This window comes from Cibotium barometz, chromosome 36 (genome assembly GCF_041138505.1).
Source record: "Cibotium barometz isolate CiBa-2024 chromosome 36, ASM4113850v1, whole genome shotgun sequence".
Lineage (NCBI taxonomy): Eukaryota > Viridiplantae > Streptophyta > Polypodiopsida > Cyatheales > Cibotiaceae > Cibotium > Cibotium barometz.
The window spans coordinates 32,755,957-32,900,135 of record NC_141081.1 but is presented as its reverse complement, the minus strand read 5'-3'; the positions used below and the strand labels follow the sequence as shown (position 1 = coordinate 32,900,135).

Below are 144,179 nucleotides of genomic sequence, written 5' to 3'. Positions count from 1 at the left end.
GTTGATCTCTTTTTGGGAAATGTGGCTTTTAAAGAATTCAATCTTTGCATGATGATCTCTTTTTGGGAAATCCACCTGACAAGTCTAGAGATTTTATAAATGACAGTTGTTATCTCTTCTCTGACATAGTCCTTGATTATGCTACATGAAGAATAAATTGCATGCCATATGTATAGAATTAACTTTGTGTGGAACTTAATTAGCTGTTGTAGAAGTGGTTGTCACATTAAGGAAATACATATATAGCTTCTAAGAACTTGTACCAATCGTGGGACTTCAATCTGGTGAGCTTTTTGGTGAACACTTTTTTAAGGTAGTGCATGGCGTCGGTTAGAGTACGAAAGGGTGCCACTACAAGGGAATGGTCGGTTACCAGTGACTATTATGCAAGTCAGTATAAGCAATGGTAAATCAAAGGAAAAATGTTATTTTACGGGCGTCAGTATATGCACCAATAATGAAAAAAAATTCAAATTTGTCTAATAGACTTCAAGAAAAATTCACTGGTTATATTTACAAATTCAAAGTTCACTGCTTATATTTATAATCAAAGTTATAAAGTCATAGATCATAATTTATTCCATCATCCTCGGCTAGATCCATGGTCCCAAAAAGATCAATTTCAAGAAATGTTTTTGTATCCTCTTCAATGTCACCAAAAGAGTGTTGAACCATTTGGCCAATGGCTTGCTCTTCTGTACGATCAAGGTTATCCATGTGCTCCTTGTCGGATGTACTTGGCTCTCCATCAAAACTCGATGAGTACATTTCTTCCATATGCTCTTGAATCTGTCCCTCAGGCTGCGTAGGTTCCGCAAGCACCACAGCATATCGCGACGAGCACAACATCGTTTTGGCAGCATTTTCAAAAGGAAAATATCGAGAGTTTTCACAATGCTAAGCAACGATTTATCGCTACTCTGCAGCGTATTTTTGTTGTTGCTAAGCAACGCTTTTTGCAGCGAAAATTCGCTGCACAATTGTAAAAATTCATTGTCTAGCAGGCGAAAAAACACTGCTATACTGTAAAAATATCTCGCTTTTGATTGGTTGTAAGATGAGGTTATCTAGTATCATTTAGTGGGCATCCTTGGGTTTAGTCTGAAAACAAGCATTTTATCAAGAAGAATAGCTAGTCTCTCCTAGTTAGCCCAAGGAGTTTCACTTCTTTAGGGTCTTCTAATGAAACATCATATGCAAAGTTGGGCACCTAAAACTATAATCTGATCAAATGTCCAACAATTACAAATCTCCTTTTCTTTGGGAATCAAAATGTAGAGAGGCCCTCTTGGAGGTTTGGACAGTTACACTGAATGTGAGTAAATTGCCTATAACTTTTATATTATTACTCATATGATGGTCCCACTTTGCATATCACAAATTCAAATAACATAGAGCTTAACTTGATTTATCGAGTAATTTTTTATGTGTTTTACTATTTTTTATATTATTTAAAAGGCATTATAATTGTTAAAAAACATACTATTTTGTCCTTCCGCCACATCTACCATTTAAAATGCTCAATATGTATGAATCTACTGATTAGATTGGGAAAGATTAGTAGAATGTGAGTCTAAGGTAAAATTACAAATCTAACTGTTGGATTTTTGTAGATTTACTTTGAAAAATTTGTTATGACTGTTAGAGGTCCATTAAATCAATTGTAATTTAATTTTAAAAAATCAAATATTGAATCTTTCAATCTAAAAACTCTAGGGATCAATATAATTGTTGCCATGAATTTATTAAAATTGTTTTGGCTTAATTTGAGTATGGGAAAGTCCATTTTCAATCCTCCCAAGTGAAAATTTTCATATTGTGTCCACTCTTTTTCAAGTCTAAAACCAATCCTAGTTAGGTTTGGAAATCTAGGCTTGGTAAACTTCAAAGCTTAGATATCATGCCATGTGTGAGGCTTGGGTAGGCACAAATCTTATATATGCATGCTACTTTATGTCACATTAGCTTCGAGAGAGGATCCACATACGCACCTTGCCACCTCCACTCTCCATGTCAACATGGTCAACCTAGTTGACTCCCCACCTCATCATCCTAGTCATCATTAATGCCACATCTTCTTGCCACCTTTGCATGCCACCTCACACTTGGTGACATGACATGCCACATCGTGGAATTGCCACATCAACCATAATAGTGTCACATGTCAAAAAAATGCCACATGTCATGCACGCATGTGACACCTGGCACCTGCTTCCCACCTTCTCATTTTTTTCAAAAACATTTTTTTGAAAAAGTTAATTTAGTATATTTTTAGTATTTCAAAAAGAGAGAAATAAAATATAGAATTTTAAATAATAGGATAATATAAAAAATATTTTATATGTAAGATAAATCTTTGAATAAAATTTTAAAAAATACATTATAAAAAAAATACAGTTATATAATTATAAAACAAAAGATACATTTAAAGATATATTTATATATCTAGTAATGATAAATATTTAGATTTGTAAATATTTATTATCAATAATATTTATTTTTAAGTGGATAATAGTTTATCTTTAATTATCTTAATTATCTAATCAATCTTAGATAGGAAATCCAATGAGATTTGAAGTAGATAACCTATATAATCACACATCTCTAGTACTATTCCACACTTATCTCTAGTACTATCTCATCATCATTGAGCCTTCATAAATTTTTCTCTCTTAGCTTCCTTGAGAATGGGACCTCAAAGTCGTTAGGAGTCGAAAACATGATAGGACTAGACTTTCTCCCGTGCGTCCACCAAGTTCAAGAGGAGGAGAGGAAAAGGGTAGCTCATGAGAGAAAGAGAGAGTGGAGAGCACGTCAACGAGTAACACCTTTCATTGGCGATGATCCAAGCCTTTCTTCTCCTCTTCCACTTCCTCCCCCTTCGCCCTCTTCCCCCCCACTACCCCTTATTTTAGATAATCCACATGAACCCGCCCTTGTTGACCCCCCTTCTCTTCCACAAGAACTCACCCCCCCTCCTTTGCGTGCCCATAGTGTGGATAGGAAAGAACTATCAAAGTCAAGAACGCATCGTTGTGCCCATGTAATCTTTCAATCCTATTTCAAAGACCTCACGCATTCATCATAGGCATGCGTGCTTGATGCTTTGATTGATGTGCCCAACATGGCCAACTATAGGACGCTTTCTGACATTAGAGGTTGAAGAGAGAGGAGAGCTGGCATGGCGGTGCTACAAAGTGTTATATAGTTAACAAGAAGAGGAACTTTGCGAACTCTTTGGCTGCTCAACGGGCTATTGTGGCAGCCATAAGTAGCTCCCAAATGAAGGGTAAGGTGAGGGCCACATCTCGTATCCTTTCCATAGCACCACATGCACTTAGAGTTGGGTCCATTAGACGACAGTTTAGATACCAATGAGGTTGGTGCTTTGTGGGCGAGTAGTGGTCGTGTAGCTAGGCATGATCACCACATGCACTTAGAGTTGGGCCCATTAGACGACAGTTTAGATACCAATGAGGTTGGTGCTTTGTGGGCAAGTAGTGGTCGTGTAGCTAGGCATGATCGCCTACTAGAAGAAACGACTAGAGCCTTGATAGAAAGTTTTTGGGAGGAAAATTATCGTGCCTCGCCAGTTTTCAGGAGATACAATCTAAGTATTACTTCTCGGAGCAGGTAATGGTTATATTTCATAATATTTGTTTCGTGTTTGAGCTATATTACTTATTTGATTTTTTGTGTCCTAATTGTCTCTCTTGCTTACCTCACCAGGTTGCTATTATGGTCCACATTAGCTATCGACGTGCAAAGGCCCATGTAGATGGGATAGCAAGTACCCCTGAGGTCCGTATGATTATTCGAGAGTATCATTTCTATATCAATGATAATCGTTCACATGATGCACATTTTGTGCAACACTATTTTCGTCTCCATGACGATTTTTTATGAGATTGTGGGATCACACATGGCCAGTGATGGGTTTGGTCGAATAGCTGTGGCACATAGTTCAAGTCGTTCACAACAGTTCTATTGGCTCTATAGGTAGTACTTTATGGTTCTCTTATATTCGTAAAATTAAATTAAATTCACTAGAATATCTTAAAGAAAACAATAACTAAGACTTTGTTTTATGGGTTTATAGGTGGTATGTGCAGTCTAGTATCCCAACGATTTGGTCATTCTTTGAGACTGGTCACGGGAAGGGAGAGCATGATGGTGCGGGCGCATGTGTGAAACTTGCCCTCCTGAGACATCATCAACTACGGCAGGATGCTGAGCATTTCAAAGATGCAGGTCACGTGGCGGCGAGAGGTGCTCTCAACATTTGTGTGAGAGTGTAGTATCATCGTATCTCAATAAACGTGATGCTTAGATTGTTAGGAGATTTTTTTGGCATGTGTTAATCCCATTTTGGATTAACAAACATTATCCTCCAATTGAGGACATTAATAAGTGTCATGAAACGGAACTATAAAATTTGTACATTATGAGATATTAGCCACCCAAGGTCTAGTTAAGTAAGTTTTGGTCGCCCAAGTGTGAATAAGGGCCAAATGTATATAAGGCATTTTCTCATAATGAAAAGATACAATCCCCTTTTGTGCTATAGAGAGCTCTTCCTTGTGTCTTGAGAGAGATTGAGAGAGAGAGCATTCTAGCATTGTTTCTCTTCAATGCTTGTATGATTCATGCTTGTGTTGTGGGAGATTTAGAGAGAGTGATTGCCTCATGCGGCGACAGTGCGAGCGACTCTACGATGATAGCGTGGAGGTGGAGCTTGGCGGTTTGAAGCTTAACAAGTGAGCTTGGAGACCTCAAGGGACTCAAGTTCAAAGCATTGGTAAGTGCCCTACGACAGTTGTTGTGATCTATTGCTCATCCTGTAGGTGAATGCATTGAGTTCCCTCTTGGAGATGTGATAGTCCATGACATTTTTGGCATCATCGACAGGGGAAACACCTTTGTTTCTTCTCTCCTCTTGGAGTTTCAGCTCCCATTGCATAAGATTCATGATTGCCCTTCCATTCTGGTAGTGCATTGTGTGTAGAAAATGAATGGATAAGATTTGTTTGAAAGTAAGAAATCGTGTGAAATTGGTTGTGGTTGTTGTGTATGTGTGGTTGTGGTTATTGTGTGTGTGTGGTGGAGTGGTCTTAGAATAGAGCATCATTGTTTTTTCTAGTCAATTTTGATATTTGCATCATTAAATGCACCAATGTGAATGAACAGGTTGGTGTTCTGTTTTCTTCTTTTCCAAAAATTCACAAAAATAAAAAAATAAGGAGCCATTGATTGTGCCGTGAACTTGTATTCCACTCCTTAGATGTGGCACAATCATTTTGGGAACCGTTGGTTAAGTATTTTGCAACCAAAATCATAACATTCTACACAGAAAGTTTCCACATGAAACTGTAAAAAAATGTTCATGCCGTGAACTTTTTTTGCAACTTCATGTCGCAAATCACTCTCGATATCAGTGTCGTAATTAACGCCGCAAATCACAGGATTGCATTGCCCAAAATAGGTAACCTTATCCTGACACCTCTGACGCCACGAGGTCTGACAAGATTTAGAATCGTGAAAGTTCAAAAATTCATTCATGCTATGAACTTTTTTGGAACTCTTCATGGCGTGAACCAATTTGTCCACGACATGAGCCAATAGTCATGGCATGAACCCTTTTTTGTTCACGACGTGAACTTTTTCTGTAAACTCATGGTTTAGTCCAATCCAACACACAATCAGGCTAAGGCCACGAAGGTCGGTGTAAAGGAGGGACGTCTACAACAAGGACGAGGGGTTTTGACCCAAAGAACAAAAAGTTTTGAACACGTGAAAGTGCAAAAAAACATTCATGATGTGAACCATTTTCTGACACTTCACGCCGTGAACTATTCTCTGCAATCTCACGGCCTCAAAAACACAGCGCCTGAATCGGATCAAAATTAAATTGGGTCAACAAAGTAGCTTTTCAAATCATACATACATGCACTTAAGATCTGGAAAGCTCATCGGAGACGATCTTACACCTAACGATGGTGCATCGAATCACCCAGGATCTTCCTATCAAAAAAGTGTGGGTTCAGGTCATTCAGTAAGCACACATCTGAGTGCCTTAAGGAACCTGGCCACCGTTGAAACTAGTAAGTGAAGAATCCATGGAAGAAGGACTGAGGTACTCTCGATTTGGGGAAGAGGAGAAACCACCCTCCCCAACCAGGTCCAGTGGTATCATTGATATTGCCCAAGGATTTTTTGGTCTCCAAACCAGTCATGAGACGAAGAAGTGCAATCTACGGGCATGGATCTGTCAACCAACGCTAGACTCAGTCCAAAGACAAGAAGTGCCCATCCAAACGTCAAATTCAAGGCTGTCGAACACCGGCATACACCCCCCCCCCCCCCGAGAACGAGATGGGACATGGAAAGTGCAACCAAGATAGGTCAAGTATTCTTCCCCACCTCAGAGGAAGTAGACTTAGATCTCAGAACGAGCGAGGTGCAACGATAGCTACAAGAGTTGAGCTTAAGGAAACAAGAGCTCGATACTCGAAGGGCAAGAGTTGAGCAAAAGGAAATCGAAAGTTTAAACGTACTCCAATCACGAGGTAAGGATCCGAAATTGGTCATGGGAAGAAGTGAGGGAGAAATTCCAACTTGGAACCCATAAATAAGGAGCCCAGAGCTGAGGAAGTGTTTAGAAGCAGATAACCTAGCAAGAGTGGTGGGCAAAGTGGAGGACCGTCTCATACACCAAAAAAGATATTGAGCAGATGATCAATCATCCTACGTTCCTACAAGACATGGAACTTTTAATTCTGCAAAGGCGTACAGAAGCAACTAATGATGAGCCACTCCAAGGTATAGTGGCAGGACCATCCCATGGACCGGAGATACCTAGAAGAGCCAATACAGGAAGAGGACGAGGTCTAGGAAGGGGGAGCAATTCCTCAAAGACCAAGGATGGATCCAACCATTAACCTTAATGCAGCTACAAAAGGACAGATCTGCTAAATATGGCGACGGAGATGGGATGAGGAATGGTCAGAGAACTAGGCATTGCTCTAGAATCCCGACCCTCCCAGATGAAGCCACATATCATTTCCAAACTCATCCAAAAATTCTCTAGGGACGGAGATCCTATCTAACATGTAGAGATTTTTGAATCCACATGTGAAACCTGCAAGCCTGTCAGTGATGTGACAGTGATTTATGCCTTCTCATTGGAAGGGAAAGAGCATCAGTGGTTCCGAACCCTTAAGCCTGAGTATAAGGTTAACTTCACATGACCCACGAATGTGTTTGTGCCCAGCTTTGCCAGAAGTGGTGACAGATGGAGCCCTGAGGAGGCACAGTTGCATAATATCAAACAAAAGGAAATTGAGTCGATGCTTCCGGAGAGGGGTTAGAGACTACAAGATGTATGATTATCTGGTACTATCCCAATCAGCTACTCTTGATGCATGTTGCAAACTGGCAATTGAATATGAAGATAATATGCTGGAATTGCTACAACCAGAAGATGTCCTAACATCTTCAACAACTATGACTTCGCGTGTCTCGAGTCACCAAGAAATTGGAACTCGGAGCAAGCAAGTCGAAAACATGACTGTGGACAAGCTTAGTAACACTATACTAGAGAAATTGAAGGTAAAGGAGGGAAGAGAAACATCTGGGCATGGGCATAATCATCTTTACCCCCGCAGGGAATTGGTGTGGTGCTCTATGTGCAAATTGAATCACACTACCACCAAATGTCCACAGTTAAGAACAAGGCCATTACTCTATTGTGCACACTGTGTAAAATTAGGTAATGATGACACTTCAATGTGCAGATATCCAAGATTCCAAAATGTTGCATAGCTACCAGCACTTAGAGCTCCATTGGCTTTACCTACGGCACCTGGCACCTGGACAGATCATTGCTACTGCAGGACAACCCACTCTTCCTACTTACCTAGGGGGATGTTCTGGGTACAAGACGCTTCACCTCTACCACCACCAGTTCTACCACCACAACCACCTCAGGTTAAAATCAACCAAGTATTGATTGAAGAGCCATCAACAAAAGATGTTGATGTGGTACGCAAAGTAGAACTTAGAGGAGAGTACTATGAGAAAACTGTGGAGGTCACGCTTGAATTCTACGTCCTACAGAATAACACACCAGTATCTGTGTTGTTTCAAACCACGGTACAGTGAAAGGGCAAGGACATGAACTCGAACCTCAGAAGAGGACCGCTACAATGTTTTGGCTATGCAGAGGGCCGCATCGAGTTGCCGATCGAGTTGCCAAGTACCCAAATAAGAATATGGTTCATTTGCACCAACCCCAACAAGTGACTGCTATGCCCAATGACATGCCAGTGCTCACTTGTACTAAATGTGGTATTGATCATTTGATCAAGGATTGTCCATACCACGCAAGTGGTTCGACTTCTACTGCCAATCAGGCCACCATCCAAATTAGTGTACAACCTGGAAATATCACACCATTCAATGTCCTGACAAGAGCCCAAGCTCAATTAGGAGACAAGGGAAAGAACTAAACAGATGCGGCTATTTTCAGAATTGGCCGCAGGAGAAGAGTGAAAAAAAAGTGGGTAAGGGTGACACAAGGATCACAATCCAAGATGGATCCGAAGAAGATACAATCGACACCATATCCACCCAATCAAGAGAAGAGGGAAAAAAGTGGGTAAGGGTGACACAAGGGTCACAATCCAAGATGGATCCAAAGAAGATACAATCGACACCAGATCCACCCAATCAAGAGAAGAGGGGGATCAAAGGATCAACCACCACAAAGGGCAGTCGGACAACCCAGAGGAGCAAAGGGAGCAACCAACAACTCCTAAAGGAGTCGGTGAATACCCCAATGCCGATGAGAAAATAAGAAAGCTCGAAGACTCCAGGGCCTTAGTCGAAGAATGCCAACGGCTTCATGAAGCCAAGCTAAGGGCTAACCGAGTCAGGGATACAATGTATCCACAAAATGAGCCAACCAGGGAAAAGGAATTAGACGTACCTACTCCAATTCCAGAAGAAATAGAAGAGGGATCCCAAGCAAACACAATGTCGAGAATGTTTGAGGAAAATGCGTTGGGTGAGTCCATCCCTATGGATGAATGCGAGTCACACACTTGGGGAGAACCCTTAATCTCCAAAGAACCTAGAGACATAGGAAGTCTTGCAGTTGTACTGTGCACGCCTGTACAAATGCCATTAGGGCAACTGTTACGTGATTCACCAACCCTATGGATAGACATAAAAGAATGGATAAAAGGTGGACTAAAGCCAGCTGATACTATAGATGAGGTTCTATCACCTTTAGCAGGAAAGAACCTTAAGACACATAAGGAAAACCTGAGTCGTTAAGATACTAGTTAATCAATTGGGACGTTATTACGAAAGCAATGATATAAATGCTACAATCCTGATTCATAATGGGTACTAGGCTCTGGAGATCCTAGATGGTGGGATGGGGGTTAGCATCATCACAAAAATGTTGCTGGGAGAACTGGTGGGACGGGTGGTGGGACGGGGGTTAGCATCATCACAAAATGTTGCTGGGAGAACTGGGAAAAACCTTATCTAAAAAAAGAAGATCTAATCGTTAAAATGACTGATAGAACATTTTCAAGGCCCATTGGACTTCTGGAGAATGTGAAACTCAAACTCTTTACGTTTCGCTACCATCATACATTTGTGGTCATGGACTTCCTGCGCCAACCTGATTCATATGACATAATATTGGGGAGACCCTTCATGAGGGAATCCAAATTGGTACATGATTGGGAATTAGATCACGTGTATGTACATAGGGATTCACAAATTTTAAAGATAGATCTGAGAACATGGAAAGCATACCCCATGGAAGGGCAATTGTTTGGTAATGATTCGGTCACAATGGAATGAACCACATCTATACAAATATGCCAACCCTTGGTGGGAAATTCCAAGGAGGAAGAAGAGGAAACAGAAATGTATGTGTCACTTCCTCCTTCGAACTTCAGTGAAAACTGGATGCATGTGTTAGCTACCATAGATGTGATGCAACCTAGGGGGACCCAATATGTGGAATCTAAAACTATCCCCACAACCTCTATTTGTATAGTTAATTGGTAGACCATTGATGAAGCATCAAAAGAGGAGACCTCTAGTATAGAAGGGACCATAACACAAGGTTGTACCAATGCTCAATGCCTTAGAAGGTGGCGAAAATAGAAACGATATATTGCCCGACGAAATGCCCTATTACTATGACGAAGAAAACCCATGGATGCCCAGTGGTGGTTGAGATATCTTGAGGCCACTAAGGTACACGATGAGTTTTCTAAGGATTGGGGTGAGGAGTTGAGTAAGATATCATTGGAGGGAAAACACAAGGAGAAAGTCACCCTTCGAGAGCTAGAAACACCTAAGCTTACAAAAGCTGGGCATCAAAAACACAATAAAGCCTTGGCAGAAGTGGAGCGTAAGGCTAAAAAGATCATGACTAAAACCAAAAGTGAAAATGAAGACAAACCAGACTTGCTCTCAGTACCCGACCACTTCAAAACCTATACTATTGAGACGAGCAAAAAGTGGTCCGATTGACAGCAACAAGGGTTAGGAGGATGGGCTGTCCACATCATACGATGTCCTAACCGACGGAAGTCAAGGAAGTTGATATTGTGGAACCAGGGGAGGAAGCTCGACCCGTATACATTGCTAAGGACTTGACTTCGACTAAAGAAGATGAGCTCGTTGCTCTCCTTAAGAAATTTAAGGACTGTTTCGCATGGAATTACAAGGAGATGAAGGGGGTACCACCTAATGTAGTACAACATACGATTTCAATCATGGAAGGGTCAAGGCCAACTAGGCAGAAACCATACTAGATGAATCCTAAGTATGCGAAAATTGTAAAGGAGGAAATAGACAAGCCCATTTCGTTGCGGATTTCATCTATGAAATCAAACATACGGATTGGTTGTCACTAATTGTAATATTGCCAAAAAAAGAATGAAAAAATTAGGGTATGTGTTGATATTAAAAAGATCAACGCAGCTACTAGGAAAGACTATTATCCACTACCTTATACGGAACATGTTTTGGAAAGAGTGGCTGGTGAAGAAGCTTATAGCTTCTTGGATGGATTCTCTGGTTACAATCAAGTGTCCATAGCACTACAAGAGAATGAGAACATAGATGCGTAAACTAGAGAGAGATGGAAGTGAGAGAAGAGCCATGGGCGAATTCGTGATTTGGCGGAGTTTATGCAGCTATATGTGCGTTTATAGACGCGTCTATATTGGCATCTATAGGCACGTCTATAAGCGCATCTATATCATGATATAGACACACCTATAGACGTGAGTATAGACTTTTGTTTAAAAAAAATTTCAAATAATCATGTTCGTGTCAACGTCTCAACTATTTTCGCTTCACTTCCCTCTCCTCTGCTCCCTAATGGTGTACCTCTTCCTCACCCTTTGTCCTCTCCTCACAAAGTCTCCTCTCAAGTCTTCTCCCAAGTCTCCTCCTAAGGACGATTTCTCACAAGGTAATCTCTATCCCACTTGTCTCTCCCACTTCTTCATATATTCATGGTTTTTGAATGGTGTGTTTAGAATTAATTTGGTATTCTCTTCACTCTCTCTTTCTCTCTCTCTAATGCATAAGCTTCTTATGTTTAAAATTTTTGAATGGTATTCTCTTCTCTCTCTCTCTCTCTCTCTCTTATGCATAAGCCTAAGAGGCTTATGCGGGCCTCTTGTGCATAAGCCTCTTGTGCATAAGCCTAAGAGGCTTATGCATAAGAGGCCTTATGCATAAGAGGCCTCTTATGCATAAGCCTAAGAGGCCTCTTATGCCTAAGAGGCCTCTTGCGCATAAGAGGCCTCTTGTGCATAAGCCTAAGAGGCCTCTTGTGCATAAGAGGCCTCTTGTGCATAAGCCTCTTATGCACAAGAGGCTTATACTTAAACCTCCTTATGCATAAGGCTTAAACCTCCTTGTGTATCCATTCTATTCACACTTTTAGGATGTTTTATTACTAATTCTTTTCTCAACTTTTTGTTTTGTTTTGGTCTTATAATCCTCTCTTTCAACTTCACCAAAAAGAGGTAAATGCTTTTCTCTCTTTCCTCTCTTTTTGATTTTGTATGTATGCATTAGGTTCTTAGGGCTTTTGTATGTATGCATTACTAATCCTTTCCTCGCTCTTTTGTTGGTTTTGTAGGTCTTCTAATCTTCTCTTTCAACATCACCAAAAAGAGGTAAGTGCTTTCCTATCTTTCCTCTCTTTCCTATCTTTTTATCCTCTCTTTCCTCTATTTTTATTTACCAAAAAGAGGGATTTTGTTTTGTAGGTCCTCTATGCATAGAGCTTAATCTATGAATAGAGCTCTAAACATAGAGCTTAATCTATGCACTAAGCTCTATTCGTAGAGCTTAATGCATAGATTAAGCTCTATGCATGAATTCATAATGCATAGAGATCTACGCATAGATTAAGCTCTATACATAGACCTCTATGCATGCATTAAGCTCTATGCATGCCTACTTAATGCATAGTGCCAGGGTATGGTTTAGTTTAGGCTAGTGTGGCTTGCATAGCACTTTATGCATAAGCCTCATGCATAGCTTTATGCATAAGGCCTCATGCATAGCTTTATGCATAGGCTTTATACATAAGGCCTCATGCATGCTTTATGCATAAGGCCTCATGCATAGCTTTATGCTTAAAGCTTTATGCATAAGGCCTCATGCATGCTTTATGCATAAGCCTTAGCAGAGCTTGCATAAGTCTTGCATAGCGGCATAGTTTGCATAAGGCTTGTATAGCGGCATAGCTTGCATAAGCTTTTGTATGTATGCATTACTAATCCTTTCCTCACCCTTTTGTTGGTTTTGTAGGTCCTCGTATCCTCTCTTTGAGCATCATGAAAAAGAGGTAAGTGTTTTTTTATCTTTCCTCTATTAGTATTGCACCCTTGGTGGGTGCTGGGGATTTGTTTTGTAAGTTTACGCATAAGCTTTATGCATAATGCATAGATTAAGATCTATGCTACATGCATTCATAATGCATAGAGATCTATGCATAGATTAAGCTCTATGCATGCATTAAACTCTATGCATAGAGCTTAATCTATGCATGAATTAAGCTCTATACATGTATGCTTAATACATAGTGCTGGGGTACGGTTTAGTTTAGGCTAGCGTGGCTTACATAGTGCTTTATGTGCTTTATGCATAAGGCCTCATGCATGATTTATGCATAAGCCTTATGCATAAGACCTCATGCATAGCTTTATGCATAAGGCCTCATGCATTCTTTATGCATAAGCTTTAGCATAGCTTGCATAAGGCTTGCATAGTGGCATAGTTTGTATAAGGCTTGCATAGCGGCATAGCTTGCATAAGCTTTTGTATGTATACATTACTAATCCTTTCCTCACCCTTTTGTCGGTTTTGCAGGTCCTCGTATCCTCTCTTTCAACATCACGAAAAAGAGGTAAGTGCTTTTCTATCTTTCCTCTCTTTCCTCTATTATTATTGCACCCTTGGGTGCTGGGGATTTGTTTTGTAGGTTTGCGCATAAGCTTTATGCATAATGCTTTATGCATAAGGCCTCATGCATAGCTTTATACATAGGCTTTATGCATAAGGCCTCATGCATGCTTTATGCATAAGGCCTCATGCATAGTTTTATGCTTAAGACCTCACGCTTAAGGCCTTATGCATAGTGCTTTCTGCATAAGCCTTATGCATAAAGCATTATGCATAAGGCCTCATGCATAAAGCATTATGCTTAAGGCCTCACGCTTAAGGCCTCATGCATAGTTTTATGCTTAAGGCCTCATGCTTAAGACCTTATGCATAGTGATTTCTGCATAAGCCTTATGCATAATGCTTTATGCATAAGCCTTATGCATAATGCTTTATGCATAAGGCCTCATGCATAAAGCATTATGCTTAAATCTTTATTACACATAAGGCCTCATGCATAAAGCATTATGCTTAAAGCTTTATGCATAAGGCCTCATGTATGCTTTATGCATAAGCTTTAACATAGCTTGCATAAGGCTTGCATAGCGACGTAGTTTAATGTGTAGATTAAGCTCTATGCATGCATTCATAATGCATAGAGATCTATGCATAGATTAAGCTCTATGCATGCATTCATAATGCATAGAGATCTATGCATAGATTAAGCTCCATGCATAGACCTCTATGCATGCATTAAGCTCTATGCATAGAGCTTTATACATGCATAGAGCTTAATCTATGCATGCATTAAGCTCTATGCATGCATGCTTAATGCATAGTGCCAGGGTACGGTTTAATTTAGGCTAGCGTGGCTTGCATAATGCTTTATATGCATAAGCCTCATGCATAGCTTTATGCATAAGGCCTCATGAGGCAAAAGTAACTTGTGTCCTGATACCATCAAGGTGCCTTTACTGCCCTACAAGGACCCCGAGAAGGGAACTCTACGTTTTCCCACTACTAGGACCTTCACGGGCATCTACTTCATAGAAGAGCTCAAATTAGCAAAATAGGGTATAAAGTTGAACTTAGGTATGGATATTTATTCGCGAAGATAGAAAGCTTGTTCTCCGAATTCATGCTGGAGATTTATGGGGAAAGGAAGGAAGCCAAAAAGAAAGGAGACCAGGTCATGTCTTCTCTGCACAAATTGACAATGAGCTCCCTGTAATACGTGAGGATTGGCATCAAACCTAAATGCAACATAACAGAGATTCTGTGCTACTTGAAACATTCTGGGAAATTGAGTAAATAGATTGGGACTGAAGGTCACTAGGTTCCGGCCGGCGATGGGTCATGTGTCCCCGCTCTCACCAGTCTTTCATCTCTTTAAATCCGTTCAATTTTAACTAACATATTCTATATCGGATTAGACCCCAAGAGTGATTGGTCTGACAAACCTTTAAATGATGATTAATGTTAACAACATGAACAAGATAATTAAGATGAACTATTTGAAATCTAAATATAGGTGTACATTTTCTGTTTACAATTATGGAGACACAAGCTCCTTGTGCTTTGGATGCAGTCTTACCCCGTCGAAGACTTCCTTTTGTTGGTTTTGTAGGTCCTCTAATCCTCTCTTTCAACATCACAAAAAAGAGGTAAGTGCTTTTCTATATTTCCTCTCTTTCCTCTATTATTATTGCACCCTTGGATGCTGGGGATTTGTTTTGTAGGTTTGTTTTTGTACCTTAAATCAGAGAGCTTCCTGTGCAGAAAATGCAGCTGCATGCATGTGTAGAAAATGCAGCTGTACATTTGCACAGGCAGCTCTCTGGAAAAAAAATTTAATTCCAAAGTGCGTCATACAGGCGTCTATAGGTGCATCTATAGGGGCGTCTATAAGCATGTCTATAGGTGTGTCTATAGGCGCATCTATAATTATAAACGCACTTATAGATGCACCTATAGATATGCCTATAGACGTGCTTATAGATGCGTGTCACTAGACACACGTTTAGATGCTCTTATAAACGTGCCCATAATATTTTAAACCAGGTTGTCAATACGCGTCTATAAGTACGCCTACGGTCACTTTTCCTTGTAGTGTAGCACCAGAGGACCAACATAAGACAGCTTTCAATACAATGCAGGGGACATTTGCATACAAGGTTATGCCCTTTGGTCTCACCAATGCCCCAGCAACATTTCAACACTTGATGTGCACATTCTTCAAAGACTACTTACATAAGTGGTTGGAGGTATTCATTGATGATGTGTGTGCACACTCTTGATGGGCGGACCATCTGGCCTACTTAAGGAAAGTGTTCGAGCAATGTCGATTATATCGTATATTCCTGAACCCTTTAAAGTGTCAGTTATGGGTCAAACATGGTGTGATATCGAGACACGTTGTCTCAACAACGAACGGTATATCCACAGATGATAGCAAGGTCAAGTTGATATTGGAGCTGCCACCACTGCCTACCAATTACAAAGGTGTGCAAAGATTTATGGGCCATGTGGGATATTACTGCCGCTTCATAATTTTCTATGCTAAAATCGTCAGACCATTGTACAAGCTACTCATTGTCTTTGAATGGATTGAGGAATTCCAGGAAGCATATGATCAACTAAAGCAAGCATTGGCTAGCACGCAAATTCTACAACCCCCCAATTGGGATCTCATATTTCATGTGATGCATCAAACTTTGCTTATTGGGTGCGTACTGTCCCAGCCTAGTGAGTTCAAATTGGACTACCTAGTCTGCTTCCCTAGTCATCAGTTAAATGATGCAGAGGTGAACTACACCACCACAGAGGGAAGGATTGGCCATGGGTTTACGTTGTCAAGAAGTATCGACATTACCTACAATGCCAACAAATTCGTATTCTTCGATCAGGCCTTATTATACTTAGTGAATAAGCCTTGCAACACGGGGAGAATCACATGATAGTTGCTATTATTGTTGGAATTTACTTTATAGTCATGGTAAGAAAAGGAACATAGCATGTGTTAGCTGATCATATGTCAAGAATTCCAAATGGGGAACCAGCAACTGGTGTTTAAGATGATCTCCCTGCTGATGCTTGTTTGTTCAAATTAGACATGGTACCCGAATGGAGCGAGGAAATCTCAGATTATCTAGCTCATGGTTTTTCGTAAGAAATACCTTTGAACAACGATAAAATACGATGGCTTATTAAGCTTGCTGCACTTTATCCAACTGATTGCGGGAGAACTATATAAGCTAGGAAAAGATAATGTGCTAAGAAGATGTGTGAGAGAAGATGAGTTCGTTTTAATATTGGATGAAGCTCATTCAGGGATAGCAGGCGAGCATTTTGCTGGAGAGATCACGACTTGTAAAGTGCTTCAAGCAGGACTATGGTGCCCTCGTTATTCGGAGACTCCATAGAATTTGTCAAAAGGTGCGAAAAATATCAGCGTTTCGTTATCCCACAACAAAAGGACAAGATGCCGCTCATCCCTATTATTGTAAGACAACCATTCAAAAAATGGGGAGTAGATTTTGTTGGATCTATTAGCCCAATGGCACATCCATCCCAGGCTTGATATGTGATCGTGACCACGGACTATTTCACAAAATGGGCAGAAGCCAAAGCCTCAAAGAGAGCTGATGTACGAACAACAACAAAATTCTTATACGAGAAAATTATCTTGAGATTCGGCTGCCCATTAGAATTAGTTAGTGTTCGCGACTCACATTTTATTAATGAGGCGATTGATCATTTACTTGTGGGATTCTTAGTGGTCCATCGAAAATCATCACCTTATTATCCACAGGCCAATGGTCAAGTAGAGAGTACAAACAAAATTTTATGTAACATCATATAAGGTAGCAACGGGATACACTCCCTTCCGTCTAGCTCATGGTGTTGAGGCAATAATGCCTATGGAATACCTACTCCCGAGCTTAGGGATTGCAGTACAAGAACGTCTGCTGACAGAGAATGCATTAGCTGAAAGGCTAATTGACTTAGAGAAGCTTGATGAGACTATGCTAATAGCATCACATAGACTCATGGTCGAGAAACTACGCAAGAAACATTGGTTCGATAAAAATCTAAAACAAAAATAATTAGAAACGGGGGACCTTGTCCTCATGTATGGTGTAGGAAGCACCAGGAAAAAGAAACTCAAGAATCGAGGCGCCTGGGACCATTCCAAGTGTCTACTTGAGATTACACCTCTCAAGGGTCAGTTTGAATTGAGACAGTTAACGGCAGTTTGAATTGAGATAGTTAACGACATACAGATGGAGGGTTACATTAATGGAAGTAAACTTAAAAAATATTTTGGACCACTGACCCAAGAGATGCTCTTGCAAGAACATCTCTTAAAATAATAGAAACAGCTCGCAAAGGAAAAAAATCCAGCAAGCTCAAGAAAAAGCTAAGGCAAGGGAGGCCAAAGCTAAACAATTACTCCAGAAGAGACTGATACATGTCAACATGGCTTTCCTGACTCTCTTGGATGAAGAGGAACTAAACATTGAGCCAGTGTACGACTCAAGGTGGGACTTACTACAGCTAAAGGCCATGTAACGAGCATTGAGATACGAGATCAAGTCATAACTTGATCCTCGTATGAAACCTAGGTAGCATTAGATAGACCATGCCTTGAATCCACTGATGCGCAAGTACACAGTGTGCACTTAATAACTACGAGAGCTAAGGGATTTTTAAGTGTTAACATTTCCATCAAAAATAATTCCTTGGTCAAGAAGGTGTTTGTCATGCCTGTAGGTTCCATGGAAGAGGAAATGATTCTAAGAGATCCTGGATCTGCGCCAGTAAATTAGTGTAGAAAAAAACAAAGTGAGAGTTTGAGGAGGGGCCCGAGGAGTTACTGGCAACAACTGACTCAACTCTGAGGCACGCTCAAGGAGTAGGCATAGGTCATCGTTAGGCTCCGGCCCCACTGACTTCTATCTGATCGCCGCCAAACTGACATTCTAACCTCTTGTAAAGCGAGAGTCAGTGTTGCTGTTGAGGAGGCTTGAAATTGTAGTTTTCCAAACCATCCTTGCTGCATCTAACTCCTTGAATCTTTGGGTTACGTCCTCTTGGGTACTCCTGGCCATTGCTTCTCTTTCTTGAGCTTCAGTGATTTGTTGGAGCCTTTCGGCAGCCAGTCTCTGAATGTCCTGTAGTTGCTATGTAAGTTGTGCCATTACTTCTTGGTGGGCTAATTCTTTCCTTTGCGTTTCGACCTGGCTTGCACTTATAGTGTCATTAAGTGTTCTTATTTTTTCTGCATGGGCTTTGTTTATTTGTTCTCTCTCTTACTGTAAGTGAGTTTCCCTCTCCTCCGCTGCCTTCATATGTGAGGTTAGTTTTGCTGGATCTGGCTTTACGATTCTTCCTCTTTAGCCCTAGCATTGTGCTGGAGCTCCTTTACTTGGTGGGCATGAAGTGCTGTGAGCTCATTGGTGTGGGTGACCTCCTTCTGAAGTTGCTCCTTAGCTTGTTCTAACTTTGCCTTGAGGTCCACATTTTCCTTCATTCTTTGTACAATTGTTTTTGGCTGAGGATCATATTATTGCTTTCCAGGGCTTTATACCTATTCTCTTGCTCCTTCGTGGCCTTTAAGCTTTTCATTATGACATCTTTATGTGTGGCTTCAGCTGCTGCCAAGTGGTCTTTTAAGGATTAGACTTGTGTGTATGAGTCATTAACCTGCTTCCAAAGGGCAGCGTTGTGATCATAACGATGGTATGGGGAAGAGTCAGATTTTCCATGGCCTCTCAAGCACCAAGAGACTTGAAAAATCCACACTGGGTGCTAATTGCTAACCCAAACATACTCCGATGGTGACCAAACTTTGCAAGCATGTGCCAATTTTTCAAGCACCAAGAGACTTGAAAAATCCACACACTGGGTGCTAATTGCTAACCCAAACATGTTCCGATGGTGACCAAACTTTGCAAGCATGTGGGGGTGGGTCCCCCCCACATGCCAATAGCTTCCTAGGCATGCCAGTAGCTTCCAAAGCATGTCAGTAGTAGCAACCTAGGCATGCCAGTAGTAGCTGCCAATGCATGTCAATAGTAGCAACCTAGGCATGCCGATAACTTCCTAGGCATGCTGGTAGCAACCTATGCATGCCAGTAGTTTTCTATGCATGTCGATAGCAATCTAAGCATGCCGGTAGCGTCCTATGCATGCCGGTAGCTACCAATACCAAGTGTTTTAAGTATTTATGTTTTTTCTTAGATAGATGGCAAATAACTTGTAGCGCGATGTTACACGTGAAGGAGGAGTCGATATCCCAGCAATATTTGTAAGTATATATTAGCCACAAATTGTATCTTATCTTTTAATTAAAAAAGGTTATCTTAAATAACAACTTTCTAAAAGGCTCATTTGTAAGTATGTCTATAGCTTAAAGCAGTGGACCGTCCCTCTACGCAAGATGAATATGATTTTGCATTACAACGCGGTTTGGAAGCTCTATTTGAAAGGGTGCAAGACGAAGGATATATTATTATTGCTGGAGGACATGCTTGGCAAGCATGGAAAGTAAGTACATTCCTAAACCCTAAACGTCTTTGTTTTTACAAAACTGATTTTCACTTGTGATAGTTTTATTGTTTTAGGATCATGTAACTAGAAACAGTGGTGCAAAAGAAGCGAAGGGTGTGGAGCTGCAAGGAATAATAATCGCAGTGCATGAGATGTAGACCCCCTCAATGTAGTCCCTAGCTCCATAGTTTTTCATTATGCTTTGTTTTGTATATGAGATTTTTGGAATCATACACTTATGTAATTCAACTAAGTATTGTCATTGAATTTTGACATTCCGAAAACCATGAATTGAAATTGTCATTTTTTTGGTATTTGTCAAGTTTTATTTACATTACACTTATCCATGACGATGAGTAGGACATGAAGTTGTGTTAGTTTTACTATGTCTACATTAAAAAAAAAAGAGCTGGGGCAGACTGGGGAGTCCTATGCAGACTCCCCAGTCTGCCTCAGCTTTTTTTTACTTTGGAGTACTTTCGCTGCTCTCAACAGAGCAGCGAAAATAGCAGAGTGAAATTTTGGCTGCTCAATAGTAAAAAAGTGTTGCTACTTTCGTTACTGAGTAGTGAACCTGTTGTGCAGCAAAAATAGTAGCGTGTTTAGTAATGAAATGGACCTAACATCTCTGTACCTATCTAGTTATAAAAGCACTGTTATTTTTTGTGCTAAACCCTCATTCTGCTGTAGTGAACTGATATACTCAAGGCAATTAGATCTTGGATTTCAACATCAACTCTATTATTTGGCTCTTAAGTTTCAATAACATCAACTCCATCATTATGACTCTATTGTTCTTCTTCGGTCAGAAAGATGCACGGGAAAGAATATATCCAGCCTTTGGTCAATGGGGACTCGGAGGTACAAGCATCATAGGTCCATTTTTTGTGAACTACGAAAGGTGTAGAGACACATGCAAAGCACAATTCTGAAGCTTCCATTCTAGTGCCTTGTCAAATCCATTTGCGAAAGGAACCGCTATGGTATGGGTTGGCAAGGCTTAGCACTAGGTTGCTTTTGCAAAAGGCTATGGAGGATTGGCTCATTGAGCATTTTCAGAATAGCTACGTTCTAGCGTCCATGCACAAAGAGTAACAGTGAATGTCAACAGACATGTACTTGCTACAACTTCTTAGGCTACACAGTTGGATTAATCTCTTGTGTCTCTAGTGCCTCCTCATGTTCACCTTCAATGTAGTCCCAATATCCTTTTCCCATTATAAAATTTGTTAAATCTAAACCTCCAAGCATGGAAGTTATTCTTGTCAAGATTCTCTACAACAACCCAGTTAATTTCATCATTTAACATCTTGTCTATAACACAAACTCACCAAAAACAACACTCTTTTTTGACCTGCACAATCTGCTATATTCTCTGCGTAGCAATACTATACTGCACCCAAACTGTCACAACCAATGACCTCAATTTTTATACATACACCCAATATCACCTGTAAGACCTCCTGTAGTAACACACAGTGTCTACAACTAAATGCCCTTCTTGCAGTTCCAAAAATAGAATTCTACATAGAATCCAAACTTACCTGTAGTGAACACCAATGCCTGCTAACTAAAAACGGAGGTCATGACGTACCTGAAATGCATTTTTGACTGTAAAAGCTTTAGTCCAAAGGACAGTATAGTTGCCCTCTGTAGCTCTGCTCTCATGAAGACAGCTCCTTAATCGGAGTTCGTTGTTGTCAGTGCCTCCTGAAAAGCTCTCGTCGTCAAGGGTGTAGTAGCAAACATAAAGGGGGAAGAGTAGGTGAAGCTCTTACCCTCGTATTGCTTCATGTGCTTCTCTTTCTTGTCGCTCAGCTTCTTAGCATGAATCGGACTCTTATACCATGAAAAAATGCAGGGAGGAAGAGATCTTCAGCTCTTGCAAGCACACACACTCTCACACAAACCCTAGAAGAGAACACACATGATGAGAGGCTGCAAATTTATTGTTCTTCTTTGGCAACAAAAGAGTTTTTCCAGAATATAAGAGTGATACAACATAAGTACTAAAGTACTATATACGTGCAGTCCATAATGTGAACACATTAAGTGAGTGAGCTGATAAGATAAGTATGCCATAACTCAGTGGTGGACTAGTAGTAGCTGGTGTAGTCCAGTTGTAGAATCACTGGTGAAGATCTATCATGTCAACACCCTACCAAACATGCCAATGATATAAGTGGTGGAAATGGTCACCTAGGCATATTATAAGTGCCAAATCATGCTGATCTCTTGACATCTCAAAACAACTTAGACGGCCCCATGGGTCCTATGTGCATGAAGATGACAGGGGAGCACGGCATGAAGCCCAAGAGATCAAGCATGAAAGCCAACGCCTTAATATACCCCACGTTAGGACCGATGACGTGAGCGTATAGTATCAGATAAAGGGGACGGCTACTCTATTGGTAGCAACACACCGACCCACAACCAAGGTGATGGCTACACAGCTGGGCACAACACCCACTGGCAACACCGCATCGGCTAGCGGAAGTAATGTGCAGCGTGGGTGTCTCCTCAAGAGACGAAATCAAATGAGCATCGTTGTACCCCCCCATATACCTTCTTTTCTAGGAATCAACCGAGGTGATGGCTACACAGCTGGGCACAACCGAGGTGATGGCTACACAGCTGGGCACAACACCCACTGGCAACACCGCAACGGCCAGTGGAAGTAATGCGCAGCGTGGGTGTCTCCTCAAGAGACGAAATCAAATGAGCATCGTTGTACCCCCCATATACCTTCTTTTCTAGGAATCAAAATGCCATGTGGGATAAAAGGAGACCTACGTGGTAGCGTTAGGTGAGGCGAAAGAAGAAGAAGAAAAAGAAGAAGAAGAAGAAAAAGAAGAAGAAGAGAAGAGAGGAGGAGGAGAAGGAAAAGAAGAGGAAAAACAAGAAGAAGAAGAAGAGGAGGAGGAGGGGGAGCGAGAAAGAAAAAAAGAAGAAGAAAAAGAGAAGAGAGAAGAAAGAGAAGAAGAAGAAGAAGAAGAAGAAGAAGAAGAAGAGGGAGAAGAGGGAGAAGAAGAAAAAGAAAAGAGAGAAGGAGAAGAAGAAGAAGAGGAGAGAGAACAAGAAAAAGAAGAGGAGAGAGAAGGAAAAGAGGAGAGAGAAGGAGAAGAAGAAGAAGAAGAAGAAGAAAAAGAAAGAAAGAAAAAAAGAAAAATAAGAAGATAGAGAAGAAGGAAAAGAACAAGAAGAAGAAGAAGAAGAAAAAGAGAGAGAGAAAGAAAGAAAAGAAGAGAGAGAATAAGGAAAAGAAGAAGAAGAAGAAAAATAAGAAGAGAGAGAAGGAAAGAAAGAAAGACGAGGAGAGAGAAGAAAGAGAAGAAGAAGAAGAAGAAGAAGAAGAGGGAGAAGAAGAAGATGAGACAAAAGAAGAAGAAGAGGAGGAGAGAGAAGAAGGAAAAGAGGAGAGAGAAGAAGGAAAAGAGGAGAGAGAAGGAGAAGAAGAAGAAGAAGAAGAAGAAGAAGAAGAAGAAAGAAAGAAAGAAAAAATAAGAAGAGAGAGAAGAAGGAAAAGAAGAAGAAGAAGAAAAATAAGAAGAGAGAGAAAGAAAGAAAAACGCGATTATTGTTATAAGACCATGACCAAAATCATTTGGATTTAATGACCTTAGATGTGCCAATAGATATGCATGGATTCACAACTAGCCTAAGGGTAAATTTTCACTCTATGCTTCTCACTCGAGCCAATGTTATTCTAGGCCGTATGGTTATTTTACTTAACTAGATTATAACCTTGAGTTTGTACATTAGGGTAGGCATATTGTTATGTGTGGTGTAAGCATGATGTGTAGGTTATACCAATGATCTCTACCATGGAGCCGTGTTGAGCTTCTGACAATTATCAGCTCTACTTACACACGATAAGTCCTCATCTTTACCGGATTACATTTTGTTATTCACGAACTGTTTTAAAATTCTCTATTTTTCTTAACTTTTTCATTTGTGTAATCAACAATACATCACGGTAAGACCTTCTTACTTTTGCATTCTATTTTACATTGTCAAGTTTTATTTAATATTTGTTTATTTTTGTAGAAACTTTTTATTATTAAAAAAATGGTTTTTCCAAGAAACCAATGACACTCCAAACCTCAACATTAACATTTTTGAACCCTAAAACCTCTCCAAAATCATTTGATACATCTCTTAATGACCATAACACAAGTATTCACGTTAAGGTAGATGATTCACAAAAAGCTAATAAACATGATTCAAAGAAGTGTTTTAGGTATGACAAGATTGGACATATCACATCAAATTGTCCACGAAAGTCAAGGTTAATTTCACTTGGACTCAATATGATCGATGATAATGAAGAAAAAAACTACCACGATGAAGGGTAACATATTCATTTGATTATCTTTACAATAAATTTTATGTAAGACTTTTTGTAAATTTCAAGGAGAGTCATTTTGCACCAAAAGTAGAACTTCTTGGAGAAACTGGCCCTTCCATCTTGAACTATACTTCATGAAATTTTCACATCTTGTGGCATGGGATACGAGGTTAATCCTATGTGAAGAATTCCAATGCATACTTATCTCTAGATTTGTGTGGGATAATTTCAAGTGGTATGGGACACTAGAATTTATTACGCATAAAAGTCCTTGATCATACAATGTCTCTTTTACATATCTATGACGAATACTTAGTTATATTTATCTATGATAGTAGATAACTTATCACAATTAAGTGTTGAGAGGGTGTACCAAGTTGGTTGTTGTGAGTGAATCCAACCAGCCGTGACACGTGTGAGGCGTGTATAGATTGTGTGAGTTTGATTGTAAGTGAATCCGATCAACTCTTCTTATTAATTCTTGAGAGGGTGACCCAAGTGTGGTATAAGAATTAAGAGCGAATTTGATTAATTCTTTATAGGGTGACCCAAGTTGGTTGTGAGTGAATCCAACCAACCCGTGACACATGTGAGATGTGTGGTGTGAGTTTGATCAACTCTGTGAATATGTGCGAGACACGTATGAAAACAATGTGAGTGAATCCAATGTGGGAGTTTGATTGTGAGTGAAGCCCAATCAACTCTAAGTCACGTGTGACGTGTGTAAAGGTTGTGGAGGTTTGATTGTGAGTGAATCCGATCTGTTGCCATATATATAGGCAGTGATGTGTGTGAACACACTTAGGACCACCGGGGCACTTTTTCCCTCCTTAGGAGGTTTTTTCCCCCGACTTGTATATACGCCCATCATTCTAGGGCTAACTTATCTTTTGTACATTGACACAATCTAATACACTTTGTGTTGTGTGCATTCTTGCTTCTTCTTCTCCAAGCTTTGTGTGCTTTCCTCTGCAACCCTAATTCCAACAAGTGGTATCAGAGCGGGCATCGGCTCCCAGGGCTATGCTGTTAGCACCCTTCGAGTCACGTTCTCGATTGAGGTGAGCTTTCATGAGCACTTGCAGGTCCCTATACTCTGTAGATTAGCCCATAGGGCTTGGTTTTCTCAGAAATTGCATCTAAGGTCATTTCGGGCTCCGTTTTTGCATTACAAGTTATGTATAGGTGTTTTCGTCATTTTGTGCAGAAATTTTGATAGTGCAGTTTTCTGCAAAATAGGCATACGTATTCTATTGTGGACCGTGCTACATAGCACGAGTTGTTTTCTGTTCAATCTTTTCTCCATTACAGATAGCTTTTGCAGCATCAGTTTCAGTCAGTGGTGGCCATGGCTGATAACAGCAATGATGTATTTCGCATGTTGTCTGCTGCTGATGACAAATTGGATGGAGATAGCAACTACCCACTTTGGGCATACATAATGCAGCATGTTTTGGTTGCAAAAGGAGTGTGAAACATTGTGTAGGGTACGGATGTACGTCTAGGTTCTGTGGATGTAGGATCTGTTGAGAATGTTACAGGTTCTAGTAGCTCTACTGTTGCTGCTGTTTTACCCACTGTTGAACAAGCTCGTTGGGATGGTAAAGATGCGCAGGCTCATGCCTTGATTTCACTTTCTATCAAACATAACATCACTCCACATATTCATTCAACTGAAATAGCAAAACAGGCTTGGGATATTGTAGCTAATTTGTATGCAGGTCGTAACAAGGCAAAAATCTCTTACCTGCGTAAAGAGCTAAAATGGAAGATTATGCAGGAAGATGATGACATGAATGTTTTTCTTGCTGAGATTAAAGATCTCAAGAAACAGTTGATTTGTGCAAGTGAGATTATTCTTGATCATTCTCTTGTTTCTTGATGCTTTACCTGAGTCATATCAGACTTTTGCTTCCACGTGGAGACTTGTTACTGAGGACAGACCTGATGTTGTCAAGTATGATACTTTAGTCAACAAGCTCTTACAAGAAGCGCAGTCCAGGTAAAATAGGGCTAGGCAGCGTGCAGTTGATCAGGCATTTGTTGTTGCCCAGCAGAGAAGAAGTGGTAAGGCAGCCCCTTCCACTGTTTCTTCTCCTATTAGTAGGTCTACAACTTCTTCTCCTTCCATAGGTAGCAACAATAGCTCTGAGAAGGCTCTTGATAAAGGTTAAAAAAAGATCAGGTGCAACTATTGTAAGGCAACTGATCATGTCATTAAGAATTACCCTAAGCTAAAGGCTAAAGAGGCAAAGAAGAAAGAGTCAAATGCAGCCACAATAGCGGATGCTTCTACAAATGCAGATTCTACAAATGTTGTGCAGGATACAGAATGGGCATTTATCGTGTATTGCCAGTATGACCCATCTGTACATGATTCATGTTTGGCAGTTTTTGTTGACTCTGATGTATGGTATTTTGACAGTGGTGCTACAAAGCACATTACCGCATCGTGATATGTTCACTTGTCTTGAGGCTGTCCCTAATGGGAATACTGTCACATGTGCCAATAATGCTTCTTACCCAGTGAAGGGCATTGGTAAAATTATTCTTACTGCTGTAAATGGCAGCGCTTTCACACTTTCAGATGCTTTGTATGTGCCAGGGATAAAGAAGAATCTATAATATGTCTCTATGCTTGCTAGACTTGGACTTGTAGTCAAATTTGTGGATGACAGATGTACTGTTCATGATTTGGCTTCTGGTGATACGATTATTGCATCTGGCACCTTGTTTCGTGGGCTGTATAGGCTCAATTCTTATGACAAGTGTGTGGAAGATTCAGCAAATGTAGTTTCTGATAAAAAGACAGTTTCAGATGCAAAACTATGGCATGCTCGTTTTGGTCATCTGAACTTTGCTAGTTTGCTGCGTTTGCAGAAATTTGATATGGTTGCTTCATTGCCCCCTCTTGAGGCACCAAACATGTTTGTGAAGGCTGTATTTTGGGCAAAATGCAGTGTTCTGCATTTCCAAAGGATGGTTTTGTGTGCGGGCCACTCGCAAATTGCAACTTGTACATAGTGATGTATGTGGGCCTATGCAAACTCCGTCATTTGGTAAACACTTGTACTTCGTGACTTTCATTGATGACTACTCAAGGCATGCATGGGTATATCCATTGAAGGCAAAGTCCGAAAATGTATCCAATTGTACTATGGGCACCCTCCGTTCTGATCGAGGGGGGGAGTACATGTATAAAGAGTTTGACGCATTTTTGTCTAGTCGTGGGATAAAACACCAATGTACAGTGCCGTATACCCCTCAACAAAATGGTGTTTCTGAGAGGAAAAACAGGTCACTTATGGAGATGGCACGATGTATGGTCAAGAGAGCCAATCTTTGCCACATGCGTTTTGGCTTGAGGCTATCATGTGTGCTGCATATGTACTCAACAGGTGTCCCACTAAGGCCTTGTAGTCTGTTACTCCATACGAAGCTTGGCATGGCAGGAAGCCTTCTATTGGTCACTTGCGTGTCTTTGGTTGCTTGGCCTATGCTTTAGTGCCTGTGCAACGTAGAAAATTGGATGATAAGGCTGTCAAATGCTTTTTTTTGTTACAGTGCTGAGAGCAAGGGTTACAAATTGTATCATCCAAAGTCAAAGCATATCTTGATTAGTCGATATGTTGTTTTTGTGGAAGATGCTGTGCAGCCTTTGTTATCATGTACCAAAGAGACAAGTGTGAGCTCACGGGATGTATTTGATACGTTGTTGCCTCTGTTTACAGGTGGGAATTCAAATGTAAGTCCTAATGAGGTAAATATTCAGCCTTTGCAGATTTCAAATGACATCATAGATCAGCCTATTTCTGATGCAGATTTATAAGATGTAATTTATGAGGATAGGGCTGAAAATGAGCAGGCTAGAGGTATGCCTAAATGGCTGGTGCAAACCTTACGTGATAGTAAAATTGATGCACCTATGTCTAGTCGTACTTGTTCAGGTTTTCAGCATGCCTCTTATACATCAGATTGTTATGCTTTGTCTGTGTCTAGTATGTGTGAAAAGGAAGAACCTCTTTCATTTGATGAGGCACAAAAATCAAAAAATTGGTTGGCTGCAATGTAAAGTGAATATGATGCTATAATGAAGAATGGTACATGGTCTTTGTGTGATTTACCTATTCGTAAAAAGGTCATTGGATGTAAGTGGGTTTTTGAGTTGAAACGAAAGCCAGATGGTAGTGTTAATCGCTATATAAGGCTAGACTTGTTGTTGCAAAGGGTTATGCTCAAGAAAAGGGCATTGATTTTGATGAGACCTTTGCTCCCACTTGTCGTATGACTACCATTCGTAGCATTTGTACATTGGCAGCTCATAATGGTTGGAATGTACATCAGTTGGACATAAAGATTGCGTTCTTGAATGGAGATTTGCATGAGGAGGTGTATGTATCGTAGCCTCATGATTTTGTTCAAAGAGGGCAAGAAAACAAAATGTGCAGGTTGAAAAAGGCTTTATATGGTTTAAAGCAAGCTCCATGAGCTTGGTATGAAAAGATACATGCATTTTGACTACACATGGTTTTCAGAATAGTCCAACAGAAAGCACTTTATAAATTAAATGTGTGGATGATGTACATCTAATCATTGCTCTCTATGTCGATGATGACATGCTGCTCACAGGACCAAATGAGAGTCATATTGCTGATTTTAAGGCTAGTTTGAATGCCTCTTTTGAGATGTCAGATTTGGGGCATTTGCATCATTATTTGGGGATACAATTTAAGCAGTGTGATTTATGTATGCATTACAAGGCCGGACATTCAGTTTGTAGTCTCACAGGTGAGCAGGTTTATGCATAGCCCAGGGTCTCAGCATTGGAAGATAGTTAAACGCATCTTTCGCTACTTGAGTGGCACCATACATCTTGGGTTGTTTTATCCTAAGGGGGGATCGTTGTCGCCAGATTTACATGCTTTTTTGGACTTAGATTGGGCTGGTTGCTATGACACAAGAGTGTCCACAAGTGGTTTTTGTGGTAGCTCATGCATATCTTGGTTGAGCAAGAAGCAACCTATTGTGGCCACTTCTAGTTGTGAAGCTGAGTACAGGGCAACTTTCACAGCTACGGTTGAGTGTGTGTGGCTCAGACGGCTTATGGTGGCTGACTTGGGTGTTGGACAGGAGCCTGCCACCTCTATCTACACTGACAGTCAGAGCACATTTGGCAATTGCGAGAAACCCAGTTTTTCATGCTCGCACAAAGCACATTGAGGTGCATTATCACTATGTCAGGGAGAGACTCTCGGTAGGAGAGATCAGCTTGGCATATGTGCCAACACAGGACAACCTCGCCGATCTTTTCACAAAGACACTTCCTCGTGAGAAGTTTGAAGCTTTCCGCAAAGCTTTGGGCTTGCTCCCCTTTGTGGACTGATCTACTTCGGGCATGGCACTTCCCTATACATGAGTGCTAGCTCTCGTTCACACCATCACTCCCAGGGGGGATTTGTTGCCATATATATAGGCAGTGATGTGTGTGAACACACTTAGGACTGCCGGGGTACTTTTTCCCTCCTTAGGAGGTTTTTTCCCCCGGCTTGTATATACGCCCATCATTCTAGGGCTAACTTATCTTTTGTACATTGACACAACCTAATACACTCTGTGTTATGTGCATTCTTGCTTCTTCTTCTCCAAGCTTTGTGTACTTTCCTGCAACCCTAATTCCAACACGATCAACTCTCAGACATGTAAGATGCGTGTAAAGACATTGTGAGTAAATCCAATGTGGGAATGATTAATGTGTTTAATCACTCGTGTGTGCTGATATTTAAAACCAAGGACCGTTGTATTCTCAACCGAGAGGACTATCATGGAAGTGAGATTTTTCAGATATTTTACTTTGATTTTTGTAAAAGAAAAGCTTATAGAGCAAGAAAGGGCTAAAATAGCCATGCAACCTATTTTTCAAGTAATAAAATCTATAAATACTCAAGTGGGGATGCTTTTGGCACATGTTTTGGGGGGTAGTTGGGACCCAATTTGGTGTTCGAGCTCTTGATTCTGTATTTTTTTGTTATGTATGTTTTCCAAGGTCCGTGGTTTCCCATTTTAATCATTGTTAATTTATTCATTATAATCATGAGTGTGATCTCTTATAATATGTAAATCTTGGGTTTCATGATCTAATAACTTATTTGTGAGTAGGATATGATCTTGGGTATGAGTAGGAGATTATATAGTAAAAGTTTTCTCCCTCAAGTCTCTATCTTTTAAAAATTATTTTCTATGAGCACCTTGAATTACGTACCACCATTTCAAATTTGAAGAGTCTAGTTAAAAAATCACATGTTATTCTCTCATTAATTAGTGTTATTCTCTCACTAAGTACATGTTACAAAAGATGAAGTAATAACATGTAAGATTTAGAGAAAATAATCCCTACTCACATGGATCTTTTTTTTTAGAGTGGTCCCATAATTTTGAGCTAAAAAAAGAGGAATAAAATATATTCGCATAAAACTCAAAAAATAGAAGAATTTTAGGCTTGAATACCACCTACCAAAACGTATGTCAGAAGGAATATCAGGAAAAGAAGATAGACTGATTGAAAGCTAGTGTGATTAAAAACTTTCTCCATAAATTGAACTTAGTTCTCTTCGTTTCCTGCCTCTCTTACAGTATCACTTATTTCCGCCATATCCTCTTCCTCTCTTCTTCTTCTTCTCTCAGCCTCTTTTTTCTTCTATCTAAATAGTCTATTAAACTTCATTAAGCTATGCTTGCTAATCATGATTTCTTTGTGATTTATTTTATTTTTCATGTTCATTAACCTTCTTGACCATGATGTCATTTGTGAAAACTTACAGGATTATTTATCAACTCGACTATAAGGAAAACAAAGTGCAAGGTTCACAACATTTCTTTAAAGTTTTATTTTCGTTATTTAGATTGTTGAGCCCAAAGAAGTGGTAATAATGTTCTATTTTTCCTTAAATGTAGATGAGCTCTAGGAGAAAGTATATTTACAGCATTGAAAGTGTGGAGCTTTTCAACAGGAAGGATGCTTATGGTAGCTGGATCCCTCAACGGTTCAGAAAGTCAAACTGGATCATGATGAGGCCTAGCACTCGAGGAGCATTCAAGGTAAAACAAAAAGACATTGGTGATCCTAACAAGCATTGGAAAGGTAGGATCATGAATTTCTACACAACAGGCAACTAAATGGTGCAATCGAGGTCCTTGTGCATCATGTTTATATGAACACAAACATAATGCTACATCACCACAATGAAAGTACAAGATCTAAGATAAAAGTAAGATTCAATAAGTAGAATTTGTTTTTATGTTCAATACCTAATTGTTTTGTGCTCTGTAGCTAAGCATTAAAATTTTCTTGCAGTTTTATATCCATCGAATGTGGAGAAGTGGCTGAATACAGATTGCATCAGTGGAAGAATCAATGTATTCCATATAGAAATAGGCCAATGCTACATGATAACCCACCCAACCATTTAGCAGCACAAGGAATCTTCTTTTATAATTCCATGTATGTTTTAGCTAATGCAAATGATAATATTGGTAGACTGGAGTCTATCCCACTACCACCATTGTCTATCCAAGAATGGGTTTGTTCTTGCACAAACATCATTGCAACATATAAGAACAAGATAAGAATCGATATGCGTGCATCAATGAAACCATCAATAAGCTCTAAGGAATCCCATTTATACCATTTAGTGCCTTTGCACAGATGTTTGCATCATGTGAGTGTATCAAGAAAACAAATTTAACATATCAAGTGAGGTCCCTTGATAATGACTGGATGAACAAATTTTTGGAGAAGAGATGGGATGTAGAGTGGACCTCTGTAGAAGATGCCATTGAATGCAAAGTAACAATGCCAGCGGATATTACATTTAGGTGAAATCAAAACATAAAGTTTGTTTGTGTTTGTAGCAAATTCTATTAGGATGACATCCGTTAATTTTTAGCATTGATTATTTTTATGACCAAGTATTTCATTGGGAGACAAACATTATGCATGTGATTTAGTTATAGAAGATGGTGACTATGGAGAGGCGTCTGCTGGCAAAGCTTGGATCAAGACATGTGTGATGTAACTCACTCTTCCATCATAGATGTTGTAATCTAGTCATCACAATGTCGAGACCCGTTAGTGGTCAATCTAGAAATCCATTGGCCATTGTCCTTTCTTAGACAAGAGAGCCAATTGATGTGTAGTGATTCACCAAGGGATTTCTATTTTAAGTTAGATGGTATGAAAATTGGAAGCAGGAGTGAAACTTCCAAAACCTACTATGTTTGTATCGAACCACATATCCTAGAGGTTGTGGAATCACCTTGAGATTATAACCTTTCCATCTATAATAAAATTTAAAGAGTTATCTTTGGTCTATATGTTGTTGTATAAATGTTACTTCTTTCTTCTTTTTACATTTTTTTCTTTCTATTTGCTTCAATGGTCCACACATCCTGGGCATCTTTGCTCCTCTACCTTGAAAATATCCAGATTTCAACATTAAGCCATAATAGGCTATTACTTACATGGATCCACTCCCTGTCGATTAGCGTTTATGGATACTGGCCACACGGGCGGTGGCATTGGTCTTGGCCATTATGGAGGGGGAACAAATGCATATAGCACATCAGGCTCTTGTTGCCAAATATTGTTAATTAGAGTTTCAAGTGTTGTGGCCCTGAATAGGCATACATCCAAATCTGTATATTTTGCTAATCGTAGATTCTACACATACAAAAAATTACATATGTGCTATCAGTGAATGTACAAAGAAACTAAGATATCATATAAAGAATAAGTGAATGCTTATATTTTATAAGGGCAGTCCCAACATGGAGTGCAATAGCACAATGGCATTGTAGCACACTCTTCAACCACAGCTAAAGCCATCATATTGTTGTGGGACTCTACATGTAATGATCTCCGTTGCCTCTAAAATCTCCTCCTGGGTAAGGGCCCCAATACTAGATCTACACACCATTTTTCAATTGTCAATACTCTCTCTCTCTCTCTCTCTCTCTCTCTCTCTCTCTCTCTCTCTCTCTCTCTCTCTCTCTCTCTCTCTCTCTCTCTCTCTCTCTCTCTCTCTCTAATATAAAAAACGATCGCGTGGACTTATTGCCTCACGTTGCCATGAAATCCTGCAGTTGAATTGGCAAGATAGCATTGTTTCTACTTAGTATCTATAACAATCAAACTCCAGTGTGCACTATAAAAGTCAATAAACAGTAAATCTAATATCTATGTCAGAATACCAAAAGTACAATTTAGGTCACATGACACTTACTTTTCATGGTAGGCCATTACAAAGATCTGGGTTTGGTCCAAAACTACATGCCTAAATCATGGACACATATCCACGTAGGAAATCTCCTATGAACCTAGAAGCAAGGATATAAGAGAATCCAAAATATATACCATGCGCTGAGCTTCCCATGGAAGATTTTATAAAAGCAAGCTGCACATGAGATAACTAACATTGTATTACTTTGAGAAAGAATAACACTTTAAATTAAAGTTTAGGGCATGGACATAACAAACCTTAAAATAGCATGCATAACTCTGTCATTGACCTCCTTGTGCATTCTGGATAACACATCAATCTCCTCCATGTCCAAAGGGAAGTATTGAGGAGTGTTTCGCATCGAAAACCTCACATGCTAGTTCACCCAAGGAGGCATGGGACACCTTGGTAAATTTGTATGAAACTAACACCAAGGTACAAAAGATTCAGTTGAAGAATGAGCTTTATAAGAGTACTGTGGAGAAGAAAAACATATCTGTGAATGATTATGCCTTGAAGATCAAGGGCATTGTGGAATCCCTTGCATCTACTATTGGTGTTTATATTGATGATGATGTGATAAGGTGTAAGTATGTCTACGTGGTCTCGAGCCACAATATAAGGCATTTAAGACGTCCATTCAGACCTGGGAGAACATTCCCAACTTTACAAATTTGGTGTCAATATATCTGTATAGAAGTGGTTCGTTCCATTGTGACCGAATCATTACCAAACAACTGCCCCTCCATGGGGTATGCTTTTCATGTTCTCAGATCAATCTTTAAGATTTACGAATCCCAATGTACATACACGTGATCCAAGGCCCAATCATGCACCAATTTGGATTCCCTCATGAAGGGTCTCCCCAATATTATGTCATATGTATCATGTTGGTGCAGGAAGTCCATGACCACGAATGTATAATGATAGCAAAATGGATGATTATCAGTCCCCCTAATATGAGTGGCACGCCTTCCTTTTAGGTGGAGTGATTCACTCAAAAGGTCAATGTAGTGTGTAAACCCATAGGTCATAGAGCAGATGCATCCTTACCATTCACTCTGATATATATGGGAGGTCAGACACTTGGTGAGTGTCGAACAAACACCCCAACAATTAACATTATTACCTGCACACTCATGATATACACCTCGTTTGTTTGAATAATGATTTAAAGTTTTCTTTTAATTTCCCAATACTAGAAGAAAAGAAAGTGGTGGTTCATACCTCTTCAAAATCTGTCTCATCAAAGCGATGGTGACTCTCTTGCAAATCAAGATAAAAATTGCGTTATAGAGCAATATCATGAGCTCTTGTTGTCTCCACTACGTCACCAAAATGATCATCGATGCAAGTGGTTACAAATGTTCCATCCTCTCTTAAGAACTCATGGCAAGCACACATGCAGCCTCAACAAACTCTTTCTTCCAAATGTTCCAACGAGGGACTAGTGGAGTTTGTTGAAATATACAAGTGAATGGGTGTGTGTGAGAACAAGCCCTTAGCAAGAGGCTATAAAAGAGAGTCTGTAAATGAGTGAGTAGTAGTGAAAAGGTGAGTGGAATCAACTGGGAGAGAATAAAGGGTAGCATGAGAAGTTCTAGGATGTGTGGAGATATTCTGGGAAAAGTGAAGAGGTGGAGAGAATCAAGCAAAAGAGGTGGAGTGAATCAAGGAGAGATCAGGGATTAGATGCTTGGCATCTTGTGGATGTAAACTCTATAAATTGAGGCATTGGCCTATTGAGTATTTGCTAGTTTTTGAGTATCCATGCCTACATTAAGCTATCAGTTAATTGCTCACTAATCTTATCTTAATCATCATCTAATCACTTTGTTAATGATGTTGATTCTTGCATTTGATCCACCATAGCTCATCACTTTGCTTGCATTCTAACATGGTATCAGAGCCTAGCTTAGGATCCATCCAATTTATGAGCTTATTATCTTACTAATCACCCTATTAATTAAGATTAAGAGATACTCACTTTTTTAGCCTCTTTTTAACCATTCTTTGCACCCCCAGCTCGTGGAGGAGCTCCCTCTCCCTCCAGGCTTAACAATAGGCTTCAAGCTTCTAGCCTCATCTAGCTACACTCCCCACGCATCAGCCTCGTCAAACTGCCAAAGCTGCTAAAATCTGTGATTTTTCAAGTGCCTATTATCTGAAGCAATTTGCAGATCTACTCTTCCACAAAAGGAATTGGTCTAATTCCTCTTGGCCCTAGGGGTTTTCAAGGGTGCTCTACATGCTGGTGATGTCATATTTGTGAAATTTCTCAAGGAGAAGTGGCATCAAATCTGCAAGAGACTTTGGTTAAACAGAGATTAAGCATTCACTGTTTGGTCAAATCTTTTGTTTCTTGGCTTGATCCTCCCTACTAGACTAATTGCTATTGATGCCTTTGAAAGGAGTTGAGCTCATTTAAACTCTAAGGCCCCAAATCTGGCCTCCCCGCACACTCTGTTTTTTGCACACAAAACAAGGGATTATTCAGTGGTTAATCATCACTAATCACTATATTTTGGTACAATTGAGGATTCAAATTTACCATTGGGTATCTAATACACATCCCTATAACTTCATATTACAATTCGGAGATGGTTTGATACTCCAACCATTCAGTACAGATTTGTTACCCTTGGCTTTATGTAATTTTTGGTGAAATTATATTGATAAATTGATAAAACTGTTGTAATCATCATTCAACACGAGATTTGAGTTGTAAAAGAGTAGACACTGCCCTTGAATCTTGAATTGGATCAAGAGGTAAGACTTGCTTCACATCATCATGACCACGGCACAAGAAATAGCTAAATTTAATGGGGGAGCAGTTTTATACATGGCAAACAAAAACCATGTATTTGCTCATGAGGAAAAATCTGTGGGGGCTGGTTAAGGGAAGAGATGAATGCCTAGAGGTGATTGAGAAAAATGAGTGGAAGAGTAGGAATGAGAAAGCATTAGGACTCATTGCACTCAGTTTAAATGATGAAATCATTCATCACATCACAGGGATACAATGGGCAAAAGATGCATGGGATGAACTCAAAAAATTATTTGGCACTCAAGCAAAAAATTCAAAGATAAATATGCTAATGCAATTATATAAACTCGATATGAAGGAAAGTGAACCTTTAATCACACACTTGAACAAATACAAAAGCATTGAAGCAACTAACAACTGGCAGCCATTAGTAAAGAAGGTAGGATGATGAGGCACTCGCAGTGCTTCTGAAGAGTGTGGACAAAGGTGAATATGAAAATATTATATCAACCTTAAAGAATATACGTGAATTGAAGCTGCATGAGATAGAAGGAGCTCTACTAGAGCAAGAGACCAAGGTCAAAGAGAAGAAAGGGGTGGACTCAATAGTTGGAGAGGAAAAAGCATTCTTCACCCGAGGAGGATTCTCACGAGGACGAGGACAAGGAAAAGGCAGGGGAGGAGGAAGGACCTTCACTTGTCACAACTGTGGGAAGCTAGGACACATGGCAAGAGACTGCTACAGCAAACCCAATGAAGAAGGAACGATATCGGCAAACTTCATGGAGGCTCTTAAGGAAGTGGAGTCATATCATCTTTTCTGAGAGAGAAAGAGAGAGAAACCCCACAACCCAATGTAACCTGCCCCAATAGAGTAAAACCACATTTGAGCCACCGATGATATAGGCCATGTGGTAGATGTATGTGTGAGCACTTTAGTCAAGGTCACGGGCACTTATAGTAAGCCTTGGACACATAGATAGAGAGTGTGTCAAGGACTATGAGTTAGGGACTTGAGGCACTAGTTGAGGGCTACCAAGTAAGAGGGAAACTTGGTATAGGGTCCAGGTGTGCTAGGATTATTCACTTGAGGGGAGGTGTTGAAATATACAAGTGAATGGGTGTGTGCGGGAACAAGCCCTATAGCAAGAGGCTGTAAAAGAGAGTCTATAAATGAGTGAGTAGCAGTGAAAAGGTGAGTGGAATCTATTGGGAGAGAATAAAGGGTAGCATGAGAAGTTCTAGGATGTGTGGAGATATTCTGGGAAAAGTGAAGAGGTGGAGAGAATCAAGCAAAAGAGGTGGAGTGAATCAAGGAGAGATCAGTGGGATTAGATGCTTGGTATCTTGTGGACATAAACTCTATAAATTGAGGCATTGGCCTATTGAGTATTTGCTAGTTTTTGAGTATCTATGCCTACATTAAGCTATCAGTTAATTGCTCACTAATCTTATCTTAATCATCATCTAATCACTTTGCTAATGATGTTGATTCTTGCATTTGATCCACCATAGCTCATCACTTTGCTTGTATTTCAATAGAGTTTCCTTATCTATAGGAAACCTTGTTGGAAAATTTTCCCACACCATTGAACATCCTCCCAAAGATGAGGACTAGCTTCCTATATTTCCAAACTTGTTCAAGCCCCCGACAAACTTTGCCAGCCTACTATAATGCATGGGAGCCAAGTTAATATTAAAACCTTGTTGGAAATAGAAATAGTTACGTTCAAAATACAACATGGGTTTTCCCAGTTGCGACCAAAATGGATTGTATAATTTTTATTTTTCACCACCCAAAATTGATGAAGGGCAATCGTCCCACAAGCCTGTGTGCTCAAAACAAAAATTTTGTAATCACCCATGGTATGAGGGTCGCCCTGCCCGAGCTCACCTAGAAGCTCGAAATGGTTGTTGCGTGATGTGTGCATGAGCGATGCATGTGTGAGGTGCATGCGCATGGGTTGGTTCCCACCCGAACATCTATGTTCAAATTGGACTCAGTGGTGGTTCCGCTGTGCGAGTCGGCTCAAAATGGACTTGGTGTCTAAGATGGTAGACACACGCACACATGATTGGTTGATGGACACTCCAATGCATCATTGAGGGGGAGTGTTGAGAGGTAGCAATTGCGTTTGTGCAATGCTACATTAATATGGGTGATGGATGATGGGTGAGTTGTGGAACACCTCGATTAAGAGGGGGTGTTGAGAGATGTAATTGTGGTGTTGTGTGTATGTGGGAAAGCACCCTAAAAGTGCAAGATATTGTGGCAAGATATGAATGCCACATGTAATATTGAATGGTGTGTGAGTGTTGACCAAAAGAAGTGGAAAAGGAAGTGCCACATGGATGATGACATGTAAAGGAAGTGCCACATGGATGATGACATGTAAAGTGGGATAAGGCTAGAGAGCCTATATCGTTGTATGGTTCATTTGAGATATGCAATAGAACTTGTGTTGAGTGTGCAATCTCTCTCTCTTATGGAGTTTTTAGTGTGGTATAACCCACCTTAATCTATGCTTAATCTCGTGTCTATCACCATGATCAATCCCATTTTAGAATTGTTAACAGATCCCCCATCAATCCCCTCAACTGGGGCGATCCCTTGGACTGCATTGACTTTGAGCAGGCAATGCCCATAACAGAACGAGGAGGTGGATCCCCCATCAATACCCTTAACTTTGGTGTGATCCACTGGACTGCACAAACTTCGAGTAGGTAATCCGCATCTTGTTAGGTTGACAGCTCCAACAGGCACTACTTACCAAGATAATGGACTGCATGGACTTTCATGTCCTCTGGCTCTACATCGATGCCAAGCATGATGCATGGAAGCATCAGCATGCGCACCGACACTGTGATGAAGGCAATATTAGGCCCCACTTCGATGCTTGACCCCTCACGTTCGACCTTATGGGGGAGCAGCTAGTTTGGCAGTGGCGACCCTTCCTACTCAAGCCGCACATGTGGGCTTAGTATTGCAAAGCCCCCCGCAATCTCCACATCAACTCGGCTTACGTCCCCATCCATCAGTGCTAGGCCTGGGACCTGCTCCACACCAAACATAAAGAAAACCCTAAGCTATAGTTCAACTTCCCATGGTTCACCTCCTACGTCGCGAAAACCATGCACAGAGGAAAGCATGCTAGCCCAAATGCGTGCTTTCATAGCCAAATATGATTACGTGTGCTGGATCTCGCCATAGTTGCCACAATCGGCTTCTTTAACCTCATCACCACCCTTTTGGCATAGTTCCCCCCAGTGGCACCATTACCATGAAGGAGCCCAAGGCCGCACCTTTGACCTCAATAAAGACCCCACCCTCAAGAAACTTTTGGCTACCACAAGCGCATCCTGTGTGGATGCCTGCTTGGTGTCTCCAAACTTTCAAAGACATGATGGAGGCCACATTTTAGATGTGCTACAAGGCGTAACATTTTAGATGTGCTACAAGGCCTTACATTGATCCCCCCACTACCCCAAATCATGGTTTTTCTGCACATATCCCTCTACTACTCTTGAGATTTCTCGCTAATTTCGAGGATGGACCTAAATTAGGGAGGGGGGTATGTTAACAACAATGGTTAACATTATTTTAAGTGTGGTTACGCTTCATGTAATCCATTTTTATGCAAAACTATGCTAAGCTCTTCATATAAACGATATATGGGATGATTGACCTTACTACATGTGTAACGTCAGTAGCCACAAGAGCAATAAGCCTGTGTGTACATAGAGCCAGAAAACCAAATTTGGGCTCCCAATTATTAAACAGGTAGCCGGGAGATTTGTTTGGCATGAGCAAATTCGGGTGAGCAGAAACCCAAATATGGTGAGAAGTTTTTTAATAATGGGGGGCTCTCGGTCTCTCTCTCTCTCTCTCTCTCTCTCTCTCTCTCTCTCTCTCTCTTTATCTGTCTCTCTCTCTATTGCACACTTTTGTGAGATATTGATAAAAGTTGCTTCCATACATGAGACATTAAATACAAAATCTATAGAAAACACTAGTAAGTGTTCTTGAAATCGTAACACATAGGTACCTCTAACATTACTCTCTCTCTTTCACAATATCTCTCTCTCTCTCTCTCTCTCTCTCTCTCTCTCTCTCTCTCTCTATTTTTGTCTCTCTTATCTATCTATCTCAACCTCTCTCAATAGCAAAATAAAATTACTCCAATAAAATGATACATCCTAATAAAGTGATACAATCTCAAATAAAATTACTCCATGGAAATTATTCTAATAAAATGATACCCTAAAACATTTTTGCACATCCCATACATCTCTGAAGTTAAATTAGGAACATGAGTTGTCCACTAGACCAATTTAGTGTAGGTTCATTCTCTGCGTAGACATTCGGTTACCTCCCTTTTTGTCAAAATTGGTTGGTGAATAAACATATTTTCATTTTTGCTCAATCCCATGACTCTCATGTACACAAAGTACAAGTGCTTGCTAAGTAGGGTTTTTGTTGGTTGGTGAATAAACATATTTTCATTTTTGCTCAATCCCATGACTCTCATGTACACAAAGTACAAGTGCTTGCATGCTAAGTAGGGTTTTTGTTGGTTGACCCTTCCCAAAAAATCTGGACATAAGCATGATGGATGCATTTTGATAAACACATCTCATAACTTCCCACATGAGAACCTTCTCCAAATGTCTCAATGGTGAAAGCCTCATGTTTAGAAGATTGAAACACCTACACTTGTGTAACTTGTGCATTTATATCTAGTGCTTTCTTGATCCTTTTTGTAGCTTCTTCTGAAATGCATGTTCTATATCTTGTGCGATGAACATCTCGTGACATATTTTTTTTGAATGTGTTTGTCTCTCCTCTAGGCACTTTTGGTTGACTTAAGCTCAATGGAGTTTGTTCCTCTCTTACCAATCGTTTACTATGTAAGTTATACCCTACAAGCATCAATGCATTTACCTCCTTAACTGTCAGATTTGTGCCTTCAGCAACACTGGCCATATAGTAGGCACATTGTGTGGGGAATGGTTAATATTCTTGTCCATAGCCCATGTATGCATGATATCATTATTGCAAAACCACATCATTTGTCTAGTCTACCCAGTGGCATGAGACCTTGTTGAAAAAAATGATGGTGCAAGTACTCCTTTTGCACATCCTACAATCATGCGACCACACTTACTAGTACCTATATAACCCAAACACTTTACTTTTTTGCCCTTTGGAGTTCTCCTAATTGCCCAAAATGTCTTGTGTATGGGTGCTTCCATTATGATTTGTCACTCGATTCATTTCTTGTGTCCACATCTTCATCCATGAATTGTATTTTCTTGCAACGTCTAATAGACTTCCTATCTCTCACGTGCACGTTGTACTCAGGTCTATGACTAGCATCATCATCCACATAAATTACATTACATTGTCATCTCTTGTGTTCGGATGACTCCCGATCACCTGCTAAAGGAGTTGGGGCCTTGTACATTGTACCTGCAATGGTACTCTTTACTGTTGTTACAACTTATGCTGGGCTTGGAGTATGCACATTTGCCCTCTTAATGAGCTTTTTAAGGCTTGGACCTGCTTCGATATGCTTGCCCATCATTATGAATTTTGCTCAACACTCTGTAATAAAGCATTAGCCATGTTTGATACACATGCATTGTAGAGTGTTATTTTTAGTTTGAAACCCTCGCTGGCTAACCAGCTTTCATGTTTAGACTCTGATAAGTTTGTTTGTGGTGTACGTGATTGATCACCACTCTTCTCCACTTATGCAATAGTTAGAGGCATATTAGAAACATCATTAAAGACATTGTTTTTTAAGTCAATGGTTCTTATACATACCGAAATCATTACATTGCCCCAATGTGCAATGCGCACTTTCCACTTGCTTAGCCAAAGGTCCATGGCATGTATATCTGAATCTCTTACATTTCCACTATGCCACCATTGTTAGATAAGTTGCCCTTGAGCTAGTGCAATCTTTTTTGTTGACTCGATCCGCCACTTCTCGCACATGATCTTATGCACGCCTTGGAAGGCATTTATAATATAATTTGTGATATGTATATTTAGGCTTTGTGCCCAATGAAATAAACATGAGCGTTGCCGACCTTTAATCTCTTGTCCTTCATTGTGGACTTCTCTAATGGCATTCTAATTTACTTGGGCTTCATCTGCAATGAAACCAAAGAAGTTTGCCTTTTCAAATCCATGTGTCACCCATGAAATTATTTATGTACTCCCAAAATAATACTTGAGAAGTCTTGTCCTCCTCTTTCATCTCACAAGTTGCAATAGTTAGAAGCTCCTGCAGGTTGCAACTAAAAGTCAATATGCTAAAAGAGGTAATAACAAAAACTATTTTTTTCAAAAGCCATTATTACCAGCACGGCAAGCCATTGTTAGTACCTTGGATCATAAACGTGACAAGCCATTATTACCCAATCCATGATGCATCTAGTGTGGTCAAATTGGATCCAAGATCTTCTTAGATCACCATTTCATAAACACCTCATTCTATTGACGAGTTTGACACCTGAGGTTGGTCCTTTAGTAGACACCTTGAAAACAAAACAACGTTCAGTTTCATTCCCTTGACTTGGAAATCAGCTACCATGGAAGAAGTCATAATTGTAATCCCTCTTCAAACGTAGCAAGTTATCATAGGCAAATGATGACTTAGGTGGTCCTTGGCATGCATGAGCTACTGACCTTTCAAACCTAGAAGAAAGGAATTTTTAATCACTTTGTATATATGGCCTTAACAAATGCTTCTCTAATTTAACTCACCACTTGTTCTAGCAGGCCGAGCTCTTCTAGCACATTATTGAATTCTTTATCTTCAAGCTCATATGCTTGATCTCCTTCTAGGAGGACTAATGAAGTTAGCACCAATGCCTTGGCAACACACATCTGCACCTTTCTTGGATCGGCACCTGCATCAACTTTAATTACTCTTTGAACCATTGCTTTAGTATTATCAAGCAATGCCTTTGATGTTCCGGCTTGGACACCATGTGAATGAATTTCGGTGTGTATTAGAAGCCATGTTAGTCTGTCATCACTAAGCATGTCATAATACACCTAGCATGTACAAGATGCCTTGCAAGTAGCTGGCTTTTTGCAATAGTGACAATCGAGCTTTCCATAATTAATGGCTAGGACACCAATTGCATAAGTTTTCTTTATGCACCCTTTGAAACTAATGTCTTTAGGGAAGCCATTGTGTTCAAATCCAAGGGCATGTGGTGTGTAAACAATGCATTTCACCAATGCAATGGCTTATCCTACACACCCATAGAAAGTTGAGATTTAATGTAGCTACCTTTGTCCGCATGTGACCATCATTCTTATGATCCATGCCATCCATGCATGCTCTAGAATCCATGGTGGCGGGAAACTCAAATATTACATCCCCATCATAGAATCTAGGAAGCTCATTCACCTGAAACACCCATGGTATACATCTCACCTGAAACACCCATGGTATACATCTCACCATCTTTGTCAAAGTTTTCTCCTTCCTCATATTCAACAAGAAGTCTACAATGCTTTTCGATTTTAAGGGTGAAAGTACTTCGTGGTTGGGTAACTGGGTGTATAGAGGCAGTGCATCTAATACAGATGTCTTCTGTCATCTGAATTTGTTGAACTTTCAATATTCACATAATTAGAGGTACCAATTGATGTATTGGATTTTGAGCTTACACATACCTCATATGTAAGAGATATCAGGGCATCAAGGAGGTATAGGTCCTTACCTTCTATATCTTGTAGTGGAACAAGGGCAACACATGTCTCTTTATCTACATGTTGTGATCACCCTTAAACTCTTAAACTGTGATGGTAAACATTTTTTAATAAGAAATTTCTTGTTCACAAAACCTTTGCCATTGCTCAAAGGCATCCTCATCTCACTTGTTTCATTGTTGGGGAAACTAAGCTTTGCCTCCATAATAGAGATAGAGAGAGAGATGTGTGTGTGAGAGAGAGATGGAGAGAGATGTGTGTGTGTGTGTGAGAGAGAGAGAATAACTTGTTAGGAGGTCTTAAAGAAATGATTATCATTTAGGTTACCATTTGTATTAGGGTAAGGGTTAGTGTACCAGTTTTATTTCAATGTAAAAAATTTAATTTTTGAAATTTTACCCAAAATACATTATTTTTTCTTATTTTTCTAATGCCACTCTTTTTGTAGCTAGCTAATCTAAACTATGCGCCTATTTCACATTGCACATGCCATCTCTTAGTAGGTAAGACATTAGAGTATCTTGGACAAGGAGCTCCAATGGGATAGGTGACAACCTAAGAAATGGTGTGTTGCATCTGAATAAAGTAGAGAAAACATTATTAATTACTTCTTTCCTTTTTCTTATAAGAAACTCATTAAGTGCACTTCTCAATAAATACTTGTTTGCATGTACATATAGAATAACATTTGATGTTTGCTACTAGAGCACACTTCTCTCTTCATAACTTTTAGACACACTTCTCTCTTCTTAGTGTCTTCCTTCCATGAGCATGACAATAAGGTTGGGTTCATATAATGCTTTCAGTAAATTAGAAGCTTGTGCAACTAAGCCATTACAAAATGATTTGTTAATAAGAGGATGTTGACCCCATGAAACATAGAGGGAGATTGCATGTCCTAGAAAAGAATACTTCTAGATTTTGCATAAGTAGTTGTGTATATGTAAAACATTACATCTTTTGTAAAGAATAGTCTAAAGCATTTGTGCTTAACTCAATGAGTTGCCACAATTTTTGGACACCCCTCTCTAGTGTAACCACCTTCCCTCCATGAGCATAACATTGAGGTTAGGTTCACATGCTTCCAACAGGTTGCAAACTCTTGCAACCAAGCTGCCACAAAATGGTTCTCGAAGTAAAAGGGCATTTTTCCACCAAACCAAAAGGGAAAGAGGAAAAACAAGTTCAACCTTGCAAGGGTGAACAACTTCATATTTTAAGAGTTTGCACAAATCAAACTATCATGATTGCGCATTAAAATTCTTCCTTTGTTTGTCCATTGATGATTTATTGTGGGAAAAGCCGATGGTTTGTTGTGGGAAAAGTTGATAGCTTTTTTCATTTTTGTCTTTATGAAGTGATAGTGGATTATATATCTCTTATAGCTCTCTTTTTCCTTCTTCTCTCATGCTCATATATGTGTGTGTATGCTATGATGCATGAGTGTATGCGTGTGTGTGATGCATGAGTTTATGTGTGTGTCATTAGTGATTGTTTTGTGTATGCATATGCTTGTCACTTTGTTGCTTGATTACTCCACTAATCTTTGAGTGTATGCATGTCCATGCGTGGGAGAAGGGTGAATATAAGTAGATACACAGAGAAGCAAGAGAGGTTGCCAGAAAATGGCATTCCCTCATTGCTAGTCTTCTCTCGAAGGGACCATACGTGCGCGAAGGGTGAATATAAGTAGATACATAGAGAAGCAAGAGAGGTTGCTGGAAAATGGCATTCCCTCATTGCTAGTCTTCTCTCGAAGAGTCCACTCGACATGATCTTTTTGGGATGTTTCTATGCCCTAGGTAGGTTACATGAAGCTTTCTCTGGTCCCTCATGACTAGAGTAGGATCCCGTACTCTATATGGGAAGAGAGAGTGAGGTGTACTACCATATGCCAAGACCTCTACTTCACATTAGTGTCATTGCCACCAGGGAATGCCATTACCTAAGCTAGTGGAGTAGAAGAAAGGGTAAAGTGTGTAGATGGACTCCGTCTAATTGTAAAACATGACATGGCAAAATGATGTGGCTATCACATCATATTACCGAGCTTCGGCAATATGATGTGGACCCACGTCATGTTGCCCCAGCGAAGACGGGCCATAAATCGTAGATGTTGGGCAGTAGACGACAAAGACGTCAAAGATGGCAAGTCAAAGATGATAGTAGACATCGAAGATGGAAACCGTAGCAATCGTAGACGTTGGGAAGTAGATGACGAAGATGGTAACCGTTAGCAAGGTTGACGGAGCGTGTGTTTCAGGCGATGGAGTGTTTTACGCTTAGCTGGTGACATGGTTGGTGATTGCCATATCATATTGCCAAGCATTGATTATATGCCATGGCAGGTGATGTGGTAGTTAGCAGTTAACTGCCATGCCATGTCATATTACTGATGCTTGGCAATATGATGTGGTAGTTAACTGCCACGTCACATGAGGCATTTTAAAGCATGCAAAAACCAACACTTTCATCAGTCTTCCTCCACTCGCTCCAATGCTCCAACACTCCAACGCTCCAATGGATTTACTCCAATGCTCCAATGCGGTCTCCATTCTCAGAGGTAGGGTGGTCATCCCCCGGCATGCCCTTCAGGCTTTTGGTAAGCCAAATTGTAATGGGCTAACTTCCCTTGTCTATGTATCCAAACAAGCTATTACTTACTCGCTCTAATGCTGCACAGTGGCATCAGACAGATTTGCTCCAACGCTTCAATGCTCCAACACTCCTCCCTTCGCTCCAACGCTCTAATGCACTCCAGTGCCATCGAGCTGATTAATTCAGGTAGGCTCCTATGGAACTATTAGTCTCATGTCTCTTGTCATATCATATTCGTGCAAGTAAATTTACCCTAGGTTACAAGCAAAAATATTAGAACAGTTTGTAAAGTTTTTGTAAAGTTAAAGGAATATGATGTTTCTCTATGTAATATTTTAAAGGCATATGCAATTGCACATGTAGCATCATGTGTATGAAGCCAATTCTTTTTTTTGGGACCAATATAGATATGTGCTAATATACCAAAAGGCAGTTACATCTCAAATAACAACTTAACAACCCTTAAACCCCATTCAACATGTTACAAATCATATCCCATCTCTCATCTTTAAATACAAAAGAAGAGCTTTCCCAGGAAATCTAGAACCCTAGCTGAATGCATGCTTCCATCAGAGCCTCATAAGTCAACCTTTGGGTGACTGATTCTCAAAACCATCCCCCTTCTTTGACCATAGGTCTTGCACCTATTGGATTTTCAATGAAGGCCACATAAGTATATTTGATTTGTTTCACTTTCATGCACCATCTTTTGGTCCTTGGACCAAACTTGACTGGTCTGCACCTTGGCTTCTGCACAGAGATGACCCGAATACACATCAACAAGAAAGTTAGGCTCAACCTAGTATGCCTAAAGGGATCCTCTTCCAAGTAGTGTCAAGAGATGGCAGCTTGCAAAACCTAAATAATATATAACATCCCTTATTTATTCAGTTTATTGACTAAAAGTATAGACCAACACATATGTACACATGTATACATCAAACTAGTAGTATCCAACCCTGAATCACCTGCTTTCTGAAATAAGATACAATTTCTGGTATTCCATATTTCCCACAGACAGCAAAATCTAATTATGTTAAAAATATCATCCACAATCTCCTCACTGTTTGTCCATCTCCCTAATACCCAGTCCTCCTAGTGAGCTTGCACACCAATACAGTTACATACCATCTACTAGCTCTAGTCCAAGTGCTTTTGATAGCAGGGCAATCCCAAAAGGCATGTTTCCTATCTTCCAAAGCTATTTTTCATCTAGGGCAACACCCATTAGTGAAGTTCCTTTGCACCAGTTTGCTCCCCAGAGGAAGGGCACCCATACAAACCCTCCAAAGAAATATTTGACCTTTAGTAGGAATTTCCAGTTTCCATATCATTTTCCATCTTTTCCTCCAGGTGTTGGGCCCCCAACTTGTTCTCCAAATCCTGTTACAATATATCACATTCTCCTCAGTCCTTCTTAAAGCCCTATATACAAGTCTTTAGAGTCCCTTTATCTAGTTTAGCCCCATTATACCAGACCCAGTATTTTAGCTAACAAGACTCATCAAAAGCAGTAGAATACTAGCTTTTTTGGACCTCATCCAACACTACTCTGACCAAATGTCCCTCCTTGGAATTCAGATCAAACTCCTCAACAATTTGACCAAGGTCCTTCCATCCCAGTAAGACCCTATCCCAGCAGTCAGACAAACTCTTGAGACCTTTGTTGTTCAAGCTTTTAGCTGTTTTAGGATCCTGCAAAGCCAGGGGAGGGCTAAACTTATGTGACCACCAAATACCCAAGCCTAGTAAAGAATTCCTTGTGACTCTAGCATAGCCATCCTAGAGCATTAACTCCAGTGTCTCTTTCCAATTGGTAGACAACCTTTTTGCCAAAGAAGAACCTGTAACCTTCAGAGGAGCATAAGAGAATATCTTATCTTTCCAGTCCAGATCATGCCATCTACCTTCATAATATACCCCAAAATTTTCAACTAATTCTCTCAAAATTTTTGTCCACACTTCCTCTTGATGTAGACACTTAGGGAGCCGCAGTGCCATTCCTCCTGATGTAGACACTTAGGGAGCCACAGTGCCATTCCTCCTGATGTAGACACTTAGGGAGCCACAATGCCATCCTTGCCTTAGTGTGAGAGGGAAAATGTAGAATGCAAATCCCACCCTCCTCTTTGGGAACAAACAATCTGTCCCAAGCCAACCAGGGCTAAAGCCTTCTTATTAGAATTACCATTTCTCCATAAGATTTATCTTATGGGTTTAATTATCCTCTGCCAATGTCCGTTGCCAAAGTCTAGCATAGGACAGATGAATATAATGTAAGCATTTAATACTGCATTGCATAAGGTCACTCTATCATGGAAAGGAACTCTAATCCCTTCTCATTTCTTCAATTTCAAATAAAACCTGTCCAAGGCCCAGTTTGTAAGTTGTTTGTTGGTCACATCTACACCAAAAGGGACCCCTAAATGTTTGACTATTTGACCTCTTTTAATAACTTCACAGCCCCATCTCTCCAGGTCAAAATCATTGTCCTTAGATAAACTTATAATTTTGGATTTGTGTATATTGCATTTAGAACCCGATGCATGAGCCAAATTCCTGAGAGTGATGCTTACTGCAAGTCTCACATTATCATTATCAGCTTGTAAGAAAAGGAGAGAGTCATCAGCAAAGCATTGAATTACCAATTGTTCCCCATTTCTCAACTTCTTCAACCCAGTAACATTCCCTTCAACTTTGGCATGCTACAATGGTGTGATCAGGGGATGGGAAGCAATGGCAAAGAGCAGGGGGGCAAGAGGGCAATCTTGTGAGATTTTATTTTTGAAAAAGAAAGTTTTAGTTGATTTTATTGGCATGGAAAATAGACTTGGATATCGGCTCACAAAAATTGAATCGTTTGCACCAGGGTACATTTGAAAGAGCCATTATTTGCCTTGAATCTTGGCTTGCATTTTGTGGGAGTCACCATTATTTGTGGCAAATAATAGCCTGCAATCACGTTAGGGTTCAAGTAGGGTTATATTTAACCATGGTTAGTTTGTTTGTGTATATAAAGCCATCTTCATGCCTTTTTTTTATTGACCACCATCAGGAGCAAGGAGCTGACGTTCTCTCTCTACCTTTTTCATTTTTGAATTAAAGTCTTGCATGCATCTCTCTCCCCACAAAGTCTTGCACACAATGTAAAGGAGCTGACGTTCTCTCTCTACCTTTTTCATTTTTGAATTAAAGTCTTGCATGCATCTCTCTCCCCACAAAGTCTTGCACACAATGTAATCGAGTAAAGGAGATTCTCTCTCTCTCTCTCTCTCTCTCTCTCTCTCTCTCTCTCTCTCTCTCTCTCTCACGTCTTGCATGCATCTCTCCCTTCCCCACAAATACACACAAAGAAAAACACAATTGCATATAATCATTCTCTCTCTCTCTCTCTCATAGACTCAGGTATAAACACACATACTAAAACACACTCACGTACACACACACTCTTAATACACACAAGTCACATCTCTCTCTCTCTCTCTCTCTCTCTCTCTCTCTCTCTCTCTCTCTCTCTCCCCCCCCCCATGGACTCAGGTATAAACACACATACTAAAACATACTCACGTACACACACACACACTCTCTTAATACACACAAGTCACATCTCTCTCTCTCTCTCTCTCTCTCTCTCTCTCTCTCTCTCTCTCTCTCTCTCTCTCTCTCTCTCTCTCTCTCTCTCTCTCTCTCTCGTAAGTGTGGGATTATATACCCATGGAGAACCTATTAAAATCTTTTCAAATTGCCAACCAAGCTCTTTCACAAGAACTCACAGATAGATAGAAGGTAGTTGCCATTAGTTTTAACATCAGTTTACATCAATAATTTGAAATTATTCTCTAGCTCTTCTTGTTGAGTTCTTGTTCTTTGAAGGTCTTTCTATTTGTGTCAATGCGCAAGTTGTGTTTTCTTACATTTGCATATAAGAGGAATTATTTCTTTCAAAGAGATATCAAAAATTTGGTAAAAGTACTCACACAAATGTGTATTACACACCACCCTCCCTCTCTTAAACTCATTTGAAATGTTGTATGTTATAGAATGGCTTCATCGACCCGATCTCAAAAAGCTCATCAACAACCAGACATCATTAATATTTCTCAACTGACATTGTCCAAGAGCACTGAAAATGTAGGGCCAAGTGAGATTGTGTCAAATGTGGTCTAAGAAACTATTGTAGCAAGCTCCACTACCCTACAAAGCTCTCAAAAAAGGGTTATCAAGAAATCGGTGGAAGAGGAGGATAAGAACTTGTCCTCCTAAAAATTTTGGGAGGCTGGTGCAAACTGAGATGTTGTAGGACCTGTTGTCTTCACACTTTGTCGATGATGTGAGACTTCCACATGTACCATTAAATAGGCTTTCTGTGAATCCAACCATTTGAACTATAGATGACCATCTTTTGGAACTTGAAGAGAGCTTCAATAGGCACGATTATGTGCCATCAATGGGAGAGTTCATTGTTTCTCAGGTTTTTCCTGGGGAAGCTCCCCAAGAACATAACCCTAAGGATCCGAGATGGAAAAATGGGTTTTGGTGGAAACAATCGAATATGTTTGATGAAAAGCTCAAAGAAACACAGAAGTGGGCTCAACTTTCTAGGAAAAATTTAGTTGTTTGGGACAGAAACCAGACTTGTGTCATGGCTTCAATGCATGCAAACAAGTAAGTTAAATTCACACTTCTTTCTTTGAAATGCTTTCTAATTCCCTTGAAATCTCTAATATAATTTTCCTCATTTTCTTGGATACATAGAATGGTTACATTTGAAGGAGATGTATCCTCAAGTTTGGTGTCGCGTCATTTCCTTCACGCAAAGGAAGAAAAGGTAAAGTTATTAATGAACCTTGCAAACCTTAATAGAGGTATTTAAATAGTTTGCAAGTTATTAAGGAGGTTCAATGTCTTGTATGTAAGTTTTCTCTCTGAAGTTGTTAAATGTTGGTTTTTTCATAAGGGTCACTCATGTGCATGTTCCACACACACCAGGCCATGACATTTTCCTTATGCAATGTTTTGATCTCGCAACTCCAAATACTCTGCCTACGGAAGCTAACAGAGGATGAATGGAAGTGGGCAACCACAATAGTTGCTCACAACAATAAAAAAGTGGGCACTGTTGTCCCAATTCGTTTTTCAGGAAATATTTGTGCATACCTTTAATATTGTGCTCCAATTTTCATTAGCTTCAAATTTCTTATAAATTATCATCTTGATTTGTAATTATAGGATGAATTCAAGAATATGATTCATACTAAAACAAGAAGATTGTCTAAGGAAGGGGAACGCACAGAAGATGATGAGGAAGTGTACCAAAATTACTTGAAGGAAACAGAGTTGATTTTCACGAAAAAGGGGGTACACATTCCAGCCATTGCAAATCCTACAAATGGAAAGGATTTCTTTGATGTTATATTTAAGTACCAAGATTGGCATGAGAAGCAACAACAATTCACAATAGAGAAGTTGCAACTCATTGCCCACTCGAGCTTGCCTCCAAATAAATAAGTCTAGTCTGCTATGTAAAAAGAGTAAGTTGGTTAAAATAATCTTTGAGAGTGTAATGTATGGTTGCTCTATTTTTGTAGAAAGAGCAAGTTGATTCAAATAATTGCTAAAGGAGAGAATGCCATGAAGACTTCATGTATACAATGCGGAGAACTTGCATTTTGTGTGTTCTTCAACAAGCACGTATATTGGCATCACTTGATAACCACATCACTTGATATGAAGTGCAAAATGGAAGAAGAGAAGTCAATCTTGCGGGTAGTCATGCGAAAGGAGAATCAAAGGGAATAATGTCCTTGATAGATTATTTGAGCGATTGCAAAGCAAAACACTTCGCCACCGTATTTGTATCTTGGCAAAAAGCAATGCGGTTTTTGGTCATAGCATCGGCTCAGCCACACCTCATGTGTATAGCAACACATATAAGTATGCTTAGAACGTAATATTTCATTCCCCCCAAGCTTGTGCACCAGGTATAGGTACGCTAATAAGACTACTTTTGAATTGTCCTATTTATTACCAGGTGGTGGGTTTTGATGAAGGACATAGTTTCTTTCCCTGAGCTTTGTCATCCCACAGATGAGTGGGTGTTGAGTGAGGTTGAGGATAATGGCATATATCCAAAAATATAGATAGAAGAACTTGCCAAAAAAGAGGTCTGGAGTTTGTGCCCATGGTGGTTAGATTATGCCAATGGGACATACCCCCCTGGACGAGGAAGCCTTGTGGAAAGGTATAGTCCCATGCCTTGCTTCATGTGATATATTGCATGCCTTGCTCCATGTTATCCATTTGTTAATGTAATTTTGTGAAGCAAATCTACATCAGAGCGGAGGGATTAAAGCAACCTCTACAGGCTATTGGCAAGAAAGGTGTAACAAGGGCAAGAGGTGGGGAAGCATTGCCTACAAATGTTGCAAAAGATGCAAGTGGGCAAGAAAAAGGTGCAACTAATCTTGGCACAAAAAAAAAGGTGGCAAGTCAAATGTGGAGAGAAGTGGTTCCCAAAAAAGGAAGAAAGTAACCAAAAAAAGAAAGGTTGTAAGTAAAGATGAGGAGGATGATAATGATGAGGTAGAGGAGGACGATCAGAGGGAAGATGATGGAGGTGGAGGAGGATGAAGACAATGATACAACTACTCAAACAGTCCTAGTATTAGTGATCATTGACCTTCTTTTATAGTTGTTGTAATCGTTTAATTTAAAGCATGTGTTTAATTGTGTAACCATGTTTTATTTTTTGTATACAAGTGTTTTGAAATATATCATCGAAGCACATGGCTATTTTGGGAAGCATCACTGATATAGCCGACAGTATAATTGGGAGAAACATCTTATAGTAAGTTAATGTGGATGTGGATGTGGATGTATGAATGTGGAATGTGGATATGGATGTATGAATGTGAATGCGGATGTGGATGTATGAATGAAGATGTGAAAATGGATGTATGAATGTGAATGTGGATGTATGAATGTGGAATGTGGATATGGATGTATGAATGTGAATGTGGATGTGGATGTGTGAATGTGGAATGTGGATATGGATGTACGAATGTGGAATGTGGATATGGATATATGGGTGTGAATGTGAATGTGGATGTATGGATGTAGATGTGAATGTGGATGTGTAGGTGAAATAATGAATACAAATATGAATGTGAATGGATATGAAGTCGATATGAGCGAATGGATGAGATGAGATGTCATGTGAATCAAAACGTGAATGAATAATATAAGATCTGAACGAATGAGACGTAATGTAAATTAAGAAAGATAGAAATGGATGTTATGTGAAGTGAATGAATCTGATGTGATGGGATGGAAAATGATGTATCTGGTCAAGAATGGATACACATATGATTTGGATTTGGATTAAGTAATATGGATTGATGTGAAAAAATCTGGAAAGATGTGAATTCATTATAGAAACTGTATTTGTGAACTATTTGTAAATGACTGTTTTATGTCAAGAATGCTGGGGAAGCATTTTGACTGTCTTGAGAATGTGGTCGTAGAGACCTACTTGATAAAGTTGCAAGAGCTGATGGAGAGTCAACGGAGGACGTCTCGTGTAGCAAGGTCGATCGAGGTCTTGACCAGCCTCGGTTCGATTTAAATGGTGAGCTTCCGGTATGGTGGATGAGGGACCAAGGAAGCGGCCTATGAGTGAAGCGCTAGGTGACCTACGAAGAATCCTAGAGGGTGCTGACCATACGGTGCTCGGGCTCTGGGTCGCCGAAGATACCCACGTGCGTCGTGGAAGATATTGGAACAAGGAGTAAGAGTTGTTTTCTGAAACCGAGTATGGATCTAGTTGATTGACCTTGCTGGTCCTCAACTGATGAGTCCATAGCTCTCTTATATGGATCTGTTGGTTGATCTTGCTGATCTTCAACGAGGATTCCATCTTGATTTTTATAAGTGATTATCTGCCGGGTACTATGAGCTAGGAACTATAGAAAAGGTCCCTGAGTGAACAGGTGGTGAGCGTTCTGGTTGCCAATGATGCCATAGATACTCCGATGAAGGAATGATTGGAAATTAAGATTCAACTGGATACTTGGAAGTTTATGATCAGTAACACTATGATTTCATTAAATGACCGAATTAAATACATTTGAATATAGGAAAAAGGCAATTTCATATTGGGTGTGTAAGTGGTGTGACTGGAGTTAAATTTGCTTGAAAATCCGGCTAGGGGGCCTGGGAACTCTTTTCCCTGGTATCCAAGACAAAACCTAACCAAATTCCTAATTGGATCCCATCACTACAGTGGCTGGGCGGTTGGCTAACCCATGGGACTGGATGGAGTTAGGCTGGACTGATAGATCCGTAAATCGAGACTCAAATTCTATTTAGTTCGATAGATGAAGTAAATCTCGGACAAAATTTGTTTTATGGAAAAGAATCAACGGCTGTGCCTCTCAATGAGAAAAAAAGCGTTGGTCTCTATGATCCAAGTACAGTCTTTTTCCCTGATCTGACTATGGGACTTACGGGTTCGGTCAGATAAGCTCAGTTAGTTAAGGCTTTTGACTACGTTAGGGAAAAGTTATCTTGGTGGAATCGCCCGTGCTTTTCAGGCAAGAGAAGTTTTTTCGAGTTCGGTTTGGAAGAATCGAGGAATTAGTCACCTGTCCGGATATCCGTGGGGCGAGGCCCCGAGTGTGGGACCCTGCCCGCGCAAGATGTGCTACTTCCACTGCTGGCACCCCGAATCCGTTGCACGGTGGGGACAGGGATCCTACAGTTGGTATTAGAGCTGTTTGGCTAATGAGGATCAACCGAGAAGTCAATTATGTCAAAAAGAAGCACTAAAAGGTTGTAATTGTGTGATAAAATTCACACAATTTGATATTCAAACTGAAATTCGTAAATTGGTAATTGGGTCTTCAGATGGAAGTACCGCAATTACATGGAATCCCTGACTTGCTTGAGGCCTAGACATGATGGTATTTACCTTATAGTTCCAAGAACCATGACTACCCGTATATACCGAGGGTATAACTGTAGCTCTTTACTGGCAGTATATACGAGTAAATCTAAGACTTGGAATTATAAGCATTAATGCTATCCAGATGATGAATTCGAATGTGGTTGATATGATTTTTAAATTCTGGTTGTGAACTGATGAATTGATTTGGATTCTGATTGAAAAATGATGATTCCTGAAATTTGGTTGAAATGTAATAAACCAAGCAAAACCACAATGAGGATGAATGGGACGAGTCCCTGTGATAATGATTCGTAGCTAGAATGACGTTAATGACTTCAGCCAATCACTATGAGATTAGTGGATTGTGCTGCCAGATTACTACTGTTAACTTTTGATCAGTAGATCAAGTTAAGGGTTGATAAATTAAAAATCTGAAAATTTAAAATCCCCATGGAGGATTGTTTAGATAGAAAAATTCAGTCTGATGGACCATTATTGTGTTAAAGATATGAATGAGATAATTCTGAATGAATTGTTAACTAAAAATGCGTTCTATATGAGCATCTTTATCCCTTGACTCTGTGGGGAGCCGACCTATTTAGAGAACCCCGGAATCAATTGAATCAAAAATCAGATTGAATCATAAATAAAGAGACTTAACAAGAATTTTCGTATTGATAGGAACATGGATCGAGGTCGTCGTGGTAGAAATGTTAACCCCCAACTCGATGAAGAAGAGCTCGACCTGGATGTTCGTAAAACTCTTCATAGTTCGCAGCCTGGACCTTGGGCAAGGGTAAAGGGAAAAACTTGGGCGAGGCTGTGGAGAAGTGGATCGAATCAATGGAAGAATACTTTGATGTCACCGGGTACAATGAGAAGAGCAAAATGGCTCTTACAAGGCTGAAGATAGTGGAGATAGCTAGAGTGGCATGGAGAAACCACTGTGAGATAAACCGTCTCAACCGAAATACCCAAACCTGGACCGATCTCAAGGCTTACCTCAAAAAGAGGTTTTGTCCCCCAGGCTTTCTTGAAATTAAGATGAATGAGTTCTTGGAACTAAAGCAGGAAAACCGGTCAATTGAAGAGTACCATCAGGCTTTTGCCCTTCTCCTTAAATATTCCCCTCAATTGGATGAAGAGCAGCTGATGGTCAGGTTCATTCGGGGAATGAACGAGCCATTGGATACTTTAGTCAAGAATGCAAAACCTATCTCAATGGCCGAAGCAGTAAGAATGGCGAAGAATTTCGCCAAAGCCTTTGATGTCAAAGTCCCGCCAAAGCCAGCACCATCACCTTTCAAAAGGTTTTTATTCCCAGAAGGTGATTCCAACCTTCCTCCGCCTAAGAGATATCAGGGTCATGGTTTGCCCAACTCCTTTTGGATCAAGGTTTTCAGGGCAGGGAAATCAGGGGTCAAGATTCCAGACTCCAGCCTCTTCCTTCCAGAGTAATCAGGGTTCTATCCGCCAAAATCAGGGAAATCTCAGAGGTAGACCCTCTATCCAACCCGCAGTTTCAATCCAAAGTAATGCAAGACCTCCACCCCAGAATAGGGGAAGTTAAAGAGAGTTGTTCCCAAATCGGCCGTCCACTTCCAAGGCAGCAACGCTGGAAGTGATTGAAGAAGAAGAAGAAGATGAAAGAGATCATACTCCACCTGCAAGATGAGAACATCTCGCGTTTTTTAAGTGGGGTAGAATGTAAGATTTCTCCCCCAGTCTCTTAGGATGTCCAGTATCTTCCACTGTAGTCAAATCCCTCTTCAAAAATATAAAAGATCTTGTTTCTACCAGTTTTGGCCTAGAGAGAGAAAATCTTCTAGAGAGTGATAATTCAATTTTTAAATATTTTTTGATAGAAAAATATCTCATCTTATTAAAATAAGTTCCCCTGAAACAGAAGTTCAAAAAGATTTTCAGAAGGTGCATTAGAAATTAAGTATAATCTGTTCAAGAGGCATTATCCTGGGGTGAAGATTTTTTTGAAATTTTAAATTAAGGTTCCTATGGACCAATAAGATTCATCCAAATGTAGGGAGGAGATAAATAGAATAATATAAGGAAAATCCTCCAAAAATGAGTAAATACTCACATAAGATGAAGAGTTGACTAAAGACAAGGTTAATAGTTAAAAAAGAGAGATATTTAGGTGAAATGATGCATTTTTGACACCTCAGTATGGGGGAGTTACCCTCATGAAGGAGGCGCCTATTTCACATGCTTGAATGAGTTTTAAACTCCCAAATAATGAGATATTTTTATCTCTCCTCTCTCCTGTTTTCAACTAGATCCAAAAAGTGAGCAAAACTGACCTAAAAATGGTCAAAATTTGACCAAACTGATCCAGAAAATTCTAGAATCAGTTTGCTTGGTTAGAGGCTTACTTTTTCCTATAAATAGAAGCCTCCTCCTTTGTTGAAGCTTAATAGTGTTTTTGCAATGTTACCCTGCCTCTCCCAAGTGCCAAAAACAGTGAATTTTACTCATAATTCATTAGTTTTTGACCTTCCCTCTTCCAAAAGATTGGTGGCCACTCTTGTCTCAAACAAGAGTTGAACCCTCAAACCATCAAGCCAAAGGAAAGCACTCAAATTATCTATGTAAGTTGGAGATTCTTCTCTTTCCCATTCGTTTTATGGTTTTTTTTTAATGATTTTGTCTTCTCTACATTGCAAATGATGTTATGCCTCATTGCAAAAGGCATTCCTCTCTCTTCTCTAGTAAATCCAACCATTCTTTATCCTAGGTGAATGATTAATGAATAAAATCAAGTTTTTCATAATGTTTCTCTTAAATAAGTAGAAAAATATTACTTTAGAATGATTTAAATACTCTTGATGCATTTCTAATTAATTTTAGAGACTTAAAATTGAAAAATGGTCAGCCATACAAAGGAGGTTATGGTGAAATTTTTTAAAATTTTAGAAATAAGTATTCTTTCATTATTCTAAAAGAGTAATCCTTATGATTTCTATATTCTAAAGTGTCATTTTTATGCATAGAAGATGCATTTTGATTATTTGTATAAAAGAAATTTAGTTTTATTATAAAAGTATTACTTTCATTATAATTGATTTTCATGGACAAAAGAATATTTTTTTATATTAAAAGTGTGATTTTTATCATAAAAGATTTTTATGCATAAACATATGCATAGAAGATATCTTTTTTAATATTAAAAGTGTGATTTTCATCATAAAAGATTTTTATGCATAAACATATGCATAGAAGATATTTTTTTAATTAAAAGTGTGATTTTCATCATAAATGATTTTTATGCATAAATGGGTGCATAGAAGATATTTTTATATATTAAAAGTGTGATTTTCATCATAAAAGATTTTTATGCATAAACATATGCATAGAAGATATTTTTTTATATTAAAAGTGTGATTTTCATCATAAAAGATTTTTATGCATAGAAGATATTTTTTTAATATTAAAAGTGTGATTTTCATCATAAAAGATTTTTATGCATAAACATATGCATAGAAGATATTTTTTATATATTAAAAGTGTGATTTTCATCATAAAAGATTTTTATGCATAAACATATGCATAGAAGATATATTTTTTATATTAAAAGTGTGATTTTCATCATAAATGATTTTTATGCATAAATGGATGCATAGAAGATATTTTTTTATATTAAAAGTGTGATTTTCATCATAAAAGATTTTTATGCATAAACATATGCATAGAAATTTTTTTTAATTAAAAGTGTGATTTTCATCATAAATGATTTTTATGCATAAATGGGTGCATAGAAGATATTTTTTTTATATTAAAAGTGTGATTTTTATCATAAAAGATTTTTATGCATAAACATATACATAGAAGATACTTTTTTTATATTAAAAGTGCGATTTTCATCATAAATAATTTATGCATAGAAGATATTTTTTTATATTAAAAGTGTGATTTTCATCATACAAGATTTTTATGGATAAACATATGCATAGAAGATTTTTTTTTTATATTAAAAGTGTGATTTTCATCATAAAAGATTTTTATGCATAAACATATGCATAGAAGATATTTTTTTTATTAAAAGTGTGATTTTCATCATAAATGATTTTTATGCATAAATATGTGCATAGAAGATTTTTTTATATTAAAAGTGTGATTTTCATCATAAAAGATTTTTATGCATAAACATATGCATAAAAGATTTTTTTTAATATATTAAAAGTGTGATTTTCATCATAAAAGATTTTTATGCATAAACATATGCATAGAAGATATTTTTTATATATTAAAAGTGTGATTTTTATCATAAAAGATTTTTATGCATAAACATATGCATAGAAGATATTTTTTTAATATTAAAAGTGTGATTTTTATCATAAAATATTTTTATGCATAAACATATGCATAGAAGATATTTTTTATATATTAAAAGTGTGATTTTTATTATAAAAGATTTTTATGCATAAACATATGCATAGAAGATATTTTTTTATATTAAAAGTGTGATTTTCATCATAAATGTTTTTTATGCATAAATGAGTGCATAGAAGATATTTTTTATATATATTAAAAGTGTGATTTTCATCAGAAATGGATTTTATGCATAAATTAGATGCATAAGAGAAATTCTTTTATTCTAAAAGTGTAATTCCTACTAAATTGGATTTATGCATGGAAAGATGCATAAAGAATTTATTTTAATCCAAAAGTGTCATTCTCATTTAAAATGAATTTATGCATAGGAAGATGCATAAAAGATTGATTTTTATTTCGAAAGTGTTATTCTCCTTAAAATGGAATTTATGCATAAATAGATGCGTAAAGAAATCTTATATCAAAAATAAGAATTCTCTTGTATTCTATAAATAGATATGAGGATGTGAAACGAATCAGATAGATGAAAATGAACGAGGAATAGATGGAGATGTATGAATGTGGAATGTGGATATGGATGTATGGATGTGGATGTATGAATGTGAACGCGAATGTGAATGTATGATATAGATGTATGGATGTGAATGTGGATGTATTGATGTAGATGCGGATGTGGATGTATGAATGAAGATGTAAAAATGGATGTATAAATGTGAATGTGGATGTGGATGTATGAATGTATGAATGTGGAATGTGGATATGGATGTATGAATGCGAATGCGGATGTGGATGTATGAATGAAGATGTGAAAATGGATGTATGAATGTGGATGTGGATGTATGAATGTGGAATGTGGATATGGATGTATGAATGTGAATGTGGATGTGGATGTGTGAATGTGGAATGTGGATGTGGATGTACAAATGTGGATATGGATATATGGGTGTGAATGTGATTGTGGATGTATGGATGTAGATGTGAATGTGAATGTGGATGTATGGATGTAGATGTGAATGTGGATGTGTAGGTGAAATAATGAATACAAATATGAATGTGAATGGATATGAAGTTGATATGAGCGAATGGATGTGATGAGATGTCATGTGAATTAGAATGTGAATGAATAATATAAGATCTGAACGATGTATCTGGTCAAGAATGGATACACATATGATTTGGATTTGGATTAAGTAATATGGATTGATGTGGAAAAATCTGGAAAGATGTGAATTCATTATAGAAATTGTATTTGTGAACTGTTTGTAAATGACTGTTTTATGTCAAGAATGCCGGGGAAGCATTTTGACTGTCTTGAGAATGTGGTGGTGGTGGAGACCTACCTGATAAAGTTGCAACAGCTGACGGAGAGTCAATGGAGGACGTCTCGCGTAGCAAGGTTGGCCGAGGTCTTGACCAGCCTCGGTTCGATTTAAATGGTGAGCTTCCGGTACGGTGGATGAGGGACCAAGGAAGCGGCCTATGAGTGAAGCGCTAGGTGACCTGCAAGGATCCTAGAGGGTGCTGACCATACGGTGCTCGGGCTCTGGGTCGCCGAAGATACCCACACGTGCGTCGTGGAAGATATTGGAACAAGGAGTAAGAGTTGTTTTCTGAAATCGAGTATGGATCTAGTTGATTGACCTTGCTGGTCCTCAACTGATGAGTCCATAGCTCTCTTATATGGATCTGTTGATTGATCTTGCTGAACTTCAACGAGGATTTCATCTTGATTTTTATAAGTGATTATCTGCCGAGTACTATGAGCTAGGAACTATAGAAAAGGCCCCTGAGTGAACAGGTGGTGAGCGTTCTGGTTGCCAATGATGCCATAGATACTTCGATGAAGGAATGATTGGAAATTAAGATTCAATCGGATACTTGGAAGTTTATGATCAGTAACACTATGATTTCATTAAATGACTGAATTAAATACATTTGAATCTAGGAAAAAGGCAATTTCATATTGGGTGTGTAAGTGGTGTGACTAGAGTTAAATTTGCTTGAAAATCCGGCTAGGGGGCCTGGGAACTCTTTTCCCTGGTACCCGGGACAAAACCTAACCAAATTCCTAATTGGATCCCATCACTACAGTGGTTGGGCGGTTGGCTAACCCATGGGACTGGGGATGGGGTTAGGATGGACTGATAGATCCATAAATCGAGACTCAAATTCTGTTTAGTTCGATAGATGAAGTAAATCCCAGACAAAAATTGTTCTATGGAAAAGAATCAATGGCTGTGCCTCTCAATGAGGAAAAAAGCGTTGGTCTCTATGATCCAAGTACAATCTTTTTCCCTGATCTGACTATGGGACTTACGGGTTCGGTCAGATGAGCTCAGTTAGTTAAGGCTTTTGACTACGTTAGGGAAAAGTTATCCTGGTGGAATCGCCCGTGCTTTCCGGGCAAGAGAAGTTTTTCCGAGTTCAGTTTGGAAGAATCGAGAAATCAGTCACCTGTCCGAATATCCGTGGGCGAGGCCCCGAGTGTGGGACCCTGCCCGCGCAAGATGTGCTACTTCCGCTGCTAGCACCCCGAATCCGTTGCACAGTGGGGACAGGGATCCTACATCTTTAGGCTCATGCCTTTTTTTGTATGAAATAGCCTCATGTAGGTCGTGTAGTGAGCTAGACTTATGTCATGCTTGGTGGGCTCACACCTGTAGGCTCATGTCTCTAGGCTCACGAATGTAGACTTACGTCTATAGGCTTACACTTTTTTTTGTATGAACTAGGCCCACGGATTTGATTTTTATAAAATAGGCCTAGTTAGGCACATACTTTTTACGAAATAGGCCTATGATAAGGTATGTATCAAAGAGAACCTTCAAGTCACAATCAACTATGGCCATAATTGACAACATATTCCTATTGATAATCGACTTTCATGTCCTGATAATTGCAAAGGATAAGAAATTTCCTTTGGAAATTGTAGCTGGTCTAGATTGTATGATAGGAAAATCCTTAAAGGCCATGAGTAGGTATGTTCTTGTTGGTACAATATTAGGTATAACTAATATTGTAATCTAGAGGTATACCTACCTCTAGACTCATGTTTGGTTGACTCATGTCTACTAATTGGCTCACGTGTCTGAACTCACGGCTCACATGTGTTTACTCACATCTCTGGCTCACATCTTTTTTCATGAGAATGATCCGGTCACTATTACTAGTCTCAAGCAAGTATGCACACGAAGTCCTTAGTCTTTCCCTATGTGACATTAAGCTCAAGGGAAGGCCATGTCATAACTCACATGTGCAAGTACTCCTCGGAGGGTTTGAATTATAATAGTTTCACATTGGATGGGGCATTCATCAGACAATGTGACTGAAAGCAAGTGAAGGATAGTTTTCATAATTGGCTCGGGTTCGCAATTTGGCCGGGACATGTGAACCCACTCTTAAAGCTTTACTCTCAGGTGGATGTACACGTCACAAGGGAAACAAGGGGAAGAGGCATAGCTGTAGATATTCCAAAGCTCATAGGTTTATAGAAAAGCTTCTTTTTTGCTGTTTTGAGATGGGTTTTCAGAGCAGCAGCAGGAGGAGGAACTTTGAAAGATTGTGGGCGACTGCCAAGAAGATGTATGGGTTAAAACATAAAGTGGCAGTAGTGCCATAGGCTTCGCAGTTTTTTGTCTTGCTTTTGATGCAAGGGCACCATGAATTTTCCGGTTGAGCAGCGACGCATTCTCAACAGGCAGCGAGAGCTTGCAGTGCAGAGAAGAGAGGTAGCAGAAGAAGCAGAAGAGGAAGACGAAGAAGGAGAAGCCGAAGAGGGTATGAACATGATCATGGCTTCGGCGAATCGGTTCAACGAAAACGGAGGCGGAGAGAAGTTTTTTCTAGCGGTGAGCGATGGGTTACCGGCGAAGATTCCCGACAGAGAGCTGCACAAACTCGGCAAAAAGCGGCCGGAAAGCGCTCTCCCAACCCCAGACCGGCGCCTTGACAGTGGTGGAGTAGGGTTTGACAGAGCGTCTGATAGAAGGACTGGTTTTGCAGGGCCTGCTGGGGTAACAGCAGGCAGAGACAGGGACGATGAGAAAGAGAGAAGCAGAGCAGCTGTAGAGGAAGGTCCGGCTGTAGAGCAGCAGAAAGAGAAGGATATGTCTCCTGAAGCCATACAGGAAATTGTGAGCCAGTACAAAATTGCATTGGCTGAGCTTACTGTGAACTCGAAAATCATCATCACCAAACTGACCATCATAGCAGGCGACAACATACATGCTGCCAAGGGTATCGCTGCCATCATTTGTGCCCACATTCTAGAGGTAAGCTCTGGGCTGCAGATGGCTAAATTTTGTGAAGAATCTAACTAGGTATGTATAGCACCCAGTCTCGGAAAGGTCATAGTGTTCCAGCATACTGTCTCTATCTGTTTGTTGGTGAATATCTGCCTTTGGGATTAAGGCATCTAGTGTAGATCACACGAGCGTCAACCTGAATTAAAAAGCTCCTCTTTCCTCCATTTCTTGTATTCTATGTAAACCTGGAATGTGGACGTTATAGAGACTCCGTGACTCGTTAAAAGTCTTCTTGGCTCTCTAATGTGGGTCTATGGCGTTCCCTATTGCATGACATCACTAAGCTGGTGTTTATGATGAGGCCAGATTAATATCAAAGGTTGGGTACTCAGGGATAAACCTGTCTAGAGAGTTGCATATAAATGGCTTAAAATGTAAAGGGACTGTCACAGTCACCTAGAGTCTTTATAAACATAGGCTCATTGATGGGGTTCTCATGAGTGGAAGCTCAGGGAATCAGGACCCGGCCCAGGCCTTGACATATGTTAAGCCTTACACTTAGAGTTTTCAGATGACTAGAGAGAGCTCTGGGCTGTTAGATAACTAAATTTTGTGAAGAATTTAACTGCTATAATATGATCTTACCATGATCGTGCAGCCATTGCGCTCACACACAAATTTCCCACCCTACCGCTTCTCTAGTGCAGGCATGTATAGAACCCAGCCTCGGACAGGTCAAAGTGTTGCAGCATACTGTGACCTGTCTCTATCTGTTGTGAATATCTGCCTTTGAGACTAACATGGAGATACATGCTTGATGTTACAAATATTCAAGAGGGACATGATCCCTAAGGCTTTTAAAAAATATATTTAATGAGCAGTTTGTGAACCGGTTAGTCTGCGTACAACAGCACTGGCTAGTCTTCCATACAGTCCCGGCTACTCTCCATACTACCCTTACTAATGTACATACTTTCTCACCTGTTTCTGTACAGGCCTGCAGCACCCATACTTACTTGCTTTATTGTTTTACTTATACCTCCTGGTCATACTGCTGACCAGGTACATCATCTGTAGGGCTTATGTATGGAGTGTCTAATGCAGTTCTGCCTACCGTGGCACCTCTTTGTGCCTAATGCACCTGAAAGTACCTGCTGCTGTACAGCTCTGTGCATGGCTGTATAGACTGTGAGTGCCCTGTTTTCGGTTCTTACTTGTGGTCCAGGCCGTACCTGCCGTTGTACCTATTTTGTACTTGCTTCCGGACAGAGCATAACTGCTGCTTCTACTCTTTACTTGTTTTGGGCTGCAAAAAGGGTCTATGGTACATTTTGTTCTACAAATATCAAGTTGATGTTGGAAAATATATCATCTCCAGATGGTCTACATGAACCCTAGGATGCTTGTACTGGTGATTTCTACTAGTAGACATCATTTAGGGTTTTTTCTAGCATTTTTATGAGTCTTTTAGGCTATTTATGGCACATTTATGGCTCATGACTGCTGTCGGCCTGCTGCAGCAGCCCGACTTGCTCATATGTGAGGTATACTAGGGTTTTGACCCTTCTCCTCATCTCTCATCTCACTTTTGCATATCTGCTGGAGGTCATTGGCTGTTGCAACTACGGGCTTCCCTCATGCTCATTTTCAGTCGCTTATGCTTGTAAGCACCTACGGGCTTCCCTCGTGCTTATTTTCAGCAATAATCAACTGTCTACAGCCTTGTACTTGTTTTCTCTTTCGAGAGATTTGCTTTCTCTATTTATGTTTCCCACCCTCCCTCCCTTTCTTCTTTCTCTCCTCTTGCTGTGCACAGCTTGAGAGGAGGCTATTTGCTGTTTTTACAGCCCTCTTGCTTCAGAGAAGGTTTTTTGTCAAAGGACATGGCTTCAGGAGATTTCTCTACTGTTGCTTCTTCTCCAGTTGATACTCTAGTACCTTCACAGCCTGGATCCTTGCTCCCGCTCCTCAGGTGGTTCCTCATCCCAATCTTTCTTCTCTAAGTTTCTCTCATCCAATTCTTTCTATTGCTGCCACCCCCACCCATATACCATCCTACACTCCTCAAGTCAGTGACTCCATGAAGCTTACAGCAACCAATTATCATACTTGGTCTTTCTACACTCAGTTATTGTTGGAAGGAGCCGGTGTGTGGATATCCATCTCCATACCTCACTTGGTGGACCCTGCTTTGAGAAGCATACTGGATGCTCGGGCCCGTCTTATCATCATTCATTGCATGACTTCGTCTATAAAGGCACAGTTTGTCTCTACCTGGAGTAATGCTCATCAGATGTGGACGGAGATCCAGAGGAGGTTAACAATACATAAGCTTCTTGGAAATTGCTTGCTTCCTTGATTCTTTTAAGGATCATATTTACTTTTGTGATCCTCTCCCCCCTTTTGAGGAAGTTGTGAGTTATCTCCACGACAAGTGCATACATCGCGGCGGAAAAGGCAAGTCAGAGTTTGCTTTTGTTGCCTAGGACAAGGGCAAAGACAAAGGCGGAAAAGAAAACTCCAACAACAAAAACAAAGACAAAGGTACGGGTAAAGTGGATTCAAAGGAGTCCAAGGACAAAAGCAATGAATGTGGCAGGATTGGTTATACTGAGGTCCGCTTCTTTGCTCGTCGCAATAGCTCTCGAGCAGCCAAAGCCAAATATAAAGCCCAAGATGCTTCCAAAGCATTTGACAAGGACAACACCAATGACAAGGGCAAAGGAAAAAGTTCCAGAGGAGGGATCTGCTAAAGTAGCATACATGGCAGTCATAGATTCATTCACTTCTTCACAGGATTCACTCCTCGTGATCACAGAGATGACTTCTCTAGTAGAGGTCAGTGACACTAATGGATTGGTGATAGTGGTGCTTCTGTCCACATGACCAATCAAGCCCATATCCTGGAGGACTACCAGACTCTCTCTTCTTTAGTTCGCATCGACGACAACTCCTCGCTTCCTATCACCGGTGTTGGTAATGTTTCTTTGGGCTCCTTTGCCACCTCATATGATGTTTTATATGTACCACGGATTTCGTAGACATCATTTAGGGTTTTTTCTAGCAGTTTTATGAGTCTTTTAGGCTATTTATGGCACATTTATGGCTCACGACTGCTGTAGCAGACCGACTTGCTCATATGTGAGGTATATAAGGGTTCTGACCCTGCTACTCATTTCTCATCTCAGAAGGCCGACTTGCTCATATGTGAGGTATATAAGGGTTCTGACCCTTCTTGTAACTCGCGGCGGGTGCCCGGGGGACTAGGGCCTTTGACACACTTGTTGATACCATCAATGCATATTAAAACATTTAAACATAAACAAAACATCCACAAATGCTGAAAATGGAGCTTGCACATGTGACACCGCATAGAGGCCGGAATGGACCGACCCCCCCTCCCCTTGGAGTATTTTATTACCCAAGGAGAATAATATCATGTACAAGCTTTGAGGGCCTTACTCTCCCCACGGGAGATGCCGGATTATCCCTATACAAATGCCATAACACAGCCCAACACAAGGCTACCAAGCCGGAACATAGGCTGTAGAAATGCCGAGCCAACAATATAATCCATATACCTCCGTGTGGGTACTGATTCTTCCCCAAAAACCACGGGTCTTCATGCAATAGAGCTGGTACAACAAGTACAACTCTCCATTCAGCCGGTACAGCAGGTACAATGGCTGGTACAGCAAGTACATTGGTTGGTATAGTAGGTACAGTGGTTGGTACAACCGGTACGGTGGCCGGTACAGTAGGTATAGCAAGTACAAATGCTGGTACAGCAAGTACAATGACTAGTACATCAGGTATGGTGGTTGGTACAGCTGGTACGGTGGTTGGTACAGCAAGTACAAAGGCTAGTACAGCCGGTACGATGGTTGGTACAGCAGGTACAGCAAGTACAAATGCTGGTGCAACAAGTACAATGGCTAGAAATCATAATAAATGATTAAATACCCTTGCCTTCAGTATTTCTTCGCGATGGAAGCCTCCAAAACAGTCCCCAACAGCCGGTATTCTTCATGGGCAGCCTTCAAGAGAGAGAGAAAGAGAGTAGCCATCATTAGGGCAGCCTGTAACGGTGGTAGAGGCTAGTGTGCAGCAAGAGAGCCTCCATTAATGAAGATAGAGGGCTCCAATTTATAGATTTGGGCCTCCCATGAGCTAAAATGGCAAGAGAAGGCTACAATGACAAGTGGAGAGCCACACAATAGCTGAAGTGACAAGTGTGAGGCCACTTGTCTCACTTTGATCCACTTTCTAACAAGTGTCAGGCCACTTGTCTCACTTTGGTCCACTTTCTTGCCACATGTCCCAATCTAAGAGATGGGTCCTTCCATAAACTTTATCTCTAAAAATATTCCAACTGGTAGATAATCTATCATAGGCACTTTGCCAACTCTTGGTATCTCCTCAATTCCAGATGTAATGACGCGAACAGAATTTCCATCGGAGTCGGGCCAAAAATAGCAACTCTCCTAAATTTTAGGAGTGTGGTCCTTTGTATTCTAGGATAATCCCCCATTCCCAAAGCTTGTACTTTCCAAATATTTAAACATCCTGGAGTTCACCAGACCCCTTTCAGATTGGAAAATGTCCAGGCTGGTGACATCCTTCCCAACTTCTTAAAAGTTGTCCGCAACTTTAAGCTTCAAGCCATATATTCAAGATATAATCATGTCCCATCAATTGGGCGAGACGAGACAGTCTCAAAAATCCAATATAACTGAAGAATCCATGTCCCAAAGAAATGGGCGAGACTAAATAAGTCTCCATAATACCAATATCAAAATCATGTCCCAAGATAAATGGGTGAGACAAAAACAGTCCCATAAGTCCAGATATCATAATCATGTCCCAAGATAAATGGGCGAGACAAATCAGTCCCATAAGTCCAGATATCATAATTCATGTCCCAAGTAAATGGGCGAGACAAAACAGTCCCATAAGTCCAGATATCATAATCCATGTCCCAAGTAAATGGGCGAGACTAATCAGTCCCATAAGTCCAGATATCATAATCCATGTCCCAAGTAAATGGGCGAGACAAAACAGTCCCATAAGTCCAGATATCATAATCCATGTCCCAAGTAAATGGGCGAGACTAATCAGTCCCATAAGTCCAGATATCTTAATCCATGTCCCAAGTAAATGGGCGAGACAAAACAGTCCCATAAGTCCAGATATCATAATCCATGTCCCAAGTAAATGGGCGAGACAAATCAGTCCCATAAGTCCAGATATCATAATCCATGTCCCAAGTAAATGGGCGAGACAAAATAAGTCGCCTGCCAACAAGACATCGGTCCACATGACCCTTGGCATAGACATAAGTCCCGTCATGTCCACTTTACCACTTGCACTTCGTGTTGGTACTTTGACCACACACCTTGGATGAGAGGTGGGCTTAAGTAACAAGATAAAACAATCACTCGCAGGCATAGATAACCTAGTGTTCCATAAGTATTTCTGCTACACATAGTTTATAGGCATTTCGGCCACCAATAGTTTGTAGGCATTTCGGCCACCAACTCACACTACCCTCTCAAGTGCCCATGTTCCCTTCCATTCTATTGTTCCACCCACACATGGTAGAAACAATCTTCAAGAGAGCACGTAGGACAAGAGAACACTACACAGGGTATGTTGTGCTTGTCACTACCCTTTGAAGTGCCCATGTTTCCTTCCATCTGCTCTCTATTGTTCCACCCTCACATGGTAGAAACAATCTTCAAGAGAGCACGTAGGACAAGAGAACACTACACAGGGTATGTTGTGCTTGTCACTACCCTTTGAAGTGCCCACGTTCCCTTCCATCTGCTCTATATTGTTCCACCCTCACATGGTAGAAACAAGCTTCAAGAGAGCACGTAGGACAAGAGAACACTACACAGGGTATGTGAATCATGAGTTTCATAAGTCCAATGCATCCCAAATAAAGGGAGCCAAAAGGAATAATCCATCCCACTAAAAGGGAGTCATAAACATAATCCATAAACCTGAGGATGGATCCAAATCCCTAGAAAAGAAGTCCAGGAATCCATAGACCTTGGAGTAGAGGTGGACTTTATCCATAAAAGCATCATATCCATGAGATATCCAAAGATTTCTTCTCTATAAACTCGTCCATAGAAATTGCTTGTGAAGCCCAATATCTATATAAATCTCGTCCAAGAAAGAAATCTCCATGGATATAATCCATCCCAATAAAGGGAGCCATGAAAAGAATTCATCCCATTAAAGGGAGCCATAAACAATGTTTCCTTGAAACCATCTCAAGGCAAACAACAACACCTTTCTCCTTGCATAGCTATACAAGGGTTAGTGAACATCAAAAACACTTCATAGTAAATAGCCAAAGCACCAACTTTGCAAACTCAAAGTATACTTAGCTTTTCTTTGCCAGGTTGGTCATGAAGCCAAAAGAAATATCTTGTCACCATATCCTTAAGATATCCTGAGATATATCTCCATATAGCTTGCCTGTAAGCTTGATAATATAATCCACAATATCCATATGGAAAGGGTGCTAAACGTGTGCACATAAAGCCATCTTCACACTTCCACGATAAAATTCTGTGAATTCATAAATCCTTAGATCAACAAGCTGTCTACTGCTCATGCTCTTGCTTCATAAGCTATGAAGTGGCTGGCCATGCTTAACAGCAATGATGGTAAGTGTGGTCCCCACTTGAGATCTTTTCTCTTCCTTATTGATAGAAGGAAGCCTCCGCTTCCAAGAAAGCCTATGCTCTGATACCAATGTAACTCGCGGCGGGTGCCCGGGGGACTAGGGTCTTTGACACACTTGTTGATACCATCAATGCATATTAAAACATTTAAACATAAAGCTGGACAAAACATCCACAAATGCTGAAAATGGAGCTTGCACATGTGACACCGCATAGAGGCCGGAATGGGCCGACCCCCCCCTTGGAGTATTTTATTACCCAAGGAGAATAATATCATGTACAAGCTTTGAGGGCCTTACTCTCCCCACGGGAGATGCCGGATTATCCCTATACAAATGCCATAACACAGCCCAACACAAGGCTACCAAGCCGGAACATAGGCTGTAGAAATGCCGAGCCAACACTCCGTGTGGGTACTGATTCTTCCCCAAAAACCACGGGTCTTCATGCAATAGAGCTGGTACAACAAGTACAACTCTCCATTCAGCCGGTACAGCAGGTACAGTGGCTGGTACAGCCGGTACAGTGGTTGGTACAGCCGGTACGGTGGTTGGTACAACCGGTACGGTGGCCGGCACAGTAGGTATAGCAAGTACAAATGCTGGTACAGCAAGTACAATGACTAGTACATCAGGTATGGTGGTTGGTACAGCCGGTACGGTGGTTGGTACAGCAAGTACAAAGGCTAGTACAGTCGGTACGATGGCTGGTACAGCAGGTACAGCAAGTACAAATGCTGGTGCAACAAGTACAATGGCTAGAAATCATAATAAATGATTAAATACCCTTGCCTTCAGTATTTCTTCGCGATGGAAGCCTCCAAAACAGTCCCCAACAGCCGGTATTCTTCATGGGCAGCCTTCAAGAGAGAGAGAAAGAGAGTAGCCATCATTAGGGCAGCCTGTAACGGTGGTAGAGGCTAGTGTGCAGCAAGAGAGCCTCCATTAATGAAGATAGAGGGCTCCAATTTATAGATTTGGGCCTCCCATGAGCTAAAATGGCAAGAGAAGGCTACAATGACAAGTGGAGAGCCACACAATAGCTGAAGTGACAAGTGTGAGGCCACTTGTCTCACTTTGATCCACTTTCTAACAAGTGTCAGGCCACTTGTCTCACTTTGGTCCACTTTCTTGCCACATGTCCCAATCTAAGAGATGGGTCCTTCCATAAACTTTATCTCTAAAAATATTCCAACTAGTAGATAATCTATCATAGGCACTTTGCCAACTCTTGGTATCTCCTCAATTCCAGATGTAATGACGCGAACAGAATTTCCATCGGAGTCGGGCCAAAAATAGCAACTCTCCTAAATTTTAGGAGTGTGGTCCTTTGTATTCTAGGATAATCCCCCATTCCCAAAGCTTGTACTTTCCAAATATTTAAACATCCTGGAGTTCACCAGACCCCTTTCAGACTGGAAAATGTCCAGGCTGGTGACATCCTTCCCAACTTCTTAAAAGTTGTCCGCAACTTTAAGCTTCAAGCCATATATTCAAGATATAATCATGTCCCATCAATTGGGCGAGACGAGACAGTCTCAAAAATCCAATATAACTGAAGAATCCATGTCCCAAAGAAATGGGCGAGACTAAATAAGTCTCCATAATACCAATATCAAAATCATGTCCCAAGATAAATGGGTGAGACAAAAACAGTCCCATAAGTCCAGATATCATAATCATGTCCCAAGATAAATGGGCGAGACAAATCAGTCCCATAAGTCCAGATATCATAATCCATGTCCCAAGTAAATGGGCGAGACTAATCAGTCCCATAAGTCCAGATATCATAATCCATGTCCCAAGTAAATGGGCGAGACAAAACAGTCCCATAAGTCCAGATATCATAATCCATGTCCCAAGTAAATGGGCGAGACTAATCAGTCCCATAAGTCCAGATATCTTAATCCATGTCCCAAGTAAATGGGCGAGACAAAACAGTCCCATAAGTCCAGATATCATAATCCATGTCCCAAGTAAATGGGCGAGACAAATCAGTCCCATAAGTCCAGATATCATAATCCATGTCCCAAGTAAATGGGCGAGACAAAATAAGTCGCCTGCCAACAAGACATCGGTCCACATGACCCTTGGCATAGACATAAGTCCCGTCATATCCACTTTACCACTTGCACTTCGTGTTGGTACTTTGACCACACACCTTGGATGAGAGGTGGGCTTAAGTAACAAGATAAAACAATCACTCGCAGGCATAGATAACCTAGTGTTCCATAAGTATTTCTGCTACACATAGTTTATAGGCATTTCGGCCACCAATAGTTTGTAGGCATTTCGGCCACCAACTCACACTACCCTCTCAAGTGCCCATGTTCCCTTCCATTCTATTGTTCCACCCACACATGGTAGAAACAATCTTCAAGAGAGCACGTAGGACAAGAGAACACTACACAGGGTATGTTGTGCTTGTCACTACCCTTTGAAGTGCCCATGTTTCCTTCCATCTGCTCTCTATTGTTCCACCCTCACATGGTAGAAACAATCTTCAAGAGAGCACGTAGGACAAGAGAACACTACACAGGGTATGTTGTGCTTGTCACTACCCTTTGAAGTGCCCACGTTCCCTTCCATCTGCTCTATATTGTTCCACCCTCACATGGTAGAAACAAGCTTCAAGAGAGCACGTAGGACAAGAGAACACTACACAGGGTATGTGAATCATGAGTTTCATAAGTCCAATGCATCCCAAATAAAGGGAGCCAAAAGGAATAATCCATCCCACTAAAAGGGAGTCATAAACATAATCCATAAACCTGAGGATGGATCCAAATCCCTAGAAAAGAAGTCCAGGAATCCATAGACCTTGGAGTAGAGGTGGACTTTATCCATAAAAGCATCATATCCATGAGATATCCAAAGATTTCTTCTCTATAAACTCGTCCATAGAAATTGCTTGTGAAGCCCAATATCTATATAAATCTCGTCCAAGAAAGAAATCTCCATGGATATAATCCATCCCAATAAAGGGAGCCATGAAAAGAATTCATCCCATTAAAGGGAGCCATAAACAATGTTTCCTTGAAACCATCTCAAGGCAAACAACAACACCTTTCTCCTTGCATAGCTATACAAGGGTTAGTGAACATCAAAAACACTTCATAGTAAATAGCCAAAGCACCAACTTTGCAAACTCAAAGTATACTTAGCTTTTCTTTGCCAGGTTGGTCATGAAGCCAAAAGAAATATCTTGTCACCATATCCTTAAGATATCCTGAGATATATCTCCATATAGCTTGCCTGTAAGCTTGATAATATAATCCACAATATCCATATGGAAAGGGTGCTAAACGTGTGCACATAAAGCCATCTTCACACTTCCACGATAAAATTCTGTGAATTCATAAATCCTTAGATCAACAAGCTGTCTACTGCTCATGCTCTTGCTTCATAAGCTATGAAGTGGCTGGCCATGCTTAACAGCAATGATGGTAAGTGTGGTCCCCACTTGAGATCTTTTCTCTTCCTTATTGATAGAAGGAAGCCTCCGCTTCCAAGAAAGCCTATGCTCTGATACCAATGTAACTCGCGGCGGGTGCCCGGGGGACTAGGGTCTTTGACACACTTGTTGATACCATCAATGCATATTAAAACATTTAAACATAAAGCTGGACAAAACATCCACAAATGCTGAAAATGGAGCTTGCACATGTGACACCGCATAGAGGCCGGAATGGGCCGACCCCCCCCTTGGAGTATTTTATTACCCAAGGAGAATAATATCATGTACAAGCTTTGAGGGCCTTACTCTCCCCACGGGAGATGCCGGATTATCCCTATACAAATGCCATAACACAGCCCAACACAAGGCTACCAAGCCGGAACATAGGCTGTAGAAATGCCGAGCCAACACTCCGTGTGGGTACTGATTCTTCCCCAAAAACCACGGGTCTTCATGCAATAGAGCTGGTACAACAAGTACAACTCTCCATTCAGCCGGTACAGCAGGTACAGTGGCTGGTACAGCCGGTACAGTGGTTGGTACAGCCGGTACGGTGGCTGGTACAGTAGGTATAGCAAGTACAAATGCTGGTACAGCAAGTACAATGACTAGTACATCAGGTATGGTGGCTGGTACAGCCGGTATGGTGGCTGGTACAGCAAGTACAAAGGCTAGTACAGCCGGTACGATGGCTGGTACAGCAAGTACAGCAAGTACAAATGCTGGTGCAACAAGTACAATGGCTAGAAATCATAATAAATGATTAAATACCCTTGCCTTCAGTATTTCTTCGCGATGGAAGCCTCCAAAACAGTCCCCAACAGCCGGTATTCTTCATGGGCAGCCTTCAAGAGAGAGAGAAAGAGAGTAGCCATCATTAGGGCAGCCTGTAACGGTGGTAGAGGCTAGTGTGCAGCAAGAGAGCCTCCATTAATGAAGATAGAGGGCTCCAATTTATAGATTTGGGCCTCCCATGAGCTAAAATGGCAAGAGAAGGCTACAATGACAAGTGGAGAGCCACACAATAGCTGAAGTGACAAGTGTGAGGCCACTTGTCTCACTTTGATCCACTTTCTAACAAGTGTCAGGCCACTTGTCTCACTTTGGTCCACTTTCTTACCACATGTCCCAATCTAAGAGATGGGTCCTTCCATAAACTTTATCTCTAAAAATATCCCAACTGGTAGACAATCTATCATAGGCACTTTGCCAACTCTTGGTATCTCCTCAATTCCAGATGTAATGACGCGAACAGAATTTCCATCGGAGTCGGGCCAAAAATAGCAACTCTCCTAAATTTTAGGAGTGTGGTCCTTTGTATTCTAGGATAATCCCCCATTCCCAAAGCTTGTACTTTCCAAATATTTAAACATCCGGGAGTTCACCAGACCCCTTTCAGACTGAAAAATGTCCAGGCTGGTGACACTTCTCCTCATTTCTCATCTTACTTTTGCATATCTGCTGGAGGTCATTGGCTATTGCAACAGTCTCTTATGCTTGTAAGCACCTACGGGCTTCCCTTGTGCTCATTTTCAGCAATAATCAACTGTCTACAGCCTTCTACAGTTTATACTTGGGCCTACAACCTACATTTTCTCTTTCTTTCTGTTGAAGGCTTATGCGAGTGGGGAAGATCAATACACACAATAGGTAGAAGATTTCCGTATATGTGGTATTGAGATGCTTAGAAAATTCTTGGTATTTTGGAAGCTTTGGTTGGATATTGTAGTTGCTGTCAGCATTACATCTTGATATGATTGATGAGAAAAATGTAGATGTAATATGAGTGGTGGTGGGTGCAACTTTTATTTATGCAATTTGTACGGACATGCTTCTACATGCTTCAAATGTGAGGTTTGTATGTATGTGTGCCTTACACCAAGCTGGCTCCCCTTGCCTAATTTGTGCACACTCTTCCATGAGTGTGTGGAAAATAGAGAAGTGTGCTTTGCAAAACGAATGTTTACAAGGTGAGCTAGTGCGTGCTTTGTGGTTTTTAGTCAGTTAATTGTCAGTCGGTTAGCAAAAGTATGTAGAACTGCGAAACTCGAGCATAGCATACTCCAAGGTGGCCTCGAGTGCTAGCTGTCTTGAGGACTCCAAAGCAAGCCACTTTTGTAAGTATTGGATTTTGTACTTGTGAAGCGAGGGTTGGTAGAGGTGAAGAGAGGTAAACTAGCGAAGGAGATGATCGTCTAGATTGAATCAAGGTCACGATGAAAGTGAATGCAAGTGAATGTCGAAATGAGAGGGTCGATGATGGGCGATGGTGTGTGAAAAGATATACCAAATGCTAGATATGAATGATCACTATGGGTGGTGGTGGGAAAGTATAGTCCTAAATATGGCATATGAAGCTCTTCCCATCAAAAAGTCCATGGTGCTTGAGTTGCGTCCATATGGGAAGCAAGTTAGGGTGCTAGAAGTGGGCCAATAGGGCATCCCGTTATAGAGTAAGAGTTGATGCATAGTTCCCATCTCCAGAAGGTATCTATCAAAGGAAGATGTCACGGTGGAAGTAACAAATCGCTATATGTACTGTCATGGCACCTAGAATAGCTAGGTGCATCCACACAAAGAAGAATTTTATTTACGTCTATGTAAGACCCAAAGGGTCTATGAGACCAAAAATATAGTACATGTGATTTGTGAATAATTGTATGCCAACAAAACATGAGAGGAAAAACTAGCTACCGAGAAAAATAGGACCCACGTGAGTTTTGCATGTACAATGGAATCAACACAACCAATCATGTGGTGTCCTCAAGAGCCCAATAGGTGGCATTAATGTTAACCTTTGGTGGCGGAGTTGCTCTATGGCGTTGGAGTATGTTCTCAATCTAGAGGTAGCGAGTAGGTCTAGATATTGAGGCTCATGGATATCTAGCCTCGCTTCTCTCTCTCTCTCTCTCTCCCTCTCTCTCTCTCTCTCTCTCTCTCTCTCTCTCTCTCTCTCGATGAGAGGCCCATCTCGACACCGGCGGAGACTACAACAGAGGATCAGGACCATACTAGCACGGCATGGGAGACGTCAAGTTAGAGTACTCACCATGGAGGACATTGAGGATATCCGCCATGGACTGATGAGAGACATCTTTGGATAGTGATGTATATGATGCTTACCTTTGTTGCTGGAGTTTTCCTCCCCAGATGTTATCCATTAGGAGCTCCTAGTACCTTACTTTTTCTCATAATTATTGTTTCAGTTTCAGTTAGTTGTTTAGTTGTTTTAGCTTTTCTTACACAGACATTGTATCAGATCCACCAATTGTTGTAACCTTTTTGGTCTCATAGGTCATTTTGGCCTTTTGAGGATGTTAATATATCATTTCATTTCATTTCTCTCTCTGTGTCTCCATCATGATGATGTACACATGTTTTGTCTCATATGCCGTTTTTTGGCCTTTACAAGACGTTAATAAAATCTTTCTTTTCTTTCTCTCTCCATCATGGAGTTCCACCTGCCATAGCACTACAACAAAACCCTAATTTTGGTCCTTCATGGTGGACTCCAAGACGTTCAAGTACAAGCTTTGGGAACGGTGATTATCCAATACAAAAGATCTAGCGCATGAAGCTTGTTCTAGGCGCTCAAGATGGTTTCTTGGACACAAAAATGGGCATTGGAGCTCAAGTGTCAAGTGGAAAGCATGTATGGTGAGCTCCCGAGGATTTGGGAGAGATTTAGTATTGAAGCATGGTTCTTCATGGTGCTCACATACATTTCTAATAAGGTGGAATACAAAGGATCACACTCCTAAAATCTAGGAGGGTTACTATTTTTGGACAACCCCCAATGGAAATTCCGTTTGCGCCATTACGCTTGTAAGCTAGGCAAATGGAGGGACTTGCCGAAGCACCTTTGGCAAAAGCTCCACGAGTTGAGATATTTTTAGATATGAAGTTTATGGGAGGGACCATCTCTTAAATTGGGACATGTGGCACATAGTTGTTAGGTACGATACTGTACGAAAATACTTATAAACTTAGGTATTTCCAATTTCGAGATATGGAATATTTTAAAAAGGAGGGAAGCATCATAGTACAGAGGAATCTCAAACAGCCATAGACAAGCAAAAACAAGACCATTATCCCTAAATTTTTTTTAAATTTTTTTTTTGGGAGAAAAACAAATTTTGTTTTGTTTTTTTTTTCAAAAAAACTCACGAGTCTTTACGGTACCGTACGATATTTCGTAAGATATGCTGTCTTACGTCGTATGGAAACAACTATGATGTGGCAAGACTATGGATCAAAGTGACACAAGGAGCCTCACACTTGTCACCTAAGCTCTAGCCTCTACACTTGTCATTATAGCTTTTACTTGCCATTCTAGCCCATAAGAGCCCCAAATCTATAAATTGGAACCCTCTCTCTTCATTTGAGTAGGCTCTATTCTTGCAAACTAGCCTCTACCATGTTGGTTACTCCACGGTTAAGGCTCTTTACCACCACTACTGGTTGCCCTAATGTTGGCTCCTCTCTCTCTCTCTCTCTCTCTCTCTCTCTCTCTCTCTCTCTCTCAGGCTGCCCATGAAGTATACCGGCTGTCGGGGACTATTTTGAAGGCTTCCATTGTGAAGAAATCTTGAACGTAAGGGTATTTGATCATTATTTTATGATTTTCAGACATTGGCCATTTGGTTATATATGGACAGCCATTGGGCACTTGGCACAGCAATTGGGCATGTATTTGAGCAATTGGACACTTGCTATTGCCACTGAGCATGAAATTGAGCCATTGGGCACTTGCTCTTGCCATGGGGTATTGTATCTCAGCCATATTGGCTTATGGACAGCTTATGATTCAGCCGTATGGGTTTATGGACAGCTATGTGGGCTATTGGATAATCTATGTTGGCTGGTATCCACACGGAATGTACTTATTCTCGGCATTTTCATGGGGCTTTTTGATGACAGCTTGTGGATATGAATTATTCATGGTTGTATGCGGATAAATTTGTAGCATGTGCTTGTACATGATATTTATTTCCTTGGGTAATAAAATACTCTGGGGGGTTGGCCCATCCCGGCCTCTATGTGGTGTCGGATGCGCACATCTGTCTTTACAATTTTGTGGAATTAAGTGGCATATGTTTAAGTCTATGGAGAATTTAAGTGTTTAATTGCATTAATGGTCAAGTGTTTTAAGAAACCACTGCCGACCCACTCCAAGTTACAGTTGTTGGAGTGTCTTGTTGTACCTCCATGGGTACTCTAGGGAAAGAATGACGGGGAATGATCGGAGAAAGAAGTGCCTGCAAGAATACCAATCATGCCACCTTGTCCACAAGCCCACTCATCAACTTAGAAATGGTCTAGTGTGGAGAGGCCGGGGCCTGTACCTCTCGTCTCATCTCAAGAAGCTTAGACTCCCCGGGTTATGCCCGAACTCTAGGAAGTGCCATGGATATTGTCACTATAGACCTGAAATCAGCTCCTCCCTAGCTGAGTACTCCATGCTTCAGACTTTGTCTGTGCCTTCTTCGAGTCTGTCCTCCGCGGCTTCTAGTGTGTTAACATCTCCACCCAGGCGCCAAAAATCAGCTTGTGGGAGGGACTGACTAACTGTGCTCCAAAAAATGGCTTTGCCTGTGCGGTGTTTGAAGTGTAGAGGTTAAGGAAACCCACTCTGTCCTCCCCAATCCTCATGATCACCCACTGTGCTCTCCTTGTGACTATGGTGCTTGAATCAATCAATGTTGGTAAGAGCTGCTCACTCATAGAGATGCATACCCCACTCGGGATTCCAGAGGGCCCAAAGGCATGGGGCGAGAAGGTGTGGCTTCTGCCTTGGAGAATTTTCCCGCATCTGTGGGTGCGACCCTCGGAGAGCGATGTGTCACATGTGGAAGCTCTGGGAGTCTGATTGTGGCCTTTGGCCTTCCCAAAAAGAGTAACAAAAGCCTATTCTATGATCTATTCCACCTTGGGGAAAGATGGCTAGCAATGTCCCAAGGCCGAGCCTTTTATTGGCCCAAGCATGCCTAAGCAATTGGCCTACCAACAGTTGGTGAGCAGAAAAATCCACATAATAAAATAGGCTGCCGACCAGCTCCATAAATCCTTACCAATCTGGCCGACAGGGATCTAAGCCCACTTGGCTGCCTTTTGTGTTTATCTGGCCCTGGCATAAGCCTTAGTCTAATCTTTATCTGCTGCAAATCAGGGTTTGATCCTCGATAACTGTCATCATCCCCTGTCTCCACATATGGTCTCCCATACCTGTCATCCTTCCCTTCCTGGCAACCTTTTCATTGAAAACCTTGCCTTAGGTCTTTGAATCCAGATTCCACGCCAAGTCTGATGTAGAGATCTGTGTATCTGTTCCACTTTGTCCCCTTGCCTTCTTGCCCGGTCCTTGAACACAAACATGAATCCTTCTTCTTGAAAACTGATCCTGACACACCTGGCTCCACCCCTTGGATGAACTTCATTCCTTAGAGTGCTCCATAAAAGCTTCTATGGTAGCCCCAATTGGCTACCAACTCATGAAACTCTCCCCTTGGGTTTGCCTGACACAAACCAGCTTCTGGGGGTCTTGACACATGCTACGTTTCTCTCCTTGGACTTGTGCACTTCTTCTGGGACACTTAACAGCCAAGCCTAGTGCTGATACGATGTTGCCTGGTTACCTCACCACCAAAAGATCAAGACACGGGCGATGGTTTCATCCATGCGCGATGCAGTAAGGGTTGGTTGCCATGGGCAGCAACAATATCTCAGAATCAGCCTGAAGCTCTGATACCATTGTCACATGCGGAAGCTTTGGGAGTCTTCTCTCAGCCCTAAGCACTGTATAGGAACCCTTGATGCAAGAACAATCAACGAAGAGAGAGAGAGAGAGAGAGAGAGAGAGAGAGAGAGAGAGAGGGCTGTATTTTCAGTATATTCATAAAGTACAGAAAAGGTACAATGATTGTGGCCTTTGGCCTTCCCAAAAAGAGTAACAAAAGCCTATTCTATGATCTACCCCAAGGCTAACAATGGCCCAAGGTCAGCCTGAAGCTCTGATACCAATGTCACATGTGAAGGCAGAAGGAGTGTTAGGGTTAGGGTTTGGAGAAGCTGCAAACAGGCGTGGAGGCCAACAGAGAGAGAACACGACTTTTGTGTATTATGCTTAATGAAAAGTGAAGTACAATAGCCACATAATAGTGACCTAAAGATATGTGTTCACATGTCCGGCCATAAAATGTGCCGGGTGGACCAAAACACCTATAAACTGAATATAAGTGAAACTAAGCTAAACTGGGGGAAAAAACCTCCACTAACTGAAGTAAAAAGTGCCCCAGTAATCTACTGATGATCACTAGCACTCCTCTGGGTGCATACACAGCATAAAACCCAACAAACCCCCCTAGAGTGATATGTGATCACTGTACATCATCCACCAAAAGGAAACAAATTCAAAGCACTGCGGAATGCTTCAAATTTCGGACGTGGTAATGCTTTGGTGAAGATGTCTGCCACATTCTGATCTGTAGGACAGTAGATCAGACTGATATCTCCTGCCTGGAGTCTCTCCCAAACAAAATGATAGTGAATCCCAATGTGTTTCGTGCGAGCATGAAACACAGGATTCCTGGCCACAGCAATGGCACTCTGACTATCAGTATAGATAGGTGTTGGCTCCTCCACTGAAATATCCATATCAGTCATGAGACGATGCAGCCAAACACACTCAACAGTAGTAGTGTAGGCTGCTCTGTACTCTGCCTCACAAGACGAAGTGGCCACTGTGGTCTGTTTCTTGCTTAGCCAAGAAATGCATGAAGAGCCAAGAAAGAAACAATTTCCACTAGTGGAATGTCTGGTATCAAAATCACCAGCCCAATCTGAATCACTGTAAGCGTATAACTGCATGTCACCCCCCTCAGGATAAAGCAATCCAAGAGACAAGGTACCCTGCAAATAACGGAATACACGCTTCACAGCTTGCCAATGTGACAACCGCGGGCTGTGCATAAATCTGCTCAACTGGGAGACTGCATACTGAATATCTGGCCTTGTATTACACAAGTAAATAAGGCACCCAACAGCCTGAGCATATGTAGTGGCATCAAAGGAAGTACTGTCATCTTGTAGTGACAGTTTTATCTCAGGCTCCATAGGAGTACTAATAGGCTTGCAATCCTGAAATTTAAACTTCTCCAGAAGTTTAGCAACATACCGTGATTGCAACAACCCAATGCCTCTGTTATCCTGCACAAACTGTATGCCCAAATAGTAGTGTACAAGGCCCAAGTCAGACATGTCAAATGTCTGTTGCAGTATCTCTTTGAAAGCTGCAATTTTGTCATCATTTGATCCCATGAGCAAGAGATCATCCACATAAAGACTGATGACCAGCAGATCTGTCGCTTCTTTCTTTACATACAGAGTGGCTTCTGATGGACTGTTCACAAATCCCTGAGTGAGTAGAAAAGTATCTATTTTTGCATACCAAGCTCGTGGAGCTTGTTTCAAACCATACAAGGCCTTTTTCAGCCTGCATACTTTCCCCTCATGACCATGTTCTGCAAAAACCATGGGCTGAAATACATAAACTTCCTCCTCGAGGTCCCCATGTAGGAATGCAGTCTTTATGTCCAACTGGTGAACAACCCAACTACGATGTGCAGCCAATGCAATGACACACCTAAGTGTCGACATACGGGATGTAGGAGCAAATGTGTCCTCATAATCAATGCCCTTCTTCTGTGCATAGCCCTTTGCAACTAGACGGACTTTGTACCTGTCAATGGATCCATCTGCATGTCTTTTCAACTTATAGACCCATTTAGTACCAATTGCTTTCTTGCCTTTGGGCAGATCAACCAAATCCCATGTTTGATTCCTTTTAATAGAATCAAGCTCATCCTGCATGGCTTTGTTCCAATGCACATTATCTCGTGCATCCACAAATGAATCAGGCTCATCATCATCCTGTAAACTGGCTGCCATAACCAGATTCAAATCCATGATGTGTGCATGCTCATTGGTCCTTGTTTCCCTACGAGTACGACCAGCAAGAGGACCCTCTAAATGGCTGTCCTGTAATGTCCTCAAATACCATCTAGGTATGTGTTTGACCTGTGGTGCCTGCTGCCCCATATTTGGTTCAGCTTCTGGCTCATTTTGCTGCTGAATTTCTGCACCACCTACATCATTTGCTGGCTGTCCTGTACCCTCATGAGTTGGATCACCAACTGTGGAATGAAACTCCATAGGTAGTAGGCCTTCAAACACATCATTTTCAGCCTGATTTGCCTCATAACCAGCCATGGATATTTCTGATTTTTCATCAAAAATCACATCCCGACTAGTGAATATCTTCCTGGATAGTGGGTCATATAACCGGTAGCCCTTGCTCTCACGGCTATACCCAACAAAAATGCATTTCGTGGCTTTATCATCCAGCTTCCTCCTCAACTCTTTGGGTATGTGTGCATATGCAAGACACCCAAAGATACGAAAATGCGATAGAGAAGGCTTGCGGCCATGCCAAGCCTCAAAAGGAGTAATGGATACCAATGCCTTTGTGGGACATCGATTCAAAATATGACAAGCACACATGACAGCTTCCACCCAAAAGATATGTGGTAGCCTTTTTGCCTTTAGCATACATCTGGCCATCTCCATGAGTGACCGATTCTTCCTTTCTGCAACCCCATTCTGCTGTGGAGTGTAAGGAGTAGTATACTGATGTTTTATACCTCTACTCCCAAGAAAGGAATTCAGCATATGTGACATATATTCCCCCCCTCGGTCAGAACGGAGAGTCTTGACCTTGCATCCTGACTCTGTCTCAGCAAGTGCTACAAAGGCCAAAAATGCATCATATACCTGTGATTTCTGTGTCAAAGGATAGACCCAGCATATACGAGAGAAGTCATCAATAAATGTTGCAAAATAAAAGCAACCACCTAATGACTTCGTCTGCATGGGACCACAAAGATCACTGTGTATAAGCTACAACTTTGCAGTTGCTCTTAGAGCCTGATCACGTGGGAAGGAAAACCTATGCATTTTTCCCAAAATACATCCTTCACACATGTGATCTGGAGGCTTCTCCATGAGAGGTAGATCTGTAAACATGTTATGTCGCTGCATAAGCATAAGACTACCAAAATTTACATGCCCCATGCGAGCATGCCATAACTCCGCATCAACCATAGCTGGAGTAAGAGTGAATGCATTATAAGCAGACTGATCCACTGGCTGAAATGCATCCAACTGATAAAGTCCATGACATAATGTACCAGTAAGCATCAAGGTCAAGGCATTAGCTTTGTCTCTGACCATGCATTTATCATCATCAAAGTGGACTTGCATACCACAATGTGCTAAAGAAGAAATGGACAACAAATTCTTCTTTATCCCTGGTACATATAAGGCATCTGTAAGGTGGAGAATGCACCAATGACTGAGTAGAGCAGCAAATGGCGTACACAATGCCAAAATGCCCCAAAAATGCCCAAATTTACTGCACCCAAACTGTGCAAAAAACCTGTATAGTTCTTTGCTAGAAAATCTGCCTATTGTGCCTGTAGAATTTCACAGAGAAAATAGTATTGCCCAAAAACAGAATATTTAATGCTTACCACAGATTGATTGAGCAGATTGTGGTACTTATGCAGGTACAGTCCACCAAAAGAGCAAGTACAGTTGACTATATTGTGCAGGTACAGTCGAGTTGTACTTTACAGGGCTGAAGGCGACTGCTGGCATATACTTTGCAGGTACTGTGAAGGTACACTGTAGGCAGGTACAGTCGGGTTCACTGCAGGTACAGTAGCAGGTACGGGCGCTGACAGGCGCAGTCGACCACTGCGGTTCGAAGCTGGTACACGTGCGCTGCAAGTACAGACGTATGTAGCAGGTACGGGCGCTGACAGGCGCAGTCGACCACTGCAGTTCGAAGCTTGTACACGTGCACTGACAGATACAGTCGGCGCTGACTGTATGGAGCAGGTACTGAATGCACGACTCCTCCTGACGGCGGCGAACAGGTACGTGTCATGTGCACAGTGGGTATCTACCGTGTGCTATACGCATGCAAGACTAGTTTCGAGGCTTGGGGAAGCTTGGAACTAGGCAGGCTGATTGACGAGCTGAGTTAGGGATATACTAACGGGCGGGCACCCAAGTATGGACGGGCGGGCGGCCAAGTGTGGACGCCCGATGACCGGCCAAGAGCCTATAAAAGGGTGGCCAAGGTTAGTTATTGGAACATAGAGAGTCTCGCGAGTTTGTGAGAGCTCTATGGTCTTGGAGCCTGGATCTAGTGCAGACGTGCACCTGCTTTATGCAGCCAAGGCCGGCAGCAGTCTCGAGGCCCGCGAGGGCAGCTTCGTGGCGGTATGGGACGTCGCGAGGAGGAGATTGGTCGGCACGTCAACCTAGTTAGCTCAGCTCGTGGCTCGGTGGGGACAGCCAAGACTGTGGGCTCACCCATGGCTGTCATGGTTGGGAGGTGAGTTAGGCCTGCACCCCCTTTGTTGTTGTTGTTCGTTTGTTTGCAGGATTCGAGTTTCGAACCAAGATCGATCACGAGGGGAGATCCGTGGGGATTTGACAGTGGTATCAGAGCATACCTCGTGAACGAGCAAGTCGGTAGGTAGAGAAGAAGAGGTCGAAGTACGGTATGTGTTAAAAAAGCTTGCTGTTTTTTCTGTGCATACTGCAGATTTCAGTTTTGTATGTGTTTTTCCTTCATCAAAGAATCCCATGTTGATGGGAGATGGTAGTTTTGATTGGGTTGATTGCTTTTGCAAAGAAGAGGCCTTGTGTGCAGTCGCATGTACAGTCGTGAGAGAAAACAGAAAAAAAAAAAGGCATGTTGATTTTTGTTGCTTTTTGGCGCATGAGAGAGAGAGCGAGCGCAGAATTGCTTGAATCGTTGCTGGCGGGTGTGCGTTTTGTAGGCAGGCGCCTAAGGCCATGTAGGCCTACGCAGCCTAGCGCAGGCAGCCAGGCGCCTAGGCTTGCGTAGCCAGGCGCCTAGGCTTGCGTAGCCAGGCCTACGCAGCCTAGCGCAGGCAGCCTAGGCCAGGCCGGCGCCCAAGCCAGGTAGGCTAGGCGGGCCAGCGCTCATGCCAGGAACCGGCGCCCAGTCCACGTCCAGCAGGTTGGCGCCCAGACCATGCCCAGCAGTCTGGCGAAGCGCATGCTGGCGGTCAGCGCTCGAGCGAAGGTGCAGCCGACTACGTCAGCAGTCCATGATGGCAACCGGCAGCTAATCCAGGCGCCGGCAGCTCACCGACGGGGTGAATTCAGGAGAGAGAGAAAAAAAAAACAGAAGTAAAGCTTACGTTTTTACAAGCTTTCGTTTTTTTTAAAAAGTTTAAATTTTTTATAAAAATTTAAAAGTCATCTCTCCTCCAAGGTCTTTAAGGTTTCCAAAGTTTTTATTTTTTATTTTTTAAAGACAAGAGAATATATATATCCATATATATATATATTAATATATATATATATATATATATTTATTCCAGAAAAAAAAAGAAGAAAAAAAACACAAAAGCTAAAGCAAAAGCTAAGCCTAGCTTTTCGAGTTTTTTTGGCTTTTGGCAAACCTTTATAAACCCCTCTAGTGGGCTTCTTGCCACACATCTCTCGAGTTCTCGAGTTCTCAAGTTTTCGAGTTCTCAAGTTCTCGAGTTTTCAAGCTCTCAAGCTCTCGAGTTTCGCTCGCACTTTTGTTGTGCAAAGACCAAATTTTCTCTCCACGTACCCTCTTCACGATGTCGACCCAAGAATCAGAGTTGGAGCTCCTCGTGGAACGCGAAGGCTTGCCGGCTACGGAAGGCACTGATGCCGATCTTTTTGACGAGTTTGTGTCAAAATCAGATTTCCAAGAGTTCAAAGTAGCTCTCGAAGCTTCTTCAGCGGAACGTCAGGCACAAATCGCAGCCCAGATGCAGGCTTTGCAGAACTCCATCGCTCTATTGACCACTACCCTCTCTACTTTCTCGGGAATGGATACCTTGGCTTCAGCTTTAGGCCCCAATATTACTCCGGAACCGTTCGGGGGCGAGCAAAAGCAGAGAACCAAGGAGATCGTGGACACTTGGCTACACAAGTAGCAAGTTCACTTTCAGTTTCATCCATATGATGATGGAAAGAAGATACAGTTAGCAGCAGGTTTCCTGTCCAGCAAAGCTTTGCTTTGGTGGAAGGAACTGAACCCAAAGCCAACGACTTGGGCACAATTTGAAGACATTTTCAAGAAAGAATTCCTCAAGAAAGAGGATGACTACGATGTTGTTGCCCGGTTTTCAGCTTTGACCATGACCTCGCAGCACCTCACTTATGAGGTCTACCTCCAGAAGTTTCGTGACTTGCAGATGAAGGCTACAAAGATGGATCCCACTACTCTTTTGGGATTTTTTGTAGCTGGTTTACCAGACTCGTACCGATTACAGGTTAAAAATAATAAATGTAAAACTTTGGACGAGGCCATTCATTCAGCTCGTATCTATGATGATACGATGGTCTCTTCCAAATCGAAACCCGTTACCGAGCACGGGAACAAGCATAAAAGAAAGTTCTCCGCACCTATGGCTAACACGACTGAAGGCAAGTCTTCGGACCAACCTTCGAAGAATTCAAGTTCGACACCAGCGAAGAAGAAACGACTCCTTAGGGCTTTGAAGCTCAAGAAGGAAGGACGTTGTTTTATCTGCGAAGAAAAAGGACACATGCGTAATGAGTGCCCGAAGAAAAAGGGTACCAAGTCAAACGCAGGACCCAAGCCAAAGGCAGCTAACCAGTTGTCTTTGACAGGTACGTCAATTACTGTACTTTCTCGCCCTAGTACTTGTTCTGATTGTCTGTTCAATTCTAAGGTATTTGGCATGCATGATCTTCTCCGAGTTTATGGAGAAGTGAATGGCCATAAAATTCACATTCTTTTAGACCCTGGCAGTTCGCATAATTTTGTTAACTACAAACTTGTGCAGAAATTGAGTCTTGACACGACACTCAGCGACCATACCTATGAAGTACGTCTACCTGCGGGCAGACAAGTTTGGGATCGCAAGGTCGAGATGCTTCCAATCCAGATTCAGGACTACAAAGATACTCTGGAATGCTATGTCATGCATCTGGAAAATGTAGACTTGTTATTAGGGATTGAGTGGTTTAAGACTCTTGATGTCCAGATAGATTGGTCTAGTCATATTTTTTCTTTTCAGCATAGGGACACCAAGTATAGTATTTTAGGTGATTGTATCCATCCCTCTCAGGGACCTCTTGTAAATACAATTGATTTTGGAAATATAATGAATTCTTCTTTGTACACCGCTTTCCATTGTGTATTGATTCCACTTTCTTCTTTTCTCATCCCTTCATTGGATGTGAATGAATTAAGTGTGTTTGAAAGCAAAGAATTACAGAAGATACTTGATTCGTTTCAAGATGTATTTCCTAAGGAACTGCCATCGGGTCTACCACCTGAGCGGGCAGTAGATCATCGTATTGACTTGATCCCTGGTGCTCATCCTGTGAGTATTCCACCTTATAGGATGAGCCAAGCTGAGGAAGATGAGTTGGCTAAACAACTCGAAGATTATCTGAGGATGGGCCAGATCCGTCCAAGTAAATCACCTTGGGGTGCACCTGTGTTGCTTAGGAGAAAGAAGGACAATACTTGGAGAATGTGTATAGATTACAAAAGATTGAACAAGCTGACCATTAAGAACCGTTATCCTCTCCCTAGATCAGATGACCTAATTGACCGGTTAGCAGGAGCGAAATATTTCACGAAGATAGATTTGCGTACTGGCTATCACCAGATACGTATTCATGAAAGGCATGTCGAAAGAACTGCCTTTCGGACTAGGTATGGCCATTACGAGTTTCTCGTATTACCTTTTGGGTTAACCAATGCTCCAGCCACTTTCCAGCAAATGATGAACGATCTTTTTCGTGAACATTTGGGAAAATTTGTGGTGGTGTTCCTGGATGATATTTTGATATATAGTCGTACTCTTGAGGATCATGTCAGACACCTCACGATTGTCTTATCTATTTTAAGACAGAATCGACTATATGCTAAATTCAGTAAATGTGAGTTCTTTATGACCGACATCATTTACTTGGAACACAAGATCACTAGAGATGGATTGAGCATTGACTATGACCAAGTTCAGAAGGTTTTGGATTGGCCTATACCGCGAACAGTGAAACAACTTCGTTCTTTTCTCGGTTTTGTAGTTTTTCTTAGGAAATCTGTACGGGAGTACTCTCAGCTCACACTACCGATGACCGACTTATTGAAAGGTCGTGGACGTAAGTCCAATCAGCCTATCACTTGGAATAACGATTTGGATATGGCCTTCAGACTTTTGAAAGATAAAGTCAAGGAAGCACCTATCTTAGCATTGCCTGATCCTAGTCGGCCTTATGTTCTTGAAACTGATGCCAGTGACTATGCTATTGGGGCTGCTTTATTTCAAGATGGTAGACCGGTTGCTTTTGAAAGTAAAAAGCTAGACGACACTCAATCTCGTTGGCCAACCCTTGAGAAGGAGCTTTATGCTGTGATTCATGCTCTCAAGGTTTGGAGACATTATTTATATGGCTCCAAGTTTGTGGTATTGACTGATCATCAGTCAATCAAGTATGTGTGTGATGCGGATGATTTGAGAGGCAGGAAAGCTCGTTGGGCAGAGTTAATGCAAGATTTTGATTTTGAGATCCGTTATCGGAAAGGGTCCATGAATAATATTGCAGATGCGCTTAGTCGGATTAGAGAGGTGAATTCTTTGTCGTTCACCGAGATTTCTACTGACTTATTTCAGTCATTGAGAGGGCTTTGCAGGACTGATAGTTATTTTGGTCCATTTTGGCAGAGGATCCAGGACGGGAGCTCATTGATTGACCAAGACTCGGTGACTGAGCAGTCTACTATTCAGGCTGCAGGAGGTCAGTGGATGATTCGGAATGGTTTACTATTCCGTAATGACAAAATTTGTGTACCACAGATCCCGGACATTAGGTCCAAGATTCTGAGGGAGTGTCATGACGCCCCTTCTGCTGGACACCCTGGGGTACACAGGACACTATCATTAGTGAAACACACTTTTTATTGGCCGAAGATGAAAGGGTATGTAGAAGATTATGTTCTCAAGTGTCAGATTTGTCAAGCAAATAAAGCTGAACGCTTTAGACAGGCTGGGTTGTTGCATCCTTTGCAAATCCCAGGTAATAAGTGGGAAAGTATTTCCATGGATTTTATTACCGGATTGCCAAGAACACATCAAGGCTACGATTCTATTTGGGTTGTGGTAGATCGCTTGACAAAGATGGCTAGATTTTTACCGACCCGGAAGACTATTACAGCTACGCAATTAGCTCGGCAGTTTATCGAGCAATTGTTTAGACTGTACGGGTTACCGCAGGACATAGTCAGTGATAGGGACTCTAAGTTTACGAGTGACTTTTGGAAACTTGTTTTCGAGAAGTTGGAAACAACTTTGAATTTGAGTTCCTCAGATCATCCTCAATCCGATGGCCAGACTGAAAGAGTGAATCAGATTTTGGAGGATATGCTTCGAGCATATGTATCCAAAAGACAAAGTTCATGGGAGGATTATCTTCCTATGTTAGAATTTGCATATAACAGTACTAAGCATACGAGTACAGGGTTTAGTCCTTTCATGCTTATGTACGGTTTTCAACCAAGATCACCTGTTACAGTAGGATTCTCAGGACTTCAGCATGATGCAGCACGTAATTTTTTGCAAGATATGCATGAAACGTTACAAGTTGCAAAGGAATCTATTAGAAGTGCTCAAGACCGAGACAGGTTTTATTCTAATAGACATCGTTCACCTAGAGAGTTCTCTGAAGGAACGATGGTGTATTTGCGAGTTCCGAAAGATTCCGAGACTTTACGGACAGGTAGATCTCCGAAATTATCCCTTAGATACTGTGGACCATTTCGTGTTACACGACGGATTGGTTCAGTTGCATATGAATTGGATTTGCCTTCTCATGTGAAAGTTCATCCTGTATTTCATGTCAGTAGACTTAAGGAAGTGCTGGGTGGAGCAGATCAGTTAGTTACTCCTCAAGAAATTATAGATGTCCAGGACATGACATTTGTTCCGCACGAACCTGAAAAGATTCTTGGCTTTCGTGAACGAAGATTGCGTCATACGCTTATCACGGAATACAAGATCAAGTGGAAGGATCGTGTTGAGGAGGACGCTACATGGGAGACATTGACTTCTCTTCAGAGAGATTACCTTGGCTTTTTAGTGAGCTCAGGAGTGAGCTCTTAGAGGAAGGGGAGTATGTCATGTGCACAGTGGGTATCTACCGTGTGCTATACGCATGCAAGACTAGTTTCGAGGCTTGGGGAAGCTTGGAACTAGGCAGGCTGATTGACGAGCTGAGTTAGGGATATACTAACGGGCGGGCACCCAAGTATGGACGGGCGGGCGGCCAAGTGTGGACGCCCGATGACCGGCCAAGAGCCTATAAAAGGGTGGCCAAGGTTAGTTATTGGAACATAGAGAGTCTCGCGAGTTTGTGAGAGCTCTATGGTCTTGGAGCCTGGATCTAGTGCAGACGTGCACCTGCTTTATGCAGCCAAGGCCGGCAGCAGTCTCGAGGCCCGCGAGGGCAGCTTCGTGGCGGTATGGGACGTCGCGAGGAGGAGATTGGTCGGTACGTCAACCTAGTTAGCTCAGCTCGTGGCTCGGTGGGGACAGCCAAGACTGTGGGCTCACCCACGGCTGTCATGGTTGGGAGGTGAGTCAGGCCTGCACCCCCTTTGTTGTTGTTGTTCGTTTGTTTGCAGGATTCGAGTTTCGAACCAAGATCGATCACGAGGGGAGATCCGTGGGGATTTGACAGTACGGCAGCTGTACGATTACTGCAAGCGGTGCACAGATGTACGGGTAGATGTACAGGCAGATGTACGGGCAGTTTATGAAAGTGACTGTGTACAGCAATGGCAAGCCTTCAATGCTCTGATACCAAATGAAGGCAGAAGGGGTGTTAGGGTTAGGGTTTGGAGAAGCTGCAAACAGGCGTGGAGGCCAACAGAGAGAGAACACGACTTTTGTGTATTATGCTTAATGAAAAGTGAAGTACAATAGCCACATAATAGTGACCTAAAGATATGTGTTCACATGTCCGGCCATAAAATGTGCCGGGTGGACCAAAACACCTATAAACTGAATATAAGTGAAACTAAGCTAAACTGGGGGAAAAAACCTCCACTAACTGAAGTAAAAAGTGCCCCAGTAATCTACTGATGATCACTAGCACTCCTCTGGGTGCATACATAGCATAAAACCCAACAACATGCGGAAGCTTTGGGAGTCTTCTCTCAGCCCTAAGCACTGCATAGGAACCCTTGATGCAAGAACAATCAACGAATAGAGAGAGAGAGATGGCTGTATTTTCAGTATATTCATAAAGTACAGAAAAGGTACAATGACTGTGGCCTTTGGCCTTCCCAAAAAGAGTGACAAAAGCCTATTCTATGATCTACCCCAAGTATGGCTAACAATGGCCCAAGGCCTAGCCTTCTATAGGACCAAGCATGCCTAAGCAACTGGCTGACCAGCAGTCGGCCCAGCAAAAAAATCCACATAATAAAATATGCCGCCGACCAGCTCCATGAATCCTCACCAATTTGGCCGACAGGGATCTAAGCCCACTTGGCTGCCTTCTGTGTTTATTTGGCCCTGGCATGAGCCTTAATCTAATGTTTATCTGCTGCAAATCAGGGATTTAGCCTGGGTTTTAGCATGTCCAGTGCATGCACATGACATGATGCTCCTGAAGGAAGAGTACGTCAATAGGTCCAGGTGTGGAGGTGATGTACGTGTGTCATCTTCTGGAAGAGTGCAACTACCACAAGGGGGTTACCTTGAACTCTAGCAGGACGATAGGTTGTGGTACTTTACAGGGTCTGTATAGGTCAAAGAGTATACCCCACCCGCTCGGTGGCAGATTGCAATATCCTATCAGCTTATCTCTTATGGACCGCGCGCAGACATTACATAAATAGATGATAACAAGGCTCATACTCTCTCCTTTGCCCCACGCACCTGTGACGTCACTAGTGATTGTACGATCCCTCTCCGAGAGCTTGGTGCCCCTGCATTCGGGGATCCAAGCCTTCCGCCTATCAAGTTCAGATCCAGGACATACTCCGCCTCCATGGAGAGGGCCATTGCATGGGCAGGGGATGCCATCACAGCTCTATGCTCGATTATGGAGGAGGATGGTACTATCATTGGATGATACCTGGGACACATTCCTGGAGTATCTCTGCCCATCTTGCTCTGGGATTTTCCCAACCACGTGTACATGCCACTGCGCAGGTCTTCTTTTCATTTCATTTTCAGTTTTTTTTTTCCTTTTTGTTTCCATGCAGTCTACCATGGAACTTTTGTACCACATGTTGGTCTCACAGAAACCCATTGGGCCTTTTGTGGACTTTAATAAAATCTTTCTTTCTTTCTCTCTCTCTCTCTCATGCTTATGGTTAGATATTCTTTGAATGCTCATTTTCAAGATCTCCTTGTTCAAATTGCCCTTGCTTTATGTGAGTGCATGGCTGGCTTCTGGAAGGCAGTTTTGTTCTTTTTGCTTTTCTTCTCTCAAGGAAAGGATGCATCTAACATGGGTTTTGTTTTTCTAGGTTCCAAGTGATCAGAAGTTACCATCTCTGTATCTCCTTGACAGTATTGTGAAGAATATTGGTCGAGACTATGTAGAGCTTTTTGCTGCAAGGTTACCAGAAGTGAGTTCTTCAAAGATAGCATTGCTTGTAATTGACTCAGATGTGAATGATTATGTTTAGAAGTCCTCTTACAAGAGCATTCGAAGGGTTGTATCAAGGAACAAATCAGTTAGATGCCTTGCACTAGCATACTGAAAGAATAGAATGGCTGAATTAATGTGGTGACTGATGTGGACTCTGGTTGAGACAATGGTCTTTGACGATTAAGTGTGCGCAAATATTATTGGTTGTCTGGACCAGTTAGGCTAATTCTTGAGCATCCACCATTTGTCCAATTTATAGTCTTGCCACCATCCAATTTTGTGGCTAACTACCCTCACGTACATGGGCCACAAAAATGTGGAGTTACTCTTAAGGCCTATGCACATATGTGAGCTTGGTTGGGCTCCTTGGCTCCCTAGTTTGGTTGTTGGGGCACTCAACACCCTTTTTTGAACAGAAAAACCCCCAAATAAATTTCAGTACAGTTTCCCCCCTTGGCTGGAAATTCCATTTAAATAACCACAGTTACAGCAGTTAGTAAACTTAATGTTGCTATTTTAAGTTAACTCCAAGACATTTTTAGTGCAATATTTGGCAAGGTTCATAAGGGAGTTTCTCTCCGAAGTGAGAATTTTAACACAATAGTGGAGGTTTGTTTGTGTACATGTAAAGCTTGTCGGTGCACTTTTAGAAAGTATTCCTGTAGCATGTTGGACATCCTTTACATCCAGATATTTAGATATCTGCCGTCATTGCAACTGGCCTAGTCCCCTTTTTGCCACATCTGGCCTAGATTTCATGGAGAAACTTTGTAGAACCTGTGGGGACTTTTCTAGGACCCGTTGAGCAGGTGTTAGTGTGGTGGTGCTGTCTCACTTGGGTTTGTGGAGTAGTACTCAAATTTGGACCTTTAGAGTGACAAAGGGAAGGAGCTAGAGTGAGATGGATTATGACGACAACTTTCGTGGGTGAAAGGTGTTGTATACATGTACACTATGAAGGTGGGGGGGTGTTGAAGTACTAGGGGATATGGAAGAAGAAGATGCTTCAGATGCTCAGTGGAGATGAAGAGAGTGAAGTGACATGCAAAGGGGGTGCTTTTGCATAGGGTTGGCTCTCCTGTGTTGCTGCTGGTTGTGGCATCGAGTTTATATGTTAAGTGTCCAAGGCAGCCTGCCCACAAATGTGGGCCCAAGGCTTCCCAATGCAAACCATTGGCCTGTAGACACCCTTCCTGCCAATGATTATCATGAATGAGTGAGCTCTTAGACATGGCCGGTATGATCAAGTCCTAGCTGAAGGGATTAGAGGGTGTGTGAGTGATTAGTTTAATGTTAAGAGATTTAGTTTTCTGCTTGTATCTGGCTTACCTCAACTTTATTGGAAATGTACAGGTTTTCTGTGAAGCCTATAGACAAGTCGATCCTTCATTGCATCCAAAGATGAAGCGCCTTTTTGAAACGTGGAGAGAGATTTTCTTTGGGGATCCATTGCTTCTGATAGAGGCCAAATTGCAGTTTAATTCGGCCCCTACCAGTAAATTGGTGACAGCCAAACCTGCTCAGTCTCCACCTCAGCGGCCAGGGCATGGCATTCATGTAAATCCTACTTACCTCGAAGCACAGAGGCAACGCCTGCAGCAGTCGAGTAGAGTGAGTTGTCTTCTATCTCTTATCCTACAGTTTCAGCAAAGTTAATCAAAACTGTCAACTTGTGTGTATTCATGGTGCATGAACCGCTACAAATTTAAGACCTTGAAGATCTGCTGAATGTTTGTTGAGTTCTGGGGACACCTTGTAGCTCATAAGAATTATGGGACATCTGGGCACAAAGGGGAAGACACACATGGATATCTCCAATTCAAGGTCAATGTTGCAGGCGGAATATCTTAATGAAAGCGTGACCCTGGTTTGCAACAAAATTCAAAATTTTTAGAGCCTCACTTTATCCGTTGTTGTCACATCGGGATGCCGAAGATCACGCGAGGGGATGTCAAGCCAAGAGAAGATCACCACCCACAAATTAATTTTTACCGGACATTTTCTTGACATTGACTCGGCTACCCCCAGGAGTGGTGAATCCCCCCTACTAGGCCCCTGTTGCCCTTTTCACACCCCCCCTCCCCCCCGGGCTAAAAAAAAGAGCAATGTGACATCAAAGGATACAGTGAGGCTCTAAAGATTTTTGTATTCCGTTGGAGGCATTTCGAAGACGTGGAGGAGGGATGTGCAGCACAAGCAACCCCAAGGGATGTGAGCACCAAGGTGGTCTGAGGGGAGGCAAATAAGGGCATTCCAGACCATTTGTTACTGGAGGCGCTTCTCTTTAACCGTGGGGAGGTTTTGATAAAGGGCCAATTGAAGAATAGCCTAGGCCACAAATTTGTCATCGAATGTAGTGCCAAACTTGTGTAGCAGAGCCTTTGGGAAGATCCGGCAGGTACATAGGAACTAGTGAACACTGCGAGTAGGGATGCATGCTGTGATACAAGAGAGGCTGAAATCCATCCATGCCCACCACAAAACCACCACCACCACACCCATGCCAGAGGCCGTAGGCGATGAGTTTGCTCAAGAGGGATCTAGATCGATGATGCTAAGCTTGCCTTTTTTTTTTGGGGGTGGGGGGTGGCCACCATTTGGCCTTTTACCACCTCTGATCAATGTTTTGGGGGAAGCCCACACACATAACGAAACCAAGGTGAGAATGGGGATTTTCGACCAAAGAAGGGAGATGCCGATGGATAAAAACATCTCTCTTTAGAAGGTGTCCGTAAGAGAGGGACGACTTTCACGAAGGTTTGTGTTTTCCGCTCGAAGCATAATATCCGTACAAACACCATCATGGACCGAAATCCAAACCAATCGTACAGTTCTTCGAGGGGGAAATGAATCCCGGCCCCGTGTGGGGGAGTAGGGGGAAGATGTAAAAAGCGTTTTTTGTCATATGTGCTGGTACACTTTCCATGGACCTCAGAAAACCAACATAGAGCTTAATGCACGTGCATGCATTAAGCTGAGTGTTTAAAACTGATATTTGAAGCTTGGGCACTTAACATGCGATTTCATGTGCTTCGGTTAACACTAAAAGGGTTCATGGGCACCCTGCATTGACATGTGGGCCAGCTTGTTGGGCCCACCAGGAAAATAAAGCCTGGCACCCACTTTTGTGTGACATGCGGAAGCTTTGGGAGTCTTCTTTCAGCCCTAAACACTCTTGGAAAACCATCTGATGCAAAAACGCAGATATAGAGAGAGAGTAGAGAGAGAGATGTGCTGGAAATTCAGTATATTCATATGGTACAAAAAGGTACATGAATCCTTGCAGCCATGGGCTGCCTTCTGGAAAAGGTAGAAAACCCTAACTCTAGTCCTATGCCTAGACCCAACTCAAAAAGGAGTTGAATGGCTAACACAATGAGCATCTTAGGCTATTTATAGTCTCTTGAATGATTGGAGGAGCTGGCCGACTGCTGTCGGACCAGTCGACTGGCATTAATATTCATTAAAATGTTGAGCGCTTGCAGCCGCCTTTACCAGGTACAGCCGACTCCACTACATGGATACCCATGTGTCTCATGGATTGAGGTGCGCCATTGGGTAGATCCGCACCTCTTCACATCAGTTAGAGATGGAGACAGGCAGATTTAGAGGCATACCTCCAGGGGACAGGATTTGTCAAATTTGTTGGATAGAGCCAGAGACGGAGGAGCACTACATCTGTCGCTGCACAGCATATTATGAGATTTGAGGGCGCTACCATACATGGTTACATGCCGGATCATGGATTTTTGTGTGAAATCCTCATTTGATTAAAAGCAGTGTATGTGAGAGAGAGAGGGAGAGGTGTCCACCTACAAAAGGTAAGTGCAAAGGGGTGCAAGGTAGGTGACACCCCATTGCTGGATACTTACTTTGGACAAAGGGTCCAAGGGATAAGGCTTGGGTACCTGGAATTGAGTTGTGACTGCCTTGGGACTTAAGTGAGGGTGAACACTGGGCTGGTCATAATTTATAAGTTTGGTGTTACATGCGGAAGCTCTGAGATGCTTCTTTCAGCCCTAAACACCATCTAGAACATGCTGATGCAAAAACGCAAACAAAAGAGAGAGAGAGAGAGAGAGAGAGAGAGAGAGAGAGAGAGCTTGAAATTCAGCATTTCATATGGTATAAAAAGGTACATCTGTCTTGCAGCCCTTGGCTGCCTCCCATGAAAAGGTAAACACCTAAACAAATCCTAGTTCTATGACCCAGCCAACAAGGGGCTGAATGGTCACAACAATGAGCCTTGGTGCCTTTTATAGGCTTGGGAGAGCACCCAGGACTGGCCGACTGCTGGTCGGTCAGGTCCAGGACATAATATTCAGTATTTAAGCTGCAGCCGATAGATTATCTAGGTCATCCAGCGTTGGCCGACAGCTCACCATGTCCTCCAACAGTAAACTCCTTTGCCAATTCAGCTACCTAAGCTCCACAGTTTGGTTCTGCTCGTCTTTATCTTGTTGCCTCTTCAAGACTAGCTTTGAGGTATGCCTGTGCATGTCTTGCACATGACATCCCCCTCTGCTAAACTTGATGACGGGATTCCAATCTGATTCTTGGATGATTGTCATCATCCCATTCTATTCCCGGAGTCCCCTTGTCATCCTTCCTACCTTGGCAACCTTTTCACTGAATACCCGGTCCGATCTCCAAATCCACTCTTAACTATGAAAAAGATCTATGCGTCTATTCCAGTCCCCAATCCGTTTTTGCCCTGTCCGTGAACACCGTCTTGGTCTTCATTCCTGAGAAATGAGTCTGGCACTCTCACTCCACCCCTTGGAGGATCATCCTCCCTTGGAACCGTTGCCTGAAAGCCTTTCCCGACTCACAGGACTGCCATCCCCTTTGGGCTTTGTGGAACACCACCAACTAACCTCTTGGGAGTTCTTCCTGGTCTTGTGTTCCTTGCTTTGGGCCTTGTACTCGTGCACTTTCCTGTACCTTGGACCTGTAGACCTTCGTATGGGACTGAATCAGTGTTTAGCCTTTCTGAGCCTGATGCTCTGATACCAATGGTACATGCGGAAGCTCTGAGATGCTTCTTTCAGCCCTAAACACCATCTAGAACATGCTGGTGCAAAAATGCAGACAGAAGGGAGAGAGAGAGAGAGAGAGAGAGAGAGAGAGAGAGCTGGAAATTAAGTATTTCATATGGTACAAAAAGGTACATCTATCTTGCAGCCCTTGGCTGCCTCCCATGAAAAGGTAAACTACCTAAACAAATCCTAGTTCTATGACCCAGCCAACAAGGGGCTAAATGGACACAACAATGAGCCTTGGTGCCTTTTATAGGCTTGGGAGAGCACCCATGGACTGGCCGACTGCTGGTTGGCCAGGTCCAGGACATAATATTCAGTATTTAAGCTGCAGCCGACAGATCATCCAGGTCATCCAGCGCTGGCCGACAACTCACCATGTCCTCCAACAGTAAACTCCCTTGCCAATTCAGCTACCTAACTTCCACAGTTTGGTTTTGCTCGTCTTTATCTTGTTGCCTCTTCAGGACTAGCTTCGAGGTATGCGTGTGCATGTCTTGCACATGACATTTGGTCGCCCAAAACTTATTGAAGTGTGAATACACGTACTTATGAATTAACACTAAGTCCTAAGAGACAAATTAACACAATTTGACCAATACTTACCACCTATCAACATGCAACATAACCATGTTAGTGATAGAATGTGCAGCGGAAGAAGGGAAAGTGGAAACACAGGAGAGAGAGAGTGAGAGAGAAAGATGGAGAGGAAACATAGGTGAGAACCTGCTCTCAATATCATCACCAAAAGGAATACATGTCCTGAGCAAGAGGGGAGAACCTCGTAAGTGAGGGACTGCAGCAAACAAAGCTAGGCAAGCAGTGAGTAATGAGGGAGGCATGCCGGCTATTTATATCATAGTCACAGGGGACGCCCGTCTCGGGCCTTAGGGAGGGGGGAACGCAGTCCCGGCCTCCCTTTCACACGGGGATGCATCCCTCTGCAGGGGGGACGTCCCATGTGCCGTCCCTCACAAGGGGACGGCCGTCCCCTATCAGGGGACGTCTTAAATTTGTGGGACGGGGGGGTGTTTGGGGACGTGAAGAAGTTTTTGGAAGGCTCTGCCTCTTAGGTTTAAAGTTTAAAGTTTTAATGTAAAAAAAAAAGCCTATCTAAAGGCTGAAGTGCGAAGTTTGCTGAGTGATCTTTGCTCTCCTCCATCTTTGCTGTGCACACTTGCTCTCCTCCATCTCTCCTCTGGAGTGTGCACACTGCACACTGCACAAGTTCTTGTGGCTTGAGCAATGAGCGACAAGCGTGCCAAAGCTCCGTCTAAGCTTCCATCAGCCTTTAATGGCCTCTTCCTCGCGAGCACTAGCAGCCCATGTTGGGGGCAAGGGTTCAGGTTGGTCTTGGTGGGAAGAGGTGAATGCCCACAAACACGTCCACCTCCCTGTCCCACCCCCTGTCCGCGTTCCCTGCCTCCAAGCGTTCCCCATCCCCAAACCCTTCCCCGTCCCCCGACCCATGTGACTATGATTTATATACCTATATGAAGGCAGCTGATTGGTGATAAAGGACCTCCACGATTGGGAAAATACCCAGGACCATAACATGGGGAATAAATATGGGTAAAATATATGAGGGGTGACCAACTCCTCAAGCTAACATGGTCAGCCCTAGAGGCTATAATAGGACACCAAACAGGAAGCCAGCAAGAAGGGGATGATGTCTAACACCCCCTCTCAGCACCGGATGTGAGTGAACTCCAAGAAGCCAGAGACGCCGTCCTCGATCAAAGATGAAAGACTGTAGAAACAGGTACCAAGAAAGCTCCACAAGCAATCTCATCAGCAACTGAGCTACAAAAGCAACAGAACAAGCTGCCAAGTACACCGCTCCTCTGGAAGAAAACAACCAAGTAGGCTACGACGTGCTGCTCCAAATAATGGTCCCAAACCCAAGTGTAAGAACACTCCCCAAAGTCGAATGTCGTGTATCTAGCCTGAGAAGGTATGAAAAACCTCATAACCAACCAAGATCAGAACCTGTGTATAATCAGTCCTGGGAGAAGCAAACTGCTCCTCACTGGAACCCTCAAAAGAAATCTGCCTTAACTCTGTAACAAGAGTAGCCAAATGTTGTAAAAAAGCATCCTCTGAAAAGATCGGCATCGCAAGATGTGAAGACTCTGTAGAAAATATGGGGTCCATCTGCTCAAACTGCGTACCATGAGTTGCCCAATGCTGTACATAAGTACATGCCACTGAGGTGGGCATCACAAGATGAAAGGACTCCACATCCCCCTCTGAAAACTGATGTAGTCGAAGTGGTACAAGCCCAACCTGATTCTGATCCAAATCCAAAAAACTTTGGCAATACCATTGTGCCCCAGGCACGGTTAGCAACCGTAGATCCAAAGCATTCCACTGGGTCCAAAAAACCATCCTCCAAAACAACAAGCCTACAGAACTGGCAGGGGGAGGGGCATCCTCAGAAGCATCACAAAGAGAGGCAGAGGTAGACTCCTCACAATGAGGAAGGGAGTAGGAATATAAACTGCAGTGGTAACAAAGTCCTCAAAAACATCACAGATAGCAGAAGAGTGTTCCAGAAGTCAAACTAGATCCCAAGAATCAGCAACAAATAAATGATGCATGTGAAAGGATCACACCGCAAGGGCAAAACACCCTCCTTGTTTTGCAAACACTGCAAAGAACACAAGCTTGGACAAAATAAACTCTGCTCAGGATCTCTGAAAAGATCACTGCTCTCCTCCAAAATCTGTAAACTCCTGTCATAGAAAGTCTCCACAAATACAAAACAGCTCCCGAAACTGATCCAGTGAAGTAGCTGGAGATAGGCCCCCTCTGAGTGTAGAAAACTCCTGTGGGAAGAAAAACGCAGCCAAAATACTGCTATCTAGCAAAAAAATAGCTCTCCACCGCCAACAGAAGGCAAGGAACATGAAGAAACCGGGAAACCATGTAGGCCAGGAACAAAACACAGGTATAGATGCTCCAAAATCAGCAAAACGCTGACTGAAATCTGAAATTCAGAATCCTCCTCAAGTACCAAACTGCCTCCAAAGCCACAATCCAAACAAGAAACCCCCTCTACAAGTGATGTGTGTCCACTGGAGAAGAAACGCAGCCAAACAAGGGCTACAAACCTGAAAATTCAGGTCAACCAGTGTCCACACCTCCTATGAGAAAAAACGTTGAAGAGAAGGTACCTTCGGGTCCAATAGATGAAGCCCATGTGAAGGTAGAGCTACCAGAAAGATTGGTTCAGAAAAACACAGCAACCATGGCTGCAAATCTGAAAACGCAGACGTAAAAGGGGCTGTAGACAGGCTGCCCTGAGAAAAACACCCCCGTCAGGCCGGCTAGAGGCTGCCAACTGATGCCCCGAGGAAGAGGGACTGCAGCCCACTGAATTGGGGATGAGTCAGCCCTTGATTGACCTGAAACACAAGCTTCTTCGCGTGAAAAACGCAGATCTGTCAACAGGCAGAAAAAACGCAGAAATCAAGAGGTAGAGGAGGGTGTCAGAATACATAGCGGAGATGATGACCAAATCTGGGAACACGAGCAAACGCAATGCAGAAAGAAAACAGCACAAGAGAGGGAGAGAGATAGAGGCGTGTAACTCTGCTCTATATACACAAAGAAGATCCCGAATATGATACACTTGTGACAAGGGACTGGGGGGCCATTTTATATGGCCCCCATAGTGCAGTCGGCCTGTTTCAGAGGCAGCCGACTGGCACTAAACCTCCACGACCAGCCAAAAAAACAGTCGGCCAGCACATGTGGGAGGTCGTGGACCTGAAGCAAAACAATCAGCCAGCATCAGAGGTCCTCCTTCCACCACAGGGCTGCTACCCAAGCCACAGAAAAATAGGGAAAAATGGGGGAAAAATACGGAGAGTGGGGAAAAATGAGAAAACACCTACAAGGGCGGGCATACCCACAACAAAGGCCCTGGTGTCTACAGAAAGACAGGAGATGACTTCTAACACCCCCTCTCAGCTCCTGGCTATGAAACCAACCACAGGGAGCTGGGGTGCCGCTTGAGCAAATCCTAAGATAGTGACTTCGTGAAGAGGTCCACCGTACTGTCCTCCGTCGAACAGAACTCTAGCAAGATGTCATCAGCAATGATCTGTTCACGAACAAAGTGCCTCTGGATGACCATGGGTTCCTCCAGTGGAAGCCCAATCCTGCAATGCAACCTCTGCAACCTCACCACCTCACAAGCAGCATCACAGCAGCCCGGTACTCTGCCTCTGTCGACGACAAGGCAAAAGATGACTGCCTCTTACTGCTCCATAAAACTGCTCCTGGGCCTGAAGTAGATCTCCTCGTGTCTGGATCTCCTCCCCAAACTGAGTCACTCCAACCGTGGAGTCGGACTCCATCTATCAATCCCCCTCCTGTGTAAAAGAGTCCATGATCCTTCGCATGCCGCAGAAACCACAAGATACGCAATCCTGTTTCCCAAAGAGTCATCTGCAACCATGAGCTCAAGTGCCTCATCAGGAAACTCACGTCCAATCTGGTGTCTATCAACCAAATCAATGAACCATTCTGCTTCCGAGTCAAAGAGGCATCACACTGCTCGCACGGTGCAAAGCCAAGTCCTCGAAACCTGCTGAAGACCACGCAAGGCCTTCTGAAACCTGTTGACCACCCTCTCTGAATCCGGAACCACAAAGCCTGGAGAATTCACCTCCTTCTGCAAGTAATCAACTGCCACCTGCCTAGCTTTCCGAGAGGTCCCCGTGGAAAGAACATCCTCATCTACAGGAGTTTCTTTGTCCCGAATACTACAAGACATCAGAGCATAAGTTACCTGTTGAGTTTCCTCTGACTGACGAACACAAGAACCAAAAAAATCAGTACTGGAAAGTTCCTGCCAACTGCTGCCATCAACTGGCAAGCTATCCACCATCTGGTCCCGAAAAGCCTGCACCTGCAGCGTATCCACACTTAAGTGGCCATTACCAGATTGCCACTTATCACAAACCTGAGGACCTGGGAGAGAGAGTGCTGAAAGCTTGTAAACTCCATTCTCCACTCCGCCTTCCCAAACCACCTGGCCTGTTGCTTTGTCCCGGAGAGCAACAAAATGCTCATCAAACTCCACCTGTACGCCAGTCTTGCAAACCTGATGCACTGACAACATATGAAAACCAAGTAACGGAACATACAACACCTGGGAGGAATGCTTCCCTCCTCTACCATCAAGAACTATCTCCAACCTGCCCTCATTGTGAACTGGGATAGTGGATGTATCCCTAATAAGAATGTGACCAGAATACCTGCAGAGATCCTGTAAATTTGAACGGGAAGGAGTCATGTGCTTGGAAGCACCACTGTCTAGAATCCACTCCCGAGTATCCGTTGCGGAGAATCCTCCAACCTCCTCCCTGCCTGAAGAAAATGAAACATCGGTGTCCATCACCTCCAGGTGCACAAAAGCCGGAGTCTTCATGATTGCTGCTGAGGAATCTTCACCCTTCTCGGTCTTCCGCTTGGGACACTGTCTCCAATAGTGGCCTTTCTCGCCACAATCATTACAGGTCCTCTCTGCCTTTAGTTTCTCGCGGGCAGCGACGGACTTCTTCTTAGAAGACTTCTCCGATGAAGCCTTCCCTTTGCCCGTGTTACGGTCTTTCGACCGTTGGCCAGTTAAGGCCTCCGAACCTCCACCCTGAGGAGGGTTCGTGAATCATTCCTCCTGGTCCAAGACCATGGGCACAAGCTCCTCCCACGCGATGGTGCTGAGCCTGCCACTGGTAATCAAAGACGAGTAAAATGCTGAGTACTGAGAGGGCAAGTGCGACAGCAACGTTATGGCCATGTCCTCTGACGATATCTCCTTCCCAGTCTAAAGAACTTCCTGCTGAAGAGCCTGCAGCTTGTTAATATGTTCCCGCATCGTCGACAACTTTGCAAGGCTCATAACCTGCATCTGTACTTCCAAGGAAATCCTCTTCATGGGCGATACCCTATTGTAAAGAGAAGCCAAATGCTGCCATATACCTCTGGCCAGCGTCATATGTGCAGTTGAGGAAGATAAACGAACGGACCTTGGCGTTGACACGATCCCACATCTGTGCCTATGCTTCCTGGTCCTTTCGGATCGACGGTAACTCCCCTTCCTCTACTTCCGGCCATGGAACCCCAACAACGATGAAATCAGCAAGGTCGTAAGACTCTAGAACAGATTCCATCATAACCTTCCATATGCCGTAGTTGTTCCCGTCCAACTGACGGTCCACCGGGAACATGGGGAGTGTAGGGATCTTCACATGCCTCTCGGCCATCTCTAACAGATTTGCCATTGCGGGGATGTACTCTGAAAAAAGGGTGGGTGGGTGGGAACAAAGAAGAACTTACACTTGTAAGTGGCTGTCCAGCAAATCAGTCCACCGTCCTCTTGCTTCTCGTCTTCCCAAACAGTCCCGTATAGTCCACCAATCAGCAACCCAACAGTCCCCCTCTTGCTCACACAAATCCCAAGAACTATCACGAGCCTAGGGCTCTGATACCAAGTCAGAATACGCAGCGGAGATGATGACCAAATCTGGGAACACGAGCAAACGCAATGCAGAAAGAAAACAACACAAGAGAGGGAGAGAGAGAGAGAGAGAGAGAGAGAGAGAGGCGTGTAACTTTGCTCTATATACACAAAGAAGATCCCGATTATGATACACTTGTGACAAGGGACTGGGGGGCCATTTTATATGGCCCCCATAGTGCAGTCGGCCTGTTTCAGAGGCAGCCGACTGGCACTAAACCTCCACGACCAGCCAAAAAAACAGTCGGCCAGCACATGTGGGAGGTCGTGGACCTGAAGCAAAACAATCAGCCAGCACCAGCATGTACAAATGCAGTCGGCCAACATCAAAGGTCCTCCTTCCACCACAGGGCTGCCACCCAAGCCACAGAAAAATAGGGAAAAATACGGAGAGTGGGGAAAAATGAGAAAACACCTACAAGGGCGGGCATACCCACGACAAAGGCCCTGGTGTCTACAGAAAGACAGGAGATGACTTCTAACAGAGGGAGCATCCAACACTGACGATCATCGGCGCTCTGATACCATGATAGAATGTGCAGCGGAAGAAGGGAAAGTGGAAACACAGGAGAGAGAGTGAGAGAGAGATGGAGAGGAAACACAGGTGAGAACCTGCTCTCAATATCATCACCAAAATGAATACATGTCCAGGCATGTACTCTATTTCTACAACATCAATCAAATATTGTTGAGTCCTGCAATTCATCTTTCACTAAGAGCTTTTGTCTCTCTCTCTCTCTCTCTCTCTCTCTCTCTCTCTCTCTCTTCTTTGCAGCCATGGACACGATCGATCGCCCTTTGCTAGGCTTTGTGCTATGCTTCTTTGAACCTTTAATTTGGTATCAAACATAGTTGCCAGATGTTTTTAAAACGGGAAGTATTATACAAGTTTTATACTTTTAAAAACGTTTTTATTTTTGGAAAAGTTTTTAAAATAAGTTTTTTATTCATTAATTTTTTTTCGCTATAATTATGGCCTACATATATAGTTTTTAAGCCTAGGAACCACGTATTTTATGTATAAATGTTAAACTTGTGCATAAAAACTCAAGAGTGAACAATTTGAAGTCTATGGCTATCATAATTCATTAAATCATAATGTTAATACATTCACATGGCCCCAAGCTCCCATGGGTCTGGTGGCATTCACATGGCCCCAGGCTCCCATGGATCTGGTGGCGGCAATGCCATTCAACATATACTTTAATATTGATTTACCAATGACCATTCAACATTAACCATTCATGTACCAAAAAAACACGTCCCAATTTTTTTTGAGAATATATATATTTTAAAAATGTCTTAAAAAACATGTCCCAAAATTTGGGACGTTTTGAAGCGTACACATTTTTTATTTTTTCAAAAAAACATGTTTTTTTGCAACTATGGTATCTACTATCAAAGCTTGGACATCTTCGCACAACACTCGGTGCATGTCAGCGCTCCTCTCTGCTACAACCTATTGTGCTCTAGCTTTTAAATATTAATAGTGATTAATGTGGGAATAAATAAGTGCTAGGTGGTTGAGTAAACTAGCACTGAATGTAAGCCTTAAATAAAGCGGTTCCAATGTGTGAACAACCGCTAGTATGTATAAGTCTCTTGTGTAGGAGCAGCCTCCTAAAAGGCATATGTGGTGGCATTGTATTTGGCATATGTGGTGGTATCATACTTAGAATATTTGGTGGAATCTTATTTAGCATATGTGGTGGCATCGAATCTAGCATATGCTTAGAATTTGTAATGAGGTATCTCCTACAAAAAGGACCTACTTGTATAATAAATTTATGCTTTCCACTACATCTTGTACTCCCATAATCCCTTTAGTATTGTGTTGATTATCTTGTTAATTATCATCTCTCTCTCTTCTTCTCACTATTGTGTGGCTGCACTATTGACATTAGCCATCACCAGCACAGGACTATCATGTTTGCCTCACCTGCGCCATCACCCCTGGCTAACCAAATACGTTAGTGTCCACCGACAAGCTTCGTTCTCTGCACTTGATTTGAGTGAGGACCCACGGTCAGCTCTCCGCTTGGCTTCTCTATGCCCGTCGTGACCTCAGTCTCCAGAGTGGAGCCACTTGCCGCGTGGCACAAGCCCCAGTGTGCTCGCTCGTGTACTGTGCCTAGCATAAGCAGTTGACATAGCTGCATCTTCCTGCCAAGCGCACTTGCTCTCACCTGTTGTTGACAGTGGCCTGGCGCATTTTATGTCAACGCCTAGTTTAGCAATATCGTTAGCCTCGCCCACGTGTAGTACCAGTAGCAAACAACATGTCAACTACATCAGCACATCACCTATACCTGCAAAAATCAAGGTTTTCAAAATTTGGGGCTTTTACAAATTAAGGTAAAAATCATCAAATTGAGGCTTATGTAAACTCTAAAAACTAGGATTGGGGCAAAAGCTACCTAATTGAAGTTTCTGCAAGTTTAGAAATTTGGGGCTTTTCCAAAAATGGGCCAAAATTGCAACACATTGAAGTCTTCATAAGGCCATGGACTTGGTTGAATCTGAAAGGACGATGATGTCATTTGCATAAGGTAGTAGGGGGATCAATATGCTTGCCAGTGGGACCAGACCCGCCTAATCCGTTAATGAAGCTCGAGATCTCATCAATGTAGAGGCCGATGTCACCATTTGGCCACCCAATTGGTCCACGTGTGCTTTCTCATTATGTGTATACATTGGACAACGCCTAGTTTAGCAATATTGTTAGCCTCGCCCACGTGTAGTACCAGTAGCAAACAACACGTCAACTACATTAGCACATCACCTATACCTACAAAAATCAAGGTTTTCAAAATTTGGGGCGTTTACAAATTAAGGTAAAAATTGTTAGACATCATCTCCTTTTGCTGGCTTCTTGTTTGGTGTCCTATTTTAGCCTCTAGGGCTGACCATGTTAGCTATAGGGGCTGGTCACCCCTCACATATGTTTTCCCATATTATTCCCCATTTTATGGAGTCTTGGGCTTTTTTCCCTAGTCGTGGAGGATCTTTTCCCTAGTCAGCTGCCTTCATGTGGGCATATATATAGCTGGCTTGCCTCCCTCATTCTTCACTGCTTGCTTAGCATTGTTTGCTGCAGTCCCTCACATACGAGGTTTTCTCCCCTCTTGCTTGGGACATGTATTCTTTTGGATGATGATATTGAGAGCAGGTTCTCACCTGTGTTTCCTCTCCATCTTTCTCTCTCACTCTCTCCCGTGTTTCCACTTTCCCTTCTTCCGCTGCACATTCTTTCAAGGTATCAGAGTGTTGGTGATCTACAGTGTTGGATGCTCCCTCCTCTCCCTCCTGGCTGCGTTTTTCTGCAGATGGACAGATCTGCGTTTGTTCTCTCAGGTTGCTATTGGTCGCCTGCCTCTTCTAAGCGCTTCTCCATTGCAGCCCCATGGTCTTCCTTCATCGGTTTGACCTCTAAGAACCCTTTCACACCTGTTTTTTGCTCTGTTTTCAAGGCTGCAACACCTAGTGTACTGCGTTTTTCTACAAGTGGTTTCTACAAGCAGTTTTGCAGCGTTTTCTTCAGCATCTACCCCCCTTGTTGTGCTGGCCGCCTGTTTTGTGTAGGACAGCAGCAATATTTGCTGTGTTTTTTCTCCTAGAGGTTTTTCTGTTGTTGCTCTGGGACTTGCTGGTATATCTCTTCTGCTTTTCCAGATTCAGCCCTATGTATTGCCTCGCATACCTTTGCGTTTTCAGATTTGCAGCCATGGTTGCTGCGTTTTTCTGAACTGATCCTGCTGGTAGCTCTACCTTCACCTGGGCTCCTCCCGTTGGACCCGAAGGTACCTTCTCTTCAGCGTTTCTCCTCATAGGAGGTGTGGACACTGGTTGGCCTGAATTTTCAGGTTTGCAGCCCTTTGGTTGGCTGTGTTTTCTTCTCTAGTGGACACAGATCACTTGCAGAGGGGGTTTTGTTTGGATTGTGGCTTTGGAGGCAGTTTGGTACTTGAGGAGGATACTGAATTTCTAATTTCAGTCAGCGTTTTGCTGATTTTGGAGCATCTATACTTGTGTTTTGTTCCTGGCCTACATAGTTTCCCGGTTTCTTCATGTTCCTTGCCTTCTGTTGGCGGTGGAGTGCTGTTTTTTGCTGGACAGCAGTGTTTTGTCTGCGTTTTACTTCCCAAAGGAGTTTTTTACACTCAAAGGGGGCCTATCTCCAGCTACTTTACTACGACCAGTAGAAGACACAGTCGGCCAGTACTGAATCAGGTCGGGTAGCAACTCCAACAGAAGATGACAGCCGACAGCCTTCCCACACCCAGAAAAAATGAAAAAATACATGGAAAGTGAGGAAAAATGGGGGAACACCAAAAATGGGCGGGCACACCCATGCAGGTGTGTACGGGGACATGGTGGACAGTGTGAATGGCATCAGATTGGAGCTAAAAAGGAAACCCATGTGTGGACAACCCCGAGTGTGAAGGGGGCAAAGAGATTTTAACTTAAAAGGTTTTAAAAACCTTTAAAATCATTTTAATGGCTTTTATGAAAGAAAACGTGGCCCATATGCTATTTTGGGGCCACGTTTGTGCTTTTTCTGAAGAGGGGCTGACGGGCTACAGGGAGGCGCTCTTCTATTGGTAAAAAAGGCGGAGGGCAAAACTGCCGACTCCCTCTCCTTCTCTTGAAAACGGAGGGCTGGATTGCATCCGGCTGGACTCAGAAGCAGGGCTGCAGCGCATCTTCCTCTTTTGTGGAAAGCAACGCAGAATTGTAGGCGGACAGCAGGAGGTTCAGTCGGGCAGAACTCTCTCTTTCTCTCCCTTGCAAACAGTCAGTGGGCCAGGGACTGGTTGCCCTGGATGCACTGGTGGGCAGTTTTCAGGGCGCCTTTTGATAGGAGAAAAAGCGCATGGCTGCAGGTGCTTCTCTATATTTTTCTTGGTGCAAAAGCGGAGGACTGGACTGCTCGTGCGTTGGTTTCCTCTTGTGCACAGAGGCGGCTGCTGGACAGAGGAGCACACGTGGGCTGGTTCTCTATTTCAAGGACAGTAGGCTCTGCAGGCTCTTGATAGTGGCAGAAGGGAAGGTGTTAGGTGGTTGCTGGACTGGCTGCAGGTGGACTGAATAGCCACTACAGGTACGGGTGTCAGCACGTCATGTTTTCTCTCTCTTTCCCTTGGCAAACGAGCGGCTGCAGGCAGCGCTGGACAGACAGTGCGTGCTCTTCTCCTAGGTGGACATGGGCTGGTTTCTCTGGACATAAAGGCGGACAGGGGCTGGTTTTTCATGAACATAGACATCATGTTGATGGCGTTCAACTGATGGAACTTTCAGCTTCTCTTTGCTTTGGGTTCGGGATTGTTTTGAGATCAGCTCGAGGACTGTTTATGGGCTGTTTTTGTTTGGCTGCAAATTCAGCTATGTACTTGGGTTTTTGGCTGCAAGTACAGGTCACTTGAATGTGTTTCTTGGCATGGGAGTGAAGCAAGCTCGCATGGCTGCGTGCTCATGGAGCAGATTATTTTCTTCCTGCTAGAAAGGAACAGAGGGACCTATAGTTATGGGCATCTCTATGTTGCCAGATGTTTCATGAGGGAACAGGTTACTAGATGTATGCCGTTGTTGGCACTGTTGTTGAATGGTGCCATGAATGGTTCTGTATGGAAACAGGACAGAAGTTTCAAAGGGAAACAGGCCTAAGGGTTTCATGTGGAAACAGGTTGTAGGTTTCTCGAGGAAGCATGTTTTTGGGTTTCTCCAGGAGATAGGTCACATGCAGGCAGAAGGTACAGGAATGGACACATGTTTGGTACAGCCTTGCTACCGATTGGGCAGGGGACAAGGAATCCATGACAGGGATGGATAGTACCCTTGAAAGGTAGAGAGGGTTGGTACAGGTGTGTCGACTGTATGGTATGCTGTGCTGTGATACGAGTTCTCTTCTGAGAGACAATTTCGGAGTCTGTGTTGTGATGCAAAAGCACTGGATGTGTCAGGGTGTGATGCTGTTCATAGGGTGAGAGGCTATGGATGATTGTGGCAGCCCTGATCATGGGAGAAAGCTTCTGTATGCAGACTCAATGTGTGGGAGTGTTTTGATATGAACAATGGCTGGATTTGTTTGTGGATGCCGTGTGGACAAGAAGCCATGATGCAGATTCTTTGCAAGCTTCAGGAGTTCTACTATGACGGCTGAGTTCCCAGCCTTATTGTAATCAAAGCTCTTATATTCAATTAAAGAAATACCGCAAGGGGCGCCACTGCGTTTTGGGGCCAATCGGTGTCCATGTACTGTTTGCAGGAGCACCCTAGCTCCCCCTGTTTGTTTTCCTTTTCTAGGTCCTCAATGGCGTTGAAGTGTTTTATGTGCGAGTGTTTGTTTCACCGCCCGTCAGGCCGGTTTACAGAGACTCCCCATGTGCCCATGCTGGAGACCCCAACGCCCCACATCTGCACCCACATTGCTGATTGCCGTCCCCTATGCCTTCTAAGTAGTGAGCACTTGCCACTGCTGTCCCTACTTGCCATGAGTTCTAACCATATCATAGTCACCTCTATGATGATTGAAATCTTATGATGATGCTTTGAAGTTTGATATTTGAATTATGATTTATCATTTGTCACTCATGAAGTCTCTTTAATTTGTATGTGTACAATACTACAATGTACTACTATGTATATATAAAATAAATTTTCATATATATATATATATATATATATATATATATATATATATATTTGGATATATAGGTGACGGATGAAACCTTTCGAAAAAAAACCTTCAAAACTCAGAAACGTTTCTGGTGACTATGTGTAACAGTAACAGTCATCCTGAGAGAGCCTAATGAATGGGGAGTCTTGGTCATACTGGAGTGGGGGGAGGCGATCCATGTTGAGTCCCTGCCTCGTGAACCAGGTGCATACTCGGCTATACCATGACTCATGCCCATCTGCTGCTAGCTCCTGGGAGGACTGTAGGATGAGCCTTGGGAGTCTCCAAGGGGGCATGGCACTGATCTTGTGAATGTATGTGACTGTTTGGAAGAGTGCCTCTACTACCATTTGGCTGCTGTAAGATCAAGTGCCCAGAAGGGTGCTCCATACATCAATGCCGGAGTGACCAAGGTATCAGATAGCCACATCTTGGTCCTCAGCTCCTAGAAGTGGGCCTGGAAGCACTCTCTCTCCATGAGGGTAAGAGAAGCATACCCTCGTATCAGTCTAGCCTCTTTAGCATGGCTCATCAAGAAGACTGGTCCTGTAAAGGTAGACTCCCAAGTACACATATGAGTATGCAATCTCCATTGGGCTATCCATGTAGGTGAAACTCAGTCAAGATGTGAAAAGAGGGGATGTGTTGAAGACCATAACCTTGGTTTTCCCAAGGTTTATTGTGAGATCCCGATGTGCACAAAAGTCCTGTAACGTGTCAAGATGCCTCTGGAGAGTCTGCAATAAGCACAATGTCATCAGCATAAAGTAGTATGGAAACAAAGATGCCTGCTAGTGATACGCCTCCTTCCCCTCCTCTATCAATGAAGGCTGAAATCTCGTCGATGTAGAGGGCAAAGAGGGTGGGGGACAGTGGGTATCCTTGCTTCACTCCAATGGTACTGGAGATCTCCTCTGATAATCCTCTTGGGCATCTCACCCGCCCTATGACCGACTTGTATAATGCCATGATTCCCCAAATCATGTCTGATGGTACCCCCAAATCCTGGAGTCTTTGCAGTAGTCTGCCTCGAGGCACTGTATCAAATGCTTTGTGGAAATCCACAAAGCAATAGTAAACCGGTTGGTGTCGTGCATAGTGACCCGAAATGTTTCAAGGTTTTGGGACAAAACGTTTCGTCTTTTGGCTAAGAAACGCAGAGGTATTTTTTTCTATATAAATACAATAAAATGGTTTAGAACTTATAGTTTGTAGAATTATTTGTAGGCCTATCTAGTGCTAGCTAGGCACTTAAAATATGGTAAAAGCTTAGGCAATTGTGGTCACAATTGGGCAATTGGGGAGTTGTGGAATTGTGACTCGTGAGAAACTGGACAGTTGTGAGAAATTGGGGATTTATGAGGAATTGGGCAATTGAGAATTTAGGGAATTGGGGATATTGGGGAATTTGTGAGAAATTGTGGGAGAGGAGGAGGAGGAGGTGACTGCAGATTGTGTGCGATAGAGAGAGAGAGAGAGAGAGAGAGAGAGAGAGAGAGAGAGAGAGAGTCCCACGGAATGCCTTGAAGGCATATGGGTCCAAAAACCGGTACCTCACAGTCATTACAATGCACTTCGGGGTGCACTTAGGCACAAGCAAAAGATTAATGAAAACCCTAGGATGATAAACAACTATCTGTGACATTAAAAAAACACACTTCGACAAAATTTTAAAAAAAGACAATTTGTTTTTTTAAAAACAAAAAAAATCCCCGTTTTTGAAATGCGTTTCTGGAGTTTCGGCCGTTTCGGGGTTTCGGAGTTTCTTAGCCCAGAAACGCGTTTCTATGTGACTATGGTGTCATGCTTTGGCCTCTTCTATGATGGCCCGGAGGGTGAAGATGTGATCCAAAGTAGAGAATGACCTGTGGAAGCCTGCCGTCCTTGATGCTCTGTGCCCATGTCTCTCTGCTAGTGTGTTGAGATCAAGCTCAAGTACTGACCTATAAAGTTTGGCCCTTTTAGTTGTTGGGGTCCATGGGATCTCCGGCTTTATAGATGGGTGTGATGATATGGGCTGTCCAGGTGGGTGGGAAGCCTTCCGAAAGAGCCCGGTTGAACATATGAGCCAAGAGGGGTGCCAAAGTCTCCCCGCATGGGAGATGTGTTCTGCCAAGAGGTGCTCGTGGTCTTGTGATCTATCGGTTTTGAGTCTCCGGATGGCTCGAGCTATCATGTTAGATGTGAAGGAGGTGGATGTGGTGCATAGTTGCGAAACGTTTTTAAAACGGGAAGTATTATACGAGTTTTATACTTTTAAAAACGTTTTTTATTTTTGGAGAAGTTTTTTAAATAAGTTTTTTATTCATTAAATTTTTAAAGCTGTAATTATGGCCTGTATCTATAGTTTTTAAGCCTAGGATGTTGGAACCTTAGATTTCATGTAATAAAGTTAACCTTGTGCATGAAAACAATGACCAAGGAACCACAGATTTCAAGTCCTTCTCGTTAGGAGAAGCTGCACCTTCATTGACTTTAATATTGATTTACCAATGACCATTCAACATTAACCATTCATGTACATTGTAAAGTTTAAAAATCGAAAGAATGATAACTGAAGAACTTAGACTCTAGAGACTAGAGCTAAGAGACAAGTAACATAATCCACCATCCATGATCCATGATCAAAGTCGAATGAAAATGCCAAATTCCAATCACAAGTGCCAAGTACAAATGAAATAAAAATAATGTCAAGATTGAAGACTGACACTCTAGAGTCTACACATCCATCTCAACATCATGATGAGATGCCTTTGCCTCGGAATGTGTAGTGTAAGTAGATGAATCATCCGAATCATCTGAATCATCCAGATTTGCCTCTCCTCTATCTGTGCTGCAACACTTTGACTCGTGCTAGCTTGAGCACTAGATCTCGCTGCTGCTGATGAATTGGTCGTGGCTTGAACTTGGGCTCTGACTCTCGAATGGCTCCGCGTGGTGCGAATCGGTTGCATGGCCTCCTTGTAGAGCATAGCACTCATCTGGTGGGATCTCTCGAATTTCCTTCACCTTCTCGATGTCGATCAAGTCGACATTCACCTGGCGAGGCTCAATGGGATTGCCTTTCTCCTCAAGAAGACGAAGGTTGCAGTGGCAATACACCAAACACTCTAGCTGAGCGGTAGATAATCTGTTCCTCTTCTTTGTGTGAAAGAGGACCCAAGTACTCCAGTTTCTCTCACAAGGACTCGAGCTGCAATCCTATGAGAGAACTCTCATGTAATGCTTCTCTGCCATTCAAAAATTAGAAGAACTTAGAAGCTGCTACAATAAATAAAGATTCAAGAAGTTAAGGAAAATTTACTAACACTCCATCACTTTAGGATCACAAGCAAGTTGCAACAAAGTTCCTACTAGATAGGGAGCACCAATGCCATATTTCTCCCACCATGACACAGGCTCAAGTTGGCGCTCTCGTAGGCGAGCAATGGGGGACCCAAAGTGTTTTCCTGTGTAGGCGCTCCTTCTCTAGTATCCTCAATTGCTACACATCTCCACCAATCAAATCATTGATGTACTCCCTCCAGCCATCCTCCAACTCCTCACATAAGAATTACTTGTCATTTCTCCATAGAGGATGGAGGATGTGTGCAACAGCATGAATTGGTCTATGAAACCAATCCCATCAAGTGAGCCATGCATTGCTAGATCCGTCACCCTAATTGATTCATTAAGACATTATACATAAAACATTAAAATTCATAAGGTGTGTTATGCATAAATGATGCAACTTCCAAGTCAATGCAGTAATGTACTTACTCCTCTTTTTCCAAGCCTTGTGCCTTGGAAAAAGAGGAGTAAGTACACAGGCTGCCCAGGTGAAGTAGCCGGATTGACAATGCAGAGGGATGTAGCAGGGTGTCCTTCGGATGAGGATCATGGCTATGTACTCGGTTTTGCAAATGGTTGAGTGTAGCACCTCCAATGAGCAAAAACGATGGAGAGCTAGGTGTGTAGGAGAATGACGATTTGCTTGCACAGAGATGAAAATGTGTTGTGCATTGGTTATTAGTTGCCCACACCAAACATTGGCCACATGAGTGGTCATCCCTCACTTATGGAGTGGCCACGGTGTCCAAACTAGGTGCCCACTAAGTTGGGCCTCGTGCACTTTATAAAAATGTCCTCCGATTTTTAAATGAATGTGAACCTGCAAAGGTTATAAACATTACAAAGCATTTTAATAAACTAATACAAGAGTTTTTGAGTTCACTTACCACCTGTTCACAGGCCACAAAACACATTAGAATATATGGCAATTGAATGGTTCATGGGTAGGCGTGCGAGGCCCATGAATTGAACATTCATAGTAGACAAACACATGAAAACAGTTCACGTGAAAAGAGTTTCAAGCATGCAAACATGTGTGCACAGTGCATGTGCACTTTGTTATGAGCAAATCTCTCCGAATAGGGAACATGTACAGCACTAGCATTTCTTGGCACAAACCTGGCACATCAGAAAGCGCAGAGCTGCGATCCCGGGCACTCAGATCCACACATTGGCCATAAACATGCGCGAGAAACTGGGATCCTGGACGCTTGGATCCACAAACTGACCACACACGGACACAAGAAACTGGGGAGAACCATTTGGGTGGCCAAATGGTGACACTAACTCCATCACATGTTGCAAGGGAGGATCTAGCCATATGCACCTCCCGTGCCATGCTAATCCTCCAATCAGCAACAATTGACCGAAGCAGCAAGGCTAGCTCTTCGTCACCCCCCAGCTCCTAATAGGGGATAACACAGAGCCTTTTATAAGTGAAGGCACACAAAACACAAACATTTACAAATCTTTTTCGGGGGACAACCTGGGAGAGAACCCTTATTGACTCAACACACATGAGTGCAACAACCCTGTCTTCGTCTTTAGGCTCACATTTTATTCTAGCAAGTTGCTAGATTATTGACCCAAACTTGGCTAGATGATCACTTAACTCTTCATTTTCATTCATTTTATGATCATAAAACTTGAGCATCAAGAAAACCTTAGCGCTAGTAATTTTGTTACTGAAGATACCTTCCATTTTTGCCTAGATTTCGTTGGTTGTGGACTTGAAGTCTATGTGATGCACCAAGGAATCTGCAAGGCTTAGGCCGTTCAGGGCAATGGTTCTCTCATTGCATTGCCGCCACATCTTTTTCTTGTCTCTTGTTCAGTATCTCCTGGAACCCGGTGCCAGAGAATCTGTCGATTGCAATTTACTACTATTGATGGCACCATGATGTCGAAGCAGAGGTAGATTGAGATGAGATGCTAATGGTGATGTCACGGGAGAAGCTCAACACAGTAGGGAAGCCATTGCTTGCAGCAGCAGATCCGGGGACATATGTGCTTGTTCTACACAGCCGCTGCAACCACACCTGCCGGGCAGACAGCCGGCATTGACACCTTCAGGCCAGCCAACGATGCTGCAGAAGAGGCCAGTGTGCATGCAGGACCAGAACACCGATAGCACTATGTGACCATGGCCACAGAGACAAGTACGGCTGGCAGCGATCTCAAAACTGGGTGGAGGCAAGCGGAGTGGGCCAAGGAAGTGGTGGCGGTCTTTTTACCATTAGCACCGCCAAGTAGACGGGTGGCAGGGCTGATGAGTTGGGCGGCGGTGGTGCGCCCTCCAGTAACACTGCTTGAAACTGGCGGCAGCGGCGGCTGAAGTGGTGGCGACGAGCCCTGAGCAGTGGCGCTCGGGCCTCAGGTGGCGGCAGCAGCTTGACAGCCTAGCTCATTATGGTATGGATGGCCAATAGATAGGTGCGACCAATGATAAGCAGGGCGTATTCCAGCTCTTGTAGAAACCTTCGAGTGAGCTAATGTCACCAATTGGCCGACCATTTGGTCCATCTCCAGGTTTGTGTCTCGTTCACTTGAGGCCAGGCCAGTGTCTCATGTGAAGAGGCCAGTATTTTTGCTTAACATGGACGGGAGCCAGACTGGTGCCACCCGTGTGTTAGCAGGATGGTGTCGTATGGACGGGAGCCAGACTGGTGCCACCCGTGTATGACCTGTACTGTATTCTATCCATGGGATTGTCACGCCATGGAAGGGCCAGTATTTGTGCCGTGTCTTGCCTATGGGACTGTCACTCCATAGGGAGGCTCGTGCCTGGAACTGTGTTTTACCTATGGGACTGTCACTCCATAGGAAGACCAGGATTTATGTTTTATGTCGTGCCATTTTTGTGCCCGACAGATATTTTGTACTTGTTCCATGAACGGGAGATATGTCCATGATACTATTTGCACATGCACTCATGTTTTGCATGTTTGAAACTATTTTCGCATGACTTGTATTCTTGTGTTTGCTTGCTTGACGTGTCACTTACTGAGCGGGGACGCCTGCCAGTGAGTCGTGAAGTTTGCTCTGTCTTCTGACGAGTTTTGTTGCGTGTGAACAGGTGGTAAGTGTATTGCACTTGTTGGTTTAATAGTTTTAATTCTAACCTTTCATTTTATAAGGTTGTAAGTTCACATTTCATTTAAAAGTGGGCACCCATTAGGGGCACCCACATATGGGCCAAGGTGGGGAGCCACACTTAGCCCCTTAAGTGTGTGGAGGTGGGTGCATGGCCACCTACCCACACCACACCATGAAGCTGGCCGCCCCCATGCAAACGTGGGGAGCTGGCCAGCTGTGGTCGTGTAACTCCTCTCCAATCTCTACAAAGGAGAGCGACCACCCCACTCGTGGAAGGACAGAACCGGCGATTGTTTCCTCCTCTTCAGGCTCCTCCTCCTCGTTGGCTCTCAGGCGGCTTCATCTCTTCAGGCGACTGCGCCTCTCTCTCCCACTCGCAGCCACAGGCGGCTGCGCCTGTCTACTGCAGGCGATTGGGCGCCTCCATCCCCTCAGGCTGCTCCTCCTCGTTGGCTCTCAGGCGGCTGCAGCCAGGCGATTCCACCATCTCCTCAGGCTGCGCCATCTCCACCACCTCAGCAAACGTTTGTGCGCCTCCCTCTGTCTAGCAGGCTGCGCTTGTTCACCAGCAGGCTGCAGCCAGGTGTTCCCTTTCCTCTCCTCTGCACGGCGGCTGCTCCTCCTCCCATACAGGCAGCTGCCTCCTCTGCATGGCGGCTGCTGCTCCTCCCATACAGGCGGCTGCCTCCTCTGCATAGCGGCTGCTCCTCCTCCCATAGGCGGCTGTACCTATTTTCCATTGGTGGCTACGCTTCCTCCTCCTCCACAGCAGGCGGCTGTGTCTTGCTCAGCAGTTGGCTGTGCTCCTCTACAAGTTGTTACACCTCCTTTCCATAGACAGTTACAGGTGGCTTTGCGAGCTACAAGTAAGTGAATTCAGATTTAAGTAAAGAACTTTGTTGTAAATCTGATAAAGGATTCTCTCTACGGCTAACACGCGTTCGGTGCTGGGTAGTCCAAGCTTTTGGAGAACCACGGTCCAAAGGTGCCGAGATCGGGAGTGCCAGGCGTTAGTACGGGAGCGCCTGTTTGTGCGTAGTCTTGGAACACCAATGGGGCGCTCTCCGCGGATTCCAGTGAAGGCACAGGACCGTAGAGACTGGACCACTCAAGTGGTCGCTCTCCTTCGAACATCTACTTCACTGTATTCATCTCAGTTGTACATGGACATCATCTGGTTCATTGAACCCATGGAGTATTGTATTTGTTAAATACTCCCAATAATATATCATATATTGAGGGGGGGGTCGGCCCGTTCCGGCCCCAGTGTTGGTGTCCATCTATCAACATTTCATTTCATTTCAATTTTCAGTTGTTATTAAGTTGTCCATTTCAAATTGTGATATTAAGTTGTGCTATTATGCGTGTGGGTGTCCAACGGAGTCTATTCCCACTTGATGGGATCGGTTTCAGCTAACCCTAGCCCTGATACCATTTGTAGGTAGAGAACTTGCACAACTCAATAATGATTCTATTGAATCTGGATTGATATGTTTAAACTTCAATGAGTACAGTGCTTTTATAGGCTTATCGCCCTATCTTTTGACACATCACACTCACTAGGGCAATGACACATGGCTAGGCATATGACATCACTGCATATTACAGTCACACATAATATCTCGCTATAAGTGGCTGTTCACAGGTTTACGCGGATTGCTCAAACTATAGTGGAGGTAGTACTCCAATCTTGTGTGTCAGTTCTCCACTGGCTCACAATCGCTATTTGCGCAGCTCTATATGTTCTTTTGGTTTTGTGAGGATTGTAGGTATGGATTTTGGTGTGAAGTGGGCATGGAGCTTCCCAACTCCACAAAATTTAGGTCTGGTGGACTTTTAGATGCTGAGCCAAGCCGTTTTGTGTAGACTGGTTGAAATAGAGTTCATTTGTTAGCTCCTTTTGTGTGCAAGGATTTTGGTTTTGATTTTTCAAGTTGCAATCTAAATTAATGAGGATGACTTTTTAAGGTACTGAACAACTTGGATTTTATATCAATAGCTAATAATGTATGTCCGTTTTTTGCAAGGCAGCCCCCGACAGCAGACACCCCGAAAGATGGTTTTGGTGCTGATTTTGGACCTGGAAAAAATCTTGCAGATAATTTTTTGGATTATGATTATGTTTGCACTGACATAGGAGCTAAGGCTGGCGATGAGAGGCCAAGAAGCCAGGAATCTTGGGAGAAAAGCTGGATAAAGGAAGATGGCAGTTTGGTAAGGCCTACCGACAGTGAGTTAGAGCAGCAGCGGTACGCAAATGGAAGTGTTTATGATGGGAGGCAACCACCTCCGAGACTCCTCATAGATGCCTATGGTAACATTCGAGTTCCACCAGTGTTGAAGAACCCTCCACTAGTGGTCCTGTCCCAGCGTGACCGTGGGAAGGGCAGAGGTGTGCAGAAAGGTTGGCAGGAGGAAGGCCACATTTGGGATGACAAGATTTCAAGGTTAGCAAACAACGAGCGGCACTGGGAGGCGTCCAGGAAAGATAATTGGTATCTAGGGGAGGGGGCTAAAGATTTGGCTGGTGTTACTGGACTAGGCAAAGGAAACCTCAGGAGTAATCCAGTCATTCCTGAACGCCCTGTCTGGCATCATGATACACCCTTACATGCAGCAAATCAACCACCATCTGATAGAAATAACCCTATTTTTCAAAGAGTATGTTGTTTTTCTGGTTCATTTCATGACTTCTCAGCTCAGTATTCCTCAGATTGCTTTGGTTCACTGATCTAAAGAGCACTGTTACTTGTTTTCCACAGGAACAGCATGAAGGTGCTGCTATGCAGCAAGAGGCTGGGATCGGGGTTGTGGCAAGTCCAGATGTGAAGGCTTCCGGATTCGGCCTGAACCCGGGCTCAGGTCTAGGGCATCAGTTTCCTGCTGAACGGCTGCCTCATACTTCCCCTCAACATGCATATTCTCCGATGCAGCTTAGACTTCGGCCTTCTCCATTTATTCAGCCAAACAGGCTCCCTTCTCCTCCAAATTTACATATGCCGCCAGCTCCAGGCAGTTCATCTACGACTGGATTGACTGGGTTTGGGCCTTCCTTTGGACCTCCTCCGGTATCGACAAGGCCTACTATGCATCCTCAGAGCCTTCTGCCTTCTCAAGTAAGTGTTTCTCAGCCTTTGCTACCAATGTCACCAATAACAACCAATCCTTATCACACAGTACACCAAGGCCAGATTCATGCAACTAACAGATCTCAGCTATCTGAGCAGCATTTATCGATGCACCCCCCTCTACAGCAGTCAGTTGTGCAACTGCCTGCACAACAGCCATCACTTTCTTTTCAGGCTGCCAAGGCACAATCAGTACAAGCATTAAACCTATCTTCGGATCAGCCTTCTCTGCCTGAGCAGATATCACACACAACGCCAGTTCTTCCTCTTCCAACGGATTTCTTGCACTCATTGCAACAGATACAGGAACACTTGCCACCATTCAAAGGATTTTCAGAGAAGCATGCTCAGGTGCTTAGACCTGAGCACGTTCAGGCCACACAACCACATCATGAAGAGCATCAAAAGATTCTACAGCCTCTCTCTCATTCCCAACACCTTGGAGAAATGATGGAAGCTGATGCTGCCCGGACTGGCTCACAAAATCAGAATCCCAGTCATCTTCTGGCAGCATTCCTCCGCAGTGGGTACATGCCTCTCTCTGAAGCTTCACAGTTGCCGCCTGAGTATCCTTTCACAGCTCCAGTTCCTAGTGATTCTGCACATCTCTCTACCCTTGTTTTACCACCCATGTCCAGTGGACAGCCACAATCCCTGTTTCCTGGTGCTGCAACCATTGCTTTGCCAACACAAGGTGTCCTACCCCCTGTTGCTGCTTCAATGCAAGCAGCACTTCTAAGTCAGCCACCACATCAACCTCCTCTGCCCCCTGGACCTCCGCCTTCTTTGTCTCAGGTCGGAAGCCTTCCATCACAGCCACTGAGTAACATCACATCTCTTCTGTCCTCTCTTGTGGCGCAAGGAGTTATTTCTCCACTCAATTCTTCTGCATCTCTGCCACAGCCTAACATTGGCACAACTTCCACTCTGGCTTCTAATCAGAACATAGGCACTGCAACTGGGGCCACACAAGGCTCCATAGATGGTCCTCCTGCTGTGACTATGACAAGCACCTGTTTGAATGTTCCAAGCCAGGAGTTTGCTTCCATGCTTGCTGATGTTCCCTCAACAAACACCGGGCAGGAGTCAATCGGCATTGCATTTAAGCCGGATCTTCTAAGAGAGCGCCATGATTTTATCCTTAATGCATTATACTCGAATCCGCTTCAACAGTGCAGAACATGCGGGCTGAGATGCAAGTCTCAGGATGACTTGATGAAGCACATGGACTGGCATGCTTCCAGAAACAGCATGCAGAACCGATCAGTAAAGCTGTCCAGGAGATGGTTTGCAGGTAAGGAGGAATGGGTGAAAGGGCTGGATTTATCTGCCTCCATTCGTCCGCCACTGGATTTCTTTGCTGAAGAGAGCTTTGCAAAGACAGAGGACGATAAAGAACCAGCCGTTCCTGCAGATGAGAATCAGGTTGCATGCACATTATGTGGAGAGCCGTTTGAGGACTTTTATAATGACGAGACAGATGAATGGATGTACAAGGGTGCAGTGTATTTAAATACAGCTCCTGGCATGGTTATGAAAGACAAAGGCCCGATAGTACATTCAAAATGCCGATCGAATTCGGATGTGGTCGACATGGACACAATGGTGAGTCTAGTCATTTATTCTCAATTGGTCAATCTTTTAGAAACTGCATGATAAGATCTTGGATCTTAAGCTTGTGGAAACCTGGGTGCAGTCTGGACTCTTGTTGCCGCCTGCTCTTGTCAAGACTGGAAACGTTGAAGGTGGAAACACCACAGCACCCTTGTCACGCGATGGATTTAGCATACATGGATATCAGGTGCGCTCTGTTCTGAGGCTTAACCTTTATGCTCAGCCTGTTGCACTCTTAACCTTTATGCTTAGCCTGTTGCAGAGGCTTTGTTTGCTGTTTGCTTTTTGCTGCGCCAATGTTTTCAAACCTGCTTTTTGTGGTCTCTGCAAAAGCTATGGCCTCCTAGGTGATGATGTCAAGACTGATGAGTTTGAACAATAGAGGATTTGTGTAGGATGTGTTCTTTGCAAACCTTTGAAGTCACATCTATAAACTTGAGCATGTTCTGATCTTCCAAGCAAGTGTTGCTGAAAGTATTGAGTGTGCATTCAGTGAAGTGTCAGAGAATCATTTATACGAAGGCTTGCAGTCTTATGCTGACTGCTCACAAATGAATGTGCAGGAAGCAGGACATGATCTGGAACATGCCAGGAAAAAGGCACGATTTTAAAGTGTCAGTTACACATGGTACACCCACCAGTCTAGGATTGAAATGGCTGAGGTAATACTTTCACATGCTTGTGAGTTTTCATTCTAATGCTTTTGAGAAAGCCTGATCGGTTTCTGTACCAGTGCCATTACCTATGGAAAATTCTGTGTAGGAGCCTGGACACATCATAGTTGTTAGAATGCTGCCACTTGATGGGACTTATCAAAGCAACTGTCTTTGACTGGTTCACAGGGCTGTAGAGATAAGAGCAATGTTATCTTTCTAATTCAATATCGTGCAAGTTGAGCATTCTGTAACACAATCAATATCCAAATGCAAGGGAGGAATAGACGGTTTTGTGGTTTTCGATTAATTCGACACAGCAGTAATGCTTAGAGCTAGGTTGATATGTCTCTCGTTTTTCCAAATCAATCAATTAGCCTGCCATGGTTTGAAGGTGTTGTTATTCACTTACGTAATTGGCGTTTATTAATGCAGTACTGGAGGTGTGTTGTTATTGACTTACTTAATTGGCGTTTATTAATGCAGTACTGGAGGTGTGTTGTTATTGACTTACACAATTGGCGTTTATTAATGCAGTAATGAAGGTGTGTTGATCACATTGTACATGCAGGACTCGTGGGTACTGTTCTTTGTGTAGCTAGTTTTTTTCCTTTCATTATTTGCACAGATCACATGTAATACTTTGGTCTCATAGACCCTTTGGGTCTTTCATAGAGGTTAAATCTCTCTCTCTCTCTCTCTCTCTCAGTACACTGGCCCTGTTTTTCTTCTGTCAGTGTGGTTCTCATTTTCATGTTATCTTGACATCCGGTTTACTCACGTATCTTATTTGGCATCTTTTGGTTCACAGTTCCCTCTCTCTCTCTTTCAGACCATCACTTATATTCAGCATGTATACAGATACCCTCTGTAAGCATTCAACATGTATACACTCGTGACAGAGACGGCCTTCCGCGCCTTGCACTAGAGTCCTTTATGCAGTTACATCAGGAAAGGGAGAGGGAGCGAGGCCAATTGAGCTAGATTACCCTCCTCGTTGATAGGCCACCACCATTCCCTACACGTGCATGGTATTCGGAGGTTGTTCAGTAGTTTCATGCACATGGCATGTAGATAGACTGTTCCCCCTTATTTCAGTTTAGTATGGATTCCCCCTACCTCGGCCTCTCATAACAGGAGATCAACCGGATCATCTGGTTAGATCTACTCAAACTTCACATGCATCAGATGTGGGTGCCCTCCTCAGCTATTGGTAAAGAATTAAGTTCTACAAAGATAACTTCTGGAGTTTACAAGGATGGAATCTTTTAGACCCCAATTTACAGGCAGATACACATGCGATGTGTATCGCAATCGGCCTGCTCAAGGTGCCCTCCCAACACCTGAAGGTAGAGATTGGTTGAGCTGAGGATATCTCACGGGAGGAGAGAATTTGTAGACTATGTACCACATGAGGGGTAGAGGATGAGGCAGACTATGCACCACATGAAAGGTGGATGATGAGGCAGTCTACGTACCACGTCTATGTACCACATGAAAGGTGGAGGATGAGGCACACTCTATGTTAAGCTACCCGGCCTACTGAGATACGGGGGAGATTCCATTGCCTTTCTCTGGTGGGATTCATCCCACTCGCATGGGTGACACAATATGAGGCTCAAAGATACTTGGGCCTGTGCTTGATGGAGCTCCAACGACACACGGATGTACTGAGTCAGTCTTAGTCTCAATAGTGGACCTCTAAGGGAGCCATCACAGATTTCTTTGTGGTGTAAGCATCCATATTAGAGTTCACCACCCATACCAGTGCTTGTGCTTTGACATCAGAGCCCACCCAGCTCCGCACCCAAAAGGAATTCTCAATGAGTGAGCACGATCTATCTTGTAAGCTAGGCGTCCTCAATCCAGAGCACCACGACCCTTCATCTCACAGATACAGATCCGAGAGATTGTATGCTGATATGACATGCTCCCATCTTAGAGGCTTGACATTTCGTTCCTCCATTAGATCAATACTAGCTGAGGTGGGTATTGTCATTAGTTGGTCATGACATCACTCTACAGGGGATCATCTGTTGATTACATGTATACCATAGTGCTAGATGTTCTTTTCTTTTAGTTTTGGTCTTTGGAGGCGTTATTATTACTTTATCTCTCTCTCTCTCTCTCTCTCTCTCTCTAGTAACACAGACATCAGGCTAACTCCATGCTCGATATCCTTGATGGCCCCCTCCCCCTATCAGGGGGGTTTGCTCCATAGGTTGTATGATGATGATGGTTCCACTTTGTATCATGTGGCTCAGATTTGACATTCCTAACTCATAGCTATAGTCTTTGTTTTCTTTTGTACCATGATGAGATTACATGGAAAGTATCGTATTACTTTTGTTACATGGACAGTATCGTATTACTTTTGGGCTCATAGAACCATCGATCTTTTGAAGACGTTTAATATAACTTTCTCTCTCTCTCTCTCTCTTTCCCTCCTCTATTTGTGGGCTTTTGTAAGTTGTTAGTAGATGGTGTGTTTTGGGTGGGTGTGTTCTCTAGCCTTCATAATGGTTGAGTCCGTCCCTCACCTTTGGAAAAATGATAAGTTTGATAATTTATTTATGTAGGTTTGTCTGTTGCTTGTGATATATCTTAATGCATGAACTTGCACCTACTTTTGGGCATTGATGATGTGAGTGGGATGCCATAGCACGTATGAAACACCTCATGTAAGAAGTCCACTTACTTGTGAATTTGCCCAAGATTCATACATGTATAAATGCACCGGTGAGCGTACAACATGAGGACAGATGGGTTCGGCATTGGCACACAACAATAGGCTCCAAATGTGGATATAATGGTAAGTCACCCTTGAGCTAGAGACCAATGTGACCTTAGCGTAGTTCGCACCACAAGGCATACATGTGCCATACCACGTATTCAAGTTCTCATGATTGTCACTGGTGCAGCTAGCTAGTGAACAAAACCATGGTGGAGTATCCTATCGGGAGGTCAGAGTGTCACCAAGGAACTCGTTACAAATAAGCCACAATAGTCTATAATATAGTTCACACTATAATGAGCAGTTGGACTAGTCTCTCTGCTAGCCTTGTTACGTTTGGACATGAGACAACCTTCTCCCTCTCCTAATGAGAAGAAGACTAGAAGAAAAAAAATCTGGATATTGGCGTCATAGTGAAGCAACGTTCTTTCGAGTGTTGTCTTCATTCACACTCTCTCCATTTAATCAGCCATTGAGAAGCTAACTTATTTTTAGGGTTTACTCTCTACTATCACAACCAACTCGTGTAGAATGTAAATGGATAGATCCTTAAGCCTCACAAGCCTTTGGGTAGACACCAAGCCATCTCTTAAATCTAGCACCTCTTTTAGTCGACTAACATGATGCGTGTGTACTCCATCCAAGAGATGCTTCAAGATCAAATAAGGTCCAAAATACTTTTGAGATAGACTTTTCCAGTCCTTATTACTTGAGAGTCTATAGGAATTCTCAAGTAAACTTATTGGGGGTATCAGGATTTGTGGGTCTCAAGCAAACTCATTGGGAGATAGCTTGAAAATCCCATCTATAGGAATTCTCAAGCTATCTCCCAATCGGGGTAGTCTTTCCTCTTCATGTGGGCGATTATCCACCTCGGGTCAAAGATCCCGAGGCATTAAGCCCTGTCCACATCTTCTTGCCTTCTGCTATAGTCCCCCTTTGTCTTCCTTTCTCTCCTCTTTTTGTGCAACCCTCTTTATCACCTACTTTTGCCACACAATTTCTTATAATTCCCAATCTGTTTGCATTGATAGGAAGTATTTAGAAAGAAAGAGAGGATCACTAGACAAACAACTCCTTACCTCAAGGCGATACCTTCTCAGCCTCCTCACCTCTAGCCCAACTGTTTTCCGCCTAAAGATTTCCCATGTAGACCTCACTTTTCTTTGCCACCAATCACACAGTTACTTTCCACACCTCACTCTTGACTCCACCATTCAAGGGTTGATAGCATGCCCAAGCTCTCCTCCGATCCAAATCCTTTACATAGTGCTTAAACCAGCGCGGCTCCCATTACATTTTTCATCGTTCCCTTTGAAATTGACCCAAATTGGACAAAAATAAATGAGCTCTCCTAGGGTGAAACTACTGTGTGGCATAGCAAAAGCAAAAAAAACTCTCTCAAACCAACAATGATATGGGTCATCTCTCAACTTGGACTATAGAGGTGGGGGAGATGGCCTAGCGGTAAGGGCTCTCCTACACCGCGACAGCCTGGGTTCAATACTCGCCCCCTTGTCTTGCATGCCTAATGGCATGCGTTCCTTCAATTCCATCTCTAAAATAACTCTTGCAATACAAAAAAAGAAAAACTTGGCCTATATCGTAGATAAAAAATATACTTCTTGGATACAAAGCCCTTAAAAGTTGAGTTTCAATATCAGTTAAAGAAAAGCTTATTCACTTGTCCAATTCTACTCAGTGCATCTGCCACTTTGTTAGTAGACCCTTTTTGTTAACAAATCTCTGATACCAAATGAAAAACCCTCCAAAACCCCAATCTATAATCCAACATAAACGATGAATAACAACCATGAGGACATAGTTGGGTTCATCTAGCATGCGAAATAACAACCATGAGGACATAGTTGGGTTCATCTAGCATGCGACCATAGGCTCCAAACTTGATATAACTATAAGCCACCCGGGAGCAAGAGACCTTGCAACCCCAATGTACCAAACGTACAAGGCATATTTGTCCTATATCACACATCCCCAATCCTCACAACTATCACTGGTGTAACTAGCGAGTGCCCCTGTCCCAAGGCTAGTCCCACCAAGGAATTCACTACATATGAGCACAAACACAACTATATAGCCCATATTACGGTTCACACTACTAGCCTTGTTATATTCAGACATGGCATAACAATGTTGGTCAGAATTCATAGCGCACATATTATTCTAAGGATTATGGATTTGATAATTTTAAGCTTTGTGAGTTTGACTCTCTCACAAGGTGAAGATCATATTTTAGTTTCTTTAAGGTTGGAAAATAACTTGAACTTTCCATTGGTATATAAAATTCTCTCTCTCTCTCTCTCTCATGGTCCTCGCTCACGGCCACGCCACCACAAGAAGAGCCGGGCCATCATCTCCCATCATCATAGGACCTTCTCGTGCCAGCTCAGTTTTACCACCTTGAGCACCATGTCACAGCGACCCATGAGGGATGTATTAGGGTGATATGAGAGCTCTCTACTCATGTACCTAGATCAGATTTTAAAGTTCTAGATTTTTGTTATCTTTCTTTATTACTATTTTGTACCCAGGATGATGTACGTCATGGATATGATGTAACCTTTTGGTCTCATAGGTCATTTTGCCCTTTTGAAACGTTAATACAACTCTCTCTCTCTCTCTCTCTCTCTCTCTCTCTCTTAGGGGCATTTGATAAAATGGAGCTAGAGGGTAAGAGGCAAGGAGAGGTTGATGCATCAAACTAAGTTACACAGAGATATCTCAACGAGATAAAGAGATTTTGTGTTCAGACCTCAAGATGCCTACCTAGACTAAGAAGAATGTGGCCCGCCGCCCGTGGGGGGTGGGGGGGGAGGGGAGTGGGTGAGCTTGAGCTCCTTGCAAGCTTTCTTCTTCACACACACACACAAGAATAGATAAGCACACAAGAGAGAGATGGTTGGCTAAATTTTCCACTATCTTCTTTATTTCTTGACAACCATAACATAAAGATAAGAGTAAATACTATAAGAGAAAGTACTCTACTACTAGTGTATGCCATAACTCTAGTAAACCAAAGTGGTAGCATATTAACCATAATCTCACAAACTATGCCAATGTCGTAATTGTGGAGTTGTCATCCAAGTGTATCATCCATATCCACGCTAGTTGAGCTTGATATCTTAATACTCTACCTTGAGGGTAACTCCATACCATGCACTTTAAGTAAGCTTCTAAACATGTGAAGCTTCTTTGTACCCAATGTCTTTATGAAGATGTCAGCCACCTGATCTTGTCTATTGACATAAACCAAAACATAGAATTTGTGTCCATCACGTGAAGCGACAATGACTTTTGGGTTGTCCAGGATCTTTGGTCCACGACACAACAATTTTGGAAATGACCATTGCTCAAAGAGCACCCCATGTTATGGTCAATAATGTTGGAAGTGACCATTTCTCCAAGAGCACACCTTGTTATGGTCAATTTAGATTTATAACATTTGCAGTCTCAGGATAACCATAACATTGTAAGCCCTTTTTCAACCCTTCTTGATGATTCACCTATGAATATATGGTACTCACTAGGCTCCATTCTCACTTGTGGAAGCTCTACATGGTTTATATTCCCCATAATACTATTGATCTAGTCTCCTCTGTTGTGAGAGGACTCTTGGGCTTCTTTTGAGCTAGTGTCTAATGTAATTAGAGGGAGGTCAACTCTATGTGTGGTCCACTACCACTCCCTGATATGGGATCACGAGATGAAGTTTCGTAGTTGAAGGTCAAATTAGAATAAGGTTGAGTAATGATTTATCTTGACCACAAATGCATAAGCACTTGATCTAGCACCATAATAGCTAACTAAGGTCCTTTTATGAGTATTTTATGATGTTTTGGAGTTTCAAATGGGTTTTTATAATGCTTTTATATTTTTCAAGGTTATTTCACAATGAAACAATAAACTAACATGAAAATGAATAAACTGTGCAAGATGCATACAAACAATGTAAATATGAATTTTCATCTTTTCTTGTTTTTCAACTTTTTGGAAAATTGGGTCGGCAATCTGAATCCAAGAGCAACGATTTAGATCTCAAACTAAGGATCCGGATCACAGACAATCTAAATATTGAACGATCCCAACTAGCGGGCGATCCAAAAATTAAATGATCTAAAAAACTTAGCAATCTAAAAAGTGGGACGATATGGATCTTGAGCGATTTGAAGTTTGGATCTCCCTAAAATATTCACCCAAGTTAAGAAGGGAGATCACATAGTAGTAATGCTTGGTGCCAAGAGGAAGACATCTCTGGATGAACCTATCAAAGGCCCAACAAAAGTAAAAGAAGTCAATCTAGCTGAGGAAGGTGAGAAGCCTAAATATGTGTACATAGACTGACCTCAAACCAGAGGAAGAGGCTAATCTCATATCCCTTCTCAAAGAGTTCTAGGATATCTTTACATGGGACTACTCATATCTCAAAGGAATATCACCCAAATTGGTGACCCGTACCATTCGCGGGTGGTTCTCAATGCAAATCATGTGAAGTAGACCCCAAAAACCCACACTATGCACATGCCATCAAGGATGAGATTGGCAAATTGCAAGCGGTTGGTTTCATCGAGGGAATAGAGCACATGGAATGGACATCACCCATTGTGGTTGTCACAAGAATGGTAAAATCTGAGTGAGTGTAAATTACAAAAAGCTAAATGCAGCCACGATCAAATATGGCTATCCTATGCCTTTCATTGAGCATGGCGTTGCAAGAAGGAAGGAGGCTTAAAGCTTCCTAGATAGTTTTTTAGGTTACAACCAAGTGCATGTACATCATGCCGATTGACACAAAACCACCTTTGCAAACCAAATGGAGATTGTTTGTGTACATTGTGATGTCCTTTGGGTTTACCAATGCACCGGCCACTTTCCAACTCTTCATTTGCATCATATTTCAAGGATATGCTAAGAAAGTGGCTTAAAGTTTGATCAACGATATGAATATTTTTGCGACGATAAAAAATAGACTATGATTTGGATTTAAAATCATCGATCACAAAGGTGACGATTTGAAAAGAGGAGCAATCCATATCCAAAACGATCTGAATTTAGGAGCAATCCCAACCAGTGAGCTGAGATCGATGATGATCAGGATTTAGGATCGAGTGCCAATCAATTAATAAAATAATTGATTAAATTACCAACATAAATATCCACATAAATATCCAAATATTTGAAATGATGCAACTAATACTATCTTGTATATACAAAGTCACCCATGTACATCCATAGGCTACGATCACTCATATTTAGAAAGGCGTCCCAATCTAAAACTATTTAGGAGAATTCATAATAAATAAAAACATGGGAATATGAATTCCATGAATTAATCTTCTCTCTCTCTCTCTCTCTCTCTCTCTCTCTCTCACACACACACACACACACACACACACACAATCACACTCAATGAATAGCTTCTTACTTCTTCTTGTTTATCATCATCATCATCTTCTTCTTCTTCTTCTTCTTCTTCTTCCGCTCTCTCTCTCTCTCTCTCTCTCTCTCTCTCTCTCTCTCTCTCATGCATTTAAGTTCCACTTCCATCATTTTATAAAACCTTTAATGTGACAACTTCAAACATATCCAAAAAATATTTTAGCATTTTGATTATACTGTTAACAATCCTAAAATGGGATTGATCATGGTGATAGACATAGATTAAGCAACATAATTGCATTAAACCACCACACTAAGAACTCCATAAGAGAGAGAGAGAGAGAGAGAGAGAGAGAGAGAGAGAGAGAGAGAGAGAGAGATTGCACACTCAAGACTCAATTCTATTGCATATCACAAATGAACCATACAATGATATAGGCCTTTTAGCCTTATCCCACTTTACATATCATCCATGTGGCAACTCCTTTTCCACTCTTTTGGTCAACACACACACCATACAATATCACATGTGGCATTCTTATCTCACCACAATATCTTGTACCTCTAGGGTGATTTCCCACATACACACATCATCGTGATTACATCTCTCAACACCCCTCTTAATCGAGGTGTTCCACAACTCACCCATCACCCATAACACCAATGTAGCATTGCCGAATGCAACGCGTCTCTCAACACCCTCAATGATACATTAAAGTGTCCATCAAACGAACATGTGTGCGCATGTCTACCATCTTAGACACCGAATCCATTTTGAGCCGACTTGCTCACAACAGCGGAACCACTGAGTCCGATTTGAACATAGAAGTTCGGGTGGGAACCAACCTATCCGCATGCACCACACACGTGCATTGCTCATGCACACATCACAACAACCATTTTGAGCTTCTCGGTGAGCTCGGGCAAGGCAACCCTCATACCAATGGGTGATTACAAAAAAATCTTGTTTTGAGCACGCAGGCTCGGGCACGGTTGCCAGAGTGCTTGTATTACCAGTGCCTCCTCAACCATTAGCCTTGCCAGAACTAGCTCCCACCAATGGTATTGATGATGCCTATGATGCCAACAAGGACCTAATCATCATTAGAATACCTCCAGTGTTACCACCTCCACTATAGGAACAACTCCTATGAGGCCAAACTGAGCCAATCATAGATGAACCTCCTAATGCACTAGATTTCTATAAAGAATACCTAGACTTAGTGGTAGGAAGTCCTCCAAAGTGAGCACCACATGGCTTAACCATGACATGTAATGCTATAGGAATACTCATAAGGCTAAACTGAGCCAATCATAGATGAATCTCCTAATGCACCAGATTTCTATGTAGAATACCTAGACTTAGTGTAGGAAGTCCTCCAAAGTGAGCACCACATGGCTTAACCACCATGACATTTAATGCTCAACACACTATATTGCTATGTAGAATAACTAGAATCAACGGTAGGAAGTCCTCCAACACCATATTAGATAATTTGGGAAAAATTCCATTCCCATTTGAAAAATGGGATCATGGTGAACCTATCCAAGCTTTTGTCAAAACCCTCTCATGTGACATATCATTGGAAAGATCTTGAAGAGTAGGAGCTAAAACTATAATGTCCGACAAATTTGGAGTTAATATGCTCAAGATATGGCCAAAACTATGTTGAAAAAAGGTAATTCCCAAAGTATGAGATTTTTCCCAAATTATCTAATATTGTCTTCTCCAGCGTTAGCACTAGATGGCTCAACCAGGACTCAGCCAAGGATCCAAGGAATAATCTAGGCTACATTAAAATTGAAGATGTTCTAGAACCTCCAATTCAAATCACTTTGGACTAGGAGCGAGGAATGGAAAGCAATGTATCCTCATGGATAGAACAAATGAGAAAGTAGTGGAAGGAGATACAAACCAAGACCAAAATACAAAGAACTCCTTTCAAAGAAACAACAAGAATACCCTAACCTGAGAGAGGAGATGTCGAGGTTAAGTGAAGCATAGGATGTAGTGCAATAGATTCAACTAAAAGTAGAGGGACTTATAAGACCAATCATGTTATTTCCATACAAAATTCCTACACTGAGACCTCTAGAGCCCATCTTAGAAGTATCCCATGAAGGTAGTATCTTGAGCTAGGAAATAAAAAAGATCGACTAGTGAAGAATCACTCAAGACAACCATTGAAAACTTAGGAAGCATTAAAAGATCTTGAAGCCGAGGAAGAAATCAATAACAAGAATTTAGAGCATGAAGATGTAGAAAACCGCAGAGCATTACATGACCACATCCTAAGTTAACAAGAGTGGTTCTTCACAAGAGCTTGAGGAATCAATACAAGGAGAAAATATGAAAGGTAATATGTTTGAATGGGCATGGTGGGTGTCATGACAATAAAAAAGAAACTCATATAGGCCATCCCTTCGTAGATTGGCTCAGATATGACATGTCTAGATGATAGCCAATGTGCCTTCAAAAAGACCAAAGCTTAAAAAAGAAATGGGATCTTGGAGAGTACTCCTCTATGGCTATCACAATGACTAAGTACTTAACAAGGAACTAGAGGCCTAGAATGAGTACTTAACAAGGAACTAGAGGCCTAGAATGAGTACTTAATGAGGAACTAGAGGCCTAGAATGAGTACTTAATGAAGAACTAGAGTACTTAACAAGGAACTAGAGGCCTAGAATGAGTACTTAATGAGGAACTAGAGGCCTAGAATGAGTACTTAACAAGGAACTAGAGGCCTAGAATGAGTACCTAATGAGGAACTAGAAGCCTAGAATGACTATCACAATGAATGAGTACTTAATGAGGAACCAAAAGGTTGGAATGAATTCCATCAATGGATGAAAAATCAACTCAAACCATCAAGGAACTTAGATGAGACCAACCGTGAAAACAAGGAGAACCCATGAAAATTGTACAAAGGCATGCCAGTCAGTGTAGTGGGTAAGTATTTCAAAGGCATGCCAGTCAGTGTAGTGGGTAAGTATTTCAAAGGTGATGTAGATGGTCCCTCATCATAACAGAACTTTTGCTTAGGTTTTTGGTCAGCACTCATGCTCATTACTTGGTGCTTAGAGTTCTTCTCTCGGGAAGAATCATTCCACCGTCTCATCAGTAGTCTACTCCTCTCCTTGTCTTGAGAGGGTCCGGATCACCAACAAATAGCATATAGCTGTTATCACCTATAGAGTCCTATAGGCACTCGTTAAACATGTTTTCAAGGAGTTTCTTATGGAATTCAAAAGCATGCTTATTAAATGATTACACTTTTTCTCACTCACTCTCACTCTGAATGCAATAGTTAAGATGTACAAACAAAGCTTGCCATTATATTCCAAAGAATAGCCATCATATAGATGAGTGTATTACGATAATGGTGAAGAGTAAAAATAGCTAAGAAGGCCTTAGCACTCAGGCAAAGATAATACAGACTCAATGAAGATGGGAATTATAAACTTTCAAAACCCTTTTTACAAAGTTTATGGGATTTTTACACCCCCCCACCATGATCTTAGCAACCAAGATCCTGGGGGGAGAGGGTATACACCCCACTAGGATCTTAGAAACCAAGATCATAGTGGGGGGGGTATACCCCCCACCAAGATCTTGCAAACCACTTCATGGTTTGCCATGTGCCTTACTAGGATTGATCCTAATTCAAATTTTTCCCTTAACTGCTCCCATCTGAGTTTTGTGCTTCTTCTTATGTTTATTGTGTTTTTTCTTGGTCCTTTTGCTTGCTTTCTTGGTCTTCATACCTTCACATCCTTAGGTCTACTTCTGCCTGCAGATTATGCAAGTAGGCTTGGCCTAGTGGTCTTCATACCTTCACATCCTTAGGTCTACTTCTGCCTGCAGATTATGCAAGTAGGCTTGGCCTTAGTGGTCTTGATTGTCTTGCTATAGCTACTCATAAACAAGCTCTGGCTATTCCCATCCACCGTACTCACTTGGCTAGCTCATTGTTCTTCACTCGGGCTTGGAAAAACTCTTTTGCTTCTTCTCAACTGAGGCTTTCATTCTCTTAGGATTTCAATCTTTGTAACATCTTCGGGGAAACTCTTGAGGCTTTGACTTCCAGTTTGCAATAGTGTATTTTTGTGTTGTATGAGATCTCTCTTTTCTTCTCCCATTACTACTACACAATATCGTGAGTAATTTTATATTCTATCTCTAAAAATTCCTTGTCCTTTTCCTCAACTCTTTTACCTCCAAGCTAAACTCCTCCATGTAAACTAACCTTTTTAGAGGTGTGGCTCCCCTTTTAGTCCTTGTACGACTAAATAGTATTCCTCAGCATTGATGGGTCCATGCTTGTGGGGATAGAGAACTAGGAGGAACATTATCATGAGGTGTGAGCACATACAAACTTGATTGGAGGTGGTAGGTAATTGATTACCTTTACCAAGACCTCATTTTCTAGCAAGATTAAATCTTCTAGCTCAAGCAAGGCCTCAATCATGTGATGTGCATATCTAAACAACTACATTGGAGTCTCCCCTTCTAATTTGATTTTTTGGATCTCTCTCTCCTTTTCTAATCTAACCCAAATTTCCCATTGGTGCATCTCGGTCAATTTTTATCTCAACTCTCTGACTTCATCTGTTAACTCTTGGGACCTGAGTAGCAGCTCCACACTTCCTCTTGAGACCAATCTAAAATTTGTCATGTGGTTGCATGTGTCAAGGAGGGAGCTATATCATCTTCTGCCACTCGATATACTGGTTCTGAGTCTAAGAGTTGAATACATCTTGGATGCTTGTAAGGTACGTATGGTATCGAGAGTAGGCTACCTGTACCATTGGCCATCCTTGTTTAACTTTTTGAAGCTCCTATACAGCTTTTTTCTTTTGTCATTTCTTCATATGGCTATGAGTTTCCTACTACTTGCTCTTGTCTTCCTCGCTCAAATTTTTTTTCTCTTTCATGATTTTAGAACTAAAGGACCCACCAAGCCTCAATCACAAAGAGCATTATTTGTAATACATCAAATCCTTGAAAGCCGCCAAGGAGTTCTACTTTAGCTATAAGGATCTCATGATGAATAAGTCAAGTTTTGATGCCTTGAAGATAGATCTCAAGATTACTAAACCCTAACAGATGATAATCCCAAGGATTCAACCTTAGTTAACTCTAAAAAGACATCCAAGTCTGGATGGAGAAGACAAAACAAAGCCCTGTGTGAGGAACAAATCTAAGAAAATATTAGTTCCAAGGATAGCGACCACAAGAAGAGGACCAGAGGCATGTCCCCTCGAGCTACAACGTTAATATTAGGAAGGTATGTGCACTAAAAAGGGAGAGACCAAAGGAACCAAGAGTGCCTTATGATGGATCTAAGGATGCTAAATAAATACAATTAGCCAAAAAAAGTTTGGATCACTATAGACTTTACTCTTGAGGAAGAGAACAATTTAACAAAGTTTCTTAAGGAATACAGAGATATGTTTGCTTGGAGATCTATTCAAATGTGAAAGGAGTCCCTCTAGAAGTTTGCTAGCATATGATTCCACTTGTGGACAATGCAAGGTTGATCAAACAGAGGCCATACACTTATAACAAAACCTATTCCAAAATAATTAAGGAAGAAGTCAACAAACTTATCTCTGCAAGTTTCATATATGAGATGTAGCATAGAGATTAGATGTCACCAGTGGGGTCATAATACCAAAGAAGAATGGTAGGATCCTTATACGCATGAATTTGGAAAAGGTAAATGCTACCACGATGAGAGAACATTACCCATTTTCCATACATTGAACATGTGCTTGAAAAAGTAGTAGGAAAATAAGGTTATAACTTCTTACGCAAGTTGTCTGTGGATATAATCGAGCATCCAATAGATCCCAAAGACCAACATAAGGTTACATTCTCAATGAAGTGGGAACATCTACATAATACTAAGTAATGCCATTTGGACTCACCAATGTGTGCCAACTAAATTCCAATTATTAATGTCCACTCATAAGGGTTTCTTCCACATCAATTCTTAGAGGTCTTCATGGATGATCTCTATGTGTATGTTCTCTCTATTCTTCCCTATTTCTCTCGCTCTCTCGAGTGGGAGGGGAAACCAAGAGCGAGGGAGGGGGCAGTGTGCCAGCCCCCTCCCTCCCTTTGGCCCCACAGAGGAGGGAGGAGGGGTCGATCGAACCCTTCGAGAAGAGCTAGGAGGGAGGACCAATCAGAGCCCTCTCTCTTGGCAGTTGAGAGCCCCCCCCAGTTGATCGCAGCCCTCTTGATAGGAGGGAGGGACCGGCATCGCCCCCCACCCTGCCAGCCACACCAAGAGCGACCGACTAGACAATCCCCTCCCTACCCTCCTCCTATAGGCTATGGGAGGGGCATGGGGGGGAGCAAGGGAGGGAGGGGGGAGGGGCAAAGAGGGGGCGGAAGGGGGGAGGCAAGGTGACAAGGGTGGCCACAACAACAAGTAGAGAGGGAGTCAGAGGGATGGGGGAGAGGTGGGCAAAGGGGAGGAGAGGGGGCGTGGGAGGGAGAGGTAGAGGCAGAGAGTGGGTGGTAGAGGCAGAGAGTGGGTGGTAGGGGTATCAACCCCCCAATGACTAAGGGGGGGCTCGCCTAAATTGGTTGTTGTTTGGTGACCATATTTGCCGCCCCTATGGTTAGCGATCATATTCGGGGGTGTTAGGGTTATGCCTCTTGCCCCCCCCCTCTCTCTCTCTCTCTCTCTCTCTCTCTCTCTCTCTCTCTCTCTCTCTCTCTCTCTCTATATATATATATATATATATATATATATATATATATATATATATATATTCTATATATTCTATATATAAGTGTGTGTTGCTAGTTTAAAACATATACAGTATCCACAAATGAATAGACAAAACTATCATGAAGCCATATCATCTTGATTCAAAGAAATGTTATACATGAAACAAGTTCAACTATGAGTCATGTACACTTTAGGGTCAATTATGAGTTGCATCTAGTGGAAATAAAATTAAAATAGCAAGGGAAGATTTTTTGAAATTAACTGCCGCAAGAGAAGAGAAGGTAGGTCATGTTACCTACATCTATACAAACAAACAAAACAATTTGTTACTAGTGTCAGGTGGACCTATCCACATGTTATAGATGTCACCCTATCTCCGCAAGTTAAAAACAAAAAAGCCTAACCAAGCTAAATTATGTAAGTCCAAGTAGCACTTAACACCACATGTACTGATACATCCAGTTATTATGTGTTTATCCAAAAAATCACCATTAAATTTATATTGAAAGAATCTCCATTTAGCAAGTTCATTAATATCTTATGAATTTTTATGAGCCAGCCTGTGTCTCTATCAATCTTAAAATCCTGCTAACACACATAGAAGGAGGACATGAACAGAACCAAATCAAATAGGTGAAAGGGGAGTGTACTTCCTCTCAATAAGAGTAGACCAAGTGAGCTAAAGATAGCAAAGTATTCATTGCTATGTAACATACAATTTCTAAGGAGCAGCACCCCTAGAGCTAAACCCTGTAGGTTTCAATAAGATGTTACTATTTGAAACAGACTCTCAAAACTCAGTAAGACTATAAAAACACTTATGAGTGAAGATCTGAAGTATATGGAGTCAGGTTTGAGTCAGATAGCATCATTTGAGAGTCATCAGTGTCCGAAAGGGTCATGTGTGAGTGTCAGAACCCGTCAGTTGAGGGTGTGGAAGAATAGAGTCAATCTTTTTTGGTTAAGAGGAATCTATTTTGGGTCTAGTTTGACAGTTAGAAGTCAATCAAATAAATTTTTGGAAGAATATCTAACAAAGATAGCTGATGTTGGTTTAGGGGTTATAAGGCTGAATCTTTGTGAGATTTAAGGTTTTGGAAGGTTTTTAAGCCTTAGAGGATACATAAGTGGAAACACCTGAGTCAAATCAATCAGCTAAACCAGATAGGACTCAGGCAGTCATCATCATAGCTCAAGTTTAGCTAAAGTGAGGTAAGAGACTGTAGTGTTCAATCTTTGTAGGATCTAAAGTGTTTGAAGGTCTATGAGTGTCAAAGGATACAGAGGTAAGGAGATCTGAATTAGCTGAGTTAACAGACTCAGTTTAGTAAGACCTGAGTCAAATAAGAGCCAATAGAGGACAACTGACATATTGAGTAGGGTCCTAGATCTAGAGATCTAAGGATTGAAGATTGCTGGTTCTGGAGGAAAATATGAGGGTCTGGAGGACAAGAATCTGACAGAGGTCAACATCAGGTAGTAGTGGTCAGCTAAGAGTCAGTTGAATTAGATTACAACTAGGTAATGGTCAGCTGAGAGTCAGTTGGGATCACTTTAGGTCAGCAGGTTATCAGAGAAGGTCAGCTGAGGTGATAGGGTTGAAGATCAGGGTTGTTCAGAGTCATATCTGACCTAAGAAGACATTTTAGAGGATCGGCTGATTCAAGTTGAGGAGGGTAAGGTGTCGAACTGTATCAGTGAGATTCAGAGGATAGTTGTAAATTTGTTGTGTGCCTTGGGCTAGGTAACTCATAACCATTTGTAGCGTATCTTTAGTATGAGCAGCTATAGTCTAAACAAAGTGCCGATCATGGCCAGAATGAACCCATGTTCATAACCATGTGTATTCACAGTGTTCAAAGCAACACTCTTTCATTTTTCTCAAATGCTTACCATGTAGAACAATTAAAACAAAGCTTTGATCCAACAAAATTCAAAGCTGAAACACATAATGATGCCCATGAATATAGTTCCATAGATTAGTTTAATCACTTGCAAAATCCCAACTTATTCAGGTATGAAAAAATAATGTTTTTCTTAAGTACTTGTTGACCTAGGCAAAAGGACCCCCTATAGGGGTAAGGGTGAGAGACATCATGTAATGCTCAATAAGAAGGCAGATAGGCTAAGTGAGTTAAAGAACCCACCTCCATTCTAATATATGGTTCATGACTGAGGCAGAGTGGAGGAGTCTTCGATCTTCATCATAGCAGCACAGCAGGTGCCGCAAAAATGTTACTTCCCACCACCATCCCTTGTAAGATTATGATGAACAATCATGTACAAAGGCACATTAGAGTCGCAACAACCCATAGGCAATAGGTGCCACCAAAACGTAACTGCCCACCACCATCCCTTGTAGGGTTTCATGTACAGAGGCATAGCAGAGTTGCAACAACCCGTAGGTCCAATGTGAAGGAGTTGTAGAAGTAAAGAACCCTAGTAAAGTAAGCTATCATGCAAATTTGTGCCATTACACATGTCATATGACCACAAATAGAGTGTGTGTGTGTGTGTGTGTGTGTGTGTGTGTGTGTGTGTGTGTGTGTGTGTGTGTGTGTGTGTGTGTGTGTACACTTACATATGTATATATGTATGTATATATACATACATTATGACGCTCCCACTCAATGATCACAATACAATTCAAGAAAAATAGAATTTTCCATAATCTTATTTAAGGCAGAAAGAGAACAATTCTATATATAATCAAGAAATCTTACAATAATCCGATATGATGCACTCTTGAAAGAAAGAGTTCGAACCACCCGACCACCCCCGAGCTAGCTCACTCGCACTCTCATGAAGATCTCGCACTCACACTTGCACATGCACTCGCACTCTCACTCTCACTCTCAATCTCCTCTTCAATTTTCTGTGTGTATGCTTCTTCTTCACGTCCCAAAAGCCAAAAGTAGCCCCTTTTAGAGCTTTCTCGATCTACGTGCAATATTTTTGGTGATGTTACCCTTTTTTGGAAAAAGCGTGTTCGGGAAGCTTTCTTCATATGTGGTCATCATTCTCTCAAGAGATTACGTTTTTTTTTCTTCAACACTGGGAACACAGCCCTTTTCCATGGTGCACCATTTGCGCCTCAGTGATCCGATGAGGATGCTCAATAGCTCATCTCGAACATTGAATCCTTCTCTTCAACTTTGTATCTCTTCGTTCGAGGTTAAATCTTTGTTCTTGACCTCTGTTTAGGACCTGCAATGTCTTGACACAAAAATCTAGGCACATTTTTAGCACCACTTTGGAGTCACCAAACGGATATGAAATAATGTGAATCACATTTCACTTAAGCGAAATTGTTCTATGTACAAAACAGAAAAACTCTCTCACACAAAACTTCACCTAATTCCACCTCTAACCTAATGAAAAATCACTCACAAAAATGACTACCTGAAAATGGCCAAAACCAAAAATTTCCTGCAACACAAAATTTTGTCAAAACATGTTAGATGTCCTAACAAACATTCTACACACTTTCTACAACAAAAATTTATGAAAAATATTTATACAAAATTATGAAGCGTCACAATCGCCCCTTCTTTGAGAACTCTGTCCTCATAGTTTAAATGAAGGAAACTCTACATGCAATGAATCTAAGTCTATCCACGAAGCATCATCTAAGGGATATACATCCCACTTAACCAAAACTTCTACTATAGTCCTGTTTCTAAGTTGTGTCGTTCTTCTATCCAAAATGTATTGAGGTTCGACCCTCACTTTCGTTCACTCTCTCTAAAATTGGGACATCCACGCATCTCGGGCGGAGTACCTCGATCGTGATATCGCCATCAATTAAAACATGACACGTGCCTCCCAAGCCTAAAGCGACATATCTCGAACGAGATACCAACTAATGCCATGCTAGTAGGTCCGGGTTTCCAGTCATTGAGCCTTCTTGATACACTCCCTAATAGTATTGACTTCCTCATCCATCCTATCAAGCTTCTCTTTGGAAATCTCAGCTCAATTCTCGGGGTCTGAAAAATTCACCCGTGTATAACAGTTTTGTCCATAAATGGCCTCGAAAGGTGTCATTTGGATGGAGCTATGACATGAACTATTGTAAGAAAACTCGGCTAAGAAAACTCGACTAAAGGTAAGAATTCAATCCAATTGGTTTTCTTTTCATTGACATACATTCTAAGAATATCCTCTAACACTCGATTTACTCTCTCAATTTTTCCCCATCTGTTTGAGGATGAAATGTGATGCTCATTCTAAGCTCAGTACCAATGGCTTTGAATGTGGTGTGCCAAAAATTAGATGTGAACTTTGAATCCCTATCAAACACTATGCTTTGAGGCATACCATGCAAACAAAAAAATTCTTTCACAAACAACTTGGCTACCTTAAGAGCACCATCTGTCTTCTTCATAGGAAAGAAGTAAGCCATCTTCGTCAAACGATCGACGACTACAAAGATATTGTCATATCCTCCTCTAGTAGTGGGCAATTTAGTGATAAAGTCCATTGAAATTGATTCCCACTTCCTAGAAGGAATGTCTAAAGGTTGCATTTGACCTGGCATTCTATGTTGTTCAATCTTCACTTGCACAATGCTAACATTCTCTAATATAGCATTAGACATCACTCTTCAAACCAGGCCAAAAGTAAGCTTTTTGAACCTTATTGTACGTTTTGTTATATCCAACATGTCCAGAAAAAGGTGCATCTTGACAATCATGAAGAATTTTGGCCTTACAATATGATTCACTAAGCACAACATAAAGTCACTTATTCTCCTTACCCTCAATGTATTTAATCTCAAAATCATACTCGCATAGGAGGTCCATCCACCTCCTTTGCCTGTTGTTCAACAAAGTTTGAGTGAATAGATATTTTAAACTTTGATGTGAGTCTGAAGTTCAAAGTTGACACCAAGTAGGAAATGTCTCCAATGCTTAAGGGCATGCACAATTGCGGCCAACTCATGGTCATGGGTAGGATACTTCTCGTCATGGCTCCTAAGTTTCCTTGACTCATATTCTACTACTTGTCCATCTTGAGAGAGAACACACCCAATTTGTGTTCCACTAGCATCACAA

General features: G+C 42.1%; 1 protein-coding gene across 6 annotated transcripts; it reads left to right on the top strand.

Annotated features, from left to right (window-relative positions):
• The first annotated feature begins 63,423 nt into the window (after positions 1–63,423).
• LOC147617821 (polyadenylation and cleavage factor homolog 4-like) lies at positions 63,424–124,645 on the top strand. Of its 6 annotated transcripts, none has more exons than XR_015262264.1 (9): positions 63,424–64,274; positions 94,053–94,154; positions 95,531–95,788; positions 120,879–121,508; positions 121,610–121,963; positions 122,075–123,580; positions 123,672–123,776; positions 124,153–124,251; positions 124,352–124,645. XR_015262264.1 is itself a non-coding variant. In XM_086776082.1 (8 exons), the coding sequence occupies exons 1-8, from the start codon at positions 63,663–63,665 to the stop codon at positions 124,198–124,200; spliced, it is 3,615 nt and encodes a 1,204-aa protein (XP_086632208.1). In that variant the 5' UTR covers positions 63,437–63,662; the 3' UTR covers positions 124,201–124,645. The 6 variants fall into 6 exon arrangements, 2 of the variants coding, with proteins under 2 accessions (XP_086632208.1, XP_086632207.1); XR_015262265.1 differs by having other exon boundaries at positions 63,437–64,274; positions 124,432–124,645; XR_015262262.1 differs by having other exon boundaries at positions 63,430–64,274; positions 121,610–123,580.
• The last annotated feature ends 19,534 nt before the right edge of the window (positions 124,646–144,179 follow it).

Coding starts and splice junctions, on each gene's coding strand:
- LOC147617821 (XM_086776081.1), top strand. CDS start 63,663: ATGAATTTTCCGGTTGAGCAGCGACGCATTCTCAACAGGCAGCGAGAG. Junction 123,581..123,671: donor TGGTCGACATGGACACAATG/GTGAGTCTAGTC, acceptor ACCTGGGTGCAG/TCTGGACTCTTGTTGCCGCC. Junction 123,777..124,152: donor TTAGCATACATGGATATCAG/GTGCGCTCTGTT, acceptor ATGAATGTGCAG/GAAGCAGGACATGATCTGGA.